The 144,179-nt window shown below is 38.6% G+C and overlaps 3 protein-coding genes across 12 annotated transcripts; 2 read left to right on the forward strand and 1 right to left on the reverse strand.

Annotated features, from left to right (window-relative positions):
* Window positions 1-18,886: 18,886 nt before the first annotated feature.
* Window positions 18,887-36,989, forward strand: LOC149780388 (coiled-coil-helix-coiled-coil-helix domain-containing protein 5-like). Of its 4 annotated transcripts, XR_016415074.1 has the most exons (4): window positions 18,908-18,992; window positions 22,672-22,809; window positions 34,176-34,322; window positions 36,155-36,989. XR_016415074.1 is itself a non-coding variant. In XM_089937294.1 (3 exons), coding segments are annotated over exons 1-3 (318 nt in total). In that variant the 5' UTR covers window positions 18,887-18,990; the 3' UTR covers window positions 36,324-36,989. The 4 variants fall into 4 exon arrangements, 3 of the variants coding, with proteins under 3 accessions (XP_089793420.1, XP_089793419.1, XP_089793418.1); XM_089937294.1 differs by lacking the exon at window positions 22,672-22,809 and having other exon boundaries at window positions 18,887-18,992; XM_089937293.1 differs by lacking the exon at window positions 22,672-22,809 and having other exon boundaries at window positions 18,916-19,103; window positions 34,176-34,336.
* An 8,972-nt stretch (window positions 36,990-45,961) lies between these two features.
* On the forward strand, window positions 45,962-48,629 carry LOC149780389 (uncharacterized). The gene is made up of 2 exons (XM_089936201.1): window positions 45,962-46,559; window positions 47,001-48,629. The coding sequence occupies exons 1-2, from the start codon at window positions 45,962-45,964 to the stop codon at window positions 47,885-47,887; spliced, it is 1,485 nt and encodes a 494-aa protein (XP_089792327.1). The 3' UTR covers window positions 47,888-48,629.
* Window positions 48,630-49,820: 1,191 nt separating this feature from the next.
* Window positions 49,821-91,007, reverse strand: LOC149780390 (uncharacterized). Of its 7 annotated transcripts, XM_089937298.1 has the most exons (7): window positions 87,930-89,135; window positions 83,918-84,042; window positions 79,823-80,638; window positions 70,860-71,146; window positions 65,734-66,238; window positions 62,214-62,545; window positions 49,821-57,448 (listed from the first exon to the last, which is right to left on the reverse strand). In XM_089937298.1, the coding sequence occupies exons 1-6, from the start codon at window positions 88,022-88,024 to the stop codon at window positions 62,505-62,507; spliced, it is 1,869 nt and encodes a 622-aa protein (XP_089793424.1). In that variant the 5' UTR covers window positions 88,025-89,135; the 3' UTR covers window positions 49,821-57,448; window positions 62,214-62,504. The 7 variants fall into 7 exon arrangements, with proteins under 7 accessions (XP_089793424.1, XP_089793425.1, XP_089793426.1 ...); XM_089937299.1 differs by lacking the exons at window positions 49,821-57,448; window positions 62,214-62,545; window positions 87,930-89,135 and adding exons at window positions 89,349-89,486; window positions 90,739-91,007 and having other exon boundaries at window positions 64,980-66,238; XM_089937300.1 differs by lacking the exons at window positions 49,821-57,448; window positions 62,214-62,545; window positions 87,930-89,135 and adding exons at window positions 89,349-89,486; window positions 90,659-90,705 and having other exon boundaries at window positions 64,980-66,238.
* Window positions 91,008-144,179: the final 53,172 nt, after the last annotated feature.

Consider the following 144,179-nt stretch of genomic DNA (forward strand, 5'->3'; position numbering starts at 1 on the left):
TACGGAACAAGGCACCGAACGTCCTAAAGTCACTTTGAACGGAGCCAAAATCATTTTCATGCAAGTGGGACAAGTGCAGTTTAAAGATTCGATGAGCTATTTGGCCATGCCTTTGAGTCGAATGCCTAAAACGTTTGGAATGACAGAAATGGCTAAAGGGTACTTTCCACTTTTTCAATACGGAAGCCAATCAACACGCCGTTCTACCCCATTTGCCTGAGGCTCACTATTACGACCCCGACAACATGCGTACCGAACAACGAGAAGCTTTCTACGCTTGGTACCAGACTCACGCCTCGGACCCTTTCGACTTTCAGGAAGAAATGCTAAAGTATTGTCGTTCCGACGTGGACATTTTACGACGTTGCTGTGGAAAATTTCGAGAACTGTTCATGGAACACGGAGGGGTCGATCCTTTGAAAGAAGCTTGCACCATTGCCAAAGCGTGTTCCTTAGTGTATCGACAACGATTCATGCCTGAAAACACCGTGGCTGTCATCAGTCCTCAAACGACCCACTATGTCAAGCGTCAATACTCGGTCAAAGCCCTACGTTGGTTACATTACTTGTGCGACAAGGAAGATAAATGGATTCAGCATGCCCGCAACGGAGGAGGCGAAAAGAGCATCGGAATGTATTCGGTCGATGGCTGGGACTTAGAAAACCCCAAGATCGTGTACGAGTTTAACGGTTGCTTATTTCACGGATGTCCCGTCTGTTACCCTGATCGTAGCACTAAAAATCAGTTTTTACAACGAACCATGAAAGACTTGTACCAGGACACTTGTCAGCGACGCCTAAAGTTAGAACAGCAAGGATACCAAGTGGTGGAAATGTGGGAACACGAGTACGATCACCGTATGAAAACCGATCCCGAGTTTAAACGTGCCGTGGAAAGTTACAAGCTGATGGACCCCCTAAACCCGAGGGATAGTTTGTACGGAGGAAGGACCAATGCCACCTGTTTGCTGTACCAAGCCGACGAAGAGAAAGGAGAAGAAATCAAATACTTGGACGTGTGTTCGCTGTATCCCTACGTGTGCAAATATTGTCGCTTTCCTGCAGGGGACCCACAATTGTTCACGGAACACATCGACCTAAAAAACATCCAACAATACGAAGGCTTGATCAAGTGTAAAGTTTTGCCTCCCACGAACCTATACCATCCCGTCTTACCTCACCATTGCCAAGGCAAACTGATGTTTCCTTTGTGCCGTATTTGTGCCGAAACGTGCAACCAAGACCAACCTTGTCAGCACACCCAGAAAGAACGGGCCTTGACGGGAACCTGGGTCAGCGTAGAATTGTTCAAAGCTCTGGACATGGGATACCAACTGTTAGAAGTGTACGAAATTTGCCACTTTCCCAAGACACAACAGTACCACAAGGGTGACCCCAGTGAGAAAGGCATTTTCGCCGACTACGTGGATGCCTTTTTGAAACTGAAGCAAGAAGCCAGCGGATATCCTTACTGGTGTCACACTTCCGAAGACGAAAAGACATTCAAAGAGAAATACTATGAACAAGAAGGCATCTCTTTAGACCACATCGAGAAAAACGAAGGCAGGCGATCGTTTGCCAAAGTGATGTTAAATTGCTTGTGGGGTAAAATGGCACAACGACCGTGTTTACCCAAGACGGAATATTTGACAGAACCTTCCCGCTACTTTCAGATGATTCACGACAAAACCAAATACATGAAACACGTGGACGTCGTTCGAGAGGATTTGATCTTGGTCAATTACGAAGAAGATCTGGACTTTGTACAAGACGACCCCTTTGGAAATGTCATCATTGCGGCTTACGTGACAGCTCATGCTCGCTTAAAATTGTACGAAGCTTTAGAACTGTTAGGGGAACGTGTCCTGTACTTTGACACGGATAGTTACATTTACATCCATCACCCGAGTCAACAGCACCCTGACATCGAAGGAGACCGTTTAGAAGCCTGGACAGACGAACATCCCGACGACAAGATTGTAAGTTTCGTCAGTGGTGGTCCCAAAAATTACGGCTACGAATACCGAGACCCACAAGGAGAATTGCACACGACGTGTAAAGTGAAAGGATTGACTCTGAATTATCGTACCAGTCGTGTGGTGAACTTTGGGGTATTGAAAGAAGCCTTGCAATAGCGAGAGGATGGAAACTTTAAAGTGACCACCTATCAACCGAACAAGATTGTACGTTTACCCACTCACCACATCGTCAGTCGACCCTTGGAAAAAGTCTATCAAATCGTGTACCAGAAGCGAGTGCGACTTTCTAATCATTTCACCTTACCGTATGGACACGTCGGTATTGGTCTGTATATAAAAAGGAACCCTAGGCAAGATCAAATAGTTCATTGTGACTACCAAGACCGAGCGAACAAGATGAATACTTTCCGAGAAACACAAAACAAGTTTAGACAGGCACAATTCAAGTGTGGGGCTTCTGAATTGGAATGCGATTGTGAGCCTTGCGACTTTTCAACCTGTGTTAGTGACGGTGCCAGAAGAACCCGTCACCCAGGACAGGACTGTCGTGGACAGGCCTGAAAGACCCTTTCGGGAGGACACTTGTGTGACCTTACCCCCTATAGAACTGGTCAGAACATTACCCAAAACATGTTGTACAGACACTTGTGTTTATTCCACGTTGATGGTTATCATGTGGCTTTTATCCTTGTACTTAATCCTTTGGCTTTTATGTATTTTTTTGTCTTTCGTATTCATGTTTGAAACATTCAATAAACGTGTTCTGAAAAAAAGTATATAAACTCTCGTCTTGTTTGTTTTCGTGTCACGAGTGACATTCCAGACACTATGGCTACCTCTGCTGTCTCTGCTCCCTCTTCCTCCACTGTCAAAGTCATCGACGAACACTTAGATCGTGCCAGTTGGGAGGCTTTGTATCTTCGCCATCCTTTTAACATGCTCATTGCTGGACCTAGCGGTTCAGGCAAAACCGAATTCGTCAAACGTTTGATCGAACATAAACATCATTTGATCGATCGGCCACCTCAACGGATCGTGTGGTGTTACAAAGAGTGGCAATCGGCGTACAGCCTCTTACGAGAAAGTCAAGGCGATTCCATCGTGTTTGTGGAAGGCATTCCTAAAGAAGACGACGGCATCGTCTCTGACTCCCGTCAAACCCATTTGGTCATTTTCGACGACATGTTAGGAGAAGACGAAGAAGAAATTAAACTGTGGTTCACGCGCAAAGGGCATCACCGTAATGCCAGTGTCGTTTACATCACCCAAAATTTGTTTCAACAAAGTAAAGCCCATCGCACCATCAGTCTCAATGCGCATTACGTGGTCTTGTTTAAAAGCCCTCGAGATAAATCGCAAGTGCAAGTCTTAGCCAAACAGTTAGGGACACCTTGGCTGACTCAGGCGTACGACGATGCCACTCAAACTCCACACGCCTATTTACTCGTCGATTTGAAACCTACGACCCCCGAGGATTTGCGATTTCGTACCCACTTGTTTCACCACTGGTGCCAAGACGGAGGGCCTGTCCTGTACACGTCTCCGTCCTCGACTTAATTTCACTCCACAAAAAAAATCTATAAAAACCTCAGACCCTTTTCGTCTGTCTCACACACATTTTGAACATGACGTCCCTTCAGTCTTATCTTCCTGTCAAATTGATTCGTGCCTTGTATGGCATCAGTCGAGAAAAAAATCCACAAACACGAGCTCGTGTCTTAGAAGCTAGTCTCAAAGAAGTCTTACGATGGTTCACGGTGACGGCACGTCAATTACTCCAAGGAATCATTCAGATTCCTCATCAAACCAAACGCTTTTTTGATCGAAACAAAGTCGCTTTGACCCAACTGGCCGATCCCCGCATCGACACTCAAACCAAAAAACAAATCATTTTGAAACCTGGAGGAAGCGGTACACTAGGAGGTGTCATCATTCGCTCTCTCTCTTAAGATGGGGTCCTAATGCCCCCAAACTTCTCCCCAAGAAAAAGTCAAACGAAGCTCCAAGAAGAAGAAAAAGACCGGGTCCCCAAGGAGAACTTCTCCAGTGGCGGGACCCTCCTCTTGCCAAACGCCACCCCGGAAAAAGAAAAGAAGCCCCCAGAAAAAGAAAAGTCCACAGAAGAAAACTAATCGCAAGAGAGGCACTTCGGCCAGGACGCAACTTTACACTCGCAAACCACGACCTGCCACGGCGGTGACTGCGTCTTCGGCATCCTCAAGTTCATCCACTTCTCCGTTGATGACTCCAAGAACTGAAGAGTACTTGGAGACGTTGATCACACCAAGAACATCGTTGATGACCCCAAGAAGAACTTCCCCAGTGGCAGGACCCTCCAATTTAGTGGCAGTGGCTGCTGCTCACAAAGTACCTTCTCCCAAAATCAAAGTCCAAGAAAGATAGAGCATGTTAGAAAGTTTACTGGGTTTGTCCAAGCAAGAACTGGCTCGATTTAGTCCGTTACGTACCCCTGTACGACGTGTCATGCCTGTCCTCAAACTGATACGACGTAAAGACAATCAGTGGCGACGCGTTCCAGTATAAAAAAGGTGTGTGACCAAGTAGGGGTATCAGTGTTTTTGGTGCTGAAGACTCAAAGATGTCACCCTCCAGAAAACATCCCTCTGCTAAACAGCCCCAAGGAAAGAAAAGAAAAGGTCTGCCTCCTCGTTTAGTTAAACATGGGGACATGTTATCTGTCCTGTCCAAAGCTTCTGCACCCCTACGAAAAAAACTCATTCAATCGGCCTCCAAAGAGGTCATCGATACCGTGTGCGAATGCTGTTTGAACGTCTTGAAAGGCACGATCCCTTTGTCCAAACACCAGAAACAATGCTTAGGCAAACATCGTCACGTTCTTCGCCAAATGGTTCAAAAGAAAATTCCCATTCGTCAAAAGAAGAAGATGTTGGTCCAACGTGGAGGCATTTTACCCCTCTTGTTAGGTCCCTTACTGAAAGGAGTCTTGGGAACCATGTTGGGAGGACTGGTGGGAGCAAGATAAAAAGGCCCTCGGAAGTCCCAAAATCTCAGAATTGACCCCTGACAACCCCATGGAAGGACGAAAACTAGCTTTAGTGCCTTACAAACGATGGATGGAATACCATCGGTGGCAAGAACAACGCACCCCGCATTTACCTCCCAATCCCCATTTGAGCGAGATGTCCCAGTTGCAACACGAATTGCAGTCCTTGATGGATCGCCAAGATTTGTCCGAAACAGAAAAATCGCAAAAGTACAGTCAACTCTTGCAACGATTGCAACTCTTTCACCAGAAAGCTTTAGACTAAACAGCTCTACCCACTCTGAAAGATTTTAAGACCTTGATGAAAAGTCCAGCACCATCACCAGTACTAGTACCAGTACCACCACTACCAGTGACCAAGACAGAAAAAGGAGAAGAAGAAGAAGGGTTTCAAACTCCACCAGAAAAAGTACGCAAGTTAACAACACCACCTACCTCCAGAATTGGATGGATTAAAAAGATGATGGCCACCCCTTCTTCATCACAAGAGAAAAAGAAAGTGAAGACAGAAGTGAAGACAGAAGTGAAACAAGAACCGATATCCCCCGCTCAGACATCCTCCTCTTCAACACCTATTGCCGGTCGCACACGCAAAGCATTACAATCCAAGAAAATACCCCAAGAGAAAAAGAGTAGCATCCTCCAAGAGTGGGTGTCTTATTAACACACAAACACAAAAAATGGAAAAAGTCTTAGCCAGCATTTACTACGATCCCTCTCATCCTGCAGGTTACGCAGGAGTTCAAAAATTGTATCGTGCTGCCAAAACTCGATTGAAAAGTCTCCGTTTACCTCAAGTGCAACGATGGTTACAAGAACAAGCTACCTACACTTTACACAAACCCATTTGACGCAAGTTTGCCAGAAGTCGCACCCGAGTGGAAGGCATCGATCATCAATGGCAAGCCGATTTAGCCGATGTCTCTCATTTGGCCAGCTACAATCGTGGCTACAAATATTTGTTTTGTGTCATCGACGTCTTTTCCAAATTTGCCTGGGTCGTGCCCTTGACTTCCAAATCCAGCAGCGAGTTAGTGCGAGCCCTGCAACGAGTGTTGAAACAAAGTGGTCGTCACCCTCTTCGATGGCAAACGGATAAAGGCACCGAATTTCTGAACCAAGCTTTCCAAAAAGAATTAAAGAAACGTGATAATCATTTTTTTACCACCGAGAATCCCGAAACCAAAGCTAGCATCGTGGAACGTTTTCAACGCACTTTGAAAGAACGCATGTGGAAATATTTTACGCATCACCACACTCTGAAGTACATCGACATCTTACCGCACCTGGTGCAAGCGTACAACCAATCTTACCATCGAAGCATCGGACGTGCCCCGCAAGACGTGACTCCCGACAACGAAGTGTTGGTGTTTGAGCGCCTGTTTGGTACGTCCCCGACGAGGGCTGTCCCCAAGAAAAGTGGAGAGTTGACCGTAGGAGATTGGGTGCGCATTGGCAAAACCAAACGCACTTTCGACAAAGGTTACTTACCTAACTGGACGACCGAATTGTTTCGTGTCACTGGACGAGTGCATGGCCGTCATCCTGCCGTCTATAAATTGGAAGACATGAACGGAGAAGTGCTCAAAGGAACGTTTTATTTGCCCGAGTTACAACGTGTCACCAAAAAAGAAGACGACGTGTACGACATCGAACGCATTCTCGAACGCAGAACCCGTAAAGTAGGCAAACGACGTGTCAAATAAATCAAAGTACGTTGGAAAGGATATCCACCCAGTTTTGATTCTTGGATCGACGCTTCGCAAGTCATCGACTATAAAAAGAAGTGACCATCATGGCCTTTCACACAGACGCAGCTACGTCGACCACACCTTCACCTAGTTCTTCTCTGCAAGATTTACAAAAACAACCCTTGTGGGTGTGGTGCGGAGAACGAGTGCCTAAAACGCAAATCGTCTTTTTCTGCCAAATCTTCGTGGTGTATTGTGTCATCGGGGCAGCCATTGCCAATTTGAGTTTGCAACAAGGAGACAAACAATTGTGGACCATTTTATTGAGCAGTTGCATTGGTTACCTGCTTCCTAATCCCTCCCTGAAATTCTCTTCGAACGGGAACCACGGGAACCTTGTGTCCAGTGCCAGTGGCAGTCACCACTCAAACAACAACCACAACCAGAACCCCATTTTGGGCGGAGACACGCCTCTGACGTCCACTAACCCCTCGGACAGCCACAGAACTCTGGAATTATGAGTCACCAAAACCAATTTTACTTAACCTTACCCAGTGACAGTTCCATGGAGGTGTTTCCCAAGAACACGTTGTGCTGTTACACGGCCAAATTACCTCAGACCATCCCCTTAGATCACGAAGCCCATTGGGAAGTGGCTTTAGTAGAAATCATTCACCCGACCCAAGTCCTCAATGTCCTTCCCAATCAAAATTTTTTTGATGTAGAAGTTCATGAGGAACAATTCCAACAGTACTTGGATACCTATGGCAAATATGCCAAGAAAACACCTGGCACAAAAAATCAAAAGTACACCACCTATCACTTGTTCATTCCTCCAGGCTATTATTTTAGTGGTCAACATTTGGTCAGCACCATAACCTCCAGATTTAATGTCGTGTTTCTGAAAGCTTTGGAGAGTGTCAAAAAAAGTGTCACCATGGAATACCACAAAGCAGCTCGTCGCTTCTTGATGAAATTTGACGGGAGTAAAATCCTGTCCATTTTATTTTGTCCTGAATTGTTTTACATGTTGGGCGGAGACATGGACATGAGAATGGCCATGCTCAAGAAAAACGAATTACCAATCGTTTACGACAACGAGTCTTTTAGCAAGTTATTTCGTGCCCCGGTAGAACTGAACCAAGGACTGAATTTGATGTTTGTGTACTCCGATGTGGTGGAGTACAACGTGGTGGGACACACCTCCGTACCGTTACTGCGTGTCATTCCTTTCAAAGTGGATTCTGCCACGGTCACTGACGAGGAAGGTGGAAACACTTATCACGTTCACCGCGAATTTGTCCATCCTCACTATTTGCCTGTCAGCAAGTCGTATTTGGACACGGTCAACATTGCTATAAAAGGAGATTTGGGACAAAATATTCCATTCACCAAAGGAAAAGTCACGGTGAAACTCCATTTTCGAAAACGGTTCTCTCACGACTCGTAAGTCATGTATCCAGTGTACCGAGGGGTTGCTCGACAGCGAGGACACGGTTTAGGAGATATGTTAAAATCGGCCTTTCGTTCGGTGTCCCGGTGTTGAAACCGATGGTGACACGCGGATTGCACGCCTTGAAAGATGCGGCACTGACGCAAGGCAAAGAATTTCTCCAAAATGTCATCATCGACAAACAAAACCCTAAAGAAGCCTTCATGAGGGCAGGCAAAAATGTCTTGCTGCAAACGGGCAAAGACCTTTTGGACCGACGCGAAACACCTATAAATGCCCTGCACGCTACCGAGTCAAGCATTCAGCAAGGACAAGGTAGAAAGAGACGACGAAGAAAATACCCTTTCACCAGACTTCACACGTCTAAAGCGAGAAAGACAAAGAAAAGAAGAACCGTTCGAGACTTAGACGTTTTCGATTATTGAGACACAGAACAAAATTATGCACCGAGAGTCTTGTGCTTGTTCCAAGTCGGAACTGGATCTCTTTGCCATGCCCCCTACCATGATGACGATGCAAGAATCCCAATGGGTGGAATTTCATCCCGTCTCCTCTTTGACGGATTCCGCTCCCATCGAGTTTGAAATCAAAGGACAACCCGAAGATTACATCGATCTGAATAGCAGTTACCTGTATTTGAAAGTGAAAGTGATCAAAACGGACAACACCAATCCAGGAGGCGATGCTAGAGTAGCTCCTGTCAACAATTTCATGCATTCCTTGTTCAGCGAAGTGGACTTGTACTTGAATAACAAACTGGTCAGCAGCAGCATGGATACTTACTCATATCGTGCCTACTTGGAAAATCTCTTGACGTACGGAAAAGAAACCAAGAATACTCATCTGGATGCTTGCGTGGTATGGAAACCTGACACGGCAGGTGTAGGCACGTTTAGCGACACAGTCCTGACAGAAGATGACAATCCTCACAATGTGGGGTTTAACGACCGTCGTAAGAAAATTCTGCAAGGGCGAAGTTTAGAACTGATGGATCGTTTGCATTTGGACATGTGGTTACAAGAAAAGTATTTGCTCAACAGGGTGGATATCCGTCTGAGACTGAATCGTAGCAGTGCCGCTTTCCATTTGATGGCCCATGCCAACGAATACAAAACTATCATTCAAGAAGCCCGACTTTACGTGCGTCGTGTGGAAGTGTTACCTAAAGTGGGAAACGACGTCAGTCAGACGTTGAGCAGAACGACCGCCAAGTATCCGATACGACGCGTAGAAGTGAAAACGTTCACCATTCCCGCTGGACAGCGACCTATGATCGAAGATCATCTGTTCCAAGGACAGTTACCCAAGCGTTTGATTGTTGGTATCGTCAAGAATTCAGCCTTCAACGGAACCCACGATCAAAATCCTTTTGAGTTTCAACATTACAATGTGTCCAAGATCGAAGTCAGTCGCGACGGCAAGACCTTGTGTACCCGACCCTTTGAGCCCAACTTTGGTGTCGCAAAGAATTATCTGAGATCGTACTTGTCCCTGTACGAAGCCACGGGACAGTTAGGAACCAACACCAGTCACGGTATTTCGTACGACGATTATGCAGGAGGCTATGCTTTGTGGGGTTTTGATTTCACTCCAGACCAAGGCAGCGACGAGGGACATTTCCACCCTATAAAATCGGGCCAGATTCGTGTGGAACTTCAGTTTGCAAATCCACCTCCAGATCACACAGTGAACGTCCTCCTGTATGCAGAATTCGACAATACCATAGAAATCAACAGTTTGAGAGAAGTCATTCTAGACTATTAGAAGCCATGGAAGACTGTTATCCCTCTTTGCCTAGTGAAGAAACTTTAGACATGAAATGTGAGAAGACCGTGGAAGGAGAATCCCAAGACAAAGACGAAAAGGACATCATGATCAAGTCGAGATGTCCAGAACAAGAACAGCAATTGGTCTTCTACTGTGCTACATACCTGGCAGACACAGTTACGATATGGATGAAGCATGATTACTATGAATGTCAAAACATCAGTCAAGAAGAAAAATTCAACGAATATCTGGACGAAGCTTGGAGTCTGTTTAAAAAAGACGTGTTACATTGGTGGTATAAAGACTTGCGTGAACATTTCTGTCCTCCATTAACGACTCAAGAAATCCATTACATCAAAGCCCTCTTTGACAAATTCAAAGAGAAAGTCGAGATCGAAATTGATCACTTATTATCAGCAAAAGAACATTTAGTGACTTATTTTGATCATGATTTTTCTAGAAACGATGAGAAAGTAAATCGTTGATTTTGTGACTAGTATGCTTATTTTGTTGTCTTCAGCTAGGAAACGTAGTGTCCATCCATGACTCAATGACTTGCAACAGTGGAAATCACAATTTCATTCACAACGTTGCCAACCCTGTTTAAAGTAGAGTGTAAATTGAAAAAAATGTTTGTCATTTGAAAAAAATGTTTGATGTTATATTGTTGGATTATTGTTAAAAAATGTTAGAGTTGTTGGTTAATGTTAAGTGATTTTGAATAAAAAATGTGTTTTGAAAAAAAATGCCTTTGTGGTTTGTTTGGCTATAAGAATGTTGATTTATGCTCTTTGACTTCTTACTATCCCTCTCATGACACTCATTGAACGTTGCGGCTCGAAAACCGTAGAGGGATGTTTTCCTTCACGTCCGCGCTTTGACTTTAAGAACCGGGTTGTTTCCAGTCTAACCATCCATTGTCGACTCATCCTCCTACGAAGATGTGCTCCAAACTAGCTAAGCTAAACGAAGCCTACGTGAATTTGCATAGGGTCAGACACAGTCTGATACCGAAGCCAGAAGAGATAGAGAATGTGAGATGTTAAAAGTTACTGAAGACCTGATAGAAGAGCTCTTCAGAGAAGAAGTGAACAGGGAGAAAGAAGAATGGACAGAGAAGTACAGACTTCAGAGACAGCAGCAGCAACAGCAACAACAACAGCAACAGCAGCAGCAGCAGCAACCTGAACCTGACAGAGGCTTTGTCGATTGTCGTATCGACACCAAAGAGTTCTTCTTCTCTTTCCGAAGAAGCAGACCTATCGCCAGAAAGTCTATCCTCAGAGGACATCGCATTCTTAGAAACTAAAAAATTGCCATAGCAAACAAAAAAACAAAAACAAAAAAAAAACAGCCCTTTTCAGGGCTACCCAATACTCTAGAAAAGAAATAACCATCAATTTGCCAATGTGTGTAGGCAGAGTAGTGTGAATATAAACACTGACTCTTTTTTTAATAGTGCGAATGTATGTGTTTGTGTGTTTGTGTTTGTAACATCTCACGTACGTTGGTGTGGATAGTAGATTAAGATCATATTTTTTTTGGCTGTTTGAGGTGTGGGGAGAGTAGATTTGGGGGGGGGGGTTTGATTGGATTGCTTTGCGTATGTGAATAGTATATTGAAGTGATTAATGAAAAAATTTTTTAGAATAGGAATGGGTAGTATAAAAAAGTGAGTGAGTGTTTCTTTTAGGTCCGCGCGTTGTTTGGTCATGATCTAGGTAAGATCAATTTTATGTTTTTAGGGGGATGTTTTCCTTCACGTCCGCACTTTTAGTATAAATTGAAACTCGTTCGGCAGTCCAGCTACACTTGTTGATTGATCAACACCAGAATGAACACGAGACTAGCGAAACTGTTGGAACTTCATGTGCATCTGGATTATGCCAGGCGCCTGTTGAAAGAACTGTCCGCGGAAGCCATTGTGGAAGAGGGAAGGATGAAAGAGGAGGAGAGAAGAAACAAAGAAGAGGAGGAGAGAAGATACAAAGAAGAGGCGGAGAGAAGATACAAAGAAAAGGAGGAGGAGAGAAGAAACAAAGAAGAGGAGGAAAAGGAGAGAAGAAATTTCAGAATCCCAGAGACAGAAAATTGGGATTCTGAAGCTGTTTATCCTCCCTCTGCTCTCTCCCCAAAAAAAGTAAAAAGCAACTGGAGAACAAGATGTGTATGTGGCGCCAGGCCTGGAAGGTGCCATCATTAACCAGGTGTCCATGAAGTTCCAAAAAACAGCCCTTTTCAGGGCTACCCAATACTCTAGAAAAGAAATAACCATCAATTTGCCAATGTGTGTAGGTAGAGTAGTGTGAATATAAACACTGACTCTTTTTTCATAGTGCGAGTGTATGTGTTTGTGTGTTTGTGTTTGTAACCGCTCACGTAAGTTTGTGTGAATAGTAGATTATGGGTTTGTTTATTGTTTCTTAGCGTATGTGGAGAGTATAGTTTGGGTTTTGTAACCGCTCACGTACGATTGTGAGGATAGTAGATTATGGATTTTGTTTATTGTTTCTTAGCGTATGTGGAGAGTATAGTTTGGGTTTTGTAACCGCTCACGTACGATTGTGTGGATAGTAGATTATGGATTTTGTTTTAATGATTTGCGTGTGTAAATAGTAGATTTGGGGTTTGTTTATTGTTTCTTAGCGTATGTGGAGAGTATAGTTTGGGTTTTGTAACCGCTCACGTACGATTGTGTGGATAGTAGATTATGGATTTTGTTTTAATGATTTGCGTGTGTAAATAGTAGATTTGGGGTTTGTTTATTGTTGCTTCACTTATGTGGATAGTATATTATATGAAATGAGAAAACTAGGGGGATGTTTTCCTTCACGTCCGCGCGTTGTTTGGTCCTGATCTAGGTAAGATCAATTTTATGTTTTTAGGGGATGTTTTCCTTCACGTCCGTACTTTAACTATAAGAACCCACAAGGTTTGATGTTCGAACCATTCTACGGAATAATAAAAACGAAGATTTTGGTTGCAAGTGAGTTGTTCAACAATTTGGTACATATATACAACTGGATAATGGATGGTATCTATGTAGTGGAGAGACTAGAAAAAGAATGGAAGATAGCAGAGTATCTGGACTACGCTAAATGCCTAAACGTAGCAAAAGAAGTGATAGCAGAAATGATAGAAGAGGAGGAAAAGAGATTGAGAGGTATGATATGGAACAGAGTGCTCTTTTGTGGAGAGAGGTCAGGAAAGACTGAGGAAAGGAGAGGAGTTGATGAGAAAAGTGATGGAGGTAGAGGTAAAGAAGATCAAAGAGAGATGGAATAAAGAAAGAAAAGATCAGGAAAACAAAAAGAAACAGGCTGATTTTGAAAGGCTAAATCAGAATTGGATCAAAGTCCAGGAAAAGTTTAGAGCCTTGGGCCATCCAGACTGGATGCCAGAGGAGAAAAAGAAGAAGAAAGGAATAATGGAAAAAATGAGGACTTGGTGGAAGAAGTGGAGGAGTTAGAAGAAGAAGAAGAAGAAACCCAAAGGCCCTTTTCAGGGCCACCCACATTTCTCGAAAAGAGATAACCTTTCGATTGCCTACCCACTTTTTTTTTTTTTTTTTTTAAAAATCCCATGTTCAATTCCCCTTGTCCCTAAAGTAGTTTTTTTTTTCTAACATGTTCAATTCCCCTTTGTCCCTAGACAAACCCAAACTCTATTCCCATGTTCAACTCCCCTTGTCCCTAGACAGACCCAAACTCTATTCCCCATGTTCAATTGCCTTTGTCCCTAGAATCGATATTTTTTTTTCCATTGTTCGAATGCTTTTGTCGCTAAAATGGATATTTCCTTTTTTTTTTCCTTTCTCCAATGTTAAATTCCATTGTCGCTAATCTTACCCAGGGTTTTTTGCCCATGTTAAATTTCCATTGTCGCTAATCTTACCCAGGGTGGTTAATGCTAAATTTCCATTGTCGCTAATCTTACCCAGGGGGTACTTTTAATGCTAATTCCCATTGTCGCTAATCTCACCCCATTCACTACTGGCTTACATATACCAAATCAAATTTTATAAACAGCTGAAATTATATTCCACATAATTGTACAACCTCTGCAAGGGCAAAATAATAAAAGGCTGATGGGAACAGATTAATAGGGTACTAACAGCTATCAATAATTAGTTATGCAATAAACGTAATGTGCATATATATGCGTGTAAAATTAATGTTTTTAAGCTATGTATCTTCATTAAACTGTATCTTTTCATATTTTTCTCTTTGCAAATGTCTGTAAAGCATCATTCTCTTTTGTTGTCTAATTTAGGAATCATCTGTCGTGTGATAAAATGTATCTGCATCAGTTATTCTAATTTCAATATGCTTCATGTAAAAAATATTTGTTTAATATTCAAATCATCCGCTATTCTTGACAAAATGTATTAACTGTCATCATCGAGTCAAGAACAAGGCCCTCTAACAACAGGTACTTTTATTTTCAAATAATCACAACAGTTTGCAATCCTTTCAAATGAAGCAATATTTTTAAATTTATGCCAAGGTGACTGGTTGTTTATAATACAGCTACCCTATGTACTGAAACGCCATGTGCGTTTCTAATTGGATTTTGTTAACCATAGATTCTGTATCTGCTCTTGTCGTATCATTATAGCTTATTCTTGTACAATTTACGAAATATAAAGATGAACTGTAACAAAAACCCAATACAATTTGTATATTAACCACGTCAAATACGTAATATATTCCATCCTCGTACCGTACTGTTTCAGTTATATTACAATAAGGGTTGTCTTTTAATAACTTTAAATAAATTTCTTTTACGATGCATCTTTTCTGAAACATTTGATGATATGACCTTATGCTTTCAGTTAAGAAATGAATCCTTTTATTCAACATTTTCCTGAATGTATTTAATGCTGGCCACCCTTTTCTTCCGTCCAAACGTGTAAACAAAAATGCATTACCTGTGGATACCGACCTCGTTGCATTTTTTATGTCAAACTCCTGATACATGCATATCACCAATATCAAACTGCATTGTAAATCTGCCGAAAATTGTCGAGGCAATTGCTTTCAAAAGGATACTTTGTAAGATTAACATTAAGAGAATGACTACGTACGTAAGAAAAGCCATTACAGGTGTATTTGCTTATTGATGATTTCATTCAAGTTATGTGCTCCCCTTGTCTGGAACATGTAGTACCAGTGTTGAAATTTGACCAATTTAGTTTTGATTGGATGCGGTGTTTTGCCGAGGCATCCAATCAAATTCACATACCGGAAGCACATAAATATTTGCTCGATCCGCCAAGGTGTGTGTGTGTGTGTGTGTGTGTGTGTGTGTGTGTGTGTGATTTGGATTTTTAACATAGCTTTAAAAAATATTCAGTCATATAGCGACGGTGTCAGCAGTGTGGCAGTTTATAGTGATGTCTAGCACCAGGGCATCATGCCGCAGATATGTAGCATCATGCAACACCCAGTCACATTATCCTGACGCAAGGCCGACCTGTCCTAACACCAACCTCTTAATGCTAAGTACCAAGCGAGGCAGCTGAATGTACCATTTTTATAAGTATTTTATATGACTCGGCCATGGCTCTAAACCGCGACATCCCGCAACCCAGGCGGACGCTCTAACCACTAGGCCACTGGAGCAGTCCGCCAAGGTGACTATACAGGATTAACATATTAAAACCTTGCCTAGCGAAGATGCATGCAGACAAGTCCTAACACTAAGCTCGTAATGCTGAGCGCCAAACAAGGCAGCTGCTAGTACCATTTTTAGAAGTATTTGGAATGAATCGCACGGTGATTGAACCTGCGACTTCCTGCATCCAAGCCGGATGCTCCAACCACTTAGTATTACAGCACTTGCCTTCTACTCCCAGAATAGAAAATACAAGTCCAGTTTTTGTTGTAAGAAATCGGGTTTATTGTGCATGATGTTGGTACATAGAGATAAATACATTTCTCCTGCTTTCTTACACACTGCAAATACATTACATTTACTATAACTATGCAAGCAATACCGTCATTAGAGCATTATTATTTTGCATGTATACATTGATTCATTGCGAATGACTTACTACCTCACATATTTATTAATTATCCAGAGAGAGAGAGAGAGAGAGAGAGAGAGAGAGAGAGAGAGTTGACCAAATAAACCTACACACAAAGCAATCAGCATGTATAGCAAAAGTAGAGAACAGACAGACATAGAGAAAGACAAGCATATGGACGTAATAATAGACAAGAATATGCAAGTTGATAACATATTAAAGATACTATAATACATCAACATACATTTCAGGGTGAAATATACTTAGCCCATATTTTAAAAAAAACTCTGATACATTAACTATATTATGTCATAAATCTATGTATTTTATCATATGGGACAAAGGTCAAGTCACATTTGTCCTTGAAGCAAAAAGAATCATCAGGCACTTTTCTTTCTGAAATCCCATGACCAGCACACTTCAGAAGCTCAAATGGAATGACCACCACTGATATGCTGTTCATGCTGTTTTGTTTATACAGACAAGTAGCAAACTAACCAATCAGAAAATTACTTGTCACTTGTCATATAATAGAACAACTCAGCATGAACAGTAATCAGGGAAGCTTCATTGCTCAGGGTGAACAAAACGCGAACAGACAATCCTGGTTCAAGGTTGCCTAATTAGCTAAATATGTATAAAATGAGAATAACACAATAGTTGCAATTGATGACTTCATTGCGTTCATTAATTGCATAAAATAATAAAATATCCTGTTCTGCCTAACTAAAACATGAATATATACAATTCCAAAATATATTATCCTGCTACATTAGGCCACCGGAGCGGTCGGTGAACATCTGGAGGATGTCTTACTGGAGTGCTCCAGTCTATAAAAAAAATGCAACCAAAGAAAATAATATTTTTAAAAAAAAATTTATATAAAAAAACTTTACATGCCCGGCCTTGGTATCCTAAAACGTGGAATGCTGTTCAAGCGGACCAATGTCCGCCACTTTCATTTTGCTTGTCCAAGGTGACCGTTACACAGATCGGATCAGTGCCATGAACGACCTACTAACCAAGACATCAGAACTATATGGGGAATTTGAATTTATTATTTTCATAAACATAAATAATTAAAACAATTTTTTTGCAGATAATTTGTAGAGTATATTATAATTTTGTTCCGGCTAGCACAATTCAGGAAAAAGTACTACAGTTTCCAACCTGCCCAAACAGTTGGGACCATTGTAATGAGTAACCTACTAATCCTAACATCTAAGTTTTATGGAACGTTTTCAATTAAAGGTTTCTATGAAAAATGATTTTAAAACAATTGTATCAGCATCAACTCTAGCACTAAAGTCATCAATGACGATGGTCTTCTCTGCCTTCGGTACATCTGTGATATGAGACTCCAGGTATTCATAAAATCTGTCCCTGATCTCATCTGGGTTGGTCATACTGTGTGCATAGGTGCTGAGGACAGCTGAATGTGTTTTACAGACAGTGGGAGTGTCATTCACGTTAATCTCTCATTCCCGTCTTTTGGGATATTTGTCAGCTTGCAAACTATCTGTGCATTATTCCAGGATGGCACCGTTAAGGAAGAAGTACTGCAAGAACCAGGCAACGAAGGACCTACAAACTCCTACGTCTAAATTATATGGGCATTTAAATGAGAACATGTTAAATGGTGAAAATTTATTATATACTTTGCAAGACAATTTGCACTTAATACAGGGGGCCCCGAGTGGCCGAGTGGTCTAAAGCGCTCACCGTTCCAGATCACTGCCATCTCACCTCTGCGTGGGTTCGAGTCCAAGGCTCGGCTAGCGTGGGTATGTGGGAAAGCCTGCCAGTAGCTTCTCGTGGGTCGGTGGTTCTTCCCTGGCTTTCCAGTGTTCTTCCTCCACCAGTTATACTGGCCGCCATGTATAGCCTGTCTTGTGCTGAAAAATGGCGTTAAACTCTAGAACAACAACAAAGCACTTAATACAAACTGTATTTCTTTAACAAGTCTGCTTATTCTTATTTTATTATTATTATTATTATTATTATTATTATTATTATTATTGTTATCATTATTGTTATTATTATTATTATTATTATTATTTAATTCTTTCTTAGGCGGCATCGCATACCGCTGCCCCTTTCAGTGCGTCCTTCTGCCTTCTTGAACTAATAAGTGTAAATGCACTCAGTTCATGCTTCAGTGAAAATTATGGTTAAATGGAGAAACCTCGAGTAATTACTTTCATACGAATATAAGAAGTGTTAGACCCGGTCTATGTCGATTGGATAAATCTTTAAAATTACTCACACAACTATTTGACTTAATTTTTCCAAGACGTTGTAGCTAATTTTATAGTGATCGAAATTAATAAAGAAAAGTCGCACGTTCCAGTAAATAAGTTAAACATCTAAAATACGTCAGTAGCTGTTCAGTTTACTTTGTATACTTGTGACACTAAATAAACTAAAATCGGTTATATTGACAACTGTATAGGCCTATATTATTTCTATAAAGAAGAAGAAGAAGAAGAAGAAGAAGAAGAACAAGAAGAAGAAACAGCACAGATTGACAATAACAAAATGAAAGTACATAAATGATAAAAATAAAGAAATCGAAAAAATGTCCACATTGTCGAAGAAGGTACTTTCCTCAACAGGTGACATAATAGCGCGCACACTTTAAAAACACTAAGAAAAAAAAAACAATTTCGATTATCTTGTAGCAAAACTGAAAAAAGGAAAGTGCTTAAACAGATCACACAAGTCTCTGAAGACAAACTCCGTTTCTCCGGAAAACCGCCATTAACTTGAATGAATGATAAATGCCATTCTTATTGAAAATAAATAATAAATGGAGTTAATCTGCCTGATCCGTATACTGGCTAATTTCGATTTATATTGCTTTTGTTGCCGTTTAAATATTTGTTTGGTCGCTTTATCGTTACAAAGTTTTAGCTTCCGATTCAGATTTTTATCCGACGCATTTGTCCATATATTAGATGAAAGAATATGTGTTTGGAGCTTCTCGTAGCACATCGTTGATTGAATTGTGGTAATATCAGGTGGTCAAATTCAGAGAACTGTTTAAAATGTAAGCTCTGAAAAAATGTTTCAAGTATAAATGCTTGTAACTTCGAAATTTAACAGAAAAATATATGTATCGCAGACATCTCTCCCCCAAGCAGACTTGTGACAAACAGTTATAAGTTCAGATTCTCCCTCGTACCATTGGCGCTTGGAACCACAGGGGCTCGTTAAAAAGAAAATCTAGGGATGGGGGTTCTAACCTGTAGTAAGTGTTATATTATTACAGGTTAGAACCCCCATCCCTTGATTTTCTTTGTAACGAGCCCCTGTGCTTGGAACTCCTTATATTATAATACACCGTTGTAGAAACTCCTACTAGGAATCCTAGCTTGGTATCCTTGAAGCAGGGCTATCAAAGCTCACCATAAGCCAGCTACAAGTAGGGCCCAAGGATTCCCAAAGCTATGTCTGTTGTAGTACACTTAGTTCGCCACGGCGGAATCTCTGACAACATGAAATCACCTTGTGGGTTACATAAATGAACACATATAATCGATATGGTAATTTCATGTCAGAGCTTTCGCCGTACTTTATTGATAAAACATCAGACTCCTGTGACTGTGCTATGTTTTACATTGTAGGACTAAGGTCTGGGATGATGGGAACAAACTGTAACTTGGCTAAACTTTCCTGACTTTTTACTTTGCTAATTATTATTTCTATCCTATTACTCTGTTCATTCTTTATCACGTGCATCACCATTGTGCAATGGTCAAGAGTGACTGCAACGATGTACCATATAATGTCAGTTGTCGAAATTGAGGCTGAGACCAAGATCACTGGCGCACAGGGGCTCATTCAAAACAAGAGCATCTGTTATTACCTCTGTTCACTGGCATGTGTAATTTTGTTACATTTTACCATTACGTGGTAAAGGCAAATACTATTCGAAAATGATTCTTCAACTGGATTATTATTTAGCTTTTAAATCCACTCAGTGCTAAAAAATCTGATAGCCCGATGCCTGGAGCCCTTCTAATTTTAGATCAGGCCTGTCCTATATTTCAAGTGAGGTACTCGTTGGGCTTGTCGGAAATATTTTTTTAATTTGCCTGAGGAAACTTTGATTGTGCTGATGAAATGTGTAAATGTATTTTCATGATGTTGACATACCTGACATGTCGCAATCTAAATCACAGCGACTCGTGTTGCTGCCTATAATTTAATTGTCAGTCATGTATATAGTATAATCAGATCACCACTGTGACCATGTGAAATTGAGATCCGATTTTAATCAAATTGAAGCATGGCGTGTCATGCTGAAAACATTATTTTGTTCTCCCAAACCTTCAGGCTCAATGTTATTGAGAGAAAACACAATTTTCAGTAATCTTAAAAAGACAAAAAAGCAAACCCCCACTTTCAGTATATGCGCAATACATGTAACATGTATAAATGGTAAACTCACATGATTGGAGCTAATGTAAAACTATCCTCTGGGCAGTTTAAATAGCATCAATTAAAGGCAAAGTGGTCATGTATTAACCACAATTTCATATATTACTTAACTGGCTGACAGCTAGTGAGATCTGTTTGAAGGCTGCAGTGGGTGAGCCCATTGTACTGATTTGTACATGTAGGATCAGGAAGTGGAACAACCCATTAAGAGATGCTATTTTTGTTGGTGCATGTTCAGCACAAGTTATTGCATAATAATGAGAATGTTTAAGCCATATATATGTATTATATTATTGACAAGTTTGTGAACAGCAGTAACATTTCTTTGAAGTCAGATTTTACTGCATACATGGAATGCAAAGCATGATCATTCTTTGGTTAACAGAGTTTTACTGTATGAAGCACGCGAGTGAAAAAAAGAGAAAGAAAAGATAAGGGGGCGGCTGGGGCTATTAATTCTTTGTACATACTGCAAATAATACATCAACTTACATCAACACATTTCTGGCCAGGATTCACTCTGAGAATCCAGCAGAGAAATTGTGAGCCCTTGCACAATCCAGTCCCCAGTTAGTGTAGTGATGAATACTAATGACACTTTCATTACCTTAAAACAACTTTGAACCCAGTTGAATTTATATTTGAATTGTAGCTATTGAATTTATATTTGAATTGTAGCTATTGAATTTATATTTGAATTGTAGCTATTGAATTTATATTTGAATTGTAGCTATTGAATTTATATTTGAATTGTAGCTGTTGAATTTATATTTGAATTGTAGCTATTGAATTTATATTTGAATTGTAGCTATTGAATTTATATTTGAATTGTAGCTATTGAATTTATATTTGAATTGTAGCTATTGAATTTATATTTGAATTGTAGCTATTGAATTTATATTTGAATTGTAGTTATTGTAACATTGTGTGACAGTATTGAAAAAGGGGAAATTTTGGGCATGCGGGAATCGGAGTCAAGGCTTGTGGAATTTCAGACAGGGCTTGTGAGTTCATCATTTTACCAGCCTGGGGCCTATGTCTAAAACATATTTTCTTTGAGCACTACCTGTGTTTTGTGACAGTAACTAACAACTAAGGCTGTAACATTTACTCATATAAACAGCTTATAGTATTTACTTCCCCATCTGTGTCAGTGTCAGCTACACGCATGTTCATTTCCTTATTTACCAATTCTGTAAATGTTTACCATTGTAGCAAGCCAGGGGTGATAATCTGCTATCTTTCATTGTCACTCAGAATGCTGGCTGATTGAGACCTTGGCTGATTTGGCCGAAATTATGGGCCAATTTGGCCCAAATTACAGGCTGATTCAGACCAAATGCCAGATTGACTAAGACATGTGAAATATAAGAAGATAAACAATGGAACACCTGATTTATTTTAGTAGTTAAGAGAGAGTAAAGGTTGATATTCAGCTCTTAAATTGACATCATATGTGTGAATGGTAATACTCTGTTAACTTTCTGAATGGTCAGAGGCCATGACTTGTAGGATGCTGTGCAAGTCACTTATGATTATGCCATTATTTATTTGCTGTTTTATTTATGAAGTTTAGCGCTGATGTTTCATCTGAACTGAGGGTTGCCAATCTAAATGAAGTACATTTCTGGAAAGGTGAAGGTTAGTTCCAAGATATCTTTCATTATATGACCTTGAATTGCAGTTTTAATACATACTGTGTGTTTCAGCATCAGTATTGAACAAACCATGTTATTTTCTGCAAATTACTTTTTGGCACATCTGTAAAAGTGTATCTCTGCGTGGGTTCGAGTCTCGTTTTTGGCTAATGTGGGTATGTGAAAAAGCTTGCCAGTAGCTTCTTGTGGGTTGGTGGTTCTTTCCGGGTTCTTCCTCCACCATTAATACTGGCAGCCATGTATAGCCTATCGTGTGCTGAAAAATGGCATTAAACCCTACAACAACAACAAAAGTGTATCTAATAAAATCAACTTAATTACCACATCTGAGAAAAAACAAGTCAGAAATCCCCCCCCTTTTTTCTTTTCATATGCTATTGATGACACTTTTAAAGGATATGGTTTTGTTCTTTTTCTTTTTTTCCTTTTCACTTATTACATTGTTTTTAAACTCTGTTGATACAATTTCAAATGATAATTTTCTTCAGTCATTGTTTCTATTTGTTCTAGATTTTCCAATGTTTTCCTACTCTGTTGTGACCGCTCTGGTGGCTTAGTGGTTAGAGCTGATATGTATGTCCACTCTTATCTTTCTAGGAAAATGTATGTCCAATCTTATCTTTCAAGGAACTGCTCTGGTGGCCTAGTGGTTAGAGCATCCGCCTCAGATGCGGCAAGTTGTGGGTTCGATCCCCGGCTGAGTCATAACAAAGACTTACAAAAATGGTACTAACAGCTGCCTCGCTTGGTACTCAGCATAAAGAGGTTAGTGTTAGGACTGGTTGGCCTGGTATCAGGATAAAGTGACTGGGTGGGACATCATGCTACATGTTTGCGGCATAATGCCCCAGTGCTAGATGTCACTAACATCACTATTAACTGTCACAATGCAGACATTGTAGCGATATGACTAAAAAATTGTTAAAGCTACGTTAAAAATCCAAATCACACGCCTACTCTGTTGATAACATTTCAGAGGGATGTGCTCAATTTGAATGGCTTCATAAAGTAATATTTAGTACCTTGTTTGGGGTCCATTCATTGGTCAACAATTCTTAAGGAGAATATTGCCAGAGTCATACATCTAGCTATAAACTTTGTGTACATCATGAAGCATGTAACATATGAATTGGAAACATTACTCTTTCTATTTTCCACAATTTATTGGTTACCTATAATTAGAGTTGACTTGTCCTTCATAATGAGCTGGATCTAGATTGGTTGTCTTCTGTTTACTATTGATGTCTTCTGTTTACTATTGTTGTCTTCTGTTTACTATTGTTGTCTTCTGTTTACTATTGATGCCTTCTGTTTACTATTGTTGTCTTCTGTTTACTATTGATGCCTTCTGTTTACTATTGTTGTCTTCTGTTTACTATTGATGTGTTCTGTTTACTATTGATGTCTTCTGTTTACTATTGATGCCTTCTGTTTACTATTGATACCTTTCATGCAATGCATCAGTGTCGGTCAATGGTTTGAATTTTCTAAGGAAAGGTGACTTAATAATGTGCCCATGCCAATATTTTCACCTTTAATCAACAGTGATCATTAATTTACATTAATTTAATTGATTAATCCACACAGTTGCTCACTGCTAATTTGACTGGTAAGCAGCAATGGTGTCTTCATAATTCTTATGAATCCAACATACTATGACATGAATTAGTTATGAAACTTGAAACTATTTTCTTCTAAAGATGAAAATAGTATTGGCTGAAATAAAAAAAACAAAACAAAAAAAAAAACAAAACACAGCTTTAAGTGCAATAGAATAAAAATGAAAGGGAACAGCCACACATAATTCTTGCTGAAGTACAGCAAACACAAACTATGCTGGCACTGCTTAACATGAGTTGGAGAAAGCATTGCTTTAGAATGATGTAGAATTAAATGTTTTAGTAATCAAAGTCACCTATGTTTTGCTAAGGTACTTAATATGTACAAATTGATTTTTTAGAGAGAGATCAATAGATTATTTTTGTTTTGTTTTTAAATTTGTTGCAATGTGTAAAAAATAAAATTGAAGAATCCACCCATTTTGTGCAAGCGGACTCTAAATCAGTGCATGGGATATTTTAAAGTCACTTACCCTGAGACTCTGACTTCGTGTCTTTTTTTTGAAGCCCTAATGTGACAGATGTAGACAGCAACTTTACATTTTATGATGTGCCATTGACCTTTATGTTTCATCATTGGTGCAAGATGTTGTCTGTATGGTGCCTGTAGGTACATACAAAAAACCCCAGAAAATAAATTGAAAAGATCATAATGGATGATTTCAGACTGAATTGAGTGCACCTCAAGCTAACTTCCTTAATAGAATGCATCCACTGACATAAAACAATCAGTTTTATTGACTAATACAATGTCCACCTGATTCTGATTAACTTTGACACCAATTGAGAGTATATGGCAGATGGTGATGGATAGAAAATGTGAAGAAAAGAAAGAGAAATCTTGACCAATAATGCTACGAAAATAGGCGTATGGTGTAGAAAAAATGTACACTCGAGTGTCCAAATTGTCTCTTTTTGAGAAAAATTGTTATTCAAGTGAGGAATTCAAATCCCAACACATAAGGCCTATAGCAGGGTATGCCGGCAGTCAGATGTGCTTGAATTTTCTTGAATAGGCAGAAAACATAAGGATATGTGTGGCTCTTGTTTCATTTTCTTGATGACTCCACATTTTGGCATGAATGGTGCCCAAAGGCTCCACTTTTTATATTTTTTGAAAACTGGACATAGTATCTATGATTTCATCCATCAATGATACTTTTGTTTACATTCCGTAACTTTAAAACAGTTTGAGATTTAGGGATGAAACATGGTATACTTATACATTTTTACTGGCAGTTGTGTCATATACCAAACTGGGTGCCCTGCCTCCAGGGTCAAGGTCAGATTCAGTATTGTAAAGCACACATCATACTTTCCATTATACTCTAGAACTAAAGCCATTTATGATTGTACAATGAAACTTGGTATACTTGTGCATCATAACTAGAATGTGTAATTCGTAGCACATTGGCAGCCCTGTCTTCAAGTTCAAGGCACGCCAAAGACCTTTGATCAAAGAAAGTCAGCAACAAAGTTAAATAAAAGCATTATTTCATGCTTATGATTGCTACCAATGGTGATTTAAAACCCCAATTAAAGTTGAAATGTTTTGAAATAATAGATATCTGGCCATCGAGTTAAATGAAGGTGGGACATCTACTTGGTAGCCTCGAAATCATGGTAGTTGTCTCTCGCTGACCAAAATCTAGGCCAATTTAAGTACATGTACATGTAGAATATAATCAATTAGTCCAAGTTTCCTATGACCCTTGCCACTCGATTTTTGAGGATAATAAATATCAGTGAATTGTTTTGGGAAACGTGTTTGTTGATAGTGGGATATCAATCAACCGAAGACTACTGTTTTTTTATATATATGTTTTAGTTGTGTTTTCTAACGGGATTTTACTGATATATGAATTTTCTAACATGTGATCGAATACTCGAATCCATAGATTTTTCAAATGCATGTATATTATTTAACACGTTGTGGAGTGTACTACACAAATGTAAATTGTCAATATACAAGTGTACATGTATTTCAAGCTAGTTTTCTTCATTTTATCAAAATTTCCCATTTTTTTTCTGCGTAAATCCTAGTCACTGACAACAGGTAATCTCTTACAAATTTCACTTGTATGCGAAATTTGAATTTATTTTTAGCCCCCCTTCCCATCTTATCTAAACATTGGCTTATGTCGACAATATTACCTTGGTGCTGAGGATAGTTTAGATAAACGGTTAGTACTGTATTATGAAAACTGAGACTTGTTTTTGAAAATTGGCAACAAAATATTGAGGTTGGCGATTTTGTGTGTGACAACTTTTTTAATGCCTGCTTCATCACTAAACACGTCGAGTGTAGTCAGATGTCAGAAGTAGTTCAGTGTGGACACAGAGTATAGTCAGATGTCAGAAGTAGTTCAGGATGGACACAGAGTGTAGTCAGATGTCAGAAGTAGTTCAGTATGGACACAGAGTGTAGTCAGATGTCAGAAGTAGTTCATTATGGACACAGAGTGTAGTCAGATGTCAGAAGTAGTTCAGTATGGACACAGAGTGTAGTCAGATGTCAGAAGTAGTTCAGTATGGGCACAGTGTAGTCAGATGTCAGAAGTAGTTCAGTATGGACACAGTGTAGTCAGATGTCAGAAGTAGTTCAGGATGGACACAGAGTGTAGTCAGATGTCAGAAGTAGTTCAGTATGGACACAGAGTGTAGTCAGATGTCAGAAGTAGTTCATTATGGACACAGAGTGTAGTCAGATGTCAGAAGTAGTTCAGTATGGACACAGAGTGTAGTCAGATGTCATGAGTAGTTCAGTATGGACACAGAGTGTAGTCAGATGTCAGAAGTAGTTCAGTATGGACACAGAGTGTAGTCAGATGTCATGAGTAGTTCATTATGGACACAGAGTGTAGTCAGATGTCAGAAGTAGTTCAGTATGGACACAGAGTGTAGTCAGATGTCAGAAGTAGTTCAGTATGGACACAGAGTGTAGTCAGATGTCATGAGTAGTTCAGTATGGACACAGTGTAGTCAGATGTCAGAAGTAGTTCAGTATGGACACAGAGTGTAGTCAGATGTCATGAATAGTTCAGTATGGACACAGAGTGTAGTCAGATGTCAGAAGTAGTTCAGTATGGACACAGAGTGTAGTCAGATATCAGAAGTAGTTCAGTATGGACACAAGAGTGTAGTCAGATGTCAGAAGTAGTTCAGTATGGACACAGAGTGTAGTCAGATGTCATGAGTAGTTCAGTATGGACACAGAGTGTAGTCAGATGTCATGAGTAGTTCATTATGGACACAGAGTGTAGTCAGATGTCATGAGTAGTTCATTATGGACACAGAGTGTAGTCAGATGTCAGAAGTAGTTCAGTATGGACACAGAGTGTAGTCAGATGTCAGAAGTAGTTCAGTATGGACACAGAGTGTAGTCAGATGTCATGAGTAGTTCAGTATGGACACAGAGTGTAGTCAGATGTCAGAAGTAGTTCAGTACGGACACAGTGTAGTCAGATGTCAGAAGTAGTTCAGGATGGACACAGAGTGTAGTCAGATGTCATGAGTAGTTCAGCATGTTCACATAGAGTGTAGTCAGATGTCAGAAGTAGTTCAGTATGGACACAAGAGTGTAGTCAGATGTCAGAAGTAGTTCAGTATGGACACAGTGTAGTCAGATGTCAGAAGTAGTTCAGTATGGACACAGAGTGTAGTCAGATGTCATGAGTAGTTCAGTATGGACACAGAGTGTAGTCAGATGTCATGAGTAGTTCATTATGGACACAGAGTGTAGTCAGATGTCATGAGTAGTTCATTATGGACACAGAGTGTAGTCAGATGTCAGAAGTAGTTCAGTATGGACACAGAGTGTAGTCAGATGTCAGAAGTAGTTCAGTATGGACACAGAGTGTAGTCAGATGTCATGAGTAGTTCAGTATGGACACAGAGTGTAGTCAGATGTCATGAGTAGTTCATTATGGACACAGAGTGTAGTCAGATGTCAGAAGTAGTTCAGTATGGACACAGAGTGTAGTCAGATGTCATGAGTAGTTCAATATGGACACAGAGTGTAGTCAGATGTCAGAAGTAGTTCAGTATGGACACAGAGTGTAGTCAGATGTTAGAAGTAGTTCATTATGGACACAGAGTGTAGTCAGATGTCAGAAGTAGTTCAGTATGGACACAGAGTGTAGTCAGATGTCAGAAGTAGTTAAGTATGGGCACAGTGTAGTCAGATGTCAGAAGTAGTTCAGTATGGACACAGTGTAGTCAGATGTCAGAAGTAGTTCAGGATGGACACAGAGTGTAGTCAGATGTCAGAAGTAGTTCAGTATGGACACAGAGTGTAGTCAGATGTCAGAAGTAGTTCATTATGGACACAGAGTGTAGTCAGATGTCAGAAGTAGTTCAGTATGGACACAGAGTGTAGTCAGATGTCATGAGTAGTTCAGTATGGACACAGAGTGTAGTCAGATGTCAGAAGTAGTTCAGTATGGACACAGAGTGTAGTCAGATGTCATGAGTAGTTCATTATGGACACAGAGTGTAGTCAGATGTCAGAAGCAGTTCAGTATGGACACAGAGTGTAGTCAGATGTCAGAAGTAGTTCAGTATGGACACAGAGTGTAGTCAGATGTCATGAGTAGTTCAGTATGGACACAGTGTAGTCAGATGTCAGAAGTAGTTCAGTATGGACACAGAGTGTAGTCAGATGTCATGAATAGTTCAGTATGGACACAGAGTGTAGCCAGATGTCAGAAGTAGTTCAGTATGGACACAGAGTGTAGTCAGATGTCAGAAGTAGTTCAGTATGGACACAAGAGTGTAGTCAGATGTCAGAAGTAGTTCAGTATGGACACAGAGTGTAGTCAGATGTCATGAGTAGTTCAGTATGGACACAGAGTGTAGTCAGATGTCATGAGTAGTTCATTATGGACACAGAGTGTAGTCAGATGTCATGAGTAGTTCATTATGGACACAGAGTGTAGTCAGATGTCAGAAGTAGTTCAGTATGGACACAGAGTGTAGTCAGATGTCAGAAGTAGTTCAGTATGGACACAGAGTGTAGTCAGATGTCATGAGTAGTTCAGTATGGACACAGAGTGTAGTCAGATGTCAGAAGTAGTTCAGTACGGACACAGTGTAGTCAGATGTCAGAAGTAGTTCAGGATGGACACAGAGTGTAGTCAGATGTCATGAGTAGTTCAGCATGTTCACATAGAGTGTAGTCAGATGTCAGAAGTAGTTCAGTATGGACACAAGAGTGTAGTCAGATGTCAGAAGTAGTTCAGTATGGACACAGTGTAGTCAGATGTCAGAAGTAGTTCAGTATGGACACAGAGTGTAGTCAGATGTCATGAGTAGTTCAGTATGGACACAGAGTGTAGTCAGATGTCATGAGTAGTTCATTATGGACACAGAGTGTAGTCAGATGTCATGAGTAGTTCATTATGGACACAGAGTGTAGTCAGATGTCAGAAGTAGTTCAGTATGGACACAGAGTGTAGTCAGATGTCAGAAGTAGTTCAGTATGGACACAGAGTGTAGTCAGATGTCAGAAGTAGTTCAGTATGGACACAGAGTGTAGTCAGATGTCATGAGTAGTTCATTATGGACACAGAGTGTAGTCAGATGTCAGAAGTAGTTCAGTATGGACACAGAGTGTAGTCAGATGTCATGAGTAGTTCAATATGGACACAGAGTGTAGTCAGATGTCAGAAGTAGTTCAGTATGGACACAGAGTGTAGTCAGATGTTAGAAGTAGTTCAGTATGGACACAGTGTAGTCAGATGTCAGAAGTAGTTCAGTATGGACACAGAGTGTAGTCAGATGTCATGAGTAGTTCAGTATGGACACAGAGTGTAGTCAGATGTCAGAAGTAGTTCAGTATGGACACAGAGTGTAGTCAGATGTCAGAATTAGTTCAGTATGGACACAAGAGTGTAGTCAGATGTCAGAAGTAGTTCAGTATGGACACAGTGTAGTCAGATGTCAGAAGTAGTTCAGTATGGACACAGTGTAGTCAGATGTCATGAGTAGTTCAGTATGGACACAGAGTGTAGTCAGATGTCATGAGTAGTTCATTATGGACACAGAGTGTAGTCAGATGTCATGAGTAGTTCATTATGGACACAGAGTGTAGTCAGATGTCAGAAGTAGTTCAGTATGGACACAGAGTGTAGTCAGATGTCATGAGTAGTTCAGTATGGACACAGAGTGTAGTCAGATGTCATGAGTAGTTCAGTATGGACACAGAGTGTAGTCAGATGTCATGAGTAGTTCAGTATGGACACAGAGTGTAGTCAGATGTCATGAGTAGTTCATTATGGACACAGAGTGTAGTCAGATGTCAGAAGTAGTTCATTATGGACACAGAGTGTAGTCAGATGTCAGAAGTAGTTCAGTATGGACACAGAGTGTAGTCAGATGTCAGAAGTAGTTCAGTATGGACACAGAGTGTAGTCAGATGTCATGAGTAGTTCAGTATGGACACAGAGTGTAGTCAGATGTCAGAAGTAGTTCAGTATGGACACAGAGTGTAGTCAGATGTCATGAGTAGTTCAGTATGGACACAGAGTGTAGTCAGATGTCATGAGTAGTTCATTATGGACACAGAGTGTAGTCAGATGTCAGAAGTAGTTCAGTATGGACACAGAGTGTAGTCAGATGTCAGAAGTAGTTCAGTATGGACACAGAGTGTAGTCAGATGTCAGAAGTAGTTCAGTATGGACACAGAGTGTAGTCAGATGTCATGAGTAGTTCATTATGGACACAGAGTGTAGTCAGATGTCATGAGTAGTTCAGTATGGACACAGAGTGTAGTCAGATGTCAGAAGTAGTTCAGTATGGACACAGAGTGTAGTCAGATGTCATGAGTAGTTCATTATGGACACAGAGTGTAGTCAGATGTCATGAGTAGTTCAGTATGGACACAGTGTAGTCAGATGTCATGAGTAGTTCATTATGGACACAGAGTGTAGTCAGATGTCAGAAGTAGTTCAGTATGGACACAGAGTGTAGTCAGATGTCAGAAGTAGTTCAGTATGGATACACAGTGTAGTCAGATGTCAGAAGTAGTTCAGTATGGACACAGAGTGTAGTCAGATGTCATGAGTAGTTCAGTATGGACACAGAGTCTAGTCAGATGTCATGAGTAGTTCAGTATGGACACAGAGTGTAGTCAGATGTCAGAAGTAGTTCAGTATGGACACAGAGTGTAGTCAGATGTCAGAAGTAGTTCAGTATGGACACAAGAGTGTAGTCAGATGTCAGAAGTAGTTCAGTATGGACACAGTGTAGTCAGATGTCAGAAGTAGTTCAGTATGGACACAGAGTGTAGTCAGATGTCATGAGTAGTTCAGTATGGACACAGAGTGTAGTCAGATGTCATGAGTAGTTCATTATGGACACAGAGTGTAGTCAGATGTCATGAGTAGTTCATTATGGACACAGAGTGTAGTCAGATGTCAGAAGTAGTTCAGTATGGACACAGAGTGTAGTCAGATGTCAGAAGTAGTTCAGTATGGACACAGAGTGTTGTCAGATGTCATGAGTAGTTCAGTATGGACACAGAGTGTAGTCAGATGTCATGAGTAGTTCAGTATGGACACAGAGTGTAGTCAGATGTCATGAGTAGTTCATTATGGACACAGAGTGTAGTCAGATGTCATGAGTAGTTCATTATGGACACAGAGTGTAGTCAGATGTCAGAAGTAGTTCATTATGGACACAGAGTGTAGTCAGATGTCAGAAGTAGTTCAGTATGGACACAGAGTGTAGTCAGATGTCATGAGTAGTTCAGTATGGACACAGAGTGTAGTCAGATGTCAGAAGTAGTTCAGTATGGACACAGAGTGTAGTCAGATGTCATGAGTAGTTCAGTATGGACACAGAGTGTAGTCAGATGTCATGAGTAGTTCAGTATGGACACAGAGTGTAGTCAGATGTCATGAGTAGTTCAGTATGGACACAGAGTGTAGTCAGATGTCAGAAGTAGTTCAGTATGGACACAGAGTGTAGTCAGATGTCAGAAGTAGTTCAGTATGGACACAGAGTGTAGTCAGATGTCATGAGTAGTTCAGTATGGACACAGAGTGTAGTCAGATGTCAGAAGTAGTTCAGTATGGACACAGAGTGTAGTCAGATGTCATGAGTAGTTCAGTATGGACACAGAGTGTAGTCAGATGTCATGAGTAGTTCAGTATGGACACAGAGTGTAGTCAGATGTCATGAGTAGTTCAGTATGGACACAGAGTGTAGTCAGATGTCATGAGTAGTTCAGTATGGACACAGTGTAGTCAGATGTCAGAAGTAGTTCAGTATGGACACAGAGTGTAGTCAGATGTCATGAGTAGTTCAGTATGGACACAGAGTGTAGTCAGATGTGAGAAGTAGTTCAGTATGGACACAGAGTGTAGTCAGATGTCAGAAGTAGTTCAGTATGGACACAGAGTGTAGTCAGATGTCATGAGTAGTTCAGTATGGACACAGAGTGTAGTCAGATGTCAGAAGTAGTTCAGTATGGACACAGAGTGTAGTCAGATGTCATGAGTAGTTCAGTATGGACACAGAGTGTAGTCAGATGTCATGAGTAGTTCAGTATGGACACAGAGTGTAGTCAGATGTCAGGAGTAGTTCAGTATGGACACAGAGTGTAGTCAGATGTCAGAAGTAGTTCAGTATGGACACAGAGTGTAGTCAGATGTCAGAAGTAGTTCAGTATGGACACAGAGTGTAGTCAGATGTCATGAGTAGTTCAGTATGGACACAGAGTGTACTCAGATGTCATGAGTAGTTCAGTATGGACACAGAGTGTAGTCAGATGTCAGAAGTAGTTCAGTATGGACACAGAGTGTAGTCAGATGTCATGAGTAGTTCAGTATGGACACAGAGTGTAGTCAGATGTCATGAGTAGTTCAGTATGGACACAGAGTGTAGTCAGATGTCATGAGTGGTTCATTATGGACACAGAGTGTAGTCAGATGTCAGAAGTAGTTCAGTATGGACACAGAGTGTAGTCAGATGTCATGAGTAGTTCAGTATGGACACAGAGTGTAGTCAGATGTCAGAAGTAGTTCAGTATGGACACAGAGTGTAGTCAGATGTCAGAAGTAGTTCAGTATGGACACAGTGTAGTCAGATGTCATGAGTAGTTCAGTATGGACACACAGTGTAGTCAGATGTCAGAAGTAGTTCAGTATGGACACAGAGTGTAGTCAGATGTCATGAGTAGTTCAGTATGGACACAGAGTGTAGTCAGATGTCATGAGTAGTTCATTATGGACACAGAGTGTAGTCAGATGTCAGAAGTAGTTCAGTATGGACACAGAGTGTAGTCAGATGTCAGAAGTAGTTCAGTATGGACACAGAGTGTAGTCAGATGTCATGAGTAGTTCAGTATGGACACAGAGTGTAGTCAGATGTCATGAGTAGTTCAGTATGGACACAGAGTGTAGTCAGATGTCATGAGTAGTTCAGTATGGACACAGAGTGTAGTCAGATGTCAGAAGTAGTTCAGTATGGACACAGAGTGTAGTCAGATGTCAGAAGTAGTTCAGTATGGACACAGAGTGTAGTCAGATGTCATGAGTAGTTCAGTATGGACACAGAGTGTAGTCAGATGTCATGAGTAGTTCAGTATGGACACAGAGTGTAGTCAGATGTCATGAGTAGTTCAGTATGGACACAGTGTAGTCAGATGTCATGAGTAGTTCAGTATGGACACAGAGTGTAGTCAGATGTCATGAGTAGTTCAGTATGGACACAGAGTGTAGTCAGATGTCATGAGTAGTTCAGTATGGACACAGTTTAGTCAGATGTCAGAAGTAGTTCAGTATGGACACAGAGTGTAGTCAGATGTCATGAGTAGTTCAGTATGGACACAGAGTGTAGTCAGATGTCATGAGTAGTTCAGTATGGACACAGAGTTTAGTCAGATGTCAGAAGTAGTTCAGTATGGACACAGAGTGTAGTCAGATGTCAGAAGTAGTTCAGTATGGACACAGAGTGTAGTCAGATGTCATGAGTAGTTCAGTATGGACACAGAGTGTAGTCAGATGTCATGAGTAGTTCAGTATGGACACAGAGTGTAGTCAGATGTCATGAGTAGTTCATTATGGACACAGAGAGTAGTCAGATGTCTGAAGTAGTTCAGTATGGACACAGAGTGTAGTCAGATGTCATGAGTAGTTCAGCATGTTCACATAGAGTGCACTCAAATGTCAGTAGTACAGCATACACACAGAATGTAGAGCAACTATTCATAATTTGAGTACAAACTTATTTTCTGTTATGATATAAACATCCATGTCCATGTAGTCTAAACCAGTATATTAATAAATTCTGAACCCAGAAGTTGTAAGTTCAAGTGTACAATGGAGTTTCAAGATCTACACCACCACCACCACCAACAGCACAACAAACAAAACGAAGAACAAGAATGTGCTCAGAGATAAGATCTTGACAACCATAGACCAGAGAGTGTGTTCTCACTGACAGCATGGAAAACGAGGGTGGTAACATGCTGTTTGTTTCTTTTATTAAGGTGTTTTCACTACATTTCAGGACCGATGCCACATTGAAATTAATACAGAAGGAATGTGCTAGATATGTGGATAACTTTGCCAGATGTGTGGAGAATTACCCTGGTACATGGAATTTTTTGTGTGAGAAACAGAGCATGAAGCTTGCAAAGTGTTCAGAGGACAAAAGGTATCAGATACAAAGTAATGGATAACATTTTGTCTCATCTCCATTAGTGCTAAATATTGATATCATTCTCCATCAGTGAACTCAGTGTACACTGACTGATTCATTTGTGTAGCAAGGGTACTTGAGCTCCTTGTGATATTGGCAAACGAATGTCCATGCCAAAGAGTAAGGTACCCTTGAAATACACTGGGAGCTCTTAAATTTGGATATACATTTCACATTCCAATATTATCTTTGCTATGAATATTTAATTTGTATTATTTGTTGGCTTTTATTAATGGCTGTTTTTTATGTATATCTGTATTTTGTATTTGACTTTGTCCAGAAGCAAATTCATTGTGCACCTGACCAGGGATATTTGTTTTGTAAACAACATAATACATCGCTACTATTTATCTATGAGTGTGGGTTAAATATTCAGATCATTATCAATGTAGGTAAACAGGTTTATTTGAATCAGAGTCTCAGACATGGTTTTCCTCTTGGAAATTCCTAACTTGTTCACAACTTTGAAAATTTTAGAGAGGAGACTGGCCTACATCCAGGCTCTATTATTGTGTCTTAGCTTTTTTCATAATGTTTTTCACATGAAAAAATAATCTTTTTTTCCTTAACCTCTTGAAGCAGAATCAGTCTTATTATTATGTTCAGTTTTTCATTTGGTTGGGATTATTTATTCAAATTATTATTCACTGGAAATGCAAAGTGCTCATCAATAATATTCTTGGACAGAAACATTAATTTGGAACTGAGACAATGATGCTGTTAGTGAGATACATCAAAAGACTTAGTATATCATCAAACTTCAGGCCATTGACAGATTACCTTATTTGAGACTACAGGCACATCAACACAGCCAATATTGGAATTTGGACATATCGCTGGAATTCAGTTGGAACTTTATACATTTGGACTTGAGATAAAACTTTGAGAACTATTTGGGATTTAATTCATAATACTGTAAGTTCTCTTTGAATTTTCACTTTGTATTATAAGGAAAACAATATTTGTTGAATTGTACAAAACTTGTTGGCTTTTGCTCTTCTCTGTTCCTTAGTTATAAACCAGAGTTGTACTAGTCTTGCTGACTAAAGCACATGTCATATTTGTTTTAGCTCTACTGGTCAGAAGAGCCTTTATAATGGCCTTTTGACTGTCATCTGTCCAGCATCAGTTTGTGACTGCTACTTCTCAACTACATTGTGACCATCTTGAAAATCGTGTCCTCGCAAGTCCTCCAGATAAAATATGTTTGTTTTCATGAGTGAGCATCAACATTCTTCAGTACACAGATCAGACTTCTGCAGATTCCATTTTGCGTTGAATTACATTCACACTGTATGGTTAAATATATCGTTACTTTGTAAAATAAATAGAAATCTATCCTCTGGTCATGGGAAAAGAGAGATGAATTATCTTCCATTAATCAAAAGATGAGTTATTTCCCATTAGTCAAGTGAGAGGCAAAGTACTTAAATTTCTTATAGATTGTGGGAGCTGTTGGTGGCCAAGTGGTCTAATGCACTTGATTTTACTTATTACTGACATCTCACCTCTGTCCACATTGGTTTGAGTCCCAGGCTCAGCCGGTGAGAGTATGTGAGAAAGCTGCCAGTAACTTCCCATGGATCAGTGGTTCTTATCTTATGCTGATAAATGACATTAAATGCAAAACAACAACAACAACAACTTATTGATTGCATTTTGTATTATAAGCTACTGTTCTAAAATAATCCATACACTTCATTTGATTGTTTTTTTTTTTCTTCAGATACTAGAAACATGAATATCTTAAGATATTAATATGCAAAAATATTTTATATCCTTTTCAGTCCTATTGTTGCAAGAGCCAAAATGGAATGTGCAGTGGAATATGAGAAGTTTAACAATTGTATGGATAGAAACTTTTCCAAAACTGAATTGTGCCGACTTGAATACCAGATTTTCTCTGACTGTATCTCAGCTGTCCAGCAAAGACTAAAGGACAATGATGCAAGCTGATAAATATTTCACTGTTAGTTTTGTTTTAATGGTTTGGCCTTCCATTTTATTAGTGGTATGAAAGGTATTTTACAGTTTCTGCAATTACCAGAATTTTGCAAAGTAGTCAGTTTTGATTGGTGGAAATTTGATTTTGTATAAATTTGAAAACATATTCATGGAATCATTTTCAAAAGTGAAAGTTCAGGAAATGGAATACTTTGGATCCTGTTTCAGAAGCTGAGAATTCAGAGATTGAATCTGCGAGTCCATGTGTGCTATGGCTCCCACAACTGAAGGCTGTGTTACAAAATGAGCATGCAGTCCAAAACGTTTTGCATGGATGGGAGACTTCTGTATATTAGCACAAACAGCAGAATGTGTTTTCTATTAGTGAAAACATTAGATAAATTTGCATATTTTGTTATATTAAAAGCCAAAAGTCTTCTGAATTGGGAACCAGACTGTTTATTAAGTTCAAGTCTGTCAGTAGTCAGTTATCAGATGTGGAAGAATAGAAATTCATTACATTTATAGGAAAAATCAAACCCTTTCAATAAATTTACCAAAATGTTCAATTTGTTCTTCAGACTGATTCATTTCCTTTACAAAAATCTGTGCTCAAGATAACTTTTATATATGACGGTGAGAGTTGCTGTGAATATTAAAATGTTACTGAAATTTCAAGGTAGTCCAAATACTTTAATTTTAGCATAACTGGTTGAAAAGTGGAAAAAGTGCTTTGTCTGTCCAGTCATCTGCCATCCAGCATACAGCATCTCTTGGCCGTTATTTGCTATCAGTTATTTACTCCTAACCTTCTTGGTCATAAGTAAAAATGGTTCTGCTTCGATATACAACATGGTGACCATCTTGAAAATATTGTAGCTCTTCCTCAATAGGCTGCAATGCATCCAGGCTTTGCAATTACAGGATTATTGCTAATAATGAGAAAATAATCTCACAAGAATAGAAGTTTCAAGGGAGAGAAGTTCCCAAAAATCAAATTGTTTTATTTTTTGCAGCAAAGCATACAAGTTTCTATTCCATAAGCCAGAAATGATCAGCACTGTTTTTATTTAGACATGGGATTCCCCCCAAATCAGCCAATACTTCTCTTTGAAATATTGACATAAATATTATTGCTTGCAGAAAAACTGGATATTGGCTTGTCCGTGCTTGATTTGGATCTGGGTTTCATATTAGATGAAGTGAAGATGGTCAGGGAACCAGACTAACTTTACAGTCATATCCCAGAAGCATTAAAGTGGATGGATTTGTGATATCTGAATGACCATGCTGCTGCTTATATTTTTTTTAAAAATGGCATCCAACAAATGATACATTTTCAAGACGAAAGGGACAAGAACCTGTTATGTTTTAAGAGGACTGAAGAATAAAAGGAATAATTCATATTCTTGGAGAAAAAAGCAGGAAGGGAAACAGTAACTTTTAGTGGACATTATGTTTTGATTTGAGTATGTCTCATAGTGAGATAGATGATTGCCCACATTCGATTTGAATTGTTTCAAAGATAAGGTTCATTTGAGTGATAGCAAAAATCCATTTAGTTCCATAGAGTCTGGAACTGCAGTTTGTGAAACTACTGGATGTAATTTAGGTTCCAGAAACTTCTACAAACGTTTTAGTTGAATACGTTTACTATCACTGCGTCAGTCTTGAATCACACTTCTGGACATTAAATGCATCTTTTCCAGCTTGACAATAACAGAATGTGGTATTTTGGCACATCTCACTCAAAGCTGGTCTAACTTACAGATAAATATTGACTACCTTACTGAGAAGGTCTTGTTAGGGTTGGCAGGTCCGTAATTGTGCCTAGAATGGTACTGACACTGATATCATATGACCATGACATTCTGGTAGTTACCATGCTTGACACTTAAATGAAGTGAATAACTTTTTTTAAAAGTTCTGTAACTTATTAAAGGAAGTGGGTAACTGATATTTTCTGGCGGATTACGGACTTGGGAAAATGACCTCCTAATAACATAGCAGTCTGGTGCAAATATACCTGATGGAAATGACCTAGTTGAGCTTGAAATGACCAAGAGGGGATGCTACTGATGCAGGCAAACATGGCAGTCCAATGCTGAGATGATCAGTTTGCAGATTTAAACAGCTAATGCTTACCAAGTTAGAAAGGGATGCATCAAAATCCTTTGATTAAGGTGCAGGTGTAAAATGCCGAAAAGATTTAAAGAAAACCTTAATTAAAGTGGTAAGTTAGGAAGAATAGATTCAATTTGATAAGGAAGCACCCCCAATTCTCTGTCGTAAGCTATGGTATTCCCTCCCCTTCCAATTTTAGGGATGGCTGGAAGGGGTAAAAACTTTGGGTGAATTCATGGATGCAACAATGACTGAGTGGTCCCATTAGCATGGAATTTTAACTCTAACATTTTTATAATTTGTAGTTGGTCTTAAATAAGTAGCATTGATGTGACCCTCAACAAGGCCACTGTGGCCATCTTGAAAAGCTGGATGATCAGGGTGACATGGAGTTTTCCCTGAAAGTCTTCTTATGTACATGATCCTACATGAATGGGTTGACCTCAAACATGGCCACCATGTTGGCCATCTTGGAAACAGTGCTATGCTTTCATGTATATTGCCTGAAAAGATCAGTGCAAAAAAAATCTGAGAGCCTGATGCCACGCTAATGCCATCTCTGTTGAGGTACCTGTCGGGTTTGTGGAAAAACACATAGTTTGCCTGAGGAAACTTTGATCATGCTGATAAAATGAGTAAATGTACTTTCAAGATATTGACATGCCACAACATGGCACAATCTAAATCAGATTACCACTGTCCTACGTGAAATTGAAGTCTGATTTTAATCAAATGGGAGATTTGCTAAATATATGATTTTGTATTCCCAAACCCCCTGACACGGTCATGATTTGAGAAATTAAAAAATTTAATTCTTCACTCTATGCCGATTACATATAGAATATATAAACTGTAATCTCACTGCAGATTTTCAGTTCATGATTATTCAGTTAATGTTACACATGTTGACTAGTTAAAGCAAGTGCTGAATATAAATAATTCTAATCCATATGGATTCTGACCTTTGTGACAAGAATTTTGACCAACTGCATTTTTCATGTGCTGCAATTTTGGCAAGTAGTACATGTACACCACTCCCTCGATAACTCGCGCACATCTGGGTCCAGAAACATCGACCACACTATAAGTGAGGCGCGAGTTATCGAGGGACCTGTAAAATAAGCCCAAAACCAATAAAGTGATTGACGACATAATGGAAAAATAAGGAGGGGGGGAGGCAGATTATAGTGTTGAATACTCACTTTATAATCGTGCTGAGATTAACTGTGAATAAATATCTCTTCATAACGGTGTACATTATTATTTCCTCATAGGACAACATTAATTTCAGGATAAATTACAGTATATTGAGGCGATCATTGAAAAGTTTATTCCACGTGGTTTCCGTTTGCTTAACATGTGTACCACTTCACACATTGTGTACTACATACTAATTTTTATGTTGAATTGGAGACATTCTAGTTTTATTGTTTGATCCAAATTAGACATTTTTTTATATACAAAAGATCGACCCTTTTCGAGAAGTAGTGTCGATCTAACGATAGATACATTTGAATGCGATAGAAGTAAAATGGAAAACAAAAAAACAAGGGTTAATCAGTACTGACATATTTAATTGGTCTACAAATTTAAAACAACGTAAATTAGAACAAGTTAATACTTGCCGTTCGTGCCATGCTTGACAAATATCAATTTACTTTTTGAAAAAATCAGTTAATTTTTTTGTGTGTTTTTCCTTGGTTTATCTGCCGCCGAGCAAAATCCCTCAGATTTCTCAACTGCATAAGCTTTACATAGTCAACATTTTGGGTCTCCAGCCACCTTATGGCAATATCAAAATATTTGATTGCTTCCTGTGCAGAAGGGAGAGGTGGTGCAACATCTGCATCTGCATCACTTTCAACACTTGTGGTACTCCAGTTAGAATCGTCTTCTGCTGCAAATTTGTTCGTCATAGAATTAATTATTGTTTCATCTGACATGTATTCGGCTGTGGGGCAATCATTGTCAGCACAAATCCACTCCTCCATATCATCAAGAGAAACGCCCATCTCAGGACCATGAGTCTGTACAAATTTCTCCCAAACAGCCTCGGCATTAATGACATCAGTTTCACTGAAACCTTCGAAGTCACTATCATCATTGCTGTCTCTGTTACTGTTTTGCTTTACATCAAAGGCAGCTCCAAGACCCTTAATCCAGCACCCCAGGTCTCTTGTAATAGATTTTTTAATGCAAGAAATGCTTCCCCAAGTTATTGATCAAAACAAAGCCGGCATGTAATTAGGTTCTCACAGAAGTACTCATGGGTTTCGATGTGATGGTCCATTGACTCTTTTCATGTTTTCAATGAATAGAATATGTTGCAATTATAATGTTTACACTTAAATGGAATTAAAGGATTAGAACGTGACTTTCACACAGGAAGAAGTTTAGTTGGTGTTTATTTCATTCTTTGTTGCCACCTGTTAGCATTTACCAAAAGTTTTCATTGATTGCTATTTCACCAGACTGTTTATTTACAGTATACTGACAACTATTTATCATAAAAACTTACATAATATATGATATGTTGAAACAGAGGTCTTACTAGGATTTTCAAACAGGGTCTTTCTGCCTCTGAATTCAATCACTAAATATCAGTACAGTTTCTCACCCGGCCGCCAGTCAAAGCCTTTGAACTAGCCGCCTAGCTATTGCATCATGTTCTTTTTTTTATGTACTCTTATGAAATGGCAACATGTATGTACATCAAAGAGTCTTTCAGTCACTGAATTCTGTCATTGTAAATATCAGCACAGTTAACTGATCAACACATTTTCCCACAAAGCCGGTGGCTGAAACAGGACCGGCAAATCTTTGAATTTTCCCGCGCACCTATTACATGTGTACGGAGGACTCCCGCCTCAGTGATTGTCTGCGTCCCAGATAAAAAATTGGCATCCAAATATGCGTAATTAAGCGTTTTCGAGGTCTCTGAAATTAATTCTTATTTAGAACTTGCAAATTTCAAAATATGGATTTTACGGGCATTAATCACCATTTTCGATGATAAAACGAGCAATGTCTCAAGATTTAATTTATCAATTCTTATCGTAATTTTTTGATGTTTAGCATATTTTAAAGATATTTTAAGTACATTTTCTCTGGAAAAAATCGGGAGCCAAGACGGACACCGTGTTATAAGCGGGAGCGCGAGTTATCGAGGGAGCAGTGTATATAGATTCCACTTTTTATGCCCAAATGATGTTTTATGCCACTTGTAATAGCAATACACCACTCGGGGGGATGGCATGTGTAATACAGTTGTTGTTGTTGTGGGGTTTAACGCCATTTTTCAGCACACGATAGGCTATGGATGGCGGCCAGTATTCATGGTGGAGGAAGCACCTGGGAAAACCCTAGGAAAAACCACTGACTGTAATACATTTGTACAGACATTGAATTTTCACTAAAACACTAGTCTAGTGATCTCTTTGAAGGCAGGATGTGGTTTTGTTTTGGGAAATGATGCTCAGCGGTATTGCATATACAAACAAAAGGAAGGTAACACTGTAATAAATTTTGAATGTTAACTTGGAAGCATTAGGTATGGGGGCTTTAATTCTGTTAAAGTATTGCTTACCCTGTAAAACCTCTTGTAATGAACAGCAAAGATAACACGTGAGCAATTTAACCTAGTTGATTGTATCAAGAGACACGGATGAATGTATCTCTGGCAGAGTGTTTAAGATTTTTGGATTCAAGCATAGAGGGGACTTATGCAGTCAAAACATTTGTGTATGTGTGTGTGTGTATGTGTATATTGTTGTTGTTGTTGTAGGGTTTAACGCCAGTTTTCAGCACATGATAGGCTATACATGGCGGCCAGTATTAATGGTGGAGGAAGAACCCGGGAAAACCACAGAAAGAACCACTGACCCACAAGAAGCTACTGGCAAGCTTTCTCACATATCCACATTGGCTGAATCTGAGACTCGAACCCACGCAGACAGAGGAGAGATGGCAGTGATCCGTAACGGAGAACGGTTTAGACCACTCGGCCACTCTGGGCCCCTTGTATGTGTATATAATAATAATAATAATAATATATATATATATATATATATATATATATATATATATATATATATATATATATATATATATATGTATATATACTCCTAGGACAGGCCCCAGGTCTGAATATATCTAGATTCTGTTGCTTGCCTGCCAGTGTTTGCTTTATCTGTCATCACCTTGTTATCAGCAAGTGTGACTTTCACTCATGTCAAATATAATTGCTTTTAGACTCCCAGCTAACTGTCCAGTTATAATGCCCCTGTTTCAGTTCCCTGTGTTTGAAAGCTAAATTTAAATATGGGATTTCTATATTTATTGTATTGGGCATAATAGATGGTAGGTCTATATTTTGTACCAAAATAAGATTAGCTGACTGTTGTTGTGATGTATTTGATTGACAGATCTTCAAATACATTGTCTAAATAGTTTTGTGACTTTTTACAAGACTACTTATAGTTTTATCTTGAAGACACGGAGTATGTAATATGATCAAGAATTTGAAGAGGAAGAAATGGTAAGAATTTTATACTACTTGCATTCAGTAATTTGTATTATCAGTTAGTGTATCACATACATACACTTTCTATTGTGAGTTTCTATTTGAGCATTTGAGATACTTTATATATATATATATATATATATATATATGGAATTGTAGAAATATAATAGCCGTATACCACAGTCATTTGCAAATGTTTATAGAATTAATTATCAATTCAGTTTAAGTTCATTGACAGTTCAATAATAATAAGTTAAGTTCAATAACTGTGCTCTCCCCAAAATCCACAAATCGAGAAACCCAGAGTTCATGTCGCTTTAATTCTCATGTTGGTCATTTATTTGTCTAATTGCAGCAAGAAGTATTAAGGCATAACATTGTCTATGTCGGTATATTGGAAGTGTATCATCATTAGATAATAGTATCTTTTTGGCCCAATGTATATTATAAGTAGCATAGATAGAGACTATGGTAATTAGCATATATGTTGCAGGAATTGCAACATAATGTTGAAATGTATGATGATATGTCTCTGATAGTTCGTGCCTCTCTGAAGAAAAGTCACAATGTTTATGTGCCTGTCATACTCTTCTTTCCCAAAGGCTGCCTTCCGCCTGGTGAGCGTTTTCTTGCAAGAAGTCATCTAAAATCTGGAAAACTCCAACCCCATTATGTGTCACTTTCATCTTATCTGGATGACCAAACTCTCCAAGAGGAATATAGAATTCTCGACTCCTTTTGCTTTGAGTGTTTTAAAGAGGAGAAACATTGGCTTGCTGATCCCTTAGATATGAACCACTTTCAAATAATGAGAGAATGGCGCTTGCACGTTCCTTTACCATTCCAGTGTTTATTAGAACAAACACCACTGAACAAAGACAGCCTCAGGCGTCGATCATCAGATGATTTCTACACATCAAAACTATCCTCTTTATATTGCCATTTCGATTCTTCACTGAACATACTTAACAGAAAGTACAGTGGTCTCATACAAGATATTGTCAAAGATGAGTTGTTCATCAACTACTATAACAGCTACCAATATGAGTCAAAGTCTGCGAAATGGAGACAGACGTCTTAAGAAAGCTACAGATCCAGACCTTTGTCACTTTAAAACGTATCTGAAACCATATCCACTTTGCTATATAAAAGCAAGTGATGTCTCATCTTCTGAACATTTGGTTTGTCTCAGAGACTGCCATCTTATATTTTTCATGGACAAAATCTGGTCCAGCTCACCATGAAAACTGACCCACAACCTGGTGAAAGGAGAATAAATCAACTATGCACCCTGCCCATTACAATCAAAGGCATTCCAAAGGATTCAAAGGATGTATTAACATGGCATCTTCCACTGTGTGAAGAAAAAGAAGATTGTGCATGCAAAGAAGCACCACCGATGAAAAAAGAAGATCTAGAATGGGTTCTACTAAAGTTGACCTCTAATGAAGAGTGTGCTTTTGAACGTTTTCAGCAGCAATCCAAATGGGGCCTGAAATACATATGGACAAGACTTACATCATTACAGCCCTTCACAAACATTCTAAGCAAAGCGGCTTCGATGGAAAATTCAGAATTTCAACAAGAAAACATGGATCTAGATGAAAGCTTTTCATCCTTGGCCATTCATGATTTGGAGAAAATGGATAAAATTAGTAATAATGATAGAAATAAGAACTTCCCACTAAACATCTCCAGTGAAGATATAGAGAGCATTAATGGAGCCATTACATCAATTGGCAGTAATGGGGATACAATTGAGGATATGAAAAACATCAGGATGATCCAAATGTATCTTGTGATTTGTTACCATATATTGATGTCAGTGATATAGATAAAGAGGATGTACATCTTATGTATAAAGATAAAATGAATGAAAAAAGAGGAAAAGAAGAGGAAGAGGAGGAGGAAGAATATTCAAATATTAGGATAAAGGTTGGTGCTAATAAAGATATTCTCCAAGATGTTCAAGCCCTCCTTGAAGACATACAGATACCATTTATGACAAACAAAGATGAAACTGTTGTCTGCAGTACTGATAGTAGCATACTAGAGTATCAGGATCTAAACAACACACCATCACAGCCACTATTATGCCGCCATCTTCCACCCTCCAGTGGTAGAGATGACGACATAACCACATTGAAAGTGGTTCTCGATGTTTTGGAGAAGGCTGAGCTGAGTGAAACAAATGATAAGGTTCTGTTTGCACCTGACTACAAGATTGCCAGAAATCTTTTTAAGCTTATAGATGGGAACAAAAAGTATGCAACATTTCTTCCAGAATTTCCAGTACTGCACTTGAGAAAGTCTAAAATCATAAATTTAATATCAGCTTATTAAACATCAGGCCTCATTCATATACTGAAATATATGAGAGATGATGATATTGAAAAAGACTGCAGTAAATTGGTAAGTATCGAGAACATTGAGACAGCCACGCGAAATGTTTGGCGATTGTCAGCAGCTTTGCATATCTCGGTTATCATCACATTTATCAACTCGCTACCACATTCACATGCAGAGGAGCTGGAAAAAAATTGTGTGATCAGGAGTTATCCGTCAGCCAGCTTGAATTGAGATGGGGACAAATGTTGAAAGAATTCATTAAGAAAACATCCACTGAGAATAAAACATTTTCCCTGCATATTGATATAATGAAGCATTGTGACGAAATTGTAGCCATCGCCGTTGCTGAAAGACTAGGAGGAAAAGATGGATACAACTTACTACTGGCCGGTGTGAAGTCTTCACTTCCATTCTCATTCTTAAATGGAGCTTCCAGTTATGCTGGATTTTGCACACGGCTTTTGATAGAACATTACAAATCAAGTCACTTTCACAGACAAATGAAACATACTCTATTTAGTACCTCTCACAATGGTAGTATTGTCAGGTTTGGATTAGACACTGCTCGAGAGATTGACCACAGAGATGCAAAGAAATGTATTCGACCAGGGGCCATATTGTAAGAACAGTTGGTCCGATACATCGAAGAAAGGGAATGTTATCAAGTTTTGATCCCATTCTAAGAAAGGTATATCACAAGGAGAATCCAGAGGTTCAGCAAGAGATGTTAGATTCAACCACAGAAGAGATAGGAACATTCTTGATTCACAGATATGCAGCAAGAGAGCGTCTATTGGGTATGACACTTAGTGATTGTCCTAATATTGAATTGATAAACGGACCCAAACATCTCATTAACAGAATAAAAAGATCAATAAAAAGATCAAAAGGGTCAACAATCAAGAGGACTAAAGGCATACCAAAAAATACATCATGTAAGAGCATGAAAGAAAAAAGCGAGGAGAAAAGAAAAAGGACAGTAAAGAAGATGACAACGATTGTGGACTGTCTAAGGTCTTCCATGAATACTTGTCAGTCAATCTTTAAGCCAGATGGGACAAAATCATCCACTAATAAATCAGTTGGTGTGAAAAGCGCTCTTCTCGAGTTGATAAAGAAAATATCAGATACTCGAGCTACAAGTGAGCAAAAGGAAGATTTGCCAGACTTAGATGAGTTCATCCTAACAGATTTCAAAGCTGTTCCACCAACCATAAAGGAACAAACGAAAGCTTCAGTTGTAGAATTTGCCGGTGTGAAGTTCAAGACATCAGCTTTGACTGGAGACCAGTAATTAGAGTACGTATCAAAGGCAATTCTTCACAAGCTGATAGGACACCTTCCAAATTTACGTCACATTGTTATATGTGAGGAAAAATATTCCTTCACACCAGACACACTAAAAGCACATACAAGAAAAATGAGATATTCTAAAGGAAAAATATCTATCTTACATTTGAAGGAAGAAAAAGAGGTGATCAGTGAAGATAAATTTCACAAGCCCTCTGTCATGGGAACAGCGACCGGCAAGAAACTTGTAAGTTCCTATTTAGGCAATCACATTGATCAGCTTCTTCTTAAGCAAAATATTATACTGGATATAGCTCTGCTGACAGCATGTCATTGCCAAGAGGTCCCCTGCACATGTTGTCCTTTCACAACACCACTGGGAGTTTGATTTACTTCGGAATCAGGAATTGTTGGTACGGAGAAGCTGTCTAACATCAGGCAGAGAAAGGGAGAAGCAGAAATGGCTCAACTTGATTGGATGAAGGAGCTTGATACTGAGTTGTCTGATGGAGATTCTGTTGTCAACTTTGTATCATCAGCTGATATCGACACAGTCCTAATTCACCTATTTGGTATCAGTCTCCACTGGAAAAGAAACCAAACTGGAACCTTTACATGCCCTGTTTATGTTTGGTTACAGAAACAAAAGCCTGAGCTGTACAACATCTCCAAAATCATAGAAAGTATTGAAAGATACTTCAATAAGAAGTATTCGGCGGCTCTGATTGCCATCATTTTGTGCATGGGAGGAAATGACTTTTTGCCACGACATTTTGGAATTTCACATGAAAAGATTGTAATGAAAGCCTTTGACAATCAAGGTCTTGAGCTTTTGAAACTCTTTCACATGGAAATCCATGAGACAGATGAGTCAGTTTCATCCATAATGCTAAATATTGATGCGTACATTTCCTTTTTAAAGGATTTGTACTGTCCAAAGATCTACAATGCAGCTGCATTGTCCTTTGAAGAAGTAAGGCAAATGACAATCAAAATACCTGGGAAAGAATTCCGACATCCACAAACATGGATGCCCCCGGAAAGTGCCCTGAGGAATTTAGGAAGCCTTATTCAAGTTCAGATAGATTATTTGTTGACTATGTGGTGTCACAAGGCCGCTTTGCCAGATCGTCTTCGATACTGTTGTATTTCCATGTGTCCAAACGGTGAAGTTTATTACAGTTTTGGAGATGATGTTCATGTATCTGACAAAGAACAATTATTATCAATACCAGAGGAGCTACTCCAGGACAAAATTAATTGTGCGAAACAAACTAGAGTACGAACATGAAAGAAACGTGCCTTGCATGATACACCATGCAAACAGAATCCGAGAAAACGACAGCCTCTAATGTCAACTCCAAGGTAAGCATACAAACATTTTTAACTCAACAAATTTCATTTTTTTTCTCTCTCTTTCTTTTTGGGTTCTCAATGAACAAGCTGTGCAGTTGAATTCGAATTGTAATTAAGCATACCACACATGCATACATGTACATTGCCGTTATACACAGTTAAAATTATTCTATTTGATCAAAAAATACTTCAGTAAGGTTTATCAGATAGCTATTCATAAAATAAACAAAATTATTTTAGACCATTTTAAATGTATAGCTACTTCTCATAGATTTCTGCTTCTCATTTTTCCTGGCAACATCTTTGAAAGAAAAACTGTTAACTTAGCAGCTAAATATGGGGAAAATTTGTACTGGACTGTTTTGGTCAAACGTCACATATCAAATGGCCAATTGTAGATCAATTTACATTTTGTCAACATCATTACTTATTTTCCTCATTAGATACATTCTTCTTGGGACAAAAAATTTGCATGCATCTATGTGTTAATTATCCGTATTAAACTGATTTACATAACTTACCGTGGTGCATCTATATATACAGTTTTGAGGAACCCATAAATCGCATTCCATCAAGATCTATTTTTGAATCTAAGTTTCATTGTTTACCATACAGCAGTTTACTTGGATAAATTTGTGTTCTTTTCCAGAAAGATGAAGTTTTACTAGTGATCAGCAACCAGATGTAAAACACAACCAATAATGTACTACAAGACTTAGAAAGGAATGATGAAAATATCGAATGGCCATTAAAGTCCAATGCAATTCAGATATGATAGCGACTCGTACCTTGAAAAGGAATTCATTTGAAATGGAAATAACACATAATGTGGACAGTGTACCCCATAGGGCAGCATTTGGATCAGTTGTAAATACTATGCTCAAATAATTCTAGGATCTTGTAATAAGCATGGATAGATGCATAGTTGATATTTTACCATAGATGTTACCTCTGATGTGTTCTGGTTCAGATGTACGAAATGTTTATGTAAACTTTGACAATACTTTTAATTTACATATCATTATTTGGAAAATAAATATCAGATTCGTTCATTGGACTTTATTAATTTACAGTGCAGTCTGCAATAGATGTTAAACATATTTTGTACAAAAGTGTTACAGTAGAAGAGTCAAATGTAAAAATGGGGCGTAGCAAATAATTTTTCATAAGTTCATATGTTTAACATCTTAGAATTTCTAAGAGTATTATGTGATATTTTTTTGTTCTTAAAATGCACATTCATTGAAATTAAAAAAGCAGGTGCAGTATTCTTTGAGACCGACAAATTACAATGTGGGATGTAACAACATTTATATGGACTATTCATAAAACCATATAGAATGTTTCTATGTGGCTGGAAGAAAAAAACATATGAAGTAATAAGCCTTCATAGTAATGAAATGCATATAAAACAACACTCATTATATTGTCCAAACACTTGCTTCAGTTGCATTATTTGGAGGTTCTGTGAACTGATAACCGGGTGCATACAGTAGTTTACACCAGCCTGGAAGAACTCATCAGGCTCACACAGGCATGGGCTTGGGATGTTAATAGCAGAGGGCCATTCAGCTTGGGTGTCATATTACCTTGGATAGAAACTATCCAAATTTTTGGGGCCTGTCCTATGAGTATATATATATATATATATATATATATATATATATATTCTTACCACCATTTGTCAGGGCTCATCTAGTTATAACAAATTCTGGGTTCACCTGCTACTGACTTCCGGTGAAAAGCGGGTAGATATATGAAAGTGATGTTAGTGCTGATATTTTTGTATAATAAAGTCTAGAATGACAGAAGAGATTACAGAGAAGAAAGAAGAAATATATGCTGTTTATAAATAAATAAAGAAAAAAATATAATTACTTTTTATTACATTCACTTCTTACTTTTTCATATTTACATCTTTACAATTCTTTTATTTGCAACAATTCTGATTTTAGTTTCCATATTACAAGCTTCATAAATAAGGCTTTTCACAATGCACCAGTTTCAGATGTGCTTCAAAATAACAGATTTTCTTACCATAAATATTATATGGGCATTAAAAGAATGGGTTAACAAAATATATACCAAATCTGTGTTTTCTTAATTAATTTTGGTAACGGTATAATACTGTTTTTTGTTATCATGGTACTCTCTGCTATGTATAGACTTGTACTGCCTGCTTGTATGAAAACTCTAAAACTTGGTTTGAATTGCTTCTGAAATCTATGCAAAAAATAAGGATATCGAAAATTTTGAAATACCAAAATCCTGTTAAACCTAATTTGTAACTGATATTAAAGAAATATAACATGTTTCTTTGTTGTTGTTGTTGGGTTTAACACCATTTTTCAGCACACGATATGCTATACATGGCGGCCAGTATTAATGGTGGAGGAAGAACCCGGGAAAGAACCACCGACCCACGATAAGCTACTGGCAAGCTTTCTCACATACACACTGGCTGAATCTGAGACTCGAACCGCCGCAGACAAAGGTGACATGGCACTGATCCATAACGCTTTAGACCACTCAGCCACTCAGGGCCCCTCATATTTCTTTAATTATTTACATTTATCAGTATGATTTCTTAGATTTATGTGGAATTATAATACATTTTTTATAAGTATGACAAAAACAATTTCAGTAATGATTTTACTTGATTAAAATATGTCACTTCTTTAATTTCCATTTTTAAATATCTAAATTTTGATACAATTCTGAAGTTTGAATTTATTGTGCAATTTGTTTTTAAAAAGAGACAGACGGTTGACGACGTAAGTTGAACATTTTAAATCTGGAGTGACTAGCCCTATTTTCACTCTCATCTAATTTCAGTTATTTACATCAACATATTGAATGAAAATGTGTATACATATTTCCTTTCAATGGGATATCACATGAATTTATGAACAAAACTTGTCAGAAATTAAGAGGCAGAGAATATCAGATTTGTGTGGTTTGTTTTTGCCAGGTGAGACAGTGTTACATTTGTCATAGTTCAACGATAATTCCAGGGCTGAAGCTTTGGGATACATTTTTGAGAAAAACCAAATCTGGCTCTCAGATATCTTGGAAAAGCAAAAATAGCCCCATATTATATCCATATTATTAAAATGGACTAATAATTATAAACGGTGGTGAAAATTGAGATGGTTTGGATTCTTCTGACAGTTTTTTTGGTGAAAAGTGAATACATTCTTATTGAAATAATTGCTTGGCATGAAAGAATGCATTAATAAAACTGCAGTCTTGAAAATACCAGTGGTCTGGGGTGGGTGTAATGCTGACAAAGTGAGAAGCACAAGATTTTCAATGTCTTGTAACTTCCCATATCTAACTTGTGATAGCTCATTGAAAATGAAAATGTCGCCACATTAAAATGATAAATTGCTGAAAGATGACACTATAGATGTGAATACAATTAGAAATAGACAATGCATGCACAGGCAACAAATGTGTCAGTAGAATATATGACTTTATTAGATATATGAGGGGCCCCGGGTGGCCAAGTGGTCTAAAGTGCTCTCCGTTATGGATCACTGCTATCTCACCTCTGTCTGCGTGGGTTCAAGTCTGGGATTCGGCCAATGTGGGTATGTGAGAAAGCTTGCCAGTAGCTTATCGTGGGTCGGTGGTTCTTTCCGGGGATTTCCCGGCCTCTTCCTTCACCATTAATACTGGCCACTTCACCATTAATACTGGCCACCATGTATAGCCTATCGTGTGCTGAAAAATGGCGTTATACTTTACAACAACAAATGGATACATGAAACTTGGCCATGACCAAGTATGCAACAATGATACTATCATGAAAAATATCTCCAACCAATTAACCGTAAAGATTGTTCAACTCATCATCCTCCTTTAAATCTAAGCAAATTCCCAACACTTCCTGTTACTCACTGAAGCAATGTGCAATTGCATATCTGGGTCCCTGTTTTGGATTATGTTCTGATAAAATTTGGAGTGAGTAATTATTTGATTTGAAATGTGTATTATTATCAACATGATGGTGCTTTTACTCATGAAGTAACTGTGATATCAGTTTAAAGATAAATGGATGAAGTAGTTTCAAATGCTATCTTGATGTCATATGGTGTATACAAATGTACTTCAGACTCAGCATTGATGTCACATGGTGTATACAAATGTACTTCAGACTCAGCATTGATGTCACATGGTGTATACAAATATACTTCAGACTCAGCATTGATGTCACATGGTGTATACAAATGTACTTCAGACTCAGCATTGATGTCACATGGCGTATACAAATGTACTTCAGACTCAGCATTGATGTCACATGGTGTATACACATATACTTCAGACTCAGCATTGATGTCACATGGTGTATACAAATGTACTTCAGACTGAACATTACGTTTTATTAGAGTTTTGTTTTTAATTCTGAAACCCATTTGGTGGCACACCTGCACACTCCACTGACCTTGTGATCAAGGTCAAAGTCATATAAAAGTTGTTTGAGTTTGGCATGAAGTTTTTAATTTTTGTAATTTTCCAAAACCCCTTGATGGATTTTGTAAATACTTGAGATGAATCATTATTAAGACAATTTATTCTGTGATGCACTCAGTCAATCCTTTTGACATTGTGGTCAGGATTGGACATGGTATGGCAGAATGATCAGAAGCTGAACATGCCGTGTCATACTTGTGTTGAGTAATTTTCATCATACAATAAATAGATCACACATTGGTGTTGAAAATGAAACAAACTTGCTCATAAATTTTAATCTTTGTGAGCCAAGCCAAATTTCAGTTTGTGTCAAGAATTTTATTTATTTGGAATTAATTTTAGGTCTTTCTATTAAAGATTTAAATCATAAAAATTTAACAGCATCACATGCTTTCTACAGTTCTGTTAGGGGCATTGGTTCCACTCTTTTTTAGGACACCCCATATATATATATATATATATCAGGCATTTTTTGTGCAAGCTATAACAGTTGTTGTTGGTGTGGGGTTTAATGCCATTTTTCAGCACACTATATAGCAAGGCTCGAAATTAGTGGTAGTCCGCTATCCCAAGGCTAGCCGATTTCCCGTTGGACTAGTAACTTTCATAATGTTAATAGTCTGATGGGCTATTAAGTTTTGGTTATCAATAGTCAGCATTTGTTTACGCCATTCCCTAATAAAGACTTGACTTGGCAGATGTTCTGTAGAATCAAAGCAGTGGCCATTGTAAACACAGTCATAAAATATTAGCATGAGAAGATGAAGTCAATTTCTGCCTCGGAAAGGTGCGTTTCTATAACAAGAATCCATCCGATTTTGTGCATTTCACTTAACAGCACAAATAATGGTCCCGTCATAAACAACGAAAGTTTGGTAATTGATCCTAATTAATCTGATAATGAATTAAATGAAAAAATGACGTGCTATCACAATTTATTCACTTCACCACAGTAACAAACTACAAAGCAGTATACCACACAAATGAACACAGCAAAAACTATTCAAATAAATTAGTTAGCACATTTTTTTTGTTTAAGGTTCTTTTGTTGTGCTCGCAACCTAGACGCTCCAACAGGCACAAATATGAAAACTACATATTTTTCATTTGCATCAAAATAATTATAAGAATTAGATCAATTTATTATGATTACGTTACTGACACATCCTTTCCATACAACTACTTTTTCTATGATGATAAGAATAGTTTTTATATTTTTCCCTTACAAGAATGAAAAATAATTGAATACACGTGGAGGTATCCAAGTAGAATGCTGTACATTTATTGGGAATTAAAATCTCTGAGCATGGGCATCTAAGATTTGTGAATTTTCTGCCTTATTATTAATTTCAACAATACACTGAGGTTCGATTAATTTGGAACAATTACCAAACCTACGACTTATGATACCGTAATTGGAGCTGTTAAATACAACGTGTCAGATGGATTCGCTTGATAGGAACACACCTTTTCCAAGCTGAAACACTATCTTCTGATGCTAATATTTTATAGCAGTGTTTACAATAGCCACTGCTTTGATCATGAAAAACATCCACTGAAGTTAAGTCTTTGTTAGGGAGAGTCCATTTAATTGTGGGATGGGGCAAAGACACGTGTTTTGAAACGTGTTTCTTGCTCTGACCTTCTTGTATAAAGGACACTGTGCCATTCCTTTTCTTGCTTTAAATAATCTGCGTCAGCTATACTACAACATCTCGTATTTCAAAACAAATCACAATTCCCTCCTTATAAGACAGGCAAAATGTGGCAATCGATAGGTGTTCAGCCACCAGAAAAAAAAGCAAAAGTTGAATGATAATGATGAGGAATAATTCTTATGATAGAGAAAAGCGTAATGGAAAGTTTCAGAAGAAATGGACAAAAGACTGGGAATGGGTGAATTATGACGAGGAAAGGAACGTTATGTGTAACAGGTGTATGCAATTCGCAAAAACAAACATAAAACATCCAGTTTTGTTGGGGGTTGTTCGAACTTTAAAATTGAATTGGTAAAAATACATTAAAGCTGTGTGACATTGTTTTGTGAACAGAACTAGTAAAGATTTGGCAGGACTAGTAAATTTCTCAATATACTAGTCCTTCTGGCTACAAAGAAATTTGTGTTAAATTCGAGCCCTGGATAGGCTATGCCTGGTGGCCAGTATTAATGGTGGAGTAAGAACCTGGGAAAACCTTGGAAAGAACCACTGACCCATGAGAAGCTACTGGCAAGTTTTCTCACATACCCACATTGGCTGCATCCCAGACTTGAATCGCCGCAGACAGAGGTGAGATGGCAGTGATCCGTAACAGTGAGTGCTTTAGACCACTCGGCCATCCTATAACAGTGATGTATTATAAAAAGTAAGAGTTTCAACAGAAACTACTCTGTACCAGATCTTTCCTAGAAATGTCAGTGAAAATGAGGTATTATTAGAACTCAGAATAACTTTAATTTTGACTAGTCTAAGCATTAATTTATAGAGGAGTTCATTGATGTTTTATGGACACCAACTGAAATATTCATCAACAAATGAATTTTAAATTAAGCAACAAAAAACAAAAATCTGTTTAGCACCATCCAGGAAATATAGTTATGTATTACACTGACACTAGTACAAAAGGACAATGGTAACTAATATAGGGACCAAAAGCACATATAAGAAATTTCAAAAGCTAATGCTAATCTTCAAAGACTGAAATATTGGTACCATATATACTCACGTACAAGTCCATCAGCAAACTGTACAGATCTAGATCTGCTGACACATTATGTAATGGAATTTCTGGGTCTGTGCAGTTTGTTATGAGTAATCAATAGAACAAACAGGCATATTATGCTATGGTAGATCTGGGTCTGTGTAGCTTGTTATGAGTAATCAATAGAACAAACAGGCATTTTATGCTATGGCAGATCTGGGTCTGTGCAGTTTGTTATGAGTAATCAATAGAACAGACAGACATATTATGCTTTGGCAGATCTGGGTCTGTGCAGTTTGTTATGAGTAATCAATAGAACAAACAGGCATTTTATGCTATGACAGATCTGGGCCTGTGCAGTTTGTTACGAGTAATCAATAGAACAGACAGACATATTATACTATGGAAGATCTAGGCCTGTGCAGTTCATGAGTAATCAATAGAACAGACAGACATATGCTATGGCAGATCTGGGTCTGTGCAGTTTGTTATGAGTAATCAATAGAACAAACAGGCATATTATGCTATGGTAGATCTGGGTCTGTGCAGTTTGTTATGAGTAATCAATAGAACAAACAGGCATTTTATGCTATGGCAGATCTGGGTCCGTGCAGTTTGTTATGAGTAATCAATAGAACAGACAGACATATTATGCTTTGGCAGATCTGGGTCTGTGCAGTTTGTTATGAGTAATCAATAGAACAGACAGGCATATTATGCTTTGGCAGATCTGGGTCTGTGCAGTTTGTTATGAGCAATCAACAGAATAGACAGGCATATTATGCTATGGCAGATTTGGGTCTGTGCAGTTTGTTATGAGCAATCAATATGACAAACAGGCATATTATGCTATGGTAGATCTGGGTCTGTGCAGTTTGTTATGAGTAATCAATATGACAGGCATATTATGCTATGGCAGATCTGGGTCTGTGCAGTTTGTTATGAGTAATCAATATAACAAACAGGCATATTATGCTTTGGCAGATCTGGGTCTGTGCAGTTTGTTATGAGTAATCAATAGAACAGACAGACATATTATGCTATGGCAGATCTGGGTCTGTGCAGTTTCTTATGAGTAATCAGTAGAACAGACCGGCATATTATGCTATGGCAGATCTGGGTCTGTGCAGTTTGTTATGAGTAATCAATAGAACAGACAGACATATTATGCTTTGGCAGATCTGGGTCTGTGCAGTTTCTTATGAGTAATCAATATGACAGGCATATTATGCTATGGCAGAGCTGGGTCTGTGCATTGTGTTATGAGTAATCAATAGAACAGACAGACATATTATGCTATGGCAGATCTGGGTCTGTGCAGTTTGTTATGAGTAATCAATAGAACAGACAGACATATTATGCTATGGCAGATCTGGGTCTGTGCAGTTTGTTATGAGCAATCAGTAGAACAGACCGGCATATTATGCTATGGCAGATCTGGGTCTGTGCAGTTTGTTATGAGTAATCAATATAACAAACAGGCATTTTATACTATGACAGATCTGGGTCTGTGCAGTTTGTTATGAGTAATCAATATAACAAACAGGCATTTTATACTATGACAGATCTGGGTCTGTGCAGTTTGTTATGAGTAATCAATAGAACAGACAGGCATATTATGCTATGGCAGAACTGAACCTTGTTTGCAGTTTGACTCGACTTATAAGCGAGTACAGACAGTATGTGTGGCTTGTTCAGTGGACATTTGCAATTAATATTCACTATATACAATATACCCTCATCATAATGCTATTCAAGTGTCATAAAAGTGTTGTGTTATATGTGAGGTTACCTTTAAATGGGGAACAATATACACAATTTTAATATCACATAATTTAATTCAATCCCAGACCACAGCCATTTAGAAAATGATTGTGTTATAAAGGGGTGCATTATGCATAATATTACTACCACATAATGTGATTCAATGCCAGACCATAGTGACCTAATTAAATGGACTGTGTTATACTGGGTACATTATACACAATTTTACTATCACATTTTTTAATTCAATACCAGACCATATTCACCTTATTAAATGGACTGTGTTATACTGGTTTACGTAATACACAATTTTATTATCACATTTTTTAATCGAATACCAGACCATATTCACCTAATTAAGACTGTGATATAACAGGAGAACTTGTCTCATAGCTTCAGTGGTTTTAGTTGCCAAGGTGTTGCATAGGCAAATGTGGTTGGCATATTCCTGTGTCAGGAGCGAAGTGGTATCACCATAACCATTGACCTGTTGGTTCTCTCTGGAGCAGTGTGACTTTCTTCTCTCAATTACAGGCCGTTGCTCTTGCTCATATTTCTATATGAAGCAGAAAGAATCTAAGTATGAAACCAGAACAAGAAGTCAGCAAAAAAAATCTTGATAAAAATATTTTAAAAAATTGGCATGTATTATACAGTTTTACTAATTACACATCATTTAAAACTAAAACTTATAAACCAGATGGTTAAGCTGTGTAGATATGAGATCAGGCCTTTACTTGACTGATCAGGTACATATTCAAAGGTCTTTTAATTAGTAACATAGATAAGTTATTTTTTTTATACCAGAGCTCAGTCTCAAATTGAAAGGCTGCCTGATCAAGTGAAAATGTTTTTCCATATTTTAATTTACATGTTGTGAAAGCAATGTGTGTCACAGCGATGTGACTGAAAAATGTTAAAGCTACATAAGAAATCCCAATCACACACACAGATCATTAAATAGAACTGACCATTTAGTTTTTGAGATGGGGGAATGATTTTTGGGAAGACAAGAACTGGGTTCTAAATGGCTAGAAAAATAAAATGCACATGATCTGGTAAATATGTAGAAAAATGGATTAATTCTATCCATCCAATCAAATGTTATCTTTAGGTGAAAGAAAAAAATGCTTTTGGCTTGAGCATTAAACGGTCAGTTTCTTAACTAAACAAACCTATATTCTTATTCAGTTGAAATATTTTGTGCATGTGGCATATTATTTTAAAAGTATTTTATCCGTACATAATTGAAGATCTTGAATTGTATAAACTTTGATTTTTCAATGCCTTCTCCTCACACCAAAATTTTCAGAATGTTATGTGACATAATTCCATGACTGCTGTTATGAGATCGACAGGCAATTTCTGCATTGTGAAGTAGCAGTGACAGGAATGAGGCTCAAACTACAGATAGCTTGAATAGAAACATTTTGTCGCTTATAACTGATGGAGAGAATTGGCTGAAAAGTGATCTGTGGTGCCCCAAAAATCTCTTTGGTTAAGGGATTGCTGATGATAAGATGATGATGATAATGATGATGATGATGATGATAACTGATGCAAACACGAAGAGTGCTGCATATCCATCAATAATCCAAATATCTTAAATCCAATAATCCAAATATCTTAAATCCAATAATCCAAATATCTTTAATCCAATAATCCAAATATCTTCACAAACTTGGAATGCGCTCTGAAATAAGCCAATGATCAAAAATTGTAATAATGAGATTTGATAACCAAATCCCATTTTGCTTATTTGCCAAGTTTTCAAAAAAACAGGACGATAAAATTTGTGTTGAATTTGAAACTTTATACCAATATTTGTAATTATTTGCATTCTAATGACTTTCAAAGGACAACATTCAATATGTCTATATTGGAAGACTCAGGTTTTATACCCAAAATGTTCTTAAGAAATCGGGTATGATCATTTTTCGACATCATTTCCACAATGAAGAACTCTTTCTCAGAACCATATGTGAGTATAGGCAAAACAAAAAAGTTAAATAAAGAAAACCTGTAACTGATTTTCATACATGATTACAGTGCTTGTAATTGATTTTCATACATGATTACAGTGCTTGTAATTGATTTTCGTACATGATTACAGTGCTTGTAATTGATTTTCATACATGATTACAGTGCTTGTAATCAATTTTCATACATGATTACAGTGCTTGTAATTGATTTTCATACATGATTACAGTGCTTGTAATCAATTTTCATACATGCATAAATTCTTGTAATCGATTTTCATACATGATTACAGTACTTGTAATTGATTTTCATACATGATTACAGTGCTTGTAATTGATTTTCATACATGATTATTGATTTTCATACATGATTATCTATTTTCATACATGATTACAGTGCTTGTAATCGATTTTCATACATGATTATAGTGCTTGTAATTGATGTTCATACATGATTACAGTGCTTGTAATTGATTTTCATACATGATTACAGTGCTTGTAATTGATTTTCATACATGATTACAGTGCTTGTAATCGATTTTCATACATGATTATAGTGCTTGTACTTGATGTTTATACATGATTACAGTGCTTGTAATTGATTTTCATATATGATTACAGTGCTTGTAATCGATTTTCATACATGATTATAGTGCTTGTAATTGATTTTCATACATGATTACAGTGCTTGTAATTGATTTTCATACATGATTACAGTGCTTGTATTTGATTTTCATACATGATTACAGTGCTTGTAATTGATTTTCATACATGATTATTGATTTTCATACATGATTATCGATTTTCACACATGATTACAATGCTTGTAATCGATTTTCATACATGATTACAGAGCTTGTAATTGATGTTCATACATGATTACAGTGCTTGTAATTGATTTTCATACATGATTAGTGCTTGCAATTGATTTTCATACATGATTACAGTGCTTGTAATTGATTTTCTTACATGATTATTGACTTTCATACATGATTGATTTTCATACATGATTAGTGTTTGTAATTGATTTTCATGATTATTGATTTTCATACATGATTACAGTGCTTGCAATTGATTTTCATACATGATTACAGTGCTTGTATTTGATTTTCATACATGATTACAGTGCTTGTAATTGATTTTCATACATGATCATTGATTTTCATACATGATTAGAGTGCTTGTAATTGATTTTCATACATGATTATTGATTTTCATACATGATTAGTGTTTGTAATTGATTTTCATACATGATTATTGATTTTCATACATGATTACAGTGCTTGTAATTGATTTTCATACATTATTATTAATTTTCATACATGATTATTGATTTTCATACATGATTACAGTGCTTGTAATTGATTTTCATACATGATTACAGTGCTTGTAATTGATTTTCATACATGATTATAGTGCTTGTAATCAATTTTCATACATGATTACAGTGCTTGCAATTGATTTTCATACATGATTACAGTACTTGTAATCAATTTTCATACATGCATAAATTCTTGTAATCGATTTTCATACATGATTACAGTACTTGTAATTGATTTTCATACATGACTACAGTGCTTGTAATTGATTTTCATACATGATTATTGATTTTCATACATGATTATCTATTTTCATACATGATTACAGTGCTTGTAATCGATTTTCATACATGATTATAGTGCTTGTAATTGATGTTCATACATGATTACAGTGCTTGTAATTGATTTTCATACATGATTATAGTGCTTGTAATTGATGTTCATACATGATTACAGTGCTTGTAATTGATTTTCATACATCATTATAGTGCTTGTAATTGATGTTTATACATGATTACAGTGCTTGTAATTGATTTTCATATATGATTACAGTGCTTGTAATCAATTTTCATACATGATTATAGTGCTTGTAATTGATTTTCATACATGATTACAGTGCTTGTATTTGATTTTCATACATGATTACAGTGCTTGTAATTGATTTTCATACATGATTATTGATTTTCATACATGATTATCGATTTTCACACATGATTACAATGCTTGTAATCGATTTTCATACATGATTACAGTGCTTGTAATTGATGTTCATACATGATTACAGTGCTTGTAATTGATTTTCATACATGATTACAGTGCTTGCAATTGATTTTCATACATGATTACAGTGCTTGTAATTGATTTTCTTACATGATTATTGACTTTCATACATGATTGAATTTCATACATGATTAGTGTTTGTAATTGATTTTCATGATTATTGATTTTCATACATGATTACAGTGCTTGCAATTGATTTTCATACATGATTACAGTGCTTGTATTTGATTTTCATACATGATTACAGTGCTTGTAATTGATTTTCATACATGATCATTGATTTTCATACATGATTAGAGTGCTTGTAATTGATTTTCATACATGATTATTGATTTTCATACATGATTAGTGTTTGTAATTGATTTTCATATATGATTATTGATTTTCATACATGATTATTGATTTTCATACATGATTACAGTGCTTGTAATTGATTTTCATACATTATTATTAATTTTCATACATGATTATTGATTTTCATACATGATTACAGTGCTTGTAATTGATTTTCATACATGATTACAGTGCTTGTAATTGATTTTCATACATGATTATAGTGCTTGTAATTAATTTTCATACATGATTACAGTGCTTGTAATTGATTTTCATACATGATTACAGTGCTTGTAATTGATTTTCATACATGATTACAGTGCTTGTAATTGATTTTCATACAAGATTACAGTGCTTGTAATTGATTTTCATACATGATTACAGTGCTTGTAATTGATTTTCATACATGATTACAGTGCTTGTAATTGATTTTCATACATGATTACAGTGCTTGTAATTGATTTTCATACATGATTACAGTGCTTGTAATTGATTTTCATACAAGATTACAGTGCTTGTAATTGATTTTCATACATGATTACAGTGCTTGTAATTGATTTTCATACATGATTACAGTGCTTGTAATTGATTTTCATACATGATTATAGTGCTTGTAATTAATTTTCATACATGATTACAGTGCTTGTAATTGATTTTCATACATGATTATAGTGCTTATAATTGATTTTCATACATGATTACAGTGCTTGTAATTGATTTTCATACATGATTACAGTGCTTGCAGAGTGAATGACTACATACCTAGTGTACCAAAACATTTAAGAAACGTTATTGCTTTAACCTATCCCTGATGGAGTATATTTTATTACTATGGAGGGCTGATCAAATCATTATTTCATCCCCACATCCAGAAAAAAGTATTTTCAGAAAATTCACTTGTGTTGCCTACCTTTTCATCTGTCTCAGAATTTTGATCACTTCCTCCATTTCAAAATGATGCATGGAGTTTAATCCACAGAAGAAAGGAAAGAAATAACACAAAATATATTTCTTCAAAGTGACAAGTTTTTACTTTTCTATTGTGAAGGTATTTTATATAAATTATTTGTTGTTCTAAGATGGTAGCATCTGTTCTTCCATCAGCTGGAATGGAAATGAATTTTCTGGCATTCAGACTTTCCTTAATGTCTACTCTCAAGACTTGCTCAATTTACAGTACGGTCTCTTGTCCAATGTCTGTTCACAGAATTACTTCAACCTCTCCTGAAGAACCTTCTACTTCTGAAATATGAAAATTTCGGACAAGCTCAAGCATCTAGTCTTTTTTTATAGACTCTTACCTCTTCTGAGTAAGATCTGATACAAAGTTCACAACATTAGATGACATTGTGAATACTTGTTGGTTTCACTAAAGATTTCACAAATATGTGAAATTAAAATCATTCCCAGGAACCACGCATATTCCAAAACAAAGTCAATTGAAAATTTAAAGACAGTTTGTAATATCTCTTAGATATCTTAAAGAAATTCAAATCCTAGATGAGCCCCCAATTTCTGTTAGGACTTGATGGTCTTAAACCATTTTTTGAAAGACGCAAACCAACAAGTTTAGTAAGATTAACAAATTATTTAATCCTCTAAGTGACAATGCGAAAATTTAAGGCAAACTTGCAGTATTGTGAATTAATTCCCATATAATCCTAAATGCTCTATCACAAGTACAAATGTAGAAAATGTTCCAAATGAATTCCAATGTGCCAATGTACCAAGTCTTGATGTATCACAATGATATATGCCAAAATGTCTTCCAATATATCCTCAATAATCCCAAACCAATGTTTTAGTCCTACAGTTAATAAGCACTTTGTAATTCCAATGGATCATTTAAATAAATAGTTTATCATATTATAACTGAACACAAATAAAAGTGATTCCACAAAACTGATATTAAAAGAGGAATTAATAATTTTGTTGATAACAATACATGTATTATACAAAAACCTAAGAAACAATAAAATGATGAGGATGTGTTTCAAAATTTCCCTTCTAGAACATTTCAAGCATTTGTAAATTAGGCTAGACCTTTAACTCAAATGTCAGCAGCCATTTTAAATTTTAAAAACATTAGTCAGGTAGGCACAAACTGCTACTCTCATGGAAAAAAGTCAAGCATACAATATAAAATTAAATACACATGACAGTAGTAACAGATGCCAAATTGTACAGCAGGTTATCATCAGTATCAATTTTATGCTGAGATGCTTTCTTTCTGATTTAGTTGGCAGCTATTAAAGATATCTCATTTGAAATTTGTTGCTTTTAGTAATGGTGGTTATAGTTTGTTGCCTATCAGCATCATTTACTATCAAGACTTTCATGTCAAAAATTAGTCTTGTGCTTGTTGAGAAGCTGAAATAATCAACTGTACACAGACAACACATGACGCACAACACAAACTGAACACAGGCCCACACCAAAAGCCCACATGACCTTATGACCAGGTGAGCTAAAACTTGTATCCAAGAACTTTTATCACAAAATCTGCAAATGATTATACAACAATGTTCTTTCTCTACATTTTGCCATGTGATGTAATGAGCTACAAATTTCTCTCATGAAAAAATTATCTTTTTGTCTCTTAACAAATATATCCATTACTAGCTGCGAATAATAAATTAGTCACTAGTATGATTGTAATGATAGTTTACATATTGTTTCCATTGTGGTATCTAATTTATCTCAATGTGGATTACAGAATTACCCAGTCTTATCTGCACTATTGCTGGCAAAGTTTAAATCACTTGTGGAAGTTGCTGAAAAATTTTGATACGCCATTTGAAAAACTGAGTGACCAGGTCATAATGCGGAGATTTCTGTTTCCACTAAAGAAGTGTTTTTCCCAGATAAAGATATGGGATGCATATCCCATACTCTTAACTCATTAATCCCTGGAAATTATGTTCATTTCTGCTTAAAATTGGGGGTAGGAAATGCAATTTAAGGATTACTTCTTAATGCATCCAATCACATCTAATTCTAAGTGGTTTGCCTTTTGCCAGATGCCTAGGTATTATAAAGAAATTTTTACTTGCTCATGTACAGAAATTTGAAAACTCGACTGTCCATTGTCAACAATACCCATGATTTGTGTGTCCTGGTCACTGTTTACTCTAAATTACAAATTTATCTGACTTCTTGCAAAGGTCAACCTATCCATGTGCAGTTCACACCAGTCTGCCATCGATCTCAGACCAAAAAGTAAAAAATACTGACAAACTCTGGTTCTGGATTTGGCCTAAAAATTTAGTCATAATATCATTTGTTTCCCTGCTATATTTTGTAATGCGATATGAAAGTGTACATTATTTGGTATCATTGTAGAGTTACATCTGTTTATTGTTCTGTAATACCACTCACTTTGGTGTATCATAAATGATGTTGATGGTACAGAGCTCGGAAGTAGGGTACAACTCCATGGCAGTTAAACGTGGCACGCTGGGTTAGCAAGTTAACCAAGACTATTTGATGGATTAAGAGTCATTATTGATAAGAGGTTACTGCAACTTAACAGATTTTCAAAATCCTACCTGTATTTCAATATATGACTCGGAACAAAATGACATTAACAAATGACAAATGTAAGAGTCTTGACGTGAGGATGCTCCAAGCCAAAGTTGAATTGCTAATGCTGTTCAGGCAGTTTCCGACACACTGCTTCAAGTTGTAACAATTTTATTATAAGGGCATTGTTTCATACAACACTGGAAACAATCATAAAAGTAGAAAAGATACAATAAAGGTAGTCTACATATTTTGTTTAGTCAAAATAAGTCACAAAGTTTTATCAGTGGCTTTCCAATAATTTATGGTTTTAATTTTATCACACATTGGCTAACAGATCATCCTCATCACTGGTACAAACCTGAAAGCCTTTGCTGCAAAGGTTTCCCTGAAAATGTATATGGGGGGGGGGAGGGGAGGTGCAGGATACTATTCAGTCAGGCATGAAAAGTTGCACTTAAACGAGAATCCATGTTAATTGGTGGTAATAGGAATTTAATTAGAGCTAGAGTATGTTATTCTTAATTAAGAAGTGTTCTTATTAATCTATAATTTATATTCTTTACATGTTGACATTATCATTTAATGACAATGTTTACAATTTAACAAGTCCACTATAGAAAGTTGTCAAATTGCAATTTCTTGATTCTTCATTAAAAGGAAAGTAAACAACACACAAGAAACCCCAACAAAACATGTAGGTCCACATCACTGCATACGAATCATTTTATTCCCCAAAAAATTCTACTTGAGTGATCAGAATTTGGAAGAAAATATCAATATAAATTGTAAAATTATCAATACACTTATGGTATCACAAATCTTGATAACGGCCCCTTAACAAATTAATGTTCCTTGCTTCCCCATACAAATTTTCCCACTGTGACAATGGTAAAATACTTGCTCACCTGGAGCATCCAGCTCCATCAGTAACTTGGGTAACCAGACGTCTCTTCTCTTGGAATCCCGGGCATCAATATAGTGTAAGACACTTAGGTAATCAGGAATTTCACAGTCCTCTAATAATACTGGGACAACAAACGTTTTACCTTTGCTAAAACCATGACTCAAAGCCATTTGAATTTCATGTACAACAAAAGAACTCTGAAAAGCTTTTCTGGTCATAACTATAACAGTTTTGTACGCCTTTTTCATGCTATCGCTGACAAACTGTAGTAATGAAGTTCCTGGAGTATTGTCTCGTTCATAGTCACAGCAAACAAATCCATAGCCTGTTTCTAGTGTGTGTGTAGTTTCTCGTACCCACTCTATATCTAAGCTAGCGTAACAGAAAAAGACGTGGTATCTTTTTCCTGGTGGCAAAGCTCTTTTCCGTAACGATGCTTGGAATTCATTGGGTTTAGTCAGATCTGATGCACAAAGATACATTTGTCCAGCAGTATCTGTCATTTCCTACAAAGGCAAATTAAAGTAATAGTTAGATATGTTTGTCCCCCCCCCAATCATCATTACAACACAAATATTTATACTGCTTCCAAAATAATAAATAATGATGCAACAATATTGATTTGTCATGGCATTTAGAGTTAATCAAAGACAGGTTTGCAGGTTGCTGTCTTCCATTTATAAAGCATGCTTGCACCATGGACAATATGTGTTTTTTTTGTTTGTTGTGTTCTTGGGTTTGTAATTTATTCCAAGTCTGAACCATGTCAGACCAGAAATATGGTCACTATATTGGTAACAAGCAGAGTCAGTCAGATGCATGATCAGGTCCTTTAAAAGCATGGACTCTGCTCATTATCAACTTGTGCTAGATCTTAATGACATTCCCATAGCTCAAGTGTATTCATATTGGATCAGATATAAGTGGTACCATGAAAATGTTAACGGATAAATAATGTATAACAGACATGACACTATACTATAAGCCCAAATGTGCTTGTAGTCAGAACAGCTAATGATTATCTAAAACCAAGGGATTTTATTCAAAGTCTTATATCTGGTCAGAAAGTAAAAAAATTCAATAACAGGCTTAATCTAAAACAATTTAATCACTGACTTTAATCTACCATGTCAATAGATGTATGGATGGATGTGCAGATGGACATACACACAGATATCACACCCTTGATATTCTGCTAAGATGGGCTCAACATCAAAGCAAAACATGGTTTAAAATATAACAATTCTAGTAAGTTTTTCAGCACAGTTATCATGGTAGATTTTTTACTTTTGTGTGAAGAAATGCAATCGACGTGAAATTTAACATGTAGTTCCTATATCCTTTGACCAGCTCCTGATGAGGTATAATTTAAGATCACACTGTTGATCATGTGTCAAAATAAACATTCTTAAATTAATACTCACAGAAAATGTGATAGTGAAATTCAGTTTCAGTGTTTACTTGCACTGCTGCTTCATTTATATAGAGTACAAGAAATTACAGTTTCATGCCCACAGGTTGTTTAAAATTGTACTCAATTTTAACGTTACAAATGGATCTACTACAGTACTGAGTAAAAGGCAAACATGCTCCTTGATATCGTACTTTACCATGACAAGTCTCGTACTTTACCATGACAAGTCTCGAGTAGCAGGTAATTTTAAAGACCCAAATAACCTCATACCTGCATGGCATGTCACAAGAATTTTGTACTCCCAAAACCCCTGACATGGCCTTGTTTTGAGAAACAAGGTTTTCAGTAGCCATTGAAAAATAAAATCAGTATATGTTTGAAGAAAAGTGGTCTGTGAACATCGTAGCCGTCACGTGCCACAGATAAACAAACATGGTCTACTCATTAGCCAGACTGTATCACAAACAAACAATAATTAAAATATTAAATTACTTTATAAGTAAACTAGATAATGCAGATGATGTTTGAATTAGGTAAATTTATAAACAGTTCAAGACACTGACGTGAAAATTCATAGTTACAGACCTGGATATCATTTATGATACTGAGCCAAATGAAGTAAATGTTCAACTTGATTCTACCGATATGGATGCGTTTGATCCAGTTCAACTTCCAGAAATGCACTGGTTTAATTTATCTTTCTACAGACATAATTTCATGAGTACACAATTACTCAGTACTTTATTTTACTTGACTCGAGTAAAGTTGTACATTTGATTAATTGTCAATTACTTATTATAACTTTCTTATAATAGACAATACATGTATTACATATTTTAATAAAATAAATTACTTGAGATCTTTACTAAGTAATGAAATTTTATTTTAAAACACAACTTACTTAAATGTTGTAGCTGAAAAGGATACATTATTTGAAACAATAAAAGGAATTACTTGGAATGATTTTTACTTTATATTAGTAAAAAAATTTACTATGTGATTATTAGTTTTAAAAAGCAATTACTCTTTTACACACAGTCATTTTAAGTAGTTGCAACTGAATTCTAAACAAGGAAAAAGAACCCACCAATCCACGAGAAGCTAATGGCAAGCTTTCTCACATACCTACATTGGCCAAGCCTGAGACTCGAACCCAAGCCGAGAGAGGTGAAATGGCAGTGATCCATAACAGTGCTTTAGAGCACTAGGTGCCTCGTTATTTTAAGTGTTCTTGTGAATAGTGTGAAATAGTATGATTATAATGATCGTGATTATTATTATTATTGTTATTATTATCTGCTGCCAGAATAGTTCTTGTCCTACTAAATAAAAACTTCAAAATGTATATAATTATCCTTTTCTTTAAACTATATAAATATTGTTTTCTTTGAAAGAGAGAGAAACACATCCCATTCTGCCAGCATTCTATAAATAATAAAGTTTCATGAATTTTGCTTTTTGAAAAAGAAACAAAATCATAAAATCATGCAAGATGACATATAGTTTTCCATGACGAAGACCTCATTCAGTATTGAGACTTCAACAACGGTTACTTTCCTTTTTTACAGTCTTGAGAAAGGTTTACAAATTTCCAAATATGCATGTAACATATTTGAGATACCAGAACATAGAATTACTATGGCTGCATTGCTTTGGTTTGGGTATATTTCGACTTGGGTACATTTTGGTTTAGGTATGTTTTGACCTGTCCCTGTTTTGAAATAGGCTTCACTGTTAACATTGAGTCATCACAACTGAGATTTTGTCTCAGAAGTTAAGGGAATCAAATTGGGAAATATTTAAAGGCAGTGGCATTGCAATCACCTGAGCATCCCTCCTCTCAATCAAGTGGGGGTAACCAGACCCAAAACTTCCATCAAACAACTTTTGCAGGGATGGGGGAATCAATTTTAGTGCAATTCCAGTGTCACATTTGCTGAGCCCCATTTCTTAAGTCGTGTATAAACTAAGGTATTATTACAAGTTATGGTTTGTTGTCTAAACATTGCTGTAGGCGCAAGGTTACGATGACTAGATAGAAGACCTGCATCTTGAATCGGCACAGTAGCTAGATCGTGCAACTTCCCCCCATGTGTTACAGCTTAGTCCTAACATCTGAGGTAAACGAGGGACCGTGTTGTGTTCTAAATCTGTCCCCACATGGACAGACAGCAAGAAGGACATTGTCCACTAAGTTTGATTGGACCAGGTCACAGCAATATCCAATCATAACTGAGATAGAGGGTGTGGTAACAATCTTGAATTGTAACTTCAAGCAAAAATTTAGTCATGCCTATGAAGATTGCTGAGCAATATAGGGTTACTCCAAGGAAGCCACTAGTAATTTGGCAGTAAAACATAGATAGGAGATTCTAAGGAAAGACAAAGCTTCATAAAGGTCAGTAAGTTATTTGTTCGATTTTTGCAGAATATTACGGCATTGTAATTGTAATTATGTGCATACTTAATTACTAGGATTGTTTAGTACATAGAATTACCTTTGTAGTGTTTAATTTACATTTTCTGTTTGAGAAATGAGCTTGGTTATTATGTAGAGAATTATGTAGATTGTTAGCTTGCAGTCAGAATTAATTTTGCTATTTGCTATTAGGTTACTTCGTAGTAAACTAGTGCATTTATTCATGTGATATGTTAGATTTTACACATGCATGAACTGTGAATTTGGAAAATGGTTAAAGTGTGTAAGATTAGTTAATATGGATGTACGGATATATCAGAGCATGGATATTTGAGTATTTGTGTACTCTGTATGACTTGTAATATAAACAAATGTGTCTGATTGCTGTGATATTGTTTAGGATAATGGGATTAGGAATATGTACTGATGCAGTGCAATTTATGGATGTATGTATGAGAAGTAATTGATACCGTGCTTTTATCACGATGTTGTTTTACTATACAAGAACATATGGATATTTCAAAGTGAATGAATGTGTGACCAAAGAAATTTAATAGCCATTATCTGATGATAGGCTGTGTGCAGTGTGAGATGAGAGGGCTAAGGGAAGCATTGTACCGTACTTGTGTTTTCACAGGAAGCTTTTTGTGGGACAGAACTTTCAGTTGAGTGCTGAGTCTCTAAGAGGGGAGATGGAAGTGAGAAAAGCAGAGCAGTCAGAGTCGACAAGTCTAGTAGTTGGAGAGAGTCAAGGAGGAGGAGCAAAAGGAGTCGAGGAGGAGAAAGTGGAGGAGGAATAGGAGAGAAGAATACACAAATGAGTAAAATACAAGGACAGGTGGAAAGCTCTCACACTACTAATCAAACGATTCAATAGGCTATCACATGGTCAAGCGGAAGGAGAGTACTTGGGAAACTTAAAGCACTTGACTACTGAATTATTATTAAGTTGTTATTCGTTGAATTTAACTTTTTGTACATTCAATCATTTAACCGTTGGCATTGCTGACTGGGGGCTCGGAGCTTTAAATCTATCTTTTACTAATTTAACTTCCAACCAAAATCGAGCCTGGGTGGGACTTCTATAATAATCTAAATGAAATACTGGGAGCACCCCATCCCAATCATAACACACCTACCAACATGGCGGCATAACAACCCATCACATCACATCTGGTTTGTATATAGTACACATGAAGGGTGTGTAAAGGGTTGGCTTATGTCCAACAGTGATAACCACACAAGAAGAATCAAGACAATTCTAGTTGGTTGTTCATAACAATTGAAAACTTACAGTCATCTTATCTTTCTGTGTAAGGAACTCTCCATCATGGGCTGGTTGTTTGCTTCCATCGCTTCCAAATACATCATGGGCTGGATGTTTGCTTCCATCGCTTCCAAATACATCATGGGCTGGATGTTTGCTTCCATCGCTTCCAAATACATCATGGGCTGGATGTTTGCTTCCATCACTTCCAAATACATCATGGGCTGGACGTTTGCTTCCATCGCTTCCAAATACATCATGGGCTGGATGTTTGCTTTCATCGCTTTCAAATACATCATGGGCTTGGCAGGTTTCTACAGAGATATTTTTTCATTAATCAGTTATGAAGCCACGTTGGTAGAAACCTTTTAATATCAAATAAAGTTCTTACAAAATTGTATAGATGAAGATAATTTCTTTCCTTTCTTTTTCAGTCTTACAACTCATTTAAAATATTATAATAAATATTTAGCCAATTACTGTAACAACTACACAGTATCAATTTAGACAAAATATTATTATCAATGCACACACCTAACATACATAGAGTGCACATACAAGGAAAAATGCAAGAAAAGAACAATAATATTTACAGAAAAAGGGATTCTTAATGATATAGCGATTTTATTGAACAAAAATTGTTTCCAATTAGTGACTTTATAGAAGCAAGTAAAACCTTCATGTGGTTAATAAATGCTGGAAGAAACCAACATAAAAGTAACCACTAGTTTTACTATAAACACTTTAACTATTAAGCAGATACCACATTAATATTAAGATGACTTGAAAGTTTGGGTGAACACCAAACAAAACTCAATGAGCAATAATTAAAAAATAGTAGCCTTTTATTTCACAGAGAAGATAAACTACAAACAGATTTTCTTAACTGAAAAGAAATGTTTACACCAAGTCTAGCATCATGCGTCTAGTAATTAATCAAAATTAATACATTAGAAAAAAATACATACATAGTAATGAATGCATTTCGACAAAATTAACTGCCAATTATTACCAACACATTTACTAAAACGAACACCAATACATAAAAGTCAAATCTCTATATTTAAAGCAACAATTGCCCAAGTGAGTCTGTTCCATTGTTTCATTATGAGTACATGTGTACTTGTTCCGTTAATTCGTGAAGAAACATTGTTCTTACCACTTATCTGTTTTAGTACTACCTATATCTGTATTAGTACTACCTATATCTGTATTAGTATTACCTATATCTGTTTTAGTATTACCTATATCTGTATTAGTATTACCTATATCTGTTTTAGTATTACCTATATCTGTATTAGTATTACCTATATCTGTTTTAGTACTACCTGTATCTGTTTTAGTACTACCTATATCTGTATTAGTATTGCCTATATCTGTTTTAGTACTACCTGTATGTTTTAGTACTACCTATATCTGTATTAGTATTGCCTATATCTGTTTTAGTATTACCTCCATCTGTTTTAGTACTACCTATATCTGTTTTAGTATTACCTATTATCTGTATTAGTATTACCTATATCTGTATTAGTATTACAGTGGAACCCCGCTATAACGCGCCCCGCCATAACGCGAATTCGGATATAACGCGGTCGTAGCATGGCTCCCGAAATTTCATATATTCATTCACACATGGAGAAAAAAAATTTGGAGAAAAGCAAAAAAAAAAAAAACAAAACAAGAAATTAACTTCATTTTGGGCATGAGATTAGTTGTGACTTTTAAAATAATATGATCGTGGCATGGTTCCTGAAATTTGAAATTCATTTACGTGTATTTTTATCGGACCGTGAAAATATTTGTTTAACGTACGATAAATAGTGTGTAAAACGTTTATTATAATTTGGTGGAAGAATTCGCGTATGACTTTTAATAATAAACGATCGGAACTTAACAATTTATCCTGGTTCTTTAAGTGACTTTGGAGAAGTGATCGTGTATGAATTCTAAAATAATACGATATATATAACGTACGAGAAATAGTGTGTACAACGCTTGGCTTCTGAAATTTATCAATTTGAACAGGTTGTGGTGAAGTTCCGTATTCTACTCTAGAAGAGAAAACTGGTTTCATTAGGTTTTTGAATTGTTAAGCCGAAGTAAACGTTATCGGAAGTGTTACTTATTACGGATCCATGAGTAAAGCCAGTAAATCGTCTTTGTGATTGTCTTCCATGAATTCTGTATACAGTCATTGCTCAAACAATAGCCGACATGGGCTTCTTATTTAACTGCAATCACAGCCAAGCAGCAGACAAAGTTGTGGTTGATACAAGAGTCGCACAGTTTAATAAACATCAAAGGACGAAAGCCGCCAACATGTATGCTGTGCTTGGCGGTGTGATCAAACAACAAACAGTTGAAAGTAAATAATATCCACTTTATTATCTGTAAATTAAAAGGGTATGAAATTGTACATCCGTTCAGCTTAATTTTGTTTTATATAAAAAGTGATTCGCAACCATTGCAGGCCTTCATTACTTAGTTATTGAGCTTTATCTGTGTACGTTGTTTGCTTATATAAAAAAAATATTTTACTGTTATGGAAAAGCAAGTTCAAAAACGCAAGTCGTTTTCTGCTAAAGAGAAACTGTATGCCCTAGATCAACTAAAGAAGGGCAAACAACAAACTCAGCTTGCCAGAGATCTAGGAATCAGCGAGTCCACTTTGCGAGGGTGGAAAACAGATGAAGGAAAGCTCCGTAGTCTACCCAACATTCTTGAAGAGGAAACTGGTTTACAGCGTAAAAGGGTTAAGTTAGCTAATGACAATGTCCTAGATTCAGCTTTGTACCAATGGTTTGTACAAGCTCGCTCAGAAGGTGTTCCAATTTCTGGCCCAATTCTGAAAGCCCAAGCAGAGAAATTTGATCGCCATATCAATGGAGATGATTCCAAATTTAAGGCGAGTAATGGCTGGCTAGACAGATTCAAGAAAAGGCACGCTATCAGCCAAGTTCTTGTGTCTGGGGAAATCCGCTCCGCTGACAAAGAGGCTGCCAATTCCTACCCGATTGGGCTTAAAAAGTTGCTGGAGGACGGTTGCTACACAGCGGACCAAGTTTACAACTGCGATGAGACTGGTTTATGGTATAAAATGTTACCCGATCGCACCCTTGCAACCAAGACTGACCCTCACAAACGAGAAGGTTTCAAGAAGAGGAAGGACAGAGTGACTCTCTTATTTTGTGTTAACAAGTCTGGCAGCCACAAAGTCAGACCTCTGATGATTGGAAAATCGAAAGCTCCCAGAGGTTTTCATCATGTAAATATGAAGGCACTTCCATTTCAGTACACTAACAGCAAGAATGCTTGGATGAATAGCTCCATATTTGATGACTGGTTTCACAAAACATTCGTTCCAGATGTTCGGGCTCATTTACGAAAACTCAAGCTGGAGGAAAAAGCTCTCCTCCTGCTGGATAATTGCCCTGCCCACCCCCCAGCGGAAAATCTTGTCAGCAGTGATGGCAAGATCAAAGTTTCGTACCTCCCGAAAAACACTACGTCAGAAATCCAGCCACTTGACCAAGGCATAATTTCCGTATTTAAACAAAATTATCGCCGTGAAATGATAAAGGGAATGGTAGCAGATAATAACGCATCCGTCGACACATCATTGGCATTACTCAACTTAAAAGAAGTATTAATTTAGCAGTTTTCACATGTTTCTTTTGATGTTCACAAAATCTGAAATAAAAGTGATTTGCATGCTGAAATCATGCGTTGATTGTTAATTATTCTTGCAGTTGTCGCATATGATAAAATTTTAGCGGTATGAAATTTGTACAGACACCGTATGTAGACCCGGGAATAGCTGCATGCAATGACCGTACGATATCAGACGGCAAGTAAATGGTTTCAATATTTTGTTCATCCTATATTTTACACGACGAATTCAGACTATTACAAAATTATTGAATATTTTAAATCTGTACGATTTTCAATGAAATTACATCCATTATGGATGAACTGCATGCCACGACGGCACGGTAGCATACGGTGTTGATACACTTTTCATGATATAGCGATAGTCTGGTATTATCAGTCAATCTGTATTATCGTTCAAACAAATAAAAATTAGTAAATGTTTTTAATGCACAGTAATAACCTATAAATATATTAGCCTTCGATTATTTTGAATATATCTTAATTAATGCATTCCAGTTAATATTCATCTGATGATAAGCCGACTTTTGATCATTGTACATGTATACACGTATATGTTCTCGGAAAAAAAGTTAAATATTGTAAAACCCCGCATTAACGCGACCCCGCTTTTAACGCGATCCGATTTTATGGACCCCGATCATCGCGTTATAGCGGGGTTCCACTGTACCTATTATTTGTATTAGTATTACCTATATCCAGCACATCTTAATGCTTCCTTGTGAAATATCTGTCCAAGTTCCTAGTTTCTTCTCCTGAACCAGTCCAATCTGAACATTTGATAAATGTTTATATTCTAGCTATAAAAGGGCTTGTTTGGTAGACGACCTTTTAAAATGTTATTTTTGTCCTACTGCAGGTAGGGGGACATGACATTTGGTTCAAAGGTTAATCCACTCAAGTCGTAACTGATTCCCTTATCAGCTATTATAAACATTAAATATAATCTTGAAATAATCTGACTTTGATTCAGCTATGTCCACCACCTAAGCATGACATCAGTGACTTGTCGGCACTGCCCAGTTCATACTGATTTTGCATAGGGGGCCAATAAGGAGTAAACTGCAGTGGGGCAAATGTCGATCTTTGTTATGGACAGTGTACACTTGATAGGAAACTATGCGAGTGGCAAATATAGGGTAATTATGACTTTGTTATGGACAGTGTACACTTGATAGAAAACTATGCCAGTGGTAAATATAGGGTAATTACGACTTTGTTATGGACAGTGTACATTTGATAGAAAACTATGCCAGTGGTAAATATAGGGTAATTATGACTTTGTTATGGACAGTGTACACTTGATAGGAAAGTATGCCAGTGGTAAATATAGGGTAAATACAACTTTGTTATGGACAGTGTACACTTGATAGAAAACTATGCCAGTGGCAAATATGGGGTAATTACGACTTTGTTATGGACAGTGTACACTTGATAGGAAATTATGCCAGTGGCAAATATAGGGTAATTACAACTTTGTTATGGACAGTGTACACTTGATAGGAAATTATGCCAGAGGCAAATATAGGGTAATTATGACTTTGCTATGGACAGTGTACACTTGATAGGAAATTATGCCAGAGGCAAATATATGGTAATTATGGTTTTGTTATGGACAGTATACACTTGATAGGAAACTATGCCAGAGGCAAATATAGGATAATTATGTCTTTGTTATGGACAGTGTACACTTGATAGAAAATTATTATGCCAGAGGCAAATATAGGGTAATTATGATTTTGTTATGGACAGTGTACACTTGATAGGAAACTATGCCAGAGGCAAATATAGGATAATTATGACTTTGTTATGGACAGTGTACACTTGATAGGAAACTATGCCAGAGGCAAATATAGGGTAATTATGACTTTGTTATGGACATTGTACACTTGATAGGAAACTATGCCAGAGGCAAATATAGGGTAATTATGACTGATGCTCTGGCAGAAATCAATGCATTATAAAATTTCTCAGGTTGGAATTTCCGTGCATCAGATATGGGTAAAATTTGTGCCAAAACCTACAAATACGCATCTATATGAGAACCCTGATTTGCTATCTAATTACTTTTACAGGGTACTATCCACTTTGACCAATGTAACTGAACTGGATGTCTGAGGATTTAAACTCAAAATATTCAAAAGAAATTGCAACTGTACATTTTCTACATCATTTGCACCATGAAAAACCGAGTATAAAATCATATTTTTAGCACGACATGCCATATCACAATTTGATTAAAATCATTTCTCCATTTCATGTAGTACAGTAGTGATCTGTTATGGCAGGTATGTCACCATCTTCAAAATACAGATTTCTGCATTTCATCAGATGACCAGCGTTTTCTCTGGCAATTTATTTTTGGACAAGCTCAACAGGCACCTCTCTAAGAATACAGATCAGCAAGCTTAGGGGCCTCAGGCTATCAGATTTCTTGAGTCCTCACAAGATTCCAGTGTTTACAGAATTCAAGTACGCTCATCGAAAGTGTCTAAATATTTAACAATGGGACTTATTGTCACTTATCAAATATAACATATCATCACATAAACACAACATCATCAATAAAAAGCTTCTCAAAATTTTCGTAGACATGTGATACCCGGTACTATGATACTGATAAACTGTATTGAAGAACATGTTATAACCATGAATTATTATTTAGTATATATATATGGATCAAATTATTGTATTCAAAAGCCTTGACCTATCGCGGATGGAGGGTAATTTGATGTGTAACTTGTTTAGCACATGTAATTAATTTAACCTAATAATACAAAGGACAGGTTATTGCTCTGACCTATTATAATGAAGGACAAGTTATTGTTCTGACCTATTATTATGAAGGACAATTTATTGCTCTTACCTATTATTATAAAGGACAAGTTATTGTTCTGACCTATTATTATGAAGGACAAGTTATTGTTCTGACCTATTATTATGAAGGACAAGTTATTGCTCTGACCTATTGTTATGAAGGACAAGTTTATTGCTGTTCACACAACATATTCATCTATGATAAAGAGGTACTTCTAACTGCATCACTCACTCATCTTAAATTTGTTTGCTTTTGAAAAAATCGCTGCTGCATCAAAAGTCATAAAATAAATTAAGACCTGACATGAACAGTAATATCTTTAATACATTTTAGTCTTTAGCTTACAGAATGCAAACAAACTGAAACGTTGTCCTAATGGTGAAGGCTGAAAATCTGAAATACATTGCAACATTTATCAAGAGTGCCAATAAAGGGTTGACGCTCTTCCGGGCTAATAGAATTTCTGAGAATTCAAGATAATATCATTTGTATTGACTCTGTGTTTGTTAAATGTAAATAAATGAGTTCTCTACTGATATACCAAACATTAAATCCAGTGTATGTTTCCACAATGCAACAAATTTATTTTTAGTGCGAATACAAGTGTGATAGCCAGAGGTTAGAATAGGGCAGAGGTCGGCCTTAAGCGGAACTTGCAGGTAGGGTGAGGTATTAAATCGGTGATTTGCAGGTGTGCCGTGGGAGTTCTGAAAAATATTTAAAATTGCTAGCATTTGAAACCTTGAATATATCGAAAAATTAAATGGTAAATCAATGTTGCAAAAGTTAAAAAAGTAACATATATAAAAACGCAATATCTGTCAGTCTGTCATTCATTGGTTCCTTTCGTAATGCGAGACTTGTGCGAGATCTCATCCCCAAAATTCTGGACACACTGAGAGACCTACAATCGGTACTGCAGCATTACTTCCCATCACATGCAAGTGAAGAATATGGATGGGTGATCAATCCATTCGGAAACAATGAAACTACAAATCTTACAACCGAAGAAGAAGAACAGCTCATTGATTTAAAAAACAAGACATTTTTTTTCAGTCAACATTTCCTGAAAAGAGCCTGGATGAGTTTTGAATCTTATTCAAGAAGTCACATCCTGCAATCAGTTCAAAAGCAATCAAAGTAATTCTGCCATTTGTGTCTTTGTGGTTTTGTGAGTTTGGATTTTCAGCATTGACTGAAATCACATCAAAAGAGAGAGAGACTTCTTAAAATCGATGAAATGCGCGCTTGTTTGTCGACTTTGGAGCCTCGCTTCAATCTGATTTGCTCTCGAAAGCAGGCACATCCTTCACTTTAAATTAAAAATTTAATATATGTACAAATAAATAAGTTCTTCACCACAAAAATTGTTAAATCTTTTCAGGTGTGCCGTGAACATTTTTAGATCTTTTTGGTGCGCCGCAAGACAAAAAAAGTTTGAGAAACACTGTACTAAATGAATGTGTATAATGCATGTCTTACACAGTATATAATGCAGGTTTTACACAGTATATAATGCATATCTTACACAGTATATAATGCATGTCTTACACAGTGTGTAATGCAGGTCTTATACAGTGAGTAATGCGGGTCTTAAAAAGTGTGTAATGCATGTCTTACACGGTATATAATGCACGTCTTACAAAGTGTGTAATGCAGGTCTTAAAAAAGTGTGTAGTGCATGCCTTACACAGTATATAATGCATGACTTACACAGTGTGCAATGCAGGTCTTACACAGTGTGTAATGTGGGTCTTAAAAAGTGTGTAATGCAGGTCTTACACAGTGTGTAATGCAGGTCTTAAAAAGTGTGTAATGCAGGTCTTACTAGTCCACGGAGGATAGTTATGTAAGTACTAACTAACGTGTTTAATGCGGGTCTTACACAGTGTGTAATGTAGGTCTTACACAGTGTTTAATGCATGTCTTACACAGTGTGTAATGCAGGTCTTACATAGTGTGTAATGTAGGTCTTACATAGTGTGTAATGCAGGTCTTACACAGTGTGTAATGTAGGTCTTACTAGACCATGGAGGATAGTTATGTAAGTATTGACAAACATGAGTGCAAAAAAACTTGTGCAACAAGTTCAAAGCCATTTGGAATCTATGGATTCCTGTCTTCGAAGCGCAAGTATGCAAAGGGCAATAAATATATAGATCAGACCATTATACAAAGGAAACAAGAAGAAAAAATGTAATGAATCTATATTACTATTGATATAATGATGATCAAAAGGCAAGATAATGCAGAACTACCATTTAGCAATATTTTTTCAACGGCAGCATGATTGTTACCACTGATATGAGGTCAACGGTAAGAAGAAAATTTATTTCAAGCTTAGCTCTTGGCAGGGACGTGATGAATTGTCTGACCAAAATTACGACATATATTTTATCAATGAATGCTAAAAAATCAGGCAGAAAAATAATTATGAAAAGCGGGAGAATCGACTTGTCATAAGCAATACCAAACTATCTCCATACATAGCAATATGCAATACCTGTATGATCTTCCCACATTATTCGAAATCTTGAGATCTGATTTTTTCCCCATAAAGTGATGAAAATTTGTTCCTGATTTTCATCAAGACATATTGCCTGAGGATCTGGCAGAAGGTCTAGTCTGAATATCATCACTGGTTCTCCATTCCCAGTCAGCTGATGGATGTTTCTACTGTTGAGATCCTGATTGCAGACATAGATGAATCCTTTCTTGTCTGCGCAGATTCCACGTGGCCAGGAAAGGTCCTTGCGCCGATATGTAAATATTTGCTTTCCACTTTCCACAATGTATCCGTACACACCAGTATCACTGGACTTGTCAGCATAACAGGAGATATAAACACATCTTTCATTTTCACTTGAAACCAAGTAACTATAACCAAATCCCCCAAATTGACATATATTATGAATTCTTCCAACATTTACGTCTGAAACTGACACTACACACCAACACTGCATTGATCCAGATATACCGCTCACGACAAGTTTGTCCTGCTTTGGTATGGCGCTCACTCCACGACATGAATCCAATGGTGTCTTTAATGCCTTCATTGAATTGATATAAGGTGTAGGTCCAGTAGCTTGAACTGACATAATCTGAATCCAACCATTCCTTAAGGTCACTGCTACCTGTGTCCTGTTTTTGTCAACGTTACAAATATCCCAGAGCAGAGTCAGTTCTTCTGATTTTGCCAATATCTCACCAGTCTGGCGATTGTATAGTTTGATATTATTCAAGGAAAAGTCTACCAACAACAGCCGTTTTCCAGGGGAACATACAACTCCGGAGTAAAAATAGCGGGAAGAATCATCTGCTGAAAATTGGACAGAGAACCATTATGGTTACATGGATAAAAGTAAACAGCATTTTCTAAATATGTTTCTCTTCTTATTTCTGTTTCACACGAGAATATACTAACTGAAAATGGTTCCTCTAATTTATTTCCGTTTCCAAACCTATAATGTGCTGTCAATCTTCTGTTTCTAAACCAATAATGTGCTGTCAATCTATTAATCATTCTACCAATTAAAAGTTTCATGATGACTAATGGGGCCCTGAGACTACAGATCACTACATTATCAAGGGGTCCCGAGTGGACAAGTGGTTTAAAACAATCAGTCAATCACCATTACGGATCACTGCCATCTCACCTCTCTTTGCGTGGGTTCAAGTTTTGGGCTCGGCCAATGTGGGTATGTGAGAAAGCTTGCCAATAACTTCTCATAGGTCAGTGGTTCTTTCTGGGGTTTTCCTAGGTTCTTCCTCCACAATTTATACTGGCCACCATGTATAGCATATCTTGTGCTGAAAAATGGTGTTAAACCCTACAACTTGATGCATACATGCCAAACCCTGGTGAGGAAATAGTATAATCCAAATGGACAACAAGAGTAATCCTAGCAGAAAAACAGCAATCCACATACATCATGATCAAAATTCAATGAGCATATGTACAAAATGATTTATTTATCACTATGGAATTTTAACATCAATTACTGCTTCAAGTTTTTGTATATAAAACTTTAAGCTTTAAAAAGCAACAGTATCTCATACTGCATTTCAAAACACTTTGTACCAGCTGAGATTATGAATGTTTTGCACACCAGTAGAGTACTAAGTGCTGGATTACAGAGCCTGGATCTGAATTCAGTTTTTTTTTTTTTAACAATACTGAACAATTTCTCACAGTCAGCATTAGAATGGTAACAAACCAATATTCCTGTCATAACCTGACAAAGAAGAGGAAATTTATATCTTCAAGTTATTGGGTCTTTTTGCTGGGAAAAAAAAATGAAAAAAATGAACTCCGTCCACATGAAGTACATTGTCAGGTAGAGTGCCAACTTGATACTTCAGGGGTTCTGCTTCTAATTTATTAACGGCCTTTCCTGCAGCATGGTGCATTATATGACTGAGACAACTGATATATACAATGATGGAGACATTTTTCAAAATATAGAATGCAACTCCTGTATGAATTTCAGTCATCACTGATGCAGTATCAGCTGAAAACCCCATACAGTTCTGCCAACTTATGTTTATTCAAAGCATTATCAGGCAAATAAAAAAATGTTTTCTCCAGTGGAATCTACTGTTAATTCTGGTAATGAAAGAAGAGCACTCTGACTTTGCTCTTTTCAATGTCAAAGTCTCTTATACAGACTGGGTACAACTTTTTGTCATAATCACTACTACTGTCTGTTGCAATAATAAACAGCCCAATTTTCATGGCTTCTGCATTTTTAATTGAAGTATCTTCTGCTAAACACCTAACAGTATTAGATGATTTTGTTCTTGCACATGCAATTATTTTCTGCAATTCTGGAATTAGGAAACGTCCATTTGAACAAAGGACCAATGTAGTCTTCTGCTCTTAGGGGTAGTCTGTGTTCTATTAAGAACTCGATACATAATGCCTCTGCATTTATAAAATTCATGTCCACTATTTAGTTCTGTTTAACATTTTATACAATTCTATATAGTGCCTTGGAACTATATAAATTGTATGAAATGTTAACTAAAAAATTTATATGAAGTTACCTTAGTATTGGAGTAAGTAAAACAAGCTAATTCAAGGTTTCTTTGTTTTACCACCATGACCAATATTAAAATCCTTTCCACACAGCCTGCATGGGGCGTGATGCTGCCCTAGAATGGAACGATGTATTGTGTAATTCATGTATTCATCTGTGAATTGTTTTTTTTTGTCTTTTCCTAATCCATATGTGAAATTATTTGAAAAACATTTTTGCTCTAACACACATCAACTAGAATAAATCTCACTGGACTTTTAGCGCCAAATACTTACAGACTGGTTCTGTACCAGATATGAATTAGAACAAAGAATCTGCAAGCAAAGATTAAAAGTTAGAGAACCAGTCTGTTTTCTCCTAAATATGACATACAGCTGCAGCAGCTATAAATGGAAACTGAAGATAAAAAGTTTGAAAGTAGAAACCAGCATGTTTCTTGGAAATAGGGCAGTTGCTATAAATAGAACATAATACTGTTAGGAAAGTGCATGCAAGTCTACAGACGAGTACTCTCATGTTGTAGTTACATAGAATAGTCTTTTCTAGAATACGGTCTGTGGGATTAATGCGATGTTAATAAAAATTAGAAAACAAATTATATCGAAAACACGTAATCTGTATACATTTACATGTAAGGCATAATTTAGTGGAAAAAACACGTAATGATTATGCCAAATGCATAATGGTTGTCATGTATGCATGATGACTACTAAATTAAATGTGTAACATTTAACTCCCAAAAAATGAACGGAGAAAAGTGACTTTGAAGCAATACTATTATCTTGTCTGATGCCTTTCTTGATATATTTTAAATGAAAATGTCTTGCAAGAGGTTTGTCATGAATGTATGTGCTAAAAATTACTTGAGTCAATATATGTTTGAGAAATCACTAGGAATATGGCTATCCACTGTTTGTAAAACAAGGACAAAATTATATAAAAGACTTGAAAACATTCTTCTCTTCCTTCTCTGTCAATGATTTTGATGACAATAATGGCGACAATAATTAAATTAATTACTGTGATTAGCAGGACTAGAAATGTATGCGTGTTCTTGCAAATCTTATTTTGTTACCAAAAAAAAAAAAAGAGTGTGAATAAAGATGATCTTTTGTACAATCTCATTTGTCGATAAATTTTATGGAAGCTCTGATAACAGTGCAGTGTGTTACAGGGTTCCTGCAGATTAAAAGAAACAAATTCCATGACTTTTCCTGTGACATCTCACTTTACTCAATGACCACAATACCTTGAAATGATACCATTTATTGATCGTAATTGTGTTATGTTTGAATGTTATTTTTAACCGATGCTCGGTGCTCTATGAATTAAGCAGTTATCAATATTAAAATCTCTGTTGTCAGATATTCCATGACTTTTCTAAAACTTTGCAAGAGAAATCCCGTGACTTTTCAAGGTCATTGAAATTTATCTTTTAAATTCCAAAACTTTTCCATGATTCCAGAACCTGCAGGAACTCTGGTGTTACAAATGCTTCTCAAGGACATGTTGTTTGAATAAAAGCTAGAAAACATTCAGATGACTAGCCAAGACAATACCAAGTAGCATCACATCTGTTGCTTTGAGAAGATCACAGCTCCTGATGGGGGAGGTTGTTACTGTAGCCATATTGTTGACCTTGGGATGGTCATGCAACAATCTATTGTGTCTGCTGCTCAGAGATCTGAAAACCAATATCAGAATTTAGCTGCAAACTATAATCAGAATCAACTGGTGTCTTAACAAATAATCCACAAAAAAACCTTTTGAAACGACTCTTACCATCACATTTTATGATTGCATTGATTTATAATTTTAACATGTAAAATAATAAAATAGATACAAACAGTTATCCATTCAATTATATTTTTATAAAGGATATACAACATATCAATTTTTATATTAACATTTTATTCAATTTTATATAGTGCCGTGGAATTAAGGCACTATATAAATTGTATAAAATGTTAACTAAAAAATTGATATGTTGTGTATCATTTATACAAATATAATTGTATGCATTAAAGAGAGAGCTTCACAGTTATTTTCTGTCTAGAAATACATAATATAAGTGTTGAAGATTGTAATATCATATTATTTATCAGCTAGTGAAAATGTGAATGAAATTTCAGTGAAATCTGAAAATTTCTGTGAGATTTTGCCAAATGTCTGAAAATATCAGTGACATTTTGTGATTGAAATTTCACTTAAATTTCATTGAAAAAATATGTGAGAAACAGTACTTCAGTGATATAAAAAATGAACATATATTCCATTGTATTTTTTGTCTCTTGTACATTTTAAAAGATTTTCAGCAAAACTTATATTTCCAATTTCTGATGGCTCTAACTGTATTGTTCATTTTGGGAACAACACAATCTTTCCTTGTTTTTCGTTTAATGTGAAATGGATTTCTCAAGTACAGTAAAACCTGTCTTGAGAGACCACTGCTATGAGAGATCACCTGTCTTGAGTGACCATTATTTTTGGCAGATGGGGTGGTCTTTCAAGTCAGGTTCTACTGTACCAAATTTGCAAGATACTGTGACCCTTGTTGCATACCTGTCATGTACAACATGCTTAAACACAACATTCACTTTTTAAATTTTATCTTCCTTTCAAACATGTTTACTTTAAATTTTAGTGTCACTTTCAATGTACAGATAACTGAAATTGGGACAATGGGGATAGAGCAGTTATGTTCTTATGCAGTGAAAAATCATGTGTTCAAATTGACTGGTTACTTTCATGCAACATTTATGCTGCTCAGTCACATTTTGTAAAGGTGATATCAAGAAGGGAAATATTGTATAGTGTGACCAAACTATAACACAGCAGTTGGGAGCCATATAACCATATAACTCGACCATGTCATAGACCAAACCACGTTATAAACAACCAGGTCAGTTAGCTGAAGAAAATGTTACATGTATCCCAAACAATTTGCATGTGTGTGTGATTTGGATTTTTTATGTAGCTTTAACAATTTTCCAGCCATATTGCTACGATGTCTGCAGTGTGACAGTTTATAGTGATGTCTAGCACTGGGGCATCATGCCGCAGACATGTAGCATGATGTCCCACCCAGTCACATTATCCTGACACCAGGCCGACCAGTCCTAACACTAACCTCTTAATGCTGAGCGCCAAGAGAGGCAGCTGTTAGTACCATTTTTGTAACTCTTTGTTATGACTCGGTCGGGGATCAAACCCACCAGGCCATCGGAGCAGTCTGCCGGGGGGGGGGGGGTAATCAATGTGGTTGCAAATATATGTGCTTCATTGGGGATAGTTACAATCTTAAATCAATGCATATTAAATGAGAAATACACCTGTAGTGAAAACAGAAAAGGCATATACAATAATTTACTTTATTCAGAGAACCACACATTGGTATATATACGTGTATAATATTTATATATACATGTCCAATGTACAGCATGAATAGAGTATCAACACTGTGTACTCACCTGTGAATCTCATTACATACAACTGAATACACAATAAACGTAATTCCATCGAAAATATGCATACAAACACATTTAAAGTATTCAATAATTTTGTCACAGGTCATATAGGTCTGAATTCAGTGGGAAAAAAATAGCACAATCACATACTGAATGATGAAGCACATTTACTTTTCAGTATGCCTTTTTGGGCACATGCGACGTAAATCCAAGTAATCAAATGTCCCAAGTCGGTAAGAGTCAGTTTGCGTTCTAAGCCGTCATTGGTAGCACTCCTAAGCATAAACTGTTTTCCTGCAAACAGGAAACTTTCTTGACATAGTAAACATGTTCCAGTCACGTTGGAAAATCAAACAATCTGTCAGATTCCATTGTTATAAAGTGTGGTACTGGCATACTTTGTTGAGGTTAATTGTTTTTACTAAAGATTGTAGTCGTCTTTCTTTGATGAAGGGTGCATGCGTTATTGAAGTCACCACTAAAGGACAGCTTTGGAGAACCAAACAAATGCCCGTTTCTTATCATGGCAGTAACATCAAATAATTGTATTGCATGATTGAGACAGATTTTTTTCCCATTTGCTTAGTACATTTTCATAAGAATCAGTGCTTCAAAGGTAATGTTTTCTTTGAAATTTCAGCAAACTATTTTATCTATGTACATTTTTTAAAAAGGAATTGGCTGTCTTTTGGTAGACAGTAGTTACTGTTCCTCCCTGTCTGTTGAATAGACCAACAAGTTAGGTCCTTTTCATTTATTTTTTTTTTTTTACATTTATTGTAGCAGAGTGATGCTGCCTTCCACGCATGCATCAGACATTTAAAAAATGTTCAACAGACAATAGAGACGCAGACGTTCGGGTCTGATGACTGGGTTCACTGAAAACAATTTGAGCATTCTGAAAGATATAATTCTGAGTGAAAACAGGAGGAATTTTACTTATCACCCAAATACACATGTCAGTCTATGTAAATATATTAATTACTATTGAATGGCAGGAAATCCAACGAAAGATATATTATGAGATAACGCAAGTTTAGCTCAAATTGCACAAAACAGGATTTATATTTTCATTACAATTCTGAAGAATTTCATGAAAAACATTTGAAGCAAAGTCTCCTTTCACATTTATCTCCATGAATAGATTGGGGGGGGGGAGAGTATAAAATGGATTCCATGTATATAGGTAAGTATATATGTATCATTCCTTCACTAAATAAAAATCAGATTGAAGAGAGATTTTTTTTATCATTACCGCTCTGTTGGCCCAAGTGGCTAATGATTAGTATATATACAATGTACTAAGCACTTCAAGTACAGGGCTAAACTGGATCAATTAGAGGCACAAATCAATAAAAGGATCTTGTTTTAAATTCTCGTTCACCTCATGGGTACGGTAAAGAAAAGGCCATTCTTGTAATCACTGTTTCAAAACAAATATTTGACAACAATGACAAAGAATTATAAAATATCATGCACTTTTTAGTTTATTAGCTTCTTCAAATCTTTTCAAAAACAGGGCCCTGGTTTCATGAACTTGAGTCAAACTCAAATTTTGCTACTCTACAATATAAAAACTGTTATGCAAAATTTTCACATTAAAAATACATTTAATTGTAGCAAATATTAAACTTGTGACAGTACTGCTCAGAACAATGGTGTTACCAGGGTTTATTCCATAACTATATTCTTTTTATTATGATATATATATATATATATATATATATATATATATATATGAAAATGTTGTATTTATTGTTTTTAACACATAACAAAACACCTATCAGTTAAAAACCTTTTAAGGCAAAATAGCTCCTCGACACCCTTCCTCTTTCAGGATTTAATATTCTTTATCAATAGACCTAGGTTTGCTCAAGCCTTGGAAGCTGGTGCAGTGCAAGGAAAAATATTTAAAAACCAACTCAAAAAACAATTTCAGAATTTAAAAGTTAATTTTTACTAGGAGCATTACTAGGGTCGGTAATAAAAAACAAGGACAGTCAGACGATAGGAAACAAATATTTTTTTAGACTATTTTGATCTTAGCTGTCTGCCAATAAAATAACTTGAAAGGCATCATCATCATCATCATCAAATCCTTAACCTGATAGGTCGCTGGGGCACCACAGTTGACTTTACAATCAATTCTTTCCATCTTTCCATGTTCTCTACTGCCCTTTGGGAATCTCCAAATTCCATGCCTGTCCACTCCTTAATGTTGTCTTCCCACCTCTTTTTCAATCTGCCTCCTCTTATGCACACTCGCACTGTGCCATGCAAGGTTGTTTTTGCCAGTCCAGATGATCTTCAGACATGACCATACCACGTCAGTTGATGCTTTTTTATAGTGGTCAAGAGGTCTTCATATGATCTGATGGCTTGTTGGATCCTGTTGTGGATTTCTTTTGTTGGTTACATAGTCAATGTATGAGATGCCCAAGATCTTGTGGTAGCATCTCATTTTGTAGGTTTGAATCCTTCTTTTCAATCCAATTTGAGCGCCCATGTTTCACAAGCACACAGAAAGATGGATATGACAATTGAGTGCATCAGCCTTATTTTGGAATCATCGGCGATGTTGGTATCTTTCCATACTGGTCTCAACCTTGTTATTGCTGGTGTTGTCTGGGCAATCCTGCAAAGTAGTTTTGGTTTGAAGCCCTCATCTGTGATAATTGATCCTAAGTACTTGAAGCTTGTGACTCTTTCCAGTTTCTGCCCACTGACCTTTATTTCTGATGCCACTGATGCTTTTTGGTCATCAGTTTTATTTTCTCTGCCCAAATCTCCATGCTAGATGTTGTGGAGGTTGTGTTGATGTGCTCAACCAAGGCAGCGTTTTTTTTGAAAATTGAAAAAATGACTTCTTTTCATGCCTTATTTTAGTGTTTTGACACTCTGTAACCATGGCAACAGACACGTGAACACAAAACTGATGTCAAAAATACATTTTAACCACCTCATGTGCACCGTATATATCATTCAAGGACATTTGGAGAGGGGGCAGAAAATGGTCCTAATTCAATATCGTCCTTCGAAACATATCATATGTCATTGTTTCATTAGTGTGTACACATATATGCATTTGAACATGCTAGTCATACATGTCAGCCATAGCACGTGTTTTTGTTTTTAGTTCTATGTCTTACTATCCAAATAAAGGCCTTGTATAGCGTATTCCGATGTCGTTGACATCGGAATGATTAATCAAAGTTTCAGGAACATATCACACACTTGGCAACCTATACCAACACTCTTCCACTAATTTATGTGTAATTAATATACTCAGTGTGCTGTCTTTATCCTGGCGGAATGAAAATATGATACTAGCAAATGGACGCATTTTCACGTTCCGTTTACATACATCTGAATTTGTTGCAATGCGAAAGTAGTCAAGGTATGCCGAAGTAAGTTCAAGTAGGTTCATGTTAGGTATATGTTTCTTGAACGAAACGAACCTTTGCTTACACTTCCAATAGCTATAATATATTTTTCTTCGTTTCATTAAAGAATAATATGTTACCTTAACCCGATTTCGGCATTCCCGGCTTTCATCGCTTTCCATCCAAGTGAAATGAAGGCCAACGAAACTTGAAAACAGGCCCATTTCTTTTGTGAGAATTTGAATTTATTAGAGAAAAGACATCAGAGTAAGTAAAGCCTGAAAAAAACATTATGACATTACTTTGTAGAAAATCGGCGTTATTTTAGTTGTCAGTTGGGTGAAATATTCCTGAAAATTTGATTTTTGGAACGATGTTAGTCGACATCAAAACACGCCACACAGCGCCGTTAATTATGCCGTAAGACCATAACGCCCACAACATAAATATCAGCGTCGAGGTCTTATATGTAGGACTATCGAACATGCATACTGCAATTTGCTGCAAAAATCACTGTCCGCTATCTTGCTTCAACATCCCTGGGAAACATTTGATCAGTTGTACAGACCCAAACTATCACTTGTTTTAAATAAAATAAAGCCTGTCTTGAAAGGTCACTGTTATGTGCGGCCACCTGTCTTGAGAGACCGTATTCTCAATGCACATAATTATTGACTATATAGTGTTAAGACCTATTATCAGAGATCCCCTGTCCTGAGAGAATATATATTTTTTTGGGCAAAATAGATGGTCTTTAAAGACAGGTTCTAATATATAAAATTTATAAGTTTGAATTTTACAACTTGTATGAACATAATTTTTTGGGTTAAAATTTAATTTATCAATGTTTTTATATTTCAAATATAATTTCAGACAGGCTGTATCTTGTATTACATTGAAAGATTCCTATCATTAAGGAAAATATAGCAAAGTTAGTTTTGATTTCTCAAGAGCCATTGGCCCCTTGGGCCAAAACTTGCACCCTGTGGAACACCAGCACTATACACTTTCTGACAGATGTTATGCACCTTGTTTGCTATGAAATTCGAAAAGACTTCACATATAAAGTTGAAATAGGTATGACATGCAAATATAACTGTTTCACTTAAGTTAGCCATAAATAATTTAGCCTGACAGGAATTATATCACAATTGTTAGTCCGGTACTTGGTGTTGATCAAAGGTAATTGTTTATTCTTTATAATTTGAGCATTCTGGTGCGGTTCTCTGTGCGTATTTCGGCGGCCATGCACAATGAGTAATCGGGCATTGATGTAGTCCTACAATGTAGGACATAGCACGTGTTGTTTTTGTTTCAGTGCTATCACCACCCACCCCACCCCCAACAAAAATATCGGGTGATGAGTCTGTCTTACGATGTATTCCTTTTGATTTTGATTTTGATGATGATTCAACCAAATGTTTTGTCTTGAAGTGCAATCATAACTTACAGAGATATGTGCGCTCAAGCGTGGGACGAAATCACGTGTGGCCTAACGAACAACGATATCGGTATTAGAGGCATACTCACTATCAAGTCAACCACCAAGGGAAAATACAGAATCGCAGCACCAATGATCCGCTTGGAAGAAGACTGAAATCAGGTCAAGTATCCCATCATCACGCAGGCTGAGAATGCTATATATAAATAATTAATAGATGGAAACTGCACACAGTGAAAAGTACTTTCTTAATAAATTTGCAATGAAAACGAAGTTATCCCAGAAAGCACTAACAATACCGCTAGAACGGAGCCTACAGTCGCTTCAAGGACAGCAATGCTTGATGACCTAACGCATGTTAACCAGCATGTTTATTGTTTGACTTAGTGGGTCAAGGCTGAAAGAAGGCGAAACGCAGGATTTGTTTTGGTTACAATTACTTTGGTTTATAACTGATACTTCCCATGGGAGCCCGCACATTAGACATTAGGGCGGGGGGGGGGGGGGGGGATTAACCCCCAGTCACCGATTTTACCTCTAAACATGTTTTAGCCTTAATACGTGAAACTTAATCGCTGACCAGTACATGTTTGCCCACAGGAGTTGGAAGTTTTGTTAATAAAGTACAGATTGTTGGTCTTACTTTACTGATAAAACGTAAGACTCCTCCTTTTGTTGCCCCCCCCCCCCCCGTGAAAATAATTCTGGGGCGCTCCATATAAAAAATTAACTATTGCACACGTTCCATATCTATATACTACAGCTGCTGTACTCCTCCAACACATGAAACGCACTCGAGTTGAAAGATATATATATATATATATATATATATATATATATATATATATATATATATATATATATATATAAACGATACAGCGTGATTACTGGTTTATGACTAGTAGCAGCAGAGAGACTGAGCCCACCAACTGTTTCGTCCAACAGGACCATCTATCAAAAACATTTCTGATAGAAGTTCTTATTTCACAAAATAAACCCTTCTAGCCAGAAACTATGATGACTAAATCCTCTTTTCTGGTTAGAAGGGTTATTTCGACAGCGATAACTCGCTATAAAAAATAGTTTCTTCACGGCGGGGGGGGGGGGGGGGGGGCACGACGGCGACGTTGGTGGCTCAGTCTCTCTGCTGATAATCATTTTAGGATTTCTGTTGTGAATTAAAAATTTAAGTTAACAATAATGGCCAACATCGGAGAAGCATATTCTGCTAGACTAGCTCGAGAACGACTTGAAGCAATCAAAAAATTTATTCCTGTCAGAGATAGTGTCAGAGAAAAATTACAAGTAAGACAGCAAGTAAAGGAAGGTTTCGCAGAGGCCGCGGAGGAATTATTCAAGCCTGTAACAGCAGCTACCAAAGCGGTTACAACGGCTATCGTAGGAAAGCCTGATCCTGATCGACCACAAAAAAGTTTACTTCAGGCGATAGAAGAACTTCGAAAACCAGAAGCAATCAAAGGGGCATTTTTAAATAAATTTACTGAAGCAGGCATTAAAGAAATAAAAACTATTCCATTAGATACCGAGGAAGATTTTAAACGACTTCCTGTTTGGATTGTTGATAATTTTCCTCGCAGACGTGAATTTTTAGAACCAGGAGCTGATAAAGGTATGTCCCGAGATAAATGGGCTGATTATGTGTATAAAATAAGACGAGGTCTTCCTCAAATAAATAAAGATGATATTGATCATAAATATCTAAAAGCGGGTATAACCGGGTATAATACATTTTTGAAGGATGAAAAGAAAAGAAAAAAAGAAGAAGAGCGAGTTACAACACAGCAATATCAACTTCCTCCGCCGTTGCAACAGATAGAGCGACATCCTTCACGGCGAAGAGTAATAGACCCCGACCTGGTCCCGTTAAATGAATACGAGACTGCATCCAAACAAAGTCCGCGTGGCCAAAAATCCAAACAAACTAAGTCGCCGATAATTGACTTAACAACGTCTCCGGAAAGTTTGCCGCAAGATATTTTATCCACAAGAATTGTACCGGCAACAGGAAAGGGTTTGGGATCTGGTTTTATTGCTTGTCCTAATAATATCATCGACGATGTATCTCGGTTAGAAGTGCTCATCGGAGGAAAACGTGCCGGAAATAAGTCACCAGAAATAATTAATGAAGCGGCTGATATCTGTCAACGACTATTTCAGCGTGGTATCATGGATATCGGCATCTACCGTGAACTTGTTAATGAACTCGCAGATGGTTATTACAGCGACTAATAATTTTAGTTAGAGAAAACAACAATTAAATAAAATGATCATACACGATACTCGACCCAGCCCAGTCAGAGTAGTGAATTCACGATTACCGGTCTACAGAGCAACCTACGGAGATGGTCTCGGTGATGTTGTTACGGGTTTGTTTTCAAGGATAGCCCCTAAGGCGTTACCGATTGCGAAACAATTGTCGATGAAAGCGATTGATGTTGTCAAGGATAAAAGTAGTGAATGGGGATACTAGAGCGACAATGGGAATTAGCATTACAGGACCCCTTGGGAACATATAGCGACAAGGGAAATTTAACATGGAGAAAAATCGTGGGAACATATAGCGACAAGGGAAATTAACATGGAGAAAAATCTTGGGACTGTTGAGCGTCAAGGGGATTTCAACATGGAGAAAAATCGTGGGAACATATAGCGACAAAGGAAATTCACATGGGATTTTTTTAAAAAAAATAAAAAATAAAATAAAAATGGGGTAGGCAATGGAAAGGCTATCTCTTTTTGAGAAATATGGCTGGCCCTGAAAAGGGCCTTTGGGTTTATGTTAATGTATTCATAAACATAAATGGCACCGCATTGGTCTTCTTCTTGTCCTTAGGCTGCGTCTTACTGTTGGTCCGTACATCAGCACTCTTTTCAGTCATCCTTGTCTTTCGACGTAGATCCTACGTATCCACAGGCTGGTGTTTGTCCTGTGGACAACGGTCCACTTCGATCGGACATACATGAGCAAGTCTGTCCGAAACATCATGGAAGACACAAGGGTGGATGACTCAACTGTAGTCCACATCTTGAAGCGACGAGAACAGGTGAATCAATGCACTGAACTTCGCTTATTTATAGGCGGAGGTAGGATTGAAACGGATTGAGTTCATTCACCAATCCGAACACGCGTTAGAGAATTCAGTCAGCCCGCATCCAATCCGAAGAGAGCAGTCTGTGACGTCACGTAGTCTATATAGATTCGCTAGCGCTTGTGTGCAGTCAGTCTATGCGACAGTGATTCAACATGACGGAAACTCAGAAAACGATCCAATGGGGTGCACCAGCAGGGGAGACCGCCCAAGTGAACCCGGACTTACTTTCAGAAGAGGTGAATTGGGATTTTGTGGATTTTCTTTCCTCGCAAGAATTTGTTCCGGAACCTTCGTTACCTTCTTCATTACCGCAAGTGGAGAATTTTAGACAGAGACAGAAAGAAGAATTGGAGAAATTTATACAACGACAAAAGGAAGCGGAACAGGCTTTTCTCCTACAGCAACAGCAACAAGAAGAAGAGGTAAGAAAAAAACAACAGCAACAACAGCAAGAAGTAGCAGCAAAGAAACAAGAGGGTGAAAATCAAACGGTCACGGTACTGTTGGACATTTTAGCGGAGTTAAGAAGTCTGAAACAAATGTATCAGACTTCTTTATCACGACCGAAGAGAATACGACCTTCCCGAGCTAAACACGTCAACCCTGTGACTAAGCCTACCGTACCACCCTTAGTGATTTCAACCCAATCATTATCATCATCAACATTACGCAGTCCAGAAGTAGGCCTTGGCCGTGGCAAAGGCATAAGGCAGTTAAAGTTGATTGCTTAAACTCACCCCTTCACCATGAAGAAAAAAAGGCCCTTTTCAGGGCCACCCACATTTCTCGAAAAGAAATACAATTTCAATTTGCCAATAACTCAAAAATAAACCCCACCCATTTTATCCTTATAGTACGTGTCTGTGTATGAGTGCGTGAGTGTACGTTCTTATTTTAAAATCATAACTCAAAGACACTTACCTTATATCATTAATTTATTCTTTTATCCATTTTTTTACAATTCAATTCACAATTCACAACACAACACTTTAATGAAAAGTTCATTGACTTCTTTCTCCTTGTTTAGTCTCTCTGTTTTTTAAATTTCTTCACCGTCTTTTCCTCATTTTCTTCCCTTCTTCTTTTCTTCTTCTCCTGTTTCTTTGCCTCTTGTAAATAGAATTGTCTTTTTTCTTCCTCTTCTTCCTCTGAAGAATCCCTCTCTTCTTCCGAAGAATCCCTCTCTTCTTCTGAAGAATCCTTCTTTTCTTCTGACTCCTCTTGTTTCTTTTTTGGGCAATCTGGAGACCAATGTCCTTTTTCTTTACAATAATAACAGGTATCTTGACTTTTGTATTTTTTAGTCCCTGTTTTTGTTCTTTTTTGACGGTCTGGACACTCTGAAGACCAATGCCCTTTCTTCTGACAGATATAGCAAGTATCTTGACTTTTATCTCGAAAGGAAGGAGAGTAGTCCGTAGGCTGGTCTGAAGAGAATTTTCTAATGACCCCTCGCAAAGCTCTGACGAAACGTTCCATCTGGTTAGTCTCTTCCATCGTTGTGCTCGGCTTGAGAGTGAAATGAATAGTGAAAGGATAAGACACACACCCTTTTATATACGCTGGTCTCCTATGACTATAAAGTAGCTCATGGTGTTTGAACTTGAGTCATTTGACTTTTTGCTTTCAAGATGAAACGATCCCATTCATTCGAGAAGAAAGAAGAAAGTAAGAGGCAGAAACGTGATCTATCGCCTCGAACCAGGGCTGAAATCTTGGCACAAATTCATGCCAGTGATTTTGAAGAGGACATGAGTGAACCAGAATTTGAAACCTCTAAACCAAGTTCACCACCCTTAGTCAACCCTGAAAAATACTATTCCATTCGAGAGACGGAAAAGCGCTCCTCTAGAAAATTTAGAACCACGGCTTACAAATACACGGTGAAGTTTAAAGATTTCAAGTCCGAAGTACCGTTAGAGAAAGCAGAAGGGTTCATCACCGGAGTGTGGGATTCTCTGCTCACTGCACTCAAGCGACAATGTCAACCCAAAGAAGACGACCGCTTGAGACTTTCCATACAACACGACGGTTTGAAATCCCCTGTTTGGATCGAGTTTAGCACCCCTGCAGAATTGACCGCTTCCAAAGTCATGGACAAGATTCAACACGTGCAACAATCTAATGACCAGTTTGACATCACCGATGGAAAAGCCACATTGGACATGACCCACGTCTCTCCTCCTCGAGGGACCGGACGCAAAAAGATGTTATTGGTGAACGACCTTCGCAGCATTAAGCGTAGCCTTGTCCAAATTCACAATCCTCATGACCAGATGTGTTTAGCCCGTGCCATCGTGGTGGGACGAACTTATGCCAACAAGAACGACACGGTAGAATGGAAAAGAACCTGGAAAACTATTCAACGATTCGATCGAGCCAAACAACGAAATGAAGCAGAACTCCTGTTACAACAAGCCGGACTGTCCAAAGACACACCCTGTGGCATTCCTGAGATGCAAAAATTGCAAGATGCCCTAGCTCCACGATACACTTTGAAAGTGCACCCTCAAGAAGTGCGCGGGTCTCTGTTGTTTCGAGGGCAAGACTTTAAGGACGGAAAATACATTCATGTTTATCATCACGATGACCATTTCGATACGATTACCAGTATCACCGAATTCCTGGGATACGGTTATTACTGTGAGAAATGTGACCATGGTTATAATAATCGAGAGCAACACAAGCATTGTGGATCGAAATGCTCAGGATGTTTGGCCTCTTCATCCTGTCTGAGCGAAGGACCAGTGCCTTGTTCAACTTGTCTGCGCACGTTTGTCAGCCCTACCTGTTACCAACAACATCTGAAAACGCAAGGTTCACAGAAGAAATGTGCTTGTCAACTCCTGAGATTGTGCCCTACGTGTGAACAAGTCATACGTACCAATAGTACCAAGGCACACGTATGTCGAGGAAAGAAAAAATGTCACATTTGTCACCACATCGTGGACTTGGAACACCAATGTTACGTGCAAAAATACCAACCCCCCCCAGAGAAAGAGGACGGTCACAAGAAGAAAGGCAATTTCATCTTTTTCGATTTCGAATGCATGCAAGAGACCGGTATTCACATTCCTAATTTCTGCGTGGCTCATCGAGCGTGCGAGAAGTGCATTCAAGAACCTATCTTCAGTCATTGCCCTCACTGTAGCAAGATTCCTGGAGGACGTGAAAAAATCTTTCGGGGACCGAACACGTTAGCCGATTTTGCCCAATGGGTCTTAGACCCCATCGACAAGACGTGGAGCCAAGAGGACATCGAACTTTACGGAGATTGTCATCGTCATGCCACGGTGATAGCTCACAATTTCTCTGGATACGATGGACAGTTTCTTTTGAGGTACTATACGGAACAAGGCACCGAACGTCCTAAAGTGACTTTGAATGGAGCCAAAATCATTTTCATGCAAGTGGGACAAGTGCAGTTTAAAGATTCGATGAGCTACTTGGCCATGCCTTTGAGTCGAATGCCTAAAACGTTTGGAATGACAGAAATGGCTAAAGGGTACTTTCCACACTTTTTCAATACGGAAGCCAATCAACACGCCGTTCTACCCCATTTGCCCGAGGCTCACTATTACGACCCCGACAACATGCGTACCGAACAACGAGAAGCTTTCTACGCTTGGTACCAGGCTCATGCCTCGGACCCTTTCGACTTTCGGGAAGAAATGTTAAAGTATTGTCGTTCCGACGTGGACATTTTACGACGTTGCTGTGGAAAATTTCGAGAACTGTTCATGGAACACGGAGGGGTCGATGCTTTGAAAGAAGCTTGCACCATTGCCAAAGCGTGTTCCTTAGTGTATCGACAACGATTCATGCCTGAAAACACCGTGGCTGTCATCAGTCCTCAAACGACCCACTTTGTCAAGCGTCAATACTCGGTCAAAGCCCTACGTTGGTTACATTACTTGTTCGACAAGGAAGACAAGTGGATTCAGCATGCTCGCAACGGAGGGGGCGAAAAGACCATCGGAACGTATTCGGTCGATGGCTGGGACTTAGAAAACCCCAAGATCGTGTACGAGTTTAACGGTTGCTTATTTCACGGATGTCCCGTCTGTTACCCTGACCGTGGCACTAAAAATCAGTTTTTGCAACGAACCATGGAAGACTTGTACCAGGACACTTGTCAGCGACGCCTAAAGTTAGAACAGCAAGGATACCAAGTGGTGGAAATGTGGGAACACGAGTACGATCACCGTTTGAAAACCGATCCCGAGTTTAAACGCCTCGTGGAAAGTTACCAGTTCATGGCCCCGCTGAACCCGAGGGATAGTTTGTACGGAGGAAGGACCAATGCCACCTGTTTGCTGTACCAAGCCGACGAAGAGAAAGGAGAAGAAATCAAATACTTGGACGTGTGTTCGCTGTTTCCCTACGTGTGCAAATATTGTCGCTTTCCTGTAGGGCACCCGCAATTGTTAACGGAACACATCGACCTGAAAAACATTCGAGAATACGAAGGCTTGATCAAGTGTAAAGTTTTGCCTCCCACGAACCTATACCATCCCGTCATACCTCACCATTGTCAAGGCAAACTGATGTTTCCCTTGTGCCGTACTTGTGTTGAAACGTGCAACCAAGACCAACCTTGCCATCACAGCCAGGAAGAACGGGCCTTGACGGGAACCTGGGTCAGCGTAGAATTGTTCAAAGCTCTGGACATGGGATACCAAAGGACTGACTCTGAATTATCGTACCAGTCGTGTGGTCAACTTTGGGGTATTGAAAGAAGCCTTGCAATCGGGAGAGGATGGAAACTTTAAAGTGACCACTCACCAACCGAACAAAATTGTACGTTTACCCACTCACCACATCGTCAGTCGACCCTTGGAAAAAGTCTATCAAATTGTATACCAGAAGCGAGTGCGACTTCCCAATCATTTCACCTTACCGTACGGTCACGTCGGTATTGGTCTGTATATAAAAAAGGAACCCTAGGCAAGATCGATAGTTCATTGTGACTACCAAGACCGAGCGAACAAGATGAATACTTTCAGAGAAACACAGAACAAGTTGTTTAGAAGGGCACAATTCAAGTGTGAGGCTTCGGAAGTGGAATGCGATTGTGAGCCTTGCGATGGGTACGATGCTGTACGTTGTGACCTGAGCGATGCCGTAAAGCATCATGGGAACTTTAGTGCCCCTACCCCTATCATGGAAAGTGATGCTGTGCGTGTCAAACCTGTGGGATGCGAAAGCGATGCTGCTCGTCCTCTTGGACATTTTACTGGGTTTCGTTTTAAAGGGGAATGTTCACCTTCACGTCTACCCCCTCACGGATGTCATCCAGCCCTGAGCAAACTCCTACCCATGTCACTCAACCCTCATCGAAACGAACCTGTGAAAGACGAATATTCGTTCCCTGTGCGTTTGTCGGAATACTGCGACTTTGAAAATCGTCTTCAATCGTTCAAAGGAAAATGGCCTAAGTATCTGGGAGGACCGACCCCCGAAGAATTAGGCAGAGCCGGATTTTTCTACTTGGGCGAAGGAGATAAAGTCAAGTGCTTCAGTTGCGGTGTGTCACTTCACCACTGGGAACCGCAAGATTCGGCCTACATAGAACATGCTCGATGGTCACCGAATTGTCATTACTTACCCTTAGTGGGACCGAGACATTGAAGTAACTTACCATGTCGTTGACGAAGAAGAAACCAGATTGGTTAGGAGTCAAATGTTGGACATCACCGAGACCAGTATTTAAACTTCATTTCAAAAACGATATTGAATCATTACCTAAAGAACTGCAAGAGAAGATTTACAAAGAAGTTTGGCAGGGGTTTGCCAGAGTGAAATCTCAATGGGTCACTGTAGAACTTTTGTGTCGAGAAATTCACAAGAGGAAAGTGAAAAAAGTCAACCAGTGTGTTAGATTTCTTTGGGTGAAGTGTGCATTCGTCCTATTATATCACTCTAGACCGTTTACATCAAAAGAGTTCAGTGACGTTCTTGGACGTTACCCTGAACGGCAGTGGCCAGAAATTACTCACTATGTGGATTACTTTTGTGAATTGTACGGACTGACCTATTCATGAATACTTTGCTAGAGAACATTTGTGCTTTGCCTGTGGAGTTGAGAGAAAGGATTTACCGAGAGCTGGTCAAAATACAAGTGAAACGTAAAGAACAATTGCATCCGTTACGTCACCAGATCTTTAACCACTGGTACCTGAATGGTATAAGAGAACTGATTCGTCAGAAATTCTTTCAATGGTCAGACATTGTTCAACACTTTGAGGTCGCTAATGATCGACATGTTCATAATTATGGTTACTTCGAGATTCACCTACAGCAATACATTGAGGAAGACAAGTTAAAGGATTACCAACATTTGTTACGTGGAATCTACTTAGCGGAAGAGGAAACTTCTAAACGAACTCTGACGTTTCGGTTACAGTATGCAAGATTTAGATTCCCTACTGGAGAACGAAGATCTCTGGCTAGAAAGTACGTGTATTGCATCCAAAAAAAAAGAGAATATAAAAACAGGCTGCCATGCCACGGTTTATGTCACATGTCATCCAACAGATTCCGTGGAAGGAACTCAATGACCATATTCAAACCGTGGATCATTACCATCAATTATTACAAGAATTTTATCCATTCAATTTGGGACGACAAGTGGTGTGTGTCTTAGTGACTTGTTTTCTGGGATTTCGTTTACCAGCCGATTCTTTGTGGACTCTTTACGATCAGTACTTACCATACCCCCATGGCCTTAAATGGTCACGAAAAACTCCTTTTGCTCAAAGCCTTGCGTTTTCATCTGGATACTTCTCGACCTCAACAGGAAAAAAAGATTCGTCAACTTTTAGCTACCCAAGACGTGTATGACGATGTGTGTGTAGCTTGTGACTTACATCCCCACTGGACAGATGTCCGTGCCTGGAAAGAATGGGGTTTTGAGGCTTGGACCCAAGAAGTGGCCCAGTATGCACGAGAATTGTTCAAGGAAAAAAGTTACTTTTCAACCCGTGTTAGTGACGGTGCCAGAAGAACCCGTCACCCAGGACAGGACTGTCGTGGACAGGCCTGAAAGACCCTTTCGGGAGGACACTTGTGTGACCTTACCCCCTATTATAGAACTGGTTAGAACATTACCCAAAACATGTTGTACAGACACTTGTTTTTATTCCACGTTCATCGTTATCATGTGCCTTTTATCCTTGTACTTAAGCCTTTGGCTTTTATGTATTTTTGTCTTTCGTATTCATGTTTGATAAAAAAAACATTCAATAAACGTGTTCTGAAAAAGTATATAAACTCTTGTCTTGTTTGTTTTTCGTGTCACAAGTGACATTTCTCACACCATGGCTACCTCTGCTGTCTCTGCTCCCTCTTCCTCTACTGTCAAAGTCATCGACGAACACTTAGATCGTGCCAGTTGGGAGGCTTTGTATCTTCGCCATCCCTTTAACATGCTCATTGCTGGACCTAGCGGTTCTGGCAAAACCGAATTCGTCAACCGTTTGATCGAACATAAACATCATTTGATCGATCGGCCCCCTCAGCGGATCGTGTGGTGTTACAAAGAGTGGCAATCGGCGTACAGCCTCTTGCGAGAAAGTCAAGGCGATTCCATCGTGTTTGTGGAAGGCATTCCTAAAGAAGACGACGGCATCGTCTCTGACTCCCGTCAAACCCATTTGGTCATTTTCGACGACATGTTAGGAGAAGACGAAGAAGAAATTAAACTGTGGTTCACGCGCAAAGGGCATCACCGTAATGCCAGTGTCGTTTACATCACCCAAAATTTGTTTCAAGAAAGTAAAGCCCATCGCACCATCAGTCTCAATGCGCATTACGTGGTCTTGTTTAAAAGCCCTCGAGATAAATCGCAAGTGCAAGTCTTAGCCAAACAGTTAGGAACGCCTTGGCTGACTCAGGCGTACGACGATGCCACTCAAACTCCACACGCCTATTTACTCGTCGATTTGAAACCTACGACCCCCGAGGATTTGCGATTTCGTACCCACTTGTTTCACCACTGGTGCCAAGACGGAGGGCCTGTCCTGTACACCAATTTAGCGGCAGTGGCCGCTGCTCACAAAGTACCTTCTCCCAAAATCAAAGTCCATGAAAGATCGGGCATGTTACAAAGTTTACTGGATTTGTCCAAGCAAGAACTGGCTCGATTTAGTCCGTTACGTACCCCTGCACGACGTGTCATGCCTGTCCTCAAACTGACACGCCGTAAAGACAATCAGTGGCGACGCGTTCCAGTATTAAAAGGCCTGTGACCGAGTAGGGTATCAGTGTTTTTTGGTGCTCCTAAAGACTCAAAGATGTCACCCTCCAGAAAACCCCAAGGAAAGAAAAGGAAAGGACTGCCACCACGTTTAGTCAAACATGGGGACCTGTTATCTGTCATGTCCAAAGCTTCTCCACCCCTACGAAAAAAACTCATTCAAACGGCCTCCAAAGAGGTCATCGATACCGTGTGCGAATGTTGTTTGAACGTTTTGAAAGGCACGATCCCTTTGTCCAAACACCAGAAACAATGCTTAGGCAAACATCGTCACGTTCTTCGGAAAATGGTTCAAAAGAAAATTCCCATTCGTCAAAAAAAGAAGATGTTAGTCCAACGTGGAGGTATTTTACCTCTCTTGTTAGGCCCCATACTGAAAGGAGTCTTGGGAACCATGTTGGGAGGACTGGTGGGAGCAAGATAAAAAGGCCCTCGGAAGTCCCAAGATCTCAGAATCGACCCCTGACAACCCCATGGAAGGACGAAAACTAGCTTTAGTGCCTTACAAACGATGGATGGAATACCATCGGTGGCAAGAACAACGCACCCCGCATTTACCTCCCAATCCCAATTTGAGCGAGATGTCCCAGTTACATCACGAATTGCAATCCTTGATGGATCGCCAAGATTTGTCCGAAACAGAAAAATCGCAAAAGTACGGTCAACTCTTGCAAAGACTGCAACTCTTTCACCAGAAAGCTTTAGACGAAACAGCTTTACCCACTCTGAAAGATTTTAAGACCTTGATGAAAAGTCCAGCACCATCACCAGTACCAGTACCAGTACCAGTACCACCAGTACCCGTGACCAAGACAGAAAAAGGAGAAGAAGAGGAAGGGTTTCAAACTCCACCAGAAAAAGTACGCAAGTTAACAACACCACCTACCTCCAGAATTGGATGGATTAAAAAGATGATGGCCACCCCTTCTTCCTCACAAGAGAAAAAGAAAGTGAAGACAGAATTGAAACAAGAACCGATATCCCCCGCTGAGACATCCTCCTCCTCTTCGACACCTATTGCCGGTCGCACACGCAAAGCCTTGCAATCCAAGAAAATACCCCAAGAGAAAAAGAGTAGCCTCTTCCAAGAGTGGGTGCCTTATTAACACACCAATCAACACAAAAAAATGGAAAAAGTCTTAGCCAGCATTTACTACGATCCCTCGCATCCTGCAGGTTACGCAGGAGTTCAAAAATTGTATCGTGCTGCCAAAACGCGACTGAAAAGTCTCCGTTTACCTCAAGTGCAACGATGGTTACAAGAACAAGCTACCTACACTTTACACAAACCCATTCGACGCAAGTTTGCCAGAAGTCGCACCCGAGTGGAAGGCATCGATCATCAATGGCAAGCCGATTTAGCCGATGTCTCTCATTTAGCCAGCTACAATCGTGGCTACAAATATTTGTTTTGTGTCATCGACGTCTTTTCCAAATTTGCCTGGGTCGTGCCCTTGACTTCCAAATCGAGCAGCGAGTTAGTGCGAGCCCTGCAACGGGTGTTGAAACAAAGCGGTCGTCACCCTCTTCGATGGCAAACGGACAAAGGCACCGAATTTCTGAACCAAGCTTTCCAAAAAGAATTAAAGAAACGTGACATTCATTTTTTTACCACCGAGAATCCCGAAACCAAAGCCAGCATCGTGGAACGTTTTCAACGCACTTTGAAAGAACGCATGTGGAAATATTTTACGCATCACCACACTCTGAAGTACATCGACATCTTACCGCACCTGGTGCAAGCGTACAACCAATCTTACCATCGAAGCATCGGACGTGCCCCGCAAGACGTGACTCCCGACAACGAAGTGCTGGTGTTTGAGCGCCTGTTCGGTACGTCCCCGACGAGGGCTGTCCCCAAGAAAAGTGGAGAGTTGACCGTAGGAGATTGGGTGCGCATTGGCAAAACCAAACGCACTTTCGACAAAGGTTACTTACCTAACTGGACGACCGAATTGTTTCGCGTCACTGGACGAGTGCATGGCCGTCATCCTGCCGTCTATAAATTGGAAGACATGAAAGGAGAAGTGCTCAAAGGAACGTTTTATTTGCCCGAGTTACAACGTGTGACCAAAAAATAAGACGACGTGTACGACATCGAAAGCATTCTCGAACGCAGAACCCGTAAAGTGGGCAAACGACGTGTCAAAGAAGTCAAAGTACGTTGGAAAGGATATCCACCCAGTTTCGATTCTTGGATCGACGCTTCGCAAGTCATCGACTATAAAAAGAAGAAGTGACCATCATGCCCTTTCACACATCAGACGCAGTGGTGTATTGTGTCATCGGGGCAGCCATTGCCAATTTGAGTTTGCAACAAGGAGACAAACAATTGTGGACCATTTTATTGAGCAGTTGCATCGGTTACCTGCTTCCCAATCCCTCACTGAAATTCACCTCGAACGGGAACGTTGTGTCCAGTGCCAGTGCCAGTCACCACTCCAACAACATCAACCACAACCAGAACCCCATTCTGGGCGGAGACACGCCTCTGACGTCCACTAACCCCTCGGACAGCCACAGAACTCTGGAATTATGAGTCACCAAAACCAATTTTACTTAACCTTACCCAGTGACAGTTCCATGGAGGTGTTTCCCAATAACACGTTGTGCTGTTACACGGCCAAATTACCTCAAGCCATCCCCTTAGATCACGAAGCCCATTGAGAAGTGGCTTTGGTAGAAATGATTCACCCAACCCAAGTCCTCAATGTCATTAACCAGCAAAATTGGTTTAAGGTGGAAGTTCATGACTCACATTTGCAGCAAGAGTTGGATAAGACTAGTAGCACACATACCAATAAAACCTATGATGACAAAACTAAATCGTGGACCTACAACTTGTTCATTCTCCCAGGCTAGTATTTCAGTGGTCAACATTTGGTCAACACCATAGCTACCAAGTTTAATGGTGTGTTTGGGGAAGCTTTTAAGAGTACCAATGTCAATGTCAAGAACAAAAGTATCACCATGGAGTACCACAAAGTAGCTCGTCGCTTCTTAATAAAATTTGAGCGAAGTAAAGTCCTGTCCATTTTATTTTGTCCTGAATTGTTTGACATGTTGGGCGGAGACATGAACATGAGAACGACCATACTCAATAACAACGAATTACCCAGCGTTTACGACAACGAGTCTTTTGCCAAGTTATTTCGTACCCCGGTAGAACTGAATCAAGGACTGAATTTGATGTTCGTGTATTCCGATGTGGTGGAGTACAACGTGGTGGGACACACCTCCGTGCCGTTACTGCGTGTCATTCCTTTCAAAGTGGATTCTGCCACGAACGCTGACGCGGAAGGTGGAAACACTTATCACGTCCACCGCGAATTTGTACATCCTCACTATTTGCCTGTCAGCAAGTCGTATTTGGACACGGTCAACATTGCTATAAAAGGAGATTTGGGACAAGATATTCCATTCACCAAAGGAAAAGTCACGGTGAAACTCCATTTTCGAACACGGTTCTCTCACGACTCGTAAGTAAGTAAGTCATGTATCCAGTGTACCGAGGGGTGGCTCGACAGCGAGGACACGGTTTAGGAGACATGTTAAAATCGGCCTTTCGTTCGGTGGCCGCAGTGTTGAAACCGATGGTGACACGCGGATTGCACGCCTTGAAAGATGCGGCACTGACACAAGGCAAAGAATTTCTCCAAAATGTCATCATCGACAAACAAAACCCTAAAGAAGCCTTCATGAGGGCTGGCAAAAATGTCTTGCTGCAAACGGGTAAAGACATTTTAGGCCGACGAGACACACCTATAAATGCCCTGCACGCTACCGAGTCAGGCATTCAGCAAGGACAAGGCAGAAAGAGACGACGACGAAGAAAACACCCTTTCACCAGACTTCAAGCGAGAAAGACCAAGAAAAGAAGAACCGTTCGAGACTTAGACGTTTTCGATTATTGAGACACAGAACAAAATGATGCACCGAGAGTCTTGCGCTTGTTCCAAGACGGAACTGGATCTGTTTGCCATGCCCCCCACCATGATGACCATGCAAGAATCCCAATGGGTGGAATTTCATCCCGTCTCCTCATTGACCGATTCCGCTCCCATCGAGTTTGAAATCAAAGGACAGCCCGAAGATTACATCGATCTGAATAGCAGTTACTTGTACTTGAAAGTCCAAGTTCTAAAAAAAGATGATAAAGGAGTAGAAGACGATGATAATATAGCTCCCGTCAACAATTTCATGCATTCCTTGTTCAGCTCAGTGGATTTGTACTTGAATAACAAACTAGTCAGCAGCAGCATGGATACTTACCCTTACCGTGCCTACCTGGAAAATCTCTTGACGTACGGAACAGATGCCAAGGATAGTCATCTCAATGCCTGTGTGCTGTGGGAACCTGACAAAGCGACCAAGTTCGACGAAATAGATCCAAGCAATGAAGGCTTTGAGGCGAGAGAAAACAAAATCCTAGGTAAAAAGAGTTTAGAACTGATGGATCGTTTGCATTTGGACATGTGGTTGCAAGAGAAATATTTGCTGAACGGAGTCAATGTCCGCTTGAGACTGAATCGCAGCAGTACCGCTTTCCATTTGCAGGTTGCTGATCCAGCTAAGACTGGCATTCCTAAAAGCATAATCCAAGAAGCCAAACTCTACGTACGACGCGTAGAAGTGTTACCCAAAGTGGGTAACGACATCAGTCAAACGTTGAGCAGAACGACCGCCAAGTATCCCATCCGACGCGTGGAAGTGAAAACGTTCACCATTCCCGCTCAACATCATTCCATGATCGAAGATCATCTGTTTCAAGGACAGTTACCCAAACGTTTAATCCTTAGTATGGTCGAGAATGAAGCCTTCAACGGAGCCTTCAAAAAAAATCCTTTTAACTTTCAACACTTCAACGTGAAGAAAATCGAAGTCAGTCGCGATGGCAAGACCTTGTGTACCCGACCTTTCGAACCTGACTTTGCCAACAAAAATTACTTGAGATCGTACTTGTCCCTGTACGAAGCCACCGGCCAGTTAGGAACCAACACCAGTCACGGCATTGAGTACGACGAATATGACGGAGGCTATGCTTTGTGGGCTTTCGATTTCACTCCAGACCAAGGCAGCGACGAGGGACATTTCCACCCTATAAAATCTGGCCAGATTCGTGTGGAACTTCAGTTTGCAAATCCTCTGCCAGTGACAGTGAACGTCATCCTGTATGCAGAATTCGATAATACCATAGAAATCAACAGTTTGAGAGAAGTCATTCTAGATTATTAGAAACCATGGAAGACTGTTATCCCTCTTTACCTAGTGGAGAAACTTTAAAGATGAAATGTGAGGAGACCGTAGAAAAAGAAGAAGTGATCATGATGAAATCGAGATGGCCAGAACAAGAAGCCCATTTAGTCTCCTGTTTTGCCAAACACTTGGTCGACAAAATGACGGAATTGATCAAGAAAAATTGCTATGCATGTCAAAACGATCATCCCAGTCAAATTCAACACGATAAATGCCTAATGTTGAGCCAAGAAGAAAAATTGGACGAGTATCTGGACGAAGCTTGGAGTCTCATCTCGAACAAAGACGTGTTGCACCAGTGGTATAAAGACTTGCGTGAACATTCTTGTCCACCATTAACCACTCAAGAGATCCATCGTATCGAAGCTCTCCTGAATCAGAGTGAGGAAACAGAACGAATAACCGTTTATTCGTCAGACATTTTCAAGCAAAAAGTCAGGATCGAATTGACGACTTATTATTACCTGTGAAGAAGAAGAAGAAAAAAACACAAATCAATGGATACCTGGGAACTTTATTACCTTTTGAACCACAGTTCGTATACGTCTTCTTGGAATCCTGTCGTCTGTGCTAAAGATGAACTCCCTCATCGCAAACCTAAAGACCATCAAGCTTACGTGATCAACACGGACGACAGTCATCTCCCAGGAACCCACTGGGTAGCCGTCTACTTTCCTCAAGAAGGATGTGTGGAAGATTTCGATTCGTACGAATTGCCCCCTTTGGAAGGCGATATCATCGACTTTATGAGAAGAAATGCTCAAACCACCCGATTCAATAACGTGAAATTACAAGGCACAGATTCCTTGGTGTGTGGACAATATTGTGTGTATTTTCTGCATCATCGCAACCTGGGCTATTCCTTAGAACATTTAGTGACTCATTTTGATCCTCGTTCTTCTGCTAGAAACGATGTGAAAGTAGATCGATGGTTTTGTGACCATTATGCTTATCTTTTGTCTCAAGCTAGGAAACGTAGTGTCCATCAATGGCCTAATGACTTCCAACAGTGGAAATCACAATTTCATTCACAACGTTGTCAGCCCTGTTCTAAGTAGATTGCAAAAATTGAGAAAAAAATGTTTGTGATTTGAAAAAAAATTGTTTGATGTTATAGTGTTGGATTATTGTTAAAAAATGTTAGAGTTGTTGTTGGTTAGTGTTAAGTGATTTTTGAATAAAAAATGTTGTGTTTTGAAAAAATGCCTTTGTCTTTTGTTTAGCTATAAGAATGTTGGATTGATGCTCTTTCATTTCTTACTATCCCTCTCATGACACTCACTGAACGTTGCGGCTCGAAAACCGTGTGGGGGATGTTTTCCTTCACGTCCGCGCTTTGACTTTAAGAACCGGGGTTGTTTCCAGTCTAACCATCCATTGTCGACTCATCCTCCTAAGAAGATGTGCTCCAAACTAGCTAAGCTCAACGAAGCCTACGTGAATTTGCATAGGGTCAGACACAGTCTGATACCGAAGCCAGAAGAAATAGAGAATGTGAGAATGTTAAAAATCACTGAAGACCTGATAGAAGAGCTCTTCAGAGAAGAAATGAACAGGGAAAAAGAAGAATGGACAGAGAAGTACAGACTTCAGAGACAGCAGCAACAGCAGCAGCAACAGCAGCAGCAGCAACCTGAAGCTGACAGAGGCTTTGTCGATTGTCGTATCGACACCAAAGAGTTCTTCTTCTCTTTCCGAAGAAGCAGACCTATCGCCAGAAAGTCTATCCTCAGAGGACATCGCATTCTTAGAAACTAAAAAAGAATGCCATAGCAAACAAAAAAAACAGCCCTTTTCAGGGCTACCCAATAGTCTAGAAAAGAAATAACCATCAATTTGCCAATGTGTGTAGGTAGAGTAGTGTGAAAATAAACACTAACTCTTTTTCAAAAAATGTGAGGGTATGTGTTTGTATATAGGATTGTGTGTTTGTGTGTTTGTAAGTGATAAAGTAGGTTGGTGTGGATAGTAGATTAAAATTATGTCTTTTTTTGGTGTTGGAGGTGTATATTTGGGGTTAGATTGGATTGCTTTGCTTATGTGATAGTCTATTGAAGTGATTTATAAAAAATTTTACAATAGTGATGGGTAGCATAAAAAAAAGTGAGTGAGTGTTTCTTTTAGGTCCGCGCGTTGTTTTTTTTTGGTCGTGATCTAGGTAAGATCAATTTTATGTTATTAGGGGATGTTTTCCATCACGTCCGCGCTTTCACTAGAAATTGAAACTCGCTGGGCAGTCTAGCTACCCTTGTTGATTGATCAACACCAAAAATGAACACGAGACTGGAGAAACTGTTGGAACTTCATGTGCATCTGGAATATGCCAGGCGCATATTAAATGAACTGGCCGCGGAAGCCATTGTCGAGGAGGGAAGGACAAGAGAGGAGGAAAGAAGAAACAAAGAAGAGGAGGAGAGAAGATATAAAGAAGAAGAGGAAAGAAGATACAAAGAGGAGGAGAGAAGATACAAAGAAGAGGAGGATGAAAAGGAGAGAAGAAAAAATTTCAGAATCCCAGAGAGCGAAAATTGGGATTCTGAAGCGACATATCCTGCCTCTGCTCTCTCCCCCCAAAAGGTAAAAAGTAACTGGGGGATAAGATGTGTATGTGGCGCCAGGCCTGGAAGGTGCCACCATTAACCAGGTGTCCATGAAGTTCCAAACAAAACAGCCCTTTTCAGGGCTACCCAATACTCTAGAAAAGAAATAACGATCGATTTGCCAGTGTGTGTAGGTAGAGTAGTGTGAATATAAACACTAACTCTTTTTTAATGTGTGAGGGTATGTGTTGGTGTGTTAGTGTTTATAAGAGCTCAGGTATGTTTGTGTGAATAGTAGATTATGGGTTTATTAATTGTTTCTTAGCGTATGTGGAGAGTATAGTTGGGGTTATATTATATGAAATGAAAAAGTAGGGTGATGTTTTCCTTCACGTCCGCGCGTTGTTCGGTCATGATCTGGGTAAGATCAATTTTATGTTTTTAGGGGATGTTTTCCTTCACGTACGCGCTTTCAGTATAAAACTAACAGTGTTGGCCATTGGAACCCATTCTACGGAATAAGCAAACAAGAAGATGCCAGCAGCTTCAGCTTTATACAACGATCTTATGGGAAGTTGGTATTGGATGGTAGATGGATTGAGTGTAGTAGAAAGGGTTGAACAGGAATGGAGGTATGCAGTGACAAAAGACTTCGTCTCAAGACAAGTAACCAGCCTCCACTTATCCGTAAATATTGTAAAAGAAATGATAGAGGATGAGGAGAAGAGAATCAGAGGTTTAATTAACCCACCGTATGTCAAGGTGGGTAAGTTAAAAGAAGCGATAGATCATGTGACGAGTGCAAGGTGCTTTCTAGAAGACATTGTAGAATGGACAGATTGGTGTTTCGCGAAGTGGGGGTTAGAAAAACTTAAGAAAGCTGAAGAACTAATGAGGAATGTGCTGACCGAAGAGGTCAAGAAGATCAAAGAAAAGTGGTCAAAGGAAAGAAAAGAAGAAGAAAATAGAAAAAAGGGATGAATTCGAAAAAATGAACACAAACTGGATGAAAATTCAAGAGAAGTTCCGGGCCATGGGCCACCCGGACTGGTTGCCGGAAACAGAAAAGAAAAAGAAGAAAGGAATGATGGACAAAATAAGAGGATGGTGGAAGAAGTTAAGAAGTTAAAAGAAGAAGAAGAAAAAACCCAAAGGCCCTTTTCAGGGCCAGCCATATTTCTCGAAAAGAGATAGCCTTTCCATTGCCTACCCCATTTTTGTTTTATTTTTTATTTTTTTAAAAAAAATCCCATGTTAATTTCCTTTGTCGCTATATGTTCCCACGATTTTTCTCCATGTTGAAATCCCCTTGACGCTCAACAGTCCCAAGATTTTTCTCCATGTTAATTTCCCTTGTCGCTATATGTTCCCACGATTTTTCTCCATGTTAAATTTCCCTTGTCGCTATATGTTCCCAAGGGGTCCTGTAATGCTAATTCCCATTGTCGCTCTAGTATCCCCATTCACTACTGATAAAGCCCCTGGAGCAATTGTTGATCTTGCGGGTAAAGCATTCACGTCAATCAAGGACAGACTGTTACGGTTAGCACGTAGACCAAAAGCGGTTAAACCATCGCCAGTAAAATTGCCGAGCACTGAACTTATGTCCGCGGATGTCAGTAAAGTAATAAATCAATCCGCAAATTAAAAACTTGCGGCGCTAGTAAACCAAATACCCGAACAAATAAATACGAGCCTGATAGGAAGTGGTCTTCGTTTTAGGCGACAATAATTTTATATAATGTTCAAACGTGTATCTGATCCAGCGTTCGACATGGATGCGCCAACGCTTAAAGATGAATCTGTGCGTGATTATCAGTATTATTCTTACGAAGCAATAGCACCCAATCAGCCGAGCCGAATTGAATTACGAGTTCAGGATACAAGCAGATATTTCTTGCCCGCGGAAGCGTTTCTTGAAGTCGAAGGTAGGATTTTAAAAAACGATGACACAGCATACGGAGCAAATGACCAAGTTGGTTTTGTTAACAACGGCATCACGGCGCTGTTCAAAAGTGCTTCATATAGCATTGACGGGAGAGAAATTGAAACAATTCAGGATAACGTCGACGTTTCCACAACAATTATCGGATTAGCAAGATACTCAGATGATTACACCAAATCAGCCGGTCCGACCATGATGTTCGCTAAGGATAATTCTGATTATCCGGATCATAGACCCAGTATTGCAAGACGAACAAAAAATAATGCCAGAAACGCTAACGCTGATGTTGAAAATATAGCATTTCCCAACTCTAATTACAATCTGGGATTTGCAGCGCGCAAAGCAATGTTATCAGATGACGGAAGATTTTCGTGTGCGATTCCGCTGTCTCACATCTTTGGATTCTGCAGTGGTGTCCGAAAGGTTATTTTTGGAGCCAATCATACGGTTGTACTTGTCAGAAAAGGTGATAGCAATGATGCTATCTGGCACGGTCCGGGTGCTGATGTTTCCGCAACTAGAGCACTTCATGGTAAAGTAGTATTATCCAAGCTTGCGTTGTGGATGCCAGTGATGTCCCCATCGATCACTGAAGAGCAACGGCTACTCTCTTTTATGGACTCAGGTGGTGAATCATTAATATCATGGTTGACAACAACAACAGATTCCATTGTGGGTTCCGGAGCCGGGCAATTTACGTGGCATATATCATCACAGCAGGGAGTATCAGCGCCACGACATATTTTTATGCATTCCAAGAATATAAAAGATTAAACGATCAAACAAGAAACCCTATGGCATTTGACAAACTTCAGGTCAGAGAGGTTTCGCTGCGTGTAAACGGACATCAAGAACCGTCCGAAGATATACGTATAGATTTTGACGACAATAAGGTTGCACGTGCGTATCACCGCCTTCTGACATTTATGGGACGTGATCAAAATATTGATACCGGTCTACAGATATCTCAGTTGGATTTCATATCGCGGTATCCGATTTATTACTTTTCTCTGGAACATATGGATTTAACCAAACAATCTGTCGTTGATATACACTTCAAGGCTGACGCGGGCCAGTTTCCAGCTGCAGCAGTTGATGCGGCCGGACCTCCAGTCGTACTTGCAGGTCCCGCTGGTTTCAGAGCAATTGCTGTTATACTCTCTGATAAATCAATGTTGCTTGAAGGTGTTGGCGGACGAATGAGAGTCATCGATGCCCCAGTAGAAAACCTGTAGGTGCTCCAAAAATATGTAGACAATTAGACCAATCTCTGAAATATAATGTCATACAGTCACGTTAATGTTACCTTGACCGGAGGTCAGACGAAGAAATTGCAATCAAAGAACGCAAGCACATGCGGGACATCAATAACGTTAAAGCGAGATCAACTTGTTGGTGATCCAAACAAACTGTCGTTGACTACGGCCCAGCTCAAACATTTTAATAAGGCACTGGAAGCAAAAACCGGTGTTCGACTTGATTTTTCTCCAAAGGCCGTCAGCGACATGGTTAAAACCGGTGGAATATTTCCTCTTCTCGCAGCAATCCCGGCGTTGATTGCCGCAGCAGCACCAGCTGTAGCAAAAGGCAGCACTCGGTGCAGTTGGAACCGCTGCTGGAATGGCACTAAAGAAAGTAACCGGAAAAGGAATTTTACACAAGGAAAGTCTAAAAAAAATGACAAACAAGAACACAAAAACCAACAAGACGCCCCCGAAAGACAACTATGCCTCAGCCCAATCGTTTTAAACTTCCAGTGGAACAATACGGAGCGGGTCTAAGACTACCGGGAACTCCGGTGTCATGGTACCCAAAAAGGTTTTGAAAACACTTCCAGCATTGAAGCTTCCAGCTTCTAATTTTGATTTACTTAATGCTGCTAAACAATTACGCATAAAATCCTTCAAAGGTGTATTTATGCGAGATGAATTACCAGCACGACCGAATAATCCAGAAACAGGAATTATTAATCTCGACAACAAGGAAGGCCCTGGAACTCACTGGGTTGCTTACGCGATCGATCCGCGTGGAATTATCTATTTCGATTCGTACGGGCTAGCACCGCCAGTTGAATTTTTCAGGTACGTCCAAGGATTTCCAGTTCCAGTTTGGCAGTCAACGTTACCAACACAAACATTAACCGATCCTCCGATATGTGGTCAAGAGGTTTTGAATGTTCTTGACGCGATAACAAAACATCCAGCGATTCCTCCTCATAAAGTCGTGCATGAATACACGTTGAAAAATCATCAATGATTTCCAAATTTAAACAACCCCATAACAGATAATGGTTGATATTTACGGAAGATCAAGCAGAACCAAGGAAGAAAAAAAAGATATCGATTTATCAGCGTATGCGACCAAAGATGAAATTGATAATCTTTTAAATCTGACCGGGATAGACCCAGATGAGGTTGTTATTTTTCAAGACAGGCACGGCAAGCTAAGAACCAGTAACATTAAGTGGAATGACATAATTCGCAGGGTTATTGGAGCTGTCACGGACAACATCGTTGTATTCACTGACAGCGGCAGAATCAGAGATTCGTCGATATCAATTGCGATGCTGCGAGATGATGCACGAAAAGTCGCAACGGAGCGTATAGCGAAGACCGGTGATACAATGACAGGTGTATTCAGCATGAACGGCAACAAAATAACCGTTCTAAAAAATCCGGAAGGTCCCGAAGATGCCGCAAACAAACAATACGTAGACACCGTTGATGGTAAACTAGCCACGTTGCGGGCAGAGTATGATGTTCACGTGGGCGCGTTTACAAGATTTCGAAGAAACTTTCAAAAAACCGACGAGACCGTGGATAAGTTCTTTGGGGCTCCTTTGGTCGTCGATATGAAGCTTTCTGAAATCAAAACCAACATTGACACGATCAAACAAACACAGCAGGATATCGTATCGGGTATTCCTGAGATCGTTTACAAAACCAGTCTGATTAAAGTCCCCACTGGAGTTACCCTCGGGCATATCACCAACATCGTATACACGGTATCATCGGGATTCGCAACATAGTCCCGACAAAATAACACTATCAAATACACAGCAACAGCCACTGGCGTGTACAGATTGTCTGTTTTCCGCCGCTAAATTTGAAATCTTCACAACGTTTCCCTGGAGACATTCCACCGATAAGTATTCCGGGGTCGTAACTGTAATACTAAACAGCGGAACCGAAGAAATAGTTATACTTGAAGCCGCAGACAAGAAATTAACCGCAACATCTTACTGGTGGTATTTGGAATTCGTCGCAGAAACACCTCAATTGGTTACCGCGTAATTGAATAATGTCAATGACAACGTTGAAATCCGAAGGATTTCCAGATGCTCAACAATACCGGTATGATCAGGTACGCGAATGGCATTCAACGTTGAAAAACACCATTGACAGATGCGCAACAAAAATAAAAAAATACAAACGGCGTGTGACCGGGCTGGACATAACAGTGTATTCGGTATCCGCGGTAGTTGCATCCACGGGTGTGCTATTGTCTGCGCTGACACCAGTAACTGCTGCAATCGCGATCACAATCACAATTTCAGCATCAACGACGATTGCAGGAGTCGCCAACATCATCGCGAAAAAAATATCTTCGTGCGCGATAACAAAATTACACGAGTATACCCGGGTAACCAACGCGGCCAACAGCGCCTACTCGAAATTGTCCTCGTTGATATCATCCAGCGTAGACGACAACAACATATCAGATTCTGAATTCACGTTGATGTCTGGCATATACAACGACTACGAACGCGCGGTGAATACTGAAACCGTAAACGGTTTTCATTTGAACACCAACCATAACAATAGCGATGGAGATAATTCAGCGCCAAGCGCTGCTCGACATAGTCGCGAATACAGCTCCGGTAAAAACATCAATGATATCAGTGTCCTCGACGCAACCAGAGTTCAGCATTAATTTTCCAACTGCAATTCCAGTAAGTGAAATCGCGTTGGCACAATTACGAGTATATCACAGTTGGCCCAATATCAGGTCGACATCATTTCACGGACAGTTGCCAAATAACTCATTTGTTTTTTCGTATCAGAATAACGCTGATGGAACCCCAGATTGGAACGTCATTGCGTTACCCACTGGGAGTTATCAGATCGAAGAAATCAACAAAGAAATACAGCGTCAAATAAAACGTATCACCGGAAAAGAAGCAAAAATATCAATCACTGTACACGAGCCAACGCTGTCCACGATCATCGAAATCTCAACACCGGGTTACGCCGTTGATATCTATAACAGTTCAATCAGAACAGTATTAGGATGGCCTCGAAATCCACCACCGGCACCACCGACACCACCCGTTGCACCCGAAAAATCCGATTATATCACTGACGCGAAGTCATATCACGGAATTACACCCGGTTATAGGCCGCGTCTGGATGATATAAAAGGTGCAACGGTGGATAGGTGGATCCCGCCTCTTAGCGATGGCGGCGATATTGTGTTGACTTTTACACGTGCAACATATTCAACGGGAGTGGGAGGATTAGGATTTCGTGTTTATCTAAGCAAAATTACTGAATTTTTTAAAACTATTAATGTGGAGCACCGCGCGCAACTAGCGCATCTACGGCAACGCTTCCAAGAACATCTTTCTGATGTAACAGGTTCACGTGGAGAAATTATTAAGCAAATCGAAATATTAAATCAGATTGCTTCGGATATGGAATATATTAACCAACGAATGATTCAGGTAGTAACCGACAGTAGCTCCATCATTAAACAACAATTTTTGGATAAGTACTCGCTGACCGAAGCTGAACTGCCGAATTTTAAATTACCAGGATATGTTTCCTCGGTCATCTTGCGAAAATTCGTCACTGATATCGTCGATGAATACTTCGATGACATACTTGCACAACACAAACGAATACTACCAGAACCCGTTATCTTGGCACATGATAATTCCACAGCGAGCGATGGCCGGCATATTTCTCCGGGCATCGTAGCAATCACTGATGTCGTCGCGGTCAATCTTGTATGTGATGTCATCGATGGCAGTTACAACATAGACACGACAACATCGAATCAAGCCCAGCAAGGGTTTATACTGTATTCATTTACTCCTAGAGAGCCACCTGGATTTTTGATTGTGCAAGAGCCAATCAATCCGGTATCGTTGCGGTGTCATAATCCGACGCTGACAAGGATGAATTTTAAAGTCAGTGACCAGCAACATAGACTGTTGGACCTGCGTGGGCAGACTGTTAGTATTAATCTGCTTGTAAAATCTTAAGATTTTCATCGTGAAACGATTTCCATCTTAAGATTTTCATCGTGAAACGATTTCCATCGTAAAAATACAAAGTATTTTTCAAGGACTTTCAATTAATAATATCATATCATAATAATGTCCAAAAAATCTTCGAATTACCAACAGTATGATGATGATGATGAAAATCTCTCTGACAGTTCTGACGCTAGCGTGGAAACACAGCGTGATTGTGAATCACAACGTGATTCTGACAGTGATTTTGTTGTCAGTGATGATGATGACGAAACACAAAGTGTTTCCACTGACAGTGATTTCGCTGACAACGACGACGACGACGATGATAGCACTGTGGGGAACGCTAACGACATCACCATCAGCGACAGCACTGTCATAATAAATTATATTAAATGAACGCGAAAATAATAGTATGTATCAACACGTGAAATGTTCCATCGTTGACAAAAGCGCGCTTGAAGAATTCATCCGAAAAATATTTACCGGAAATCATCCCCCGGGCGTTGTTAAAATAATCATCGATAAACACGGTAATGATGACTTTTTACTGACAGATTTTCAGCTGAAGCAACTCCGCGAAAACAATATCACGATGATTACTTGTGATGCAGACCAAATCCTCAATGTTGCTCACTCGTGCATTTCACGGGATCATCTCGATAAGATACTTCAGTGAAAATTCTTTAAAAATATTTTACTTTATATATATTTTTTTACCACTGACCATTTTCCCGATTTCATAACGGTATTTGCTAGTAAAAATCAACGAAATCGTCCATTTCACTGGTTTCTTAGGGGTATTTGCTAGTAAAAATTAACAAAACAGACCAAAGTCACGGATTCATAACTGTATTTGCTAGTAAAAACCCGCGAAATTGTCCATTTTCCTCGATTTGATAGAGGTTTTGCTATGAAAACCAATGAAATCGGACAGTTGCATAATTTACACAGTAAAAAAAAAATATTACTTTTTTTTTACTTTCGATTTCACTTCTAGGTACCCGATTTCACTTCCAAGTAAAATGCAATCAAGGTGAGGTATTTACTTCCCGCTGACTTCGTGAATGACTTCGTCATCGGTGACAAAGCTATCATTGCTTTCTAAATTCTCTGGATTTTCAGCGGACATACAATGCTTTAATTTCCGGACCAGATTGTTAATTATCTTTTTAGTTTCATACTCGGCTGCCAGTGCCAGCCTGATCCTTTCGATTGCACGAGACAGTGGAACAAATTCATTTATTTGTGTCTCCGCTACGCTGGCCAGCGATTTATACAAATTATTTTGGATCATCTTTATGAATCGATATTGAGCAGGAAGAATATAACGCCCTGCGCACTTAGCTTCGTATAATGATTCAAAATCAGACAGAATAGTTTCAACATTTAGTAATATATTAAATCCTTGTTTTTCTAATTTTTGAATAGCATCAATCACATTATTGATATTTTCTTGATTCATATTTATATATATTTTTAAATATTTGAAATAAAAAAACATCACATCTCCTTTGAGTCTCTAGGGTGTCTTATGACATCCTACCAAACTCAGGAGGGGCGGAAACACTTACCCCCGATTGAGCTCCTAAACTGCCAAATAACAGTCTAGAAAGCCCAGAGGGTGTGTTTGCGAAACGACGAGACATTCCCCATTTGTGAACCTCCTAGCTTACCATTTGATATGCTAGCAAGGCTCATATGGGGATAACACATAACACATAACTTAATTCTAACTTATCCTAGGGACGGCACAAACATATAGTATTTACAGTAGAAGCTATTTACAGCAGCAGTTGTATTTACAGCAGTAGAAGCTATTTACAACAGTTGTATTTTACAATTGTATACATAACTTATCTTAGGACGGTACAAACATATAACTTAATTCTAACTTATCCTAAGACGGCACAAACACATAACTTATCCTAGGACGGTACAAACACAATGCGGGGTTATAATTCTACATCCAACAAGTTGCACACGTACCCCTGAAATCAACCCTGTTTCCGGGTAAAAGGTTACCCCGAAACGGGGCGATAACGGAGTACGTGTGCAACTTCGTTGGGTTTCGAAACCCCAATATAGTATTAGGACGATATTGTATATAAACTGACTGATACTTGAAAGTTCAGAAATAGCTCAGCGTGATTTGTTTAAAACGTATATTCTTAAATATGATCATGTGGAAACCACAGATGAGCCATAAACCCGAAAAAGTGTAATAAAATAGCGATATTGTCTGTGAAAAAAAAAGATGAATACACGTTTATTCTTGATTTCATCAAGTACTTTGTCATTCTTGCGCTGTCACCTTGATAGCATCAAGGGGAAAACAAGGGAAGTTATTTACTTCCTTGTGCAGAAAATCGTCTGCTCGTACCTGTCACCTTGACAGCGTCAAGGGGGAAATAATTGTATCATTGACTTGAAAAATCCTTCGATTTTCACGCAGTCACTGCAGAATTATCTCCATTTGGAAAATCCTCGTGATAACGAAATATAATTTTCTGATTATTATACTTTTTTGCCAACGCGGATTTATATATTTTTTCTGCGACTTTTTGTACTGAGGGTGCACAAATACCGAAATACTTGCCAGCTGCATATATCGATTGAAATTCTCTCTCTTCATTTGTATTTAAATTTATGGAAACAACCTTCCTGGCGTATTTACTATAACAACCAGTATTACCAGCCCTACAATTTTCGCTCTGCGTCACAGCTCACAAATTGGATAAATTATTATTAAGTTTCTGTCCATCAATGTGATCAATTACAAGACCTTTTTTGATCTCTCCGCGGAAACACTCGAACACGAACTTGTGGTTAAGATAGTTTTTATCCCCAACCTTAAATTGGAGATAACCAGCATTATTAACAGCACCAACTGGTTTTTTCAACCTGCTATTTCTAACTATTCCCTGTCGTGATGCTTCATAATTTTTAATGGTTGGATGTGAGACAAATTCTTGGCTCATTTATATAATAATATATTTGTCTAATTTATAATTTGTCTGAAAACCTAGTTATATAATCACTCTCCGATTTTAGAGCGTCTCCGTTATTTTTTTTATTGTAATATCGCTTGAGTTCCCGGTATCGTTTCCCCCCGCACCCCGCACATAATTGTGTTTTACCCCTGACACTAATGCCACATCGCAGGCAGCGAATAGGTCCTGTACTTCCTCGTTTGATGGTCTGTATATGTTCACCGCAGAATTCCTTCCTACAGGGCTTACCACAGACTGTTACAGATCCAACTTTTAACCATCTGCAGTTGTTCATTGTATATATAATATTTTCTTATTTAAATATTTGTCTTAAATATAACATGGAGGAGTTTTCGAGGTTATCCGCAGTTGGCGGCGGAAGATTCGATCTTGACAGGCTAAACCCGGATCCACGACGACGGCATCTAACTGATCTGTTCGATATTATCAACGAGGGTAAGAAAGAATTCCGCGACGACGGCGCATCTCATGTATGGTCGACATTTAAAATTATCCGCGACGAGGACATCATCGACGCTACAATGACTGATGCCCGAGCAAAAACAATTATTGATTATATTGATTTTCATCAACGTGAAAAGAAATATTTTTTCAGAATAAAATTTATTGTAAACGTCGACGACGATACGTGGATTATCCGTGACAAACTCGACCCTGTTCTTGCTAACGGAAAGACCGCTCTGTTAAGCAGCAATTGTAAACCAGGAATGCTCACCGGGATTGATATACCATATTACGCTCGAGCGTATCCTGTAACCGCAGTCATTTATGGAATATACCCGGTAAAAAAACCAAAAATTGATAAACTCGCTCCGATGCGAATGACTGCGTCGACGTTGAATTGTGTAGCCGAGCGAGTAATGGAACATTTTAAAAACACAAAACGAGGAAACGGTTTAACCGATCTGCGACGTAAAAAAATAACATCATGGGGCGATTCGGTTAAGAATACCGGGGCAACAATAAATGATGTTGCTGCGCTATCAAGTAAATTAAAATACTCAATAACAGTAAAAACACTAACCGGGGAAATAGTATACAGTTCGAAGCATTATAAAAAGTCAGGAACACCGATTGAAATTATTGATCATAATTCGTACGCGTGGACTGATGCGGTTACAATATTTCCACGAGACCGTGTTGTCAAATTTTATCGTGGAAACATATACGAGGTTATTTACGCGCTGAGTAAAACCGACCCTGTGTCGGTGTGGTTATTTAGGAGCTCCGAAGATTCCGAGTATGATCAATTTGTGAGACCCAACGGAGAATTATACAGAACAGAATCGTTGCACCAACAAATGAAAAAACTCGCAAAAATGTATATGAGAGATGCTAGCGATGAGCAATTATTGGTTAATTGTTTTACAGTTCCAAGTGTTGCCGCTCACGCCGCCAGAGAAAGAAATTCGTGGAGACCAACCCGAAGTCAGTTTCTTTCGGATATACAATTAAGTTGTGTCGAGTATGGTCATGGCGGGTTGTGGAATACCCGATATGACTATCGGGATATGATTTCCGTGGATATGATTGCCTGATACCCAGGAAGTTTTCTTGGGAACGGCGAGTGCCGCGAATACTTTGCGCGGTTTGGACACCCCACGAACTCGATGACACGAGTCGCCGTAAACGGCAGTTTACCCGACGCTGACCTGACAGGATTTGCTCGTGTGACTTCGTTTGAATTCGCCACGGGACTTCATCCAATTTGTTATGTTTGGTTTGGCAGACACTTCGTCGAAAAGTGCTGGGTACCAATAGTGTTATTGCGATACATGCTTGACAGCGGCATACTGGTATCGCTGACTGTCAGCGAAGCAATCATATGTTATCGACCGCAGACATCAGTTTGGTTACCAACACCAGAACGTGTAACTCTCGATGAAGTTATCGAAGAATGGACACAAGCACGTCCAGAAACTCCTATTGATGCTATCCGCGAAGGAGCTCCTGAAATTCTCAAGATTAGGCTCAAAAACAGTGAAATCACAGCGAAAGATCTTGGACGAAGAATAATCGGTAAATTTACTCAGGGTGCAGCATTTGATCATAAAATGCATCACTCGCGGTTGATTATCGATGAAGCTGAATTGGATTTTATAATCGCCGACGCGGTTGCCAGAGACATATTTTGTAACAGGGAGGATGTGTTCTTGTCCGACGGGAAAAAGTTGGGCACAATTGTAAGTTATATCGACGGAGAATCGCCTCAATACACACATTTGAGATCTTCAATGCTGGCTTATGTTTCTGTAAATTTGTTATCGATGGTAAATCGATTTCCTGGTAACGCAGTCAGAGTTGCCACGGATTCATTTTACATCGACAAGAAATATTCAGAATCACTGACCGATATAATGAAATTCTGCGGCGGAGATGAATGGAGTTCGTGGAGAATAAAAGCCGAGATGTTGCACGAGTATTGTGAATCCGCTGATGTTGCAATCGAGGACGATTATTATAAATCAACAATGCCAGAAATATCTTACGCACCGTCTGTGGATGATCCAATCACCAGACACAAAACTGTTTATTTGAGCGGGCCGGGCGGGTCTGGTAAAACAACTCGAGCGATTGAATTATTTCGGAATTCAGATATGATTGTGCTAACACCTACACACAGACTTGCCAGAGAGATGAAACAGCGAGGAGTCAATTCTTGTACTTATCACAGCTTTTTCAAATACAGCGGCGGTGTATGAACGTCAGATCGAATGGGCACAAAATATATCAATGATATAATAATTTGGGATGAGATATGTACGGTGCCGCTGGAAACGTTAAAAACATTTCTTGATTGGCTGCTAACGAAAAATACCGCAGTGATTATGTGCGGCGATCACGGTCAACCACCTCCGTTTGTCGGCGCATCTCCGCATGATTGGCTGAGGAATTTTGTTGATTATCACGAAGAAGTGTCTGATGATTACCGAGCACTTGATGCAACGCAGAAAGAATTTAAAACACTAATCAGGCTACAACCGAATAAAATTCAATGTGAAATCATGCGCGAGATGATTCCTGAAACTTCGATGAGTGACTTTATACGCGTGTGGAAACCAGACGATTTGATAGTGGCAAGTAGAAAGATAGTCAGAGACACACTTCAACAACAGCTATTTCGGTTACAAAAAATAAAGTTTCCAATGCTGCCAACGCCGTTATGTTATAGACCAACTGATACGCGGTTACAAAATATAGATGTTGATATTCCAGGGAAGACAGAGAAACAGAATTTAGTATTGAATGATATTGTGCTAGTTGACATCGATGCTGTTGAGGATGCACTAGCGATGAATAAATCCCCTTGGACGCTAGGATACGCAATGACAATTCACTGTTCTCAAGGACTAACTATTTCAGATACAACTGTCTGGATCATTGATGATCGAATCGAATGGTCCAACTTAGTCTACTTGGCGGTATCCAGAGTCAGAAGAATATCTCAACTGCGAAGAATTGTCTTGAAAAATCCTTCGGATTTTCATTCAAACGCTGATAGCGATGAAAACACCAGCATCACCGATGGTGATGTAATAAGAAAAAAACTCGCCGGTTACAAACAGAGTGACAAAAAGAATAATCGCGATTTTGATCTTGATGTTGACTTCGTCGTTGCGCTGAAACAACAACAGAATAATCACTGCGCGAGCTGTAATTGTATAATGCTATGGCAGTATTCGAATAAAAATTCAAGACAATTTACCGTAGACAGAAAAGATAACAGTCGCGGTCATACACGTGATAATGTCATGTTGACCTGTCTTGAGTGTAATCGACGTCGGGGTGCCAGCGCTAGTTAAGTCACTTCAGTGATTTTGGCGGCAATTGTGTGTCCTCGGGAATTACCTGAAGTTGCTCACGGGTGAATCCGCGTTGAGGAACAGTTGAATCCAACCTGTAGATTGCTGGTCTGCCAGTGGATCTTGTCACGGTGGATATGCTATGTGTGGTAACACTCCAAATGGGATCAGTCACTCTTCGTTTACCACCTTCAAGTTCGCCTGGTTCATATAAATATCTTACAGTAACATTACCCAGTATCGGCTGCGCTGAAGAATCACGTCGTACGGGTATATTTTTTTTTCGTGATCGCGATGGAAGGTTTCATGTTGGTTGTTCGAGTTATTTCATTATTTAGCGCAGCTATCACGCTTGGTAACCTTGCAACCCATTCGCGCGATCTCGTATCTTGAATAAATTCCTTCGCGTATTGATATCCAAATAACCGCTCAGCAAGTGTTCTATTGAATCGCTCAACAATTGCCTGATCACGGTGACGTTATGTTGTTTCAGCAACGATGATACCGCACCTTGAAATTCTTTGCCAGGATCAACTTGTAGCAGATGTGGCCATCGTAGACCACCTTGTGGTCCAGGTCCTCGCCGATAAATTCTTTCAAACGCAGAAGCAACCTCAGATGCTGTTTTAGTTGTTAACGGTTCCGCATCTTTGTATCTACTGGCAACATCAACTATGGTTAACGCGTATTTATATGTTTTCCGACGAACTGTATCATGTGACAGAAATAGTATGTCAGCCTGATGAACTTCGTTGGGCACACTAACATTGAAATGTGCAAAGTGAATTTGTTTAGGGCGCGGTAGATAAATTTGCCATATTGCCTGTCGGGATAACCAATTTTTGGCAGTAACCGCCATAACTTTTGCTGCTTCAGCGAGTTTACTAATTGCCGCGTTGCCTCTCCAGTATCCGCTTGGGGAATAATAAATCGACTCCATTATATACCAGTACCTAACGCTAATTTACCTTTCATTGCAGTTTTTATCAACCAGGATGCTAACCTTTCTTTGAAAGATTTATCAGGGATGGCACTTAACGCATGAATTAATTTCACGTCCGCGAGATGGCGCTGTTGCAAATCCTTGCTTCGGTAAGCTACATCATGAGCATGGCACGCTGCATCGATAGCGTTTATCGGGTACTCACCTGGTTTTGGTTGATCCTGAGCATCAAGTCTGATATCAAGTCGGGTTCCTGGACCACAGTAATTATATCCTGGAAGATGTTTTTCTCCTGGGTATTTAGCCTACGGAGCTCCTGGCAACGCTGTTAACTTGGCTGCGATATCACCTCCGCTTTTTTTAAAATAAATCTGAATTTTTTTTGTGCCACATCGTTCACACTTGCCCGTGAGGGCTTGTCGATTATTTTTTGTTGTAATTGTTGTCGTATCCGTAGTTGGGGTACGTGCTCGGCATTTCACACAATATAAATCCATATTAATTTATGATATATCTAATGGAAATCACTGACTTTTCCGCGACAAAGCGACAAGAGCCAATCAAGCATAACTCAGTGCTACCAAATTCTGTTAGAATGATTATCATAGGTCCATCTGGGTCGGGTAAAACACAGCTGTTACTTAATTTGATAATGAAGTGGATGAAGTGGGATAAATTATATTTGATTGCCCCGTCTGTGGACGATCAGCGGTGTTATCAAGTGCTAAAAGATTTTAACGAAAGTGCAAAATCGATAATGGAAAATCAAAGTGATTTTCACGAAGATGTTATTGATTTTATAACTGACATCGAAGAAGCTCCATCCGTCGACGACATTGATGGATCAATTAACAACCTAGTTGTGTACGACGATGTGATGTTGGATAAACAAAAAAATCAGGCCAGAATATTCTCCCGTGGTCGACACAAAAACACTGATGTCATTTATGTGACACAACGTTATACACAAATTCCAAAAGTGATCAGAGATAATTGTAACGTTCTTGCGGTGTTTAACGGAGTTGACGCACACACGCTGAGAAATATTCATCAGACTTGGTGCAGTGGTGACATGGACCTCAATAAATTTAAAAATTTCTTTAGTCATGCTCAACGAAAACCACACGGGTTTGTGACGATAAATTTACATGATCCTCGGACACGATACCGAGTTGGGTTAGATACATTTTTTAACTAAAAATCCTAAAATGATTAGCAGCAGAGAGACTACGCCACCAACGTCGTCGTCGACGTCACCCCGCGAAGAAACTATTTTTTATAGTGAGTTATCGCCGTGAAATAACCCTTCCGGCCAGAAAAGAGGATTTAGTCATCATAGTTTCTGGCTAGAAGGGTTATTTTTGTGAAATAAGCCTTCTATCAGAAACGTTTTTGATAGGGGTTCTGTTGAAACGAAACAGTTGGTGGGCTCAGTCTCTCTGCTGCTCTAGTATAGCATCTTCGAAAAAGTAGTTTAGGTCGAAATCGGGACAGTAGTCCGTTGTAGCCATACGGAGGCTAGTTGTTTTTCTATTCCAATTACTCACCCATTACCACCAAAATATCGCAATGTAAGACCCACCTAGTTGAAAACACCAAACATTCGTTTGTCATTATCATGCCATTTTAAAATCAGATGCAGTTGAATGTTATATATCATTAAAGAAGTGTGGGTCTCTCTCTATCTCTCTCTCTCTCTAACGTAGCTTTAACAATTTGAGTCAGTGTGGCAGTTTATAGTGATGTCTAGCACTGGGACATCATGCCGCAAACATGTGCCATCATGTCACACCCAGTCACATTATCGTCCTGACAACAGGCCGACCAGTCCTTACACTAACCTCTTAATGCTGAGCGCAAAGCGAGGCAGACGTTAGTACAATTTTCATCAATCTTTGATCTGAATCGGCTGGGGTTCGAACCACCTGCATCCGAGGCGGACGCTCTAACCATTTTGGCCACCAGAGCGCTCTAAAGAAGTGTGTGTGTGTGTATGTGTGTGTGTGTGATTTAGATTTGTCACCTAGCTTTAATAATTGTCCAGTCATATCGCTATGATGTCTGCAGTGTGCCACTAGTCCACTGGAGCAGTCTGTCTGAAGATATATAGTGGATATATAGTGGATGTCGACTTGATCATGCAGTTGCATTTACTCATCTTAAATTAAATATTAAGTGGTGTTTTACAATTTTTTTTTCTAATTCTATGTTATTGCTTTTTCTGATGGTAAATTAGCAATTTTACGTGAAGAGTCTTTACTGTAATTATTATTATTGACCTTATATGTTTGCTGTTTTTAAAGTAGATAGACTTAAGCTGAAAGTAATTTTTTTTCTGACTTCATTATTTTTTTCCCTGAATATTGCATTTCGACTGAAATGGTTTAAAACAAAAGGAATATGTTTTTTGTGGTTTCGTAACAGCACATTCAAAAGACCGATGCCCTCCAAGCTCACATTGCAAATTAAATTGAAAACGATTCATTTCACATCCCATGTCCAATATCTATTTGTGCGTTTCTTTTGTTTATTTTCTAACACTGTCATGATTCGATTTTATTCGTTTAGCCTTTAAAAGAAAACCCTTCCAAAATAAAAAAAAGATATGATTCAATTTAGTACAAATTTAAAAATGCTAAATTAAGTTTCATTGTGGCATTTTCCTGACAACCTGTTGATTTATATGTGAACGTTTACTCGACATCTTCGTTAGCCAAGGTTCCAATATGTTAACCGACCGCTCTGGTGGCCTAGTGGTTAGAGCTTCCGCCTCGGCCGCGGGTTCAATGCCCGGTCGAGTCATGCTAAAGACTTATAAAAATGGTACTAACAGCTGCCTCGCTAGCTAGATGTCCGCGTTATGATGCCCCAGTGCTAGACATCGCTATAAACTACCACACTGTAGACATCGTAGCTATAAGTTAAAAATCCAAATCACACACACACACACACACACACACAGAGACAGACACACACATACACACACAGACACAGACACACTATGTTAACCCTAGCTACACCTTGGAGGATCGATCAGAATTTTCAGTGCTTCGAGTTTGTGAAGCCACTGTAACAATCAAAATCAAGTTATTACAATTTGAACACTGTTCCTACATGATCGAATCGAGACAAGGGGAGTACACAACTGAAATGGGCTCATAAATAATAATTTCAACTGCCGGTCCGTGTCAGTATACATAGTAGTATGGAAGTGGGCATTTTGTCTTTTTTTGTATGTCCCTGATATCCGTCCTCGCCTCTACCCCATGGCATAGCTAGCCCATACGTGATGATTGCACGTTTATCACTTTTACTTTTGCAGACACTTGACCCAGTCATTGGAGTTTGAGTCTGGTACGGATATTAGCGTCACTAAATGGATTCCATAAAGGCCAAAACCAGACCTTTGATAGTACTAATAGAGACCATGAATTTGGTGCGGATCAATACACGTTGCGAGCAGACCAGACAATGAAACAATCTTCTGATTAGCGGCTAATGTGTTACAATTACTGATTGTAACTATACCATGTCGACAGAAGTTGTGTATTCATTTTCTCCACAGTTTTGAGGATGTTCAAGAGCAGGCTAATTAAATAAATACTTTTTGGCCATAAGTATAAGAATGGCATCTGACCTCACCAATGACAAGTAATTTTTACAAAGCAATTTACTACAATGCAAACGTGAGGCGGTGCAAGTATCTGAGAAAATTAACAAACGCTATCACCGAATATAAACCACCCCAAAAATGTGGATGAAAATTACAAGACGTTTGACATTGTTAGGCAGTCTGACAAAATTCATGTTGGCATTGTACTTAGTGGGTCATATGAGGTTATTTAGGCGGGCTTCTTTCTAAAAGGTATCTTATTTGCCGAAGCAACACATTTTGTTCTGAGGTTCCTTAAATAGGCGTACTTAATTTTTCAGTAAGGGCTAGTTTACAGCTTCATGTTAACGGAGGACTGTACGGGTTTTTGTGTAAAATACCACTGATGGCTTTTAACAGGATAAAACAAGAACGAACAGCGTAAGCACCGAACAAGATAGAATGTTTGCGTTTATGTATAGGAGGCGCCATGACATTGGGACGCAACAAATGCAAAGCTGTCTGCCTGGGAAAATACTAACTCTGAGGCAGAACATGACATTATTAGTACTGCGAGACACATGCGTAGGTAGTACGTGATAGTCCAGAGGCACTACCATGTCCTGAATTTGGTACTGGAGTCAAATCATATAATCAACATCGACAGCCATGAAAATCTGTTCGTCAATACTATAATGCGCGCAAAAATATATCGAAACCGCAGACACATGTGGTTGCACAAATATATATCAAATAACTAAAACATAAGTAAATAGACTCATACCCAAGACTGAAGCGATTGCAGGTTCTGACCCTTATAAAATACAAAAAGATAAAACAAATTATCGACAGACTTCCCAATTTGAGAGACGATTCACTCTCCCCCTTGTATAAGCATGCCTACTGAGCCTCATCTAAAAAAGCTCGCACAGCAGCGTTGAGCATAAATACCAATGCGCATGAGAAAGGCTAAAATTCTTGAATCATTGAGACCTGTAATTGCACTTCAACAACAACAACAACAGCAACAACAATCACCAACACAACAATATTGCAGCAACTGAACGAATTTGCACGTGAACATACTGTGCGATACCAATGGTGCAGGCAAAGCTAATATACTTGCTATATTAGATGAATATGAACAAAACCGTCGTCATCGTCTCTCAACTACTATCGCTACTGAAGCGGCTGGGTATGTAAAAAAAGAGCAAACACGAGTACCTGAGTTCAGAATTTCGAACGTTTAGTGGCGAATTGGAAAATCACGTTTCCATTATCCAACCCACATACAAACTAGGTAAAGACGCTCGAGAACTATTGACTAATATGATTCCTGGAATTGTAACAGTGTTACAAAACTTTGTTCACAGTGGGGTTACAGTGGACATTGTTTTGAAGGCGCATCTGGTTATGCCGATTGGTCGTAATAAGGATGGATTTAGAACTACTGCATCATGGATTCACAGTGGTACCTTCGTAATCATGATTGGCAGAGGTATTGAAAATATTCTCAAAACGCGGGAGAAATACACCAATGCAGGATTGGGATGGTCTCTTGAAAGATTTGGTTAGGTATAGGTATATATCTCACAGTATTAACCTTTTCGCGGATTGAGTTACATAGCAACACCAGCATGGGTTCCACGAAGGTTAGTTATAAACATAAAAACGCTGACAGATGTTTTGATTGGGCAGGTTTGTCAATGTTATATCCAGCTGGTTATAACCAAGACATACCCCGAAAATACTTGCAACAAATGGGCAAACTCAGTTTTGGTGATATTGAATGCGAGTTACCAAAGCCACACTGAACAAATCTGAAGCACTAAATCCAGGTATCGCTATTAATGTGTTCGCTTATGATAATGGCTTCTATCTGCTTGCATTATATCCCAACAGACAGAATGAACGAATTCATATTGATTTGTTACTGATTGAAATGAAAGAATCAGAATCAATATCGCGCTATATATGGATAACGAATCATCATCGGCTGCGTAATCGGCACAGCAATCGTCACGGTGAAAATATCCATGCTGCATTAGTGAAGAAGCTTTTACTTACTCCGATGACAAAGTTCGTTGCCCCTATCACACTGCAGGCGCATGTAGAGGTCCCGCACACAACACATGTAATTTGCAGTTGAGAATTTGCCTAAACAGTGTTTCATAACTTGCGTTGGTACGATGGTCATTTAATAATGCAAGCAGTTTGCCAAGGCACCAGACCTACCGATAAGCGTGATTCTCAACATAAAAAAAAAACAAATGCATCACGCTTAGGCTCAGTCAATTGCAGTTATTTGATTCATTACAGTTTATGAATTCGTCCTGAGACAAATTAGTAAACAATCTAACCTCGGAAATTTTCGCAATCATTCGTCGATACCGCCCAACAAATATCGATTTGATAACAAGAAAATGTTTTATCCGTATGAGTATATGAATGACTGGCACAAAATTTGCTGAAGCAGTTGCCATTGATCGAAGCGTTTATTCATCATTGTCATGTGAAGGTATTTCAGTAGAAGATTACGAACAGGTAAAGAAAGTGTCCAAAAGCCTGAGCGACGATCACAACCTATATATGCGCACCAATGTGTTTTTGCTCACTAATGTGTTTGAGAAATTTCGTAACAATGCCATGCAGGTGTAAAAGCTCGATTCCACGCATTACTTTTCGTCACTGGGTACGGGTTGGGATGCACTATTATCCAAAACTAAGATCGTGTTAGAATTGCTCACTGGCATAGATCCCCACCAATAACCCAAAGGTGGACGTGTAAGACCCCGCTGACCCGAACAGTTGCATCATGTGCCTAGATCAGAGTAACATTTATAGTTAGGCAATGATACAACCACGTTCGGTAGGAGGAATTTAAGGGATCGATTCTGCACACAGTGACCTACAAAAACTCGTGCACAACCACAACATCAACAGTGACCTCGGATACCTCCTTGAAATCGATCCAGAATATCCTGCACATTGACATGACGAACAAAACTATTGTCCACTGGCTCCATATGAGCTGTCGGTGACCGGTACATGGTTGTATCATTTCGCAGTCGTCAATGAATCCGGACGCAAATGTACTGAATGCACTAAATGGGTACCATATCGTCGGACCAAACACAATTATGTATTATAAGTGAGAAATCTGCCGTTGTACTTGCGATTGGATATGTTTGTAAACAAAATTCATCGAGCGCTTTGATTTCGTCAGCAAGCTTGGATAGCCCAGTATATTAAAAATTACGGTTTTACGCACAAAGGCCAACATTGATTTTGAAAAGGACTTTTTCAAGCTCATGACTAATGATGTGTTTGATACATCCATAGAGGATCTGCGCTAACGACTCCGCGTCGATATTGTCCGTGTTAGTAAAAAAGACAAAGTTCGAAGGCTCGGTTCAGATCTAGTCAAGATGATATACACCGACTACCGACACTGATTCTTTACTGACGCATATGACCACTGTTGATGTATATGCGGACATTGCACAGCCAGGTTTGGTCAACAAATTTGATACCATATAGTATCCGAAATAATACCCGTTGTTTAGTAACACCAACAAAAATGTGGTTGGTAATTTCAAAGACGGATGTTCGGGCAAACTAATCGAAGAGTATGTGTGACTTCGACCCAAAATGTAATCGATTGTAGTTGGGCCGCACAGCAGTCTCGGCTTCGGCAAGAACATGGAATGGCCAAAGACGTTTCGCAGGTGATTGTGAAGAAAAAGTTCAAATACGAACTATACGTGGAATGTCTTCAAGACCGAAGTGAATTCACACACACGTCCAACATGACTAGATTAAAATAAAAACCTAAAAAGAGAAAATAAAAGAACAAAACCCCCCAAAACATTGCATGAGTGTGAACCGATACACTTAAACGTGTCCCCAATTGATAAGCGATGGATACTTCTCGATGGAATTACTACTTCCATGTGTGGTCATTGTGCTGCTGCGATGCATTAGTGCATCAACACAAATCCTGCTGCCAGTGCTGTATCTGCTGAACTACGTGTAATTCCTCTCGCACAAAAGCACGGCTGGGAGGTTTTGGTCCACTGTGTAATGACGGTCCCAATCAGTAACGCGTTGTTTGTCTTCTAGTATTAGTCCGTTCCAAAATTGTAAGAACATCTACGGACCATACTGTGTCAGTTACACGACGTTGTTGTCCACCTTCATTCTCTCCAGGTACAAACAAGTACCGAACAAGCTTGTCTCCGAGTGGTTGTAACGGTGCTGGCTGTGAAATCATTTTCTGAGTAACCGTGATTTTCTATGTTAGATTAATCACATTAAAGTCATGGATCAGATCGATGTTAGCACGTTGGCTTGAACGAATAGCACTGGATGTTATATAAGCAAGGTCATGTTGGTTACGCGTATTATCAACGCGGTTCACTAGTGCTTCATTGGGCTTTGGTTGGTTGTTAGACTAGAGCCATATAATCAGGCGCGTGCCAGGCTCACTTATATTGTATCCCTGATGTATTTTTCACTGGGATGTTTACTTCATGGTATTCCTGGTAACTTTGTTAATGATATCACCGGCACCAACATTTTTAAAATTAAAGGTAAAGTTTTGCGGTGAACATCAAAAAGACGTTCCAGTGATTGCTGTTTGTCCATTATGTGTCTGAACTCGAATTAGATTTGCGATACTGTTTTGGCATGACATCACTCACAATATGAAGACATGATCGTATTAATAAATAATAATGTATTATTCAAAAACTGAAGATTTTTCCTCATTGATTTCTCAGCACTAGCAGCACTTAAACCGTCCAAAGATGGCGATTGGACCATATTTCCAAACTCATTTCGTGATCTAATCATTGACTCGGCTGGATCCGTGAAAACACAACTGTTGTTGAATATGGGTTTACGATAGTAGATCGGTTGTCCATAATCGTACCATCGGCTGATGATCATCTGTGTTATGATGTTTTGAAGATTTTCAAAAAGCAATGCGTGATAAAAGATCATTCAGAAGCAGTCGTGTCAACTCCAGCATCGATTTCTTTTCCACCACTGACGAAGCACCAGTCGATCATGATGCCAGGAAAAGCAATCTTGTCGTGTAGGACAAAGTGTTGCTTGAAAACCAAGTAAATTGCTTACAAATATTCTCACGAAAAACACTGACGTGATTTATTTCACTCAACGATACGCGCATGTGCCTAATGCAATCCGTGACAATTGTTGCAAGCTGATGATAATTCGTGGAATTGACGGACATGATCTTTGTAACATTCATTGTACTTGATGTGATGCTGACCATACGTGGGGTGAATTTCGTGACATGTTTGGGCGAATTACATATGACCCATATAATTGTATCACCATTTATTTGACTGGTACTTTCAGCGGTAAGTACTGAGTTGGCTTGCATGTCAATTTAACAATCAAAAAGAAAAAAAATCACACAAAATGTCCGTCAGTGATGTCATAGAAGAGTATGTGAAACAGCTCCGTAAAGACTTCCAAGAACAACAAGAACTGGATGAAAATGTAATTAAAGGCCGCAAAGAAGTGAACGATATATTACAGCCGCGACAGATTGCACGAGTAGCCCTCACAGCTTGGGTTGAACAAATATTTGCACCGCTGATTAAATACAATATATATATATATATATATATATATATATATATATATATATATATATATATATATATATATATATATATATATATATATATATATATACGTTATAATGATATTAAAAAGTTCACAACAGTAACAGGTGATGAGGTGGCAGCACATACCGGAACATATAAAAGCACCTGGTACAGTTTGTAAGATAGCCAAACATACCCAAGATAAAAAACAAATCTACAAGATCAAAAGCCTTTCGCGCGTTTGCAAGAGGTGATTGAGGAAGTTAAAGAATAAATTAGTGAAATTGGAGAAGACGTTGATGTACTCGCAACAGTACCCGTTTACTTTGTAAGGACGTTAAAGAGGCAACTACCAAAATACCAGACAGGCCATCTGAATACTAGTCGCAGATATTAACACCGCCTCAGTTGTTCAAAGTAAATATGCGCCAGTTGATCCTCACAAGTCCTGTACTTATTGCTCCTAGCAGGCATTCTAACTGGAAAGAGTACATGATAAATATGTCACTAAAGGCACACGAGTTTACTGGAACAAAACAAGCTACTGGTGATCTGTGGGAACAGTTTGAAGAAATACCTGATGTATTTAGGCGTGGAGAGATTTATGGAGATATTTTATGGAAAGGTGGGGTCCACTTGAACCACAACCACAGTAGCTTCCAGAAGACCAAGATCCCGACATTGAATATTTAACAGAGAGAGAGAGAGAGAGAGCGTAAAACAGAGGAAATCTTTTACAGACAGCTAGAGAAACAACATAAACCGCAAGTTATCCAATCGAAAGAATACAAATAGTGGCGAAACGAGGAAATAAAACTGTGAAACACCACGAAAGAAATAGGCGACATGAAGTAGAAAATTTAAAGAAGAATCTAAATGTCTTGGCCAGCTGCTAGTAGTTAAGCCAAAAAAAAAAAAAAAAGGAAAACGGTTCTACCAAACCAGATAAAGAACTTAGGAAGCAACAAAAGCGGCAGCAACGTGTAGTACCTGCACCTCCATCCACACCTGCGCCAGGAGAAATGTCTGAGTGGTCTGATGAACAAGGAAAAACGGGGCGCATGCAAAAGGAAGAATCGAAAGAGGATGGATAGACGCCTTAAAGAAGGAAAGGGCCATGGTGGATTGCTTGACCCTAACGACCTTTTGGATCCATTTGAAATATTGTCTGGGATCAGTTAGTGCGAGAAACAACACAACCGAAGTCATTAATCAGCCACGTCGATTTGTCAGCGATTCCTCACCAACGACATCTTGGACAGAGGCAGAGATCGTGCGCTGACGCATTAAGGTTTTAAAGATATTTAGGATGTATACGACGAAAGAAGTTCGTTCACCGATGATGAGTTCTGAGGCGGTTTTGCATGAAATGTATGCTGCCATTCAACAGATGGTTGCAAATAGAGCACAGAGTGTTACCTCGATGATCATAATCTCATTCACGAAACTAGAATTGAGTGTGATGTTTGTTGCACCTGTCAATGCTGGTGAGTTACTCGCATTTAAGATGGTGAGTGTATTACAGTTGGCCTAATATCCGATCATATACGTTTGGTGATCTGCCAGCGAACAACTCATCTGTGTTTTCATCAGATCATTGAACAGCTTGGGGGTATTGTAGAACTTCCTACAGTGCGTACGACATTACCTCAATCAATGACAAGGTCCGACAACAAATGTCGGTTTTAACTGACAAGGATTCCAAAATTTTCATACGTGAACGTGAGTCCACACTCTGTGATTGCCATTGAATCTCCACAATATTTAATTAATATTGGTCAGTGGTCTTTAAAATCAGTTCTTGGTTGGCTCACATATATTCCCGAAAATAAACAAATTCTGAGTCAAGGACATAAAGCGACTGGATAAAATATTGCGCCTGACATTGAGAGACTTACCTCAGCGACGCAAGTCAATATAACTTGTGCCACTTTCAGTGTTAATTAGAAAAGCATGTATGATGCGATAGGTGTAGGTGTGTGAGCTATAGTCTCCCAAGGTCATATTCTTTCTGGATTTTTGCCAACCGCAGAACCAGGTAATTTGGTATCGATTCCGTTCTCAGCAGCCGCGTATCTTCCTTTTTATGATAATCGCTTGACACGTATTTGTTTCCCTTGTCGATGAAGACGGACACGTTGTGGATTTGCCTGATGAAAAATTGACGATCCAGCTGTTTATTAGAGATGACCTAACAATTTAATAATAATAACAATGATATTTGTAAATGGACGTGTAAACCCGTTCTCGTAATTATTGTGTACTTGACATATTACGGAACTGGCTCGGTAATGTTATTTGTGGATTATTTACAGGAGCGCCAAAAGCCCTCACATCTTTATCATCACGATCTGTCCCCACGACTAGACCAGGTACAGCGTGAGTCGTTGATAGCATTAAAAGTGCTGATGTGGATCGAGTAAAACAACTGGGATTGTATTCATCTCAATCAATTCGAGATTGATTACGACGGTTAGTAACAAGAGCTGTTTAAGCTGATTTACAGATTCAGTAATTGCAACTTTGACAATGGGGAGTGAATTTGCACAGTAAGTTGTATTAAAGAAAATCAATGTTTTGCCATGGCTCAGTTTAGAAATTATTTGATCTAGTAAATAAGATCAAGAGAGATTATCAGTATTACTCATATTCAGCTAGGTGTGCCAATCAATTAAAATTAAAATTGCAGGTACAAGACTCGTCTAGGTTTTCTTTCCATGTGAGGCATATTTGGTAGATTATGGTAAACATGTTCAGGACGACGATGCTGACTAACCCGACAATGACCAGGTGGAATTTGTCAAAAACTAAATCACGGCGTTGTTTAACTGAGCATTTTTATTCCATCGATGAAAAGGATAATGAATCCATTTTGGACAACATTGACGTGGCCGAAATAATTCTGACTCGACATATACACTGATGATTACAGCTGGTCTAGCTATGATATTTATCAAAGATACAGCTAGTTATGCAGATCACATACCATTCATAATCATTGTTGATAATCGTACTCCTTTTGGGCGAAACGCTGATGCTCACAGTGTAGTAGTCCTTCGTCCCAACCCAAATTTCAACCTTTGATTGCACAACGTCGACCACAATTCATTGATAATTCATGGAGGTTTTCGTGTAACATTCCCCTCAGTCACATCTTTAGTTTTCGTAACGATGTTCACAAAGTTATTGTTGGTGCTAAGCACAATTCACTTTGTTTCGTAAGAACAACTCCAACGATGTCATTTGGTGTGATGCAGGTGCTGTCCTTGGTACAGTTGTATTTGAAGCTTTAACATTGTAGATGCCTGTGTGATTCCCTTCACTGACTCCATAATCACGTTTGTTTTCGTTTATGCAGTCGGGAACCACCGTCAACGTTGCCGTTTATTTCACATTCAACTGACGCCAACACGCCAACTGGTATTAGGGGACAATTTACTTGGCAAATAAGTACCCAACGTGGTCTTTCTGCACCAAAACATGTTTTCGAGGCGCGTCAAAATAATAAGAAAATAGCCACATCCAGAGCAAAGTGATATTTGACAGCTTAGGAGTGACTGAAGTTTCTTTACGGATAAACGGTGATCAAGAACCCTCTGAATACATTCGGCTTAACTATGCAATAGCCACTCCTCATATTGTATGTGCATTTCAAAGTCTGTGGTCATAGATGGATCGCCATCAAAACATAGACACAGGTTTTTTAATTTCCCAACAAAACTTTCGTACACTATATCCGTTTTATTACTTTTTACTTGAATTTCTGGAGTTGTTTAGACAGTCCGTTGCTGATATGTATTTTCATGCACGTCTAGCTCCCGGTGGTGTTAATTATAGATGCTATGCTACGAAACATTCTGACAAGGCTCTCTTGTTGGAGGCTGATGGCTGCCGAATAAGGGTGATTAATGCGCCAGTGGAAATTTCGTAAAATTAAACATGTGATGCATTTTAATAAATATATTCTGTTAGAAAGTGAAGGTCGATTTTAATGAAAGTCAACTTGCAAAAATAAAATACACAATCAAAAACAATTTCTCCGGCAACATTGATTAAAAATGTCTCCGTGTAGTTCACTCAAACTTATCTCGCTTAGCCTTTTGGTGCCAAACACCTACGTGACATTAAAAGTATCCAGTTGAGACGTGATACAATTGCAAAAGACCGCTTGAATATTTCCATTCTTGCAGCTATTCCAGGTTTGTTGGCAGTAAAGGCTCCAGCGATAACAAAAGTTTCAGCGGTAGGAGCTCTTGGAACTACATCATAAATGGCACTAAAAGCGCAGTTGGATGCGGAGTCTCTTGCGGTCTTATAAAAATGAAAAGGCCTTCAAGTACCAGGAACTAATCGTCGAATACCATGGAGCAAAGAACTTCAATTACCCGGTCGCAGAAAAGTCAGTTGTTGACCCGTTCAATAAGCATTCTTGATTCACTCAAGATGGCAAAAACAATAAAATATTTTCATGGTGTTTTTATGCTAGATTAACTTGTATCGATTGAGTCACGCACACACGAGACTGGTATCGTCAACGTGGATTCGAGAATATGATCTGGCACTTATTGGGTCGCATAAGTGGTAACACCTCACCATCTTTTGTATTCTAATTCGTATTGGCTTGCGCTACCCGTTGGTTTCTCGCATAGTCTAATACAAGCACTGTTAGATGGTCCCATATGCGGGCATCTTATATTTGAAGTGTTACGTACGCTGAAGGTATACCATCCCCGCAAACACTTATTGATTTCACACCAAGTAGATTTAATATCATACAGCATATCTATTAGTATTTACGGACGTTATTCTGTCCAACGAAGTGGTGTTGATGTAGATCTGAGCCGATTTGCAACCAAAGCTGATTTGTTGAAGTTTAATAGTGGTGTTGTTGTTCGTGTTGATCCAGCTGAGCTATTGATTTTTAGAGATCAAACTGGAAAACTGAAAATGTCTAATATAGACATTCAAGGTAATGTCAAGTTAAAAAGAACTCGTAAACATCTGGTTGAAATCTCTGAAAACAGTGAAATCCGAGACAGCGGCCTTTCGATTGCATTTATAAAAATACTATGTTTATACCGGCAGTATTGCAACAAGACAATATATAATTAACCAATCGCTAGCATGCTAGCATCATCACGCACGATAACTTCTTGTGGAATATTTACGGGAATGTTAATATACAAAGAGAAGAACACATTGTCGCAGCCTTAGGAAATGGCCGACTTATTTTACCTTCTATTGAAAATTGTTTAATAGCCCAAAAAGACACATTTGCAAAGTTCGAGGGTCTGGATAATACTCTTTTATCATAATTGGAAGCAAAGGGATATCGGATCGAATGGGAATGTGGCTAAGTGATAAGCGACGTCTTGGCTTTGATGATGTGCTATTAATACCACTTACTGAGAAACCTGCCAGGGATATAAATTCTTTCACAACACCATTAGTTACCGGAGATGAAATTCAGTTTGAAACACTGAGCGTTTATTATAACAGATGCTTAACCTTCTTTGGCGTTTGTGTTCAACATTAGATTTTATCATTATTACATACGTACTGCAATCTGGTTACGGCGATTTGGTTGCAAAATTTACTGGCGGGGTGTTAAACCAACTGACAGTGGATGTTGACATCGATAACAATTGTGTTCCACTTCAATAGGAATACCTGCGTCAAAGTGCTGTTACCAAACTGTCATATTATTTTGTTAAGGGTCAAGTATAAATTTCTACTTGGAATCTCCATGATGTACCACAGCCAGCTCGATGCGAGCTTGGAATTATCGCACGCGCACGTGAAAAACGCTCAAGCGTTAACGGCAGCAGCAGACACAGAACCTCTTGGGGATTGTTTCTACAATGGCAGGGTGTATCCAAGCCATTGAAGTTCACCAACAAATATTTTAAACAAAGGTTGACTCAATTGAAAAGAGAACAGATCTCGACTGTTCTTCAACAAGAATGCACTTGTTCGGGTAACAGTTAGTGGGCAAAAATATCGTTATATATCAGTGTTGCTGACGTTATCAGTGCCGTTTTTTAATGAAAGGGGTGCAAGACCACCAGAACGCATACTCGCCGAAGATTTAAATATTCCTGAGGCATAGGTTTTACCAGTAAAAACGGGTTCCGTAATTGGCTAGAAGTGCGTGTGCGTATTGCGCTTGCGCATGATGATGATACCGGACAAGGTTTGCCTGTCATACAATTAAAATACGCTATTGTATTATTGACAGAAGAATTTTGACAGATCGTCAGTCTTACCGACGTGAAAAACTAATTGAAGAGAACCTCGCTGACCGTAAAATACAAATGGGTATGTTTGGTCGTGGATGCTATTTGTGGTCTTGCTGCAGCAACGACTGTTGGTCTTGATGTGCCTGAAATCACGGTAACATCAACCGTCGAAGGTGCACCAATCGGTGTTGTGGTCGGGGCTATATAGATCGTATCTGGTGTCTCTGGTGGTGCTGAAAAATTAATTTCGATGCGACTGCATTACCGGTGACACGTCTATTCCGAATTTTTGGCAGCTACAAAGGGCTATCTCAATACGATAAGTAAACTGTATTCGATGGCAATCGATGATAAAAAATAATCAGAGGGTTTGAGTTTGAGATTGAAATGGCGGAAATGGAAATTATCCGACAATTACGAGCACAAATGAGAAACAGCGCTAATCTACAACTAATGACAAATGAAATGCCCCAGTAATAATCGAAAATTTATTAGCTGTTGCTAACAGTACATTCATTCATTGCTTGGTCTGCATGCATGTATATTTTTCTGTACCACATTTATGAGAAAGCTCTACTAGTAGTATCAAAGCCTGGGCTTTGGCCTTTTATGGAAACCCTTTGGGGACACTGACATCCGTTCGAGATTCAACAACAACCAAATTACTGGATCACCTGTGTTCAAAAGTAAGAGATAACGTATGGGCTAACTATGTAATTAGGGTAGAGGCGAGGACGAATGGAATGAACCTAAAGGGGACAAAGAAGACAAAACCTACACTTTGTTACTGCTTACATAATTTCACTCAAATAAACCTGTAATGGCATATGTTTAGTAAGTAGCCATACTTTCGATGTTAAGTTTACAAAGTATCCTGTCGATGTACAATGCACTGCTGTTACACACTATTCGTTACCTTGCATTAGATATCAAGAGAGACGACCCATAAAATCTAATAGATATCTCTAGGGCAAAGCAATGAAATATCTGGTCCATCCTCCAATGTTTTAGATAGGGTAACACATCGGAACTTTGGCTAGCGAAGATGTTGAATCGGTATAACTAGATATGACGTAACATAAGAACTTTTCAAAGTATACAGTCCATTGCAAGTACGCTTGGAAGGTTACGAGAGAAAATATCACTGAAACTGTGCGCTGACATTCTACTTACATGCTATTGTCCAAGAACTAACCGACGTTTGCGAAATGAGTTAGATCATGGAATCTGATACAAACATTTCTTATTCAAGTGTGTTAGAATCACGATGCAATAAAACGTTTTTTCCAGTGCAGATTTAAAAGAAACATTGACACAGCCTTACATAATGTTGTAGAAAGGTATGGAAGTCGATGCCTCACTTCTGATATGTGTACATGCAGTTGCCTAGGTTACTCTATTCCCATCACTAATTCTGAACATATATTCTGAAAGTGGAGGTCATATAGGTCAGACGAACAGTCCCTTTACTGATATCAAGATAAGAAAGGAATTTATCCACACAGTTAGTACATTATCCATCCGAGAGAAAACATTCAGAGACACGGGAGTTATGGAGACAAAGGATAATGACCCTAGCATAATGGGTCCAAAGAGTTAAAATATTGAAAGAGATTTTCATCAGCGTAGTTGATCTGGATAATCATTGCAATCTCTGTGCATTTGTAAACGAAGAGAACAAGGTCTACAATGTCATTTATAAAAATTCACATCATCCGCAATCCGAATGTATCCAAGTTATCTGTAAAATAACATCATGGCTAGCTATACAAGTTACAGTCGACCGCTAAGTATAAGTATACAAAACTTCCGGTATTTGTTGATTGACACATTAGCGGCAGTACAGCTGTCTATCGGTTTAATAGCAACGATAAAGTTGTAGCGCAACTCGAAAAACAGTAGGTCAGTTTCTGGATATCTAATAACAAAATTGAATTCTCGCTCAAGGAAAACATGACGTTAGCATACTTGCTAAAATTGGCAACGTTTAAGCTACGGTTGTTTGTCGTTATTTGTTTTTCCAGAACGGCAATGCTGACTATCGACATAGTGAACCACAGTTGTTTGAGAAAAGAAGGGCATATTAAAAGACTCTAGAACGTATATTTACGTGAGCAATCAATATCCTTGCTTATTTGATTTTTTTTGGGTAATACCATGAAAGTAATTTCAGTTTACTAAAATTCGCTGTATCACTGACGTTGTGCCCACCGAGCAAAACTTAACAAAATATGACATTTTGCTTCTCTTACAAATTGTTTGATGGCCAAAAAGTAAAGAAAGTTAGTCACATTTAATATGTATAAAATATGATTTATCTTCCAGTCAAGGATCCATATTGAAGTTTCTCAACATGTCGAGCAGACAGGCAGTTACAATTTGTGTTCGATCAAACGTTTGACAAATTCGGTTTTACTTGGCGGATATTCCTAAATAGATTCACACACAGTTTCTCTTTTGCCGGTAAAGCAGTAAGGCCGTGTTGCATTGCTTTCAATAATAGAGCGGTATGGCACACGAACTACATCACTTTCGATAGAAACTACAAGGTCCTTCTGCATCTCTGATGTCACAGGGTACGTCATCACTCTGAACGCAAGGCACGGCATTGCACTTTTGTTCTTAATTGAATTTGGAGTTCACTGTATGTTCCTCACTTAATGCTGTGTCAAATTCGCTATTATCGGTGAATGTATGTTCACCTCAATATTGACCATAGCGTTCATAGAGTGTCACACACTCCGATGCTGTGTTGAATTATTCATTGTTGTAGCTTGGCACCTGTATTCGCAATGAAGTATTCTGCTTGTAACTTTCCCTATTTGTACTGGAGCTCGTCGTATCGGTACAATAATATAATGTGGTCTGGAAGTCATACTCTTTTCCTATCGATAATTTCATTTAATTTTTTTAAAGGTCGATTGACAATTTGGTGATTTTGTAAACGTACCATTTTGTGAAGATCTAATGATCTCACGCGAAAGTCTTGATCTTTCCAAGGCCTGAAAAGCTTATTTCAAGTCATCAATGTTGAATATTTGACTCGATAAATAGTTCAGTGTCAGTCCTTTGACTTTGCATTTGGTATACAGATAATATTTGATATTCACAATTAAGAGTATGTAACAAATTGTAACTCACCTATGTCCCTGTCAAAGTCCGTTCTTTATTCTTGTGACAACAAGGTTGGTCTTGATAGCATGTTTTAGCTTACGTGCGGCATATATGAATCCTCAGGTTCCCTTGGCAATGATATAACACGGTATGGCACAAGTTCGTCGGCGGTAAGACTTCATATTCGATTAAACCTTCGTATTGGCGAATGTTTTCCACGTTAATGTGTTCAGTCATACAGTAATCGTGTAGCATTGTTTCGACCTCCAGAGAAAATGTGGCCTAGTCCGATATGCAACCACGTTATAACTTTCGACAGTGCGTCTGAATTCTGGATTGGATTTGAAATGTCGTTCTTAGTCTTATTATCAAATATGAATCACCGTGGATCCTTGACTTTTTAAACTTGGGTGTTATTTGTATGTTCGTGACAGTTTATAGCGATGTCTAGCACTGGGGCATCATGCTGCATATATGTAGCATGATGTCCCACCAGTCACATTACCCTGACACCAGGCCGACCAGTCCTAACACTAACCTCTTAATGCGGAGCGCCAAGCGAGGCAACTGTAAGTACCATTTTTGTAAGTCTTTGAGTCTTTGGTATGACTCGGCCGGGGATCGAACCCACGACCTCCCGCATCCGAGGTGGACGCTTCAACCACTAGGCCACTGGTGCGGTCTAGAGAGAGAGAGAGAGAGAGAGTAAATATGTTTCACTGGGTAACACATTGAATGTCCACTACTATCCCATTACAGAACAAACGGTTTATTTTAGCTAATGCTTTGCTCCTTGTAGAAAATATTTGTCATTCATT

The sequence above is a fragment of the Sinohyriopsis cumingii genome, chromosome 16, assembly GCF_028554795.1.
Source record: "Sinohyriopsis cumingii isolate HCF-2022 chromosome 16, ASM2855479v2, whole genome shotgun sequence".
Lineage (NCBI taxonomy): Eukaryota > Metazoa > Mollusca > Bivalvia > Unionida > Unionidae > Sinohyriopsis > Sinohyriopsis cumingii.

What these genes read in the sequence shown, in the direction of transcription:
- LOC149780388 (XM_089937292.1), top strand. Translation starts at nt 19,057, where the DNA reads ATGTATCGCAGACATCTCTCCCCCAAGCAGACTTGTGACAAACAGTT. An exon ending in CAGACTTGTGACAAACAGTT is followed by an intron (nt 19,104 to 34,175) that starts ATAAGTTCAGAT and finishes ACTACATTTCAG; the next exon opens with GACCGATGCCACATTGAAAT. An exon ending in AAGTGTTCAGAGGACAAAAG is followed by an intron (nt 34,323 to 36,154) that starts GTATCAGATACA and finishes TATCCTTTTCAG; the next exon opens with TCCTATTGTTGCAAGAGCCA.
- LOC149780389 (XM_089936201.1), top strand. Translation starts at nt 45,962, where the DNA reads ATGTTATCAAGTTTTGATCCCATTCTAAGAAAGGTATATCACAAGGAG. An exon ending in TTCAGTTGTAGAATTTGCCG is followed by an intron (nt 46,560 to 47,000) that starts GTGTGAAGTTCA and finishes CTTCGGAATCAG; the next exon opens with GAATTGTTGGTACGGAGAAG.
- LOC149780390 (XM_089937295.1), bottom strand. Translation starts at nt 88,024, where the DNA reads ATGGAATTTGGAGATTCCCAAAGGGCAGTAGAGAACATGGAAAGATGG. An exon ending in AACAGATGTGATGCTACTTG is followed by an intron (nt 80,639 to 83,917) that starts GTATTGTCTTGG and finishes TCCAATTTTCAG; the next exon opens with CAGATGATTCTTCCCGCTAT. An exon ending in AATGTGGGAAGATCATACAG is followed by an intron (nt 71,147 to 79,822) that starts GTATTGCATATT and finishes ATATCTCTGTAG; the next exon opens with AAACCTGCCAAGCCCATGAT.